Here is a 142,121-nt window from a genome sequence, read left to right as displayed (position 1 = left end):
GTGAACAATTAGTGGTTTAGAATATTGCATTTAGGCATAAATTGGTTCAGACATTTATGTTCCATGTCAGGATGAATTCTAATAACTTTATTGATCACATACCTTTCTGTAGAAACTGTTAAAATGTATTTTTTTCAAAAGGCTACTTTGGTTTTTAACATAATAGCCTAGAAATATTCTTATGCTAATATAAACTGTTGTATTAAGCAACAGTAGCTTCGAGGACACAAGACTTTTGAGGATCTGTTGCAAAATGCACCAGCAGCTGTTGTGCAAGGCTTATTTACTTTTTGGCCAGAGCAAGAACTACAGGGCCTTGTTTGGTAAAAGTTTAATATGATATTGAGGTCAGCTTGACATGTTAGAAAGACATAACAAGGCAGTCCTTTGCCTCTTTTGTATAACAGAGCTTCAAGGTTGCCAGGTCTGTGGTTTTCCCGTGGAATTGGGCTACTTAAAATGTTGCCGTGGGTTGAATTTTTTTCCACTGGTCGGGTAGACCAGACCCCCCCACACCACCACACACCCCCACACACAATGCACCGCAGCCCTTAAGTGAAGGCAGCAAACTGACTAGTACACAGTTTACAACAAAACAGGTTAATTCAATTCAATTCAATTTATAGTATCAAATAACAACAGTTATCTTGAGACGCTTTACAGATAGAGTAGGTCTAGACCACACTCTATAATTTATAAAGTCCCAACAATTCTACTAATTCCCCCAAGAGCAAATCACTAGTGCAAGCAACTAGTGCGGCAGTGGCGAGGAAAACTCCCTTTCAGGAAGAAACCTCGGCCAGGCCCAGGCTAATGGTAGGCGGTGTCTGACTAATAGTCTGGGACTATTATTGCACAGTGGCAATAATAGTCACAATAAATAAATAAATAAAGATAATGGAACAGTGACAAAAAAATGGTAGTAGCAGTAGTTCATGTCATAGCAGGGCGCTGCAGGGCATTAAAGTATGTAGCGTGGCACAGCAGGGCATAGCAGGACATAGCAGGGTATGGCAGAGCGTAGCAGGATGAAACAGGGCATCACAGGACATGTAGCAGGACCATGGCGACAGCTGAAACCATGGTTTTGGAGCATCCCTGATCCAAGGAAACATGCAAGGGGAAAAAGAACATAAGGACTCTAGGGAATGACTCCCCAGAGCTAGGTTAGTAACAGGCATTTCTGGGACATGAATGCACACAAATGGAAAGATAAAAGAGAGAGGAAATCAGTGTGTCGAAGGAAGTCCCCCGACAGTCTAAAACTATTACAGGATTACTAAGAGACAGGGTAAAGAGAGGCGGCTGGTCTGGCTGTATTAACCTGCCTCCCTCTAGTTTTATTATATTAATGATCATATGGTAGATGAATCTGACGACTATGACGAGAAGCAGGTGGGTCGGGTTAGGCGGACGCTGCAACCTCATCACTCCTTAACTAAAGCTTTATCAAAGAGCAGAGTTTTAACTTTTCTCTTAAATGTGTTTATGGTGTCTGTCTCCCAAACCCAGACACTGATTCCACAGTAGAGCCTGATAGGTGAAGGCTCTGGCTCCCATTCTAATTTTAGAGACTCTAGGAACCCCGGTGACAACCCAAGCACAACAAACTCACTACCCCATTCCACTGCAAGCCATACGCTGTGTCAGAGGTCACAGGGTCCATGATCATGGCAACATTGTGACATTCCATAGCAAGGAATTCTTCCTTCTTTAATACGATCACCTACAAGATTGAGGATCCGTCCACAGATCCTGATGAGGAAAATGAAGATACTGTTGTTGTGACACCGAGCTGATCCTCTTGAGTTAATCACCAGCACCCATCTTACCTCTATGACTATGACTCAATGCCTTTTCAAGGAATATCTATATTTAATCCAGAATTCCAAATTCAACCCACGGCAACATTTAAAGTAGCCCAATTCCACGGTAAAACCACAGACCTGGCAACCTTAAAGCTCTGTTATACAAAAGAGGCAAAGGACTGCCTTGTTATGTCCAACTTATCACAACACTTTCTAACATGTCAAGCTGACCTCGATATCATATTAAACTTTTACCAAACAAGGCCCTATAGTTCTTGCTCTGGCCAAAAAGTAAATAAGACTTGCTGGTGCGTTTTCAAACAGATCCTCAAAAGTCTTGTGTCCTCAAAGCTACAGTTACTTAATACAACAGTTTATATTAGCATAATAATATTTCTAGGCTAAACATAGATGGCAAACATAGCAAAAATTACACCTGCTAAACATCAGGATGTTTGCATTATCATCTTAAGAACTTTATGTAATGGGTGTGACGTCATGGCCCTGTGAAGGGCGGAGGTTATTTAGGGACACAGGTAATGCGCGTTGTCTCTCTCGGCTCGCAGTTCAGGAAGGGTAGCGGAGTGTATGAGACGCGTGCAGGCCAAACATTTCAGATGTTTGGATGAGCTTAATCTTGGAGCAGAGGTACTGATTGTAATTTTTGTGCCGTGAAATTGATCAAACATGTAACAGAAATGTTCAGTGTATTGTTTTTCCCTTTTTCTAGTAACGGTCATAACGACATTAAAATCATGCAGCGGGCCTGAATGAAACCTAAATGACTCGAAGGTACTGAAGGCAGACTGTCCGATCATTTTATAAAATGTACTGTTTTAAAATATTCTGACAAGGGGTTTAATATTGTTTTAACCTGTGTTTTTTTTATAGGACTACAAGTGCAATATTGTCTGTCATTGTTTTTTCCCACACTCATTTAAAGTAACGGGCATTTATTTTTATAATTAGTTTTCTTTCTTTAGTTTGGTCTGTTTTGTTCTTTTGATATATTGTCGTCGTGAAAGGGTAAAGTGCAATATTGCTGACGGGCGCGGCCCAATCTTAGGGCTGGTTACAGGCTGAACGATAGCTTTAGAGACCCCTTATTGCTTACTTTTGTGGTTTGACGTGTTGCTTTTTATTATTCCCTGCATGTGATTAATGTCTGAGTTTTAAAGTGTGCAGTGGTATTTTGTTATATTCTCTTTTATTGTGTGTATTAGGTCCTAACGCATATTAACAGCCTCTAAATTATTCTAGTGGAATTTTGCTATTTATATCAAGTAATTGCGCCGGTGCCATTGCACTTTAGTTCTTTCTCTTTGTTTAAAGTCTCCAACGTGTTCACGCTGGCGCTGTTTGCTGTTTTTTGCTAGTATTTTTAATCTATGCAATTTGTGAATAAATTACATTTTTATTTTGCACGTGGCCTCCTGCTCCAGTTTGTTCTGGAAACTTACCTGGTTTCAATCACTACATAATTGGCGTTGTCGGCAGGACAAGGAGGCGTATTACTTTTTTGTTTATTTTTTTTTTTTGGTTGCCAATCAGGTTTGGTGTGGGAAAAAACAGTGACAGGTCTTCAGCGACGGGGGACCACAATCTGGGTTATCTACCTCTTTGCAGCAACATACTCTGTCCAGAGGAATAATGGAGGATCTCCAGGCTCTCATGGAGCAGATGCAACAGCTGAAAGCAACTAATGAACAATTGATGGAGCAACTGCGAGAACGATCTCAGGTACCAGATGCCGTGCCTAGGCCTTCCATTGCGTCTCCTAATGTGGTCCTGTGGGAAATTATACTCAGGTATTATGAATTATTGTGAGAAATTGTACTCAGGTATTGTTATCATATTTAGACACTGTGAATGAACTTATGCATAAGTTAATGAAACAAAACTCATATCAGGCATTGAATGAAGGAGAAAATGTACTGTTGCTTGGCATCCAGGTGGGGGCGACATCTTGTTGGTAAACGTTACATTTTACAAGAGAACCGGATGCAGTAAGACCAGAAAGCCACGTGTTCACTCACAATGGAGGCAACAAAGGGGAATTCCCACAGGAAAGACCCCAAATACGCACGCACACAGACACATTGCCGAAGAATGTAAACAGGAAGTCGCGCCCACCCAGCCAATAGAAATACAGTTGCTAAGGCGATATGACCCGCCTTGTGACGCTTTTAACCAATAGAGCTCCTTAAGAGAAGTCATATAAATAGCAAGGTACGCCACTGTTACAGGGCCTTTTTGTGAACCTCTGAACTAGTCATGTTCCATTGAGACCCGTGCACGTATTTATTGTCCGGAATGCATTGCTCTGTTTTTATTAATAAATCATTTTGGTATACATAATCAAAGCTAGAGTGATTCTTTAGCTAATTGAGTCCCGACGTTTGGACCCTCCAAGTGGAATTCGCAACAGTCCCAGTTAGTAGTTTGGCAAGTGAAGCTACTAACTATCGTTACCTGTATGTACCTAGGGAACGTAAATGTCCCAAGTTTACTGGTAAACTGTCAATTGATCTGCTAACAGTTGAGAAATGGATTGAGGAGGTGTGTAGATGTCTGGATGTCAGGCATATGTCAGTTGCTGAACAATTATTGTTTATAATTGACCATTTAGATGGAGGTGCGAAAGCTGAGGTAAATTTTCACCCTAGTGCTAACAGAGATACACCAGAAAAAATCTTTGCTATTTTGACTGAAAATTATTGTTGCTCTCAGTCCTATGTAGCAGCACAGTTGCAACTGTTCCAACGTGTTCAGCGTGAGGGGGAGTCCTTACGTGATTACTCACATGCACTCAAATCCTTAATGGATGTTGTGGTACGTAAAACACCAGGTGGTATCAACAACTCTGATGCACTGTTGCGAGATCAATTCATTGAGCATGTGCTAGACGATACGTTACGTAGAGAGTTAAAACAACGTGTTCTTCAGGAACCAGCTGTTTCCTTTGTTGACCTTCGGGGTATTGCTCTTAGGTGGTCAGAAACAAGCAGACAGGGAGGTAGGAGCAAGCTTCGGGCTTATTAAAGTATTTCTGATTATTCGTGCGATACATACTCCCAGGCAGTTGATAGTTTTGAGGGGAGCACAAACACAGTCACTGCTAGGCCCAATGATGAAATTGCTGACATTAAAGAGTGCCTCCGTAAACAGCAGGCTCAGTTGGATACAATTATGAAACATGTCACTGGCCAGGCCTTACAGCCAACTCAAAGTGAAGCTGCTCCTTACTCAACTAAGCGTCCTCGCTTTCAAACAGATGGCAAGTTAATTTGCCACCGCTGTAATAAGGCCGGCCATATTGCCAGGTTTTGTAGGGTTAACCTAGCAGCCCCTAAGTCCGAGGTAGGGTCTGGCCCTGAAGCTCGGGTATACAGTCAGGTGGGGGGGGCGGGCCTTGACTCCCAGCCGTCGGAAAACTAGACCCTTCTGGTGCAGAGAGCCAGGCACCAGAAAAGGGTCTCATGGGCTCACCTGAAGATCAAGTGGAAGATCCCTCACGACTAATTGGAGACTGTCCTGTTGTGGAAATCAGCATGGGTGGTGTTTTGGTACCCTGTTTATTGGATACCGGCTCAATGGTAACCACGATCAGGGAAAGTTTTTTTGAGAAACACTTCAAGTCAATGGGCATTGGGCCGCTGAAGAAGTGTCGCTGGCTTCGTCTTAAGGCTGCCAATGGACTGCACATTCCCTATAAAGGTTACATGGAGCTTGATGTCACTGTTTTGGGCAAGACCCTGACACAAATGGGCGTGTTAGTTGTAGAGGACCAACCGGGTGAGTCCAGACAACAAGAAGAAGCTGTACCTGGGCTCTTAGGAATGAACATCATTGGCCGCTGTTACCATTTGCTGTTTGAACAGTTTGGTAATAGTCTTTTTGAATCACCTGTTCTCCAAGCTGCCAGTAAGGAGTGGACAGAAACCTTTTTTACGTGTCAACGCATGGAAGCTTTGTACTCACAGGGGTACTTGGGGAAAGCCAAGGTTCATGGTCGAGCCATCCGGGTCCCTGCGGGTTCATTAAAGTGGATTCACACTACCTGTCCTGCTGCTGCCAACCTCACTCTCCCCTCAGTACTCCTTGAACCCCTGGCCACTGGGAATTCGCTTCCGGCAGGCATCCTTGTGTCTTCAGCCCTTCTTGCTGTCCATCAGGGCCGTATTGAAATCCCTGTAGTCAATGTGGGTAGTGAAGATGTTTGGATACCGCCCCACACACTGCTAGGTGAACTGCACATGGTCGACCCACTGCAATCAGAAAATACAGTTTTTGTTGAGGAGATAGAGAATCAGAGCATGGTAGCAGTGATTCAGCAAGTGACTGCTCAGAGTCCCTCTGCCCTTGATCTCTCCAGTCTGTCATGGCCTAACCTTTCCTCTGCACAGACACAACTAGGACTGACGCTCTTGCAGAAACATAGCACAGTTTTCAGTCAGGGAGAGGGTGACCTGGGATGTACTACCTTGGTGGAGCATGAGATTCCTTTAGTGGATGATGCCCCAGTGCGGCAACGTTACCGCAGGCTCCCGCCATCACAGTATGAACAAGTCAAAACCCATATCCAGGAGCTGTTGGATAGAGGTGTGGTGCGTCCGAGCTGCAGCCCCTATTCCTCTCCAATTGTGGTGGTCTTTAAAAAAATGGAGAAATCAGGCTATGTGTGGACTACAGGTTGCTCAATGCTAAGACAAGAAAGGATGCTTTTCCTCTGCCTCGGATTGAGGAGTCCCTGGATGCCCTCACCGGTGCCCAATTGTTTTCAACATTGGACCTAGCCAGTGGGTACAATCAAGTACCCATGGCAGAAAAGGACAAAGCAAAGACTGCCTTTTGCACACCTTTTGGACTCTTTGAGTTTAATCGGATGCCATTTGGTCTATGTAATGCCCCCAGTACCTTCCAAAGGTTGATGGAGCGGATTTTTGGAGATCAGAGTTTTCAGTCTCTACTGTTGTACTTAGACGACATTGTTATCTTCTCCTCATCCTTTGACCAGCACCTCCAACGTCTTGATCTTGTACTGACCCGTCTCAAAGAACACAAGCTGAAGTTAAAGTTACAGAAATGTCACTTCTTCCAATCTGAGGTCAGTTACTTGGGTCATGTGATTTCAGCGGATGGTGTCGCCACTGACCCTTCAAAGATCAGTGCAGTAGCCGAATGGGCAAGACCTACTACTTGCAAAGAGCTACAATCATTCCTGGGGTTTGCCTCCTACTATCGTCGCTTTGTGGAAGGCTTTGCAAAGTTTGCTGCCCCACTCCACCGGCTGGTGGCTGAAATGGGGGGCACCAAGAAGAAGCACAAGGCCCTGGGGAAAGGTGTCATTGGTGACAGTTGGAGTGATGAGTGTGAACATGCATTCCAAACACTCAAGAGGTTGCTTGTTAGTGCACCAGTTCTTGGATATGCTGACTTTTTCAAACCCTTTGTCCTGGAAATTGATGCCAGTTATGCTGGACTTGGAGCAGTGTTATCCCAAGATGGAGGTGGAAAACGTCGCCCCATTGCCTTTGCAAGCAGAGGCCTCAGACCTACAGAAAGGAATATGTCCAACTATAGTTCCAGGAAGCTAGAATTTCTGGCACTGAAATGGGCAGTCACCCAAAAATTTCGAGAGTATCTGCTGGGGAATACATTTGTGGTGTTCACAGATAATAATCCCCTAAGCTATCTACAGTCGGCTAAACTGGGAGCTGTGGAACAGCGCTGGGCCTCAGAGTTGGCAGTCTTTGACTTTGAAATTAAATATCGACCAGGACCCTCTAATCGTAATGCGGATGCTTTGTCACGCCAGTTTCCTTCCCAGAGCACCTTCTCTATATTTCCTGGCATGAAAGTACCACAGGAAGTCCATGAACAAATTGAAAACACTTCTCAAGTTGCCAATGCTTGCACAGCCACCTGTCAAACTATAGCTGCTTTTCCATCACGACTAAAAGCTGACCTATTGGCCTTACAAGCCACAGATCCAGTGATTGGAATATTTTTGCCATACTGGAAAAGAGGAAAACCCCCAGTGAAACAAGAAATGGCCAGTGCTGGCAAGGGTGTGAAGAAGTTGGTGCAACAGTGGGCTAGGATAAAATCAAGAGATGGTATTCTGTATCGGCAGATACAGATACCGGGGGAAGGACAAGTCCTGTTCCAGCTGTTGTTGCCCCAATGTCTACAGTCAGAGGTCCTTAAAAGTCTCCATGACGACCATGGGCATCAAGGCATCGAACGTACCAAGAGGCTTGTGAGGGAGAGGTGTTTCTGGCCATTCATGGGGAATGACATTGAAAAATATTGTCGGGAGTGTAACTGCTGCACACTGGCAAAAGCAGTACAACCAAAAGTACGTACCTTCAGGGGGGGTCTGGTGGCTTCTAAACCTTTGGAAGTTATTGCCATCGATTTCACCCTCTTGGATAAAGCCAATGATGGACGGGAGAATGTATTGGTGGTTACGGATGTGTTCTCTAAATTTTCACAAGCTTACCCAACATTAGATCAGAGGGCGAGCACAGTGGCTCGTGTGCTGACAGAGAAGTGGTTCTACATTTATGGAGTACCAAAACGAATCCACAGCGATCAAGGGAGAAGTTTTGAGGGGGACCTCATGAAAAGACTTTGCCATTTGTATGGAGTGGAAAAGAGCAGAACCACCCCCTACCACCCAGAGGGAAACGGGCAATGTGAAAGATTTAATCGAACATTGCGTGACTTGTTGCGAACCCTCCCAAAGGAGAAGAAAAGAAAATGGCCACAATACCTACCTCAGGTGCTCTTTGCTTACAACACAACGGAACACCAATTTACAGGTTATTCCCCATTTGAACTTATGTTTGGCCAGAAAGCGCAACTGCCAGTGGATTTCTTGTTGGGCTCATCAGAGGAAGAACCAAGGGTTAGTTCAGCACAGGACTGGATGGATGAACGTACAAATCGTCTGAGCTCAGTCTATCTTCGGGTGAAGGAGCAGCTCCAGAGGGCTGCGGAACAAAGAAGCAGACACTACCAGCCAACAGAAACATTCTTGCTTGCCCCAGGAACCCTTGTATATAGGAAAAGTCACCCTACAGGTCATCATAAAATTCAAGATGCCTGGGATCCAACTGTCTACGTGGTTGTAAAACACATGGATGAGGATGGAAGGGTTTACAAAATATGCCCCAGAGATGGCGCTGGTCCAGAAAAGAATCTTAACAGGTCAGAGCTTAGAGTGTTACCTACTGCTATTACCCAGGTGCCGTCAATACAAACTCAACCTGTTCCAGATCCTGGACTGCAAGCGGATCTACATCCACAGTCGAGCCCCAACACAGTTGATGATGACCATGAGGGGATCATAATCACTGTTGTGCCCGAGCAGCGGCGAGTCAGGGCCCCCTCCCCTACTGTCCCGGAGTTAGCAAGTCAAACCAAAACCATAGACTTAGGTAGTTCAAGCACCCCACCATCAGTTCATCATGGACAGGGAGATGACCTAAGCAGTAATCCAAATGTAGTGGCGACAGGGGAGTCTAGCATGGTACAAAAGCGGCCTCAGAGAAGGAGAGCAGGGCAGCATTCTAACCCTTTCCACCTTCCAAGGGCAGTAAATCAAACCCTAGTCACACTAGACAGAGCATCACCAGTGCCCCATGTTGGTATTAACATACAAGAAGTGTTTAGACCATGGCTGTAGTTGTCACCAAAATTGTGGCTATTGTAATGGGTGTGACGTCATGGCCCTGTGAAGGGCGGAGGTTATTTAGGGACACAGGTAATGCGCGTTGTCTCTCTCGGCTCGCAGTTCAGGAAGGGTAGCGGAGTGTATGAGACGCGTGCAGGCCAAACATTTCAGATGTTTGGATGAGCTTAATCTTGGAGTAGAGGTACTGATTGTAATTTTTGTGCCGTGAAATTTATCAAACATGTAACAGAAATGTTCAGTGTATTGTTTTTCCCTTTTTCTAGTAACGGTCATAACGACATTAAAATCATGCAGCGGGCCTGAATGAAACCTAAATGACTCGAAAGTACGGCAGACTGTCCGATCATTTTATAAAATGTACTGTTTTAAAATATTCTGACAAGGGGTTTAATATTGTTTTAACCTGTATTTTTTTATAGGACTACAAGTGCAATATTGTCTGTCATTGTTTTTTCCCACACTCATTTAAAGTAACGGGCATTTATTTTTATAATTAGTTTTCTTTCTTTAGTTTGGTCTGTTTTGTTCTTTTGATATATTGTCGTCGTGAAAGGGTAAAGTGCAATATTGCTGACGGGCGCGGCCCAATCTTAGGGCTGGTTACAGGCTGAACGATAGCTTTAGAGACCCCTTATTGCTTACTTTTGTGGTTTGACGTGTTGCTTTTTATTATTCCCTGCATGTGATTAATGTCTGAGTTTTAAAGTGTGCAGTGGTATTTTGTTATATTCTCTTTTATTGTGTGTATTAGGTCCTAACGCATATTAACAGCCTCTAAATTATTCTAGTGGACTTTTGCTATTTATATCAAGTAATTGCGCCGGTGCCATTGCACTTTAGTTCTTTCTCTTTGTTTAAAGTCTCCAACGTGTTCACGCTGGCGCTGTTTGCTGTTTTTTGCTAGTATTTTTAATCTATGCAATTTGTGAATAAATTACATTTTTATTTTGTATGTGGCCTCCTGCTCCGGTTTGTTCTGGAAACTTACCTGGTTTCAATCACTACATTTAGAATGCCGATGATAGCATTTATCTCAAAGCGCTGCGTTGCCACACATGCCTCACAGAGCCGCAAGCATGTCTGTAGACTCCTAGTCTTGTTTCTGAGCAGGATCTCTTGTCCCTTTTAGTTTGAAAGTTAATTATTGACGATGGAAACAGCAGTCAACAAAATCATCTCTGGGGGGCGCTGCTAAGCATGGACAGTGGGTAGACGTGTCCCAGAACTGCTCCTGAAACTTTCGCCCATATGCAGACTTAATATTTTGCAAATGCAGATTCTTCTTGATTCTACAATACAACTCTGAGTAAAAGTAGCGGTGGCAATGTGGAGAGCGCTAGCAAGGATGGCTGTCCTGAACCTAGATTAGCCAACGTGATTAGCATAATTGAAAAGTTCAGAAGAGAGAATCACACTTCTATTAACACTCTAGAAACAGCTGTACCTTCGATTGGGGGCCGCCTGGGAGATGTTGAAACCTCGCTGAGAGATGTTGATTTGAGAACAACAACTGGAAAGCCTTTGTGCCAAACTGGTTAATCACAATGCTAACCTATGTGAGAGGCTAGAGCAGGGGTGGACAATTCATTCTCCCAAAGGGCCACATGAGAAACAGACTGTTGTGGAGGGCCAAAACAAAAGGCTAAACTTAATTTTGTTTAATATTAATTTTATCTCTTTATAAAAAGCAGTACATTTTAATGTCTTTGATAAGCTATGACTGGTAAGGGTACAGATGTTATAATTAGAGCATGAACAAATGAAGCAGACATAGTAAAAAAGGCAATTATATCACTATTAGGGTACTACAGGTTCCAAACGCATATATATAGGGCACATATATGGTCAGCTGATCTGACATCAGCTGAGCTCATTCAAACTAATTACCAAGGGCTTGATGGGCCTAAGTGCCACCTTTACCATACAGTACCACATGAAGCAATTGGTGATTAAAATACATATACACAAATATGGGATGCAATGTTTAGAGGACTGGGAGGGGTAAGGCCCACCGCCTGATAATGGATGCCTCCATGATTAGGGACTTCCATCGCCTTCATCCCAACAGCCCAGGCAGTCCGCTCATCAAAGGGGGGGTACTTTCATGAAGCCACAAGTAGGGAAGTGACAGGCTTGGTTTTTCTGGAGGCTTCTTTTTCTTTTTCTCTCCCTCTCCTCTGCTCGCTCTTTTTTCCCTCTCTTACAGTGATGTGTGGGCCGGCCGCTCCTGGGTCGACGCACAGCTGCAGGCAATCACTCACCTCTTTCCCCGTGGCTCATCAGCGCAGCGTCTTAAGCTGTGGCTGCTATCTGTTAAGCGCCAGATTGTTAAGTCATGTCACGTAGGTGCAGAGATAGCAAAAGTACTCACTTCCCATAGTCAAGTACAAGTACAAATAGTAAAAGAGTTAAAAAAAGTTACAAAAATACTCTGGTAAAAGTAGACGTACTGATTTAACTTCTTTACTCAAGTAAAAGTAACAATGCACAGGCTTGGAAATTTACTTAAAGTATAAAAGTAAAAGTAGCCTTGAGAATTACACCCATTTTTTTAGAGTGCAAGCTGAGAAACTTCAGTGGACATGGAAAAAGGCTCTTTTTATGCCATTGGCTACATATTAAATGGACGTCTGCGTAAATTTATAAAGTCCCAACAATTTTAGTAATTACCCAAGACTAGAGCAAGCAACTAGTGTGACAGTGGCGAGGAAAATTTCCCTTTTAGAAAGAAACCTCGGACAGACCCAGGCTCTTGGTAGGCGGTGTCTGACGGGCCAGTTGGGGTTGTAATGAATAGTGGCAATAACAGTCACAGTAAAAGATAATGGAACAGTGACTAAAAATAGTAGTTTGTATTAGTTGGCATAGCAGGGCTCTGCAGGGCATTACAAGGGAAAGCAAGACATAGCAGGACGTAGCAGGATGTAACAGGGCATTGCAGGACATGTAGCAGGACCACGGCGCCAGCTGCAACCATGATTTTGGAGCCTCCCTGTTCCGAGGAAACATGCTGGAGGAAAAAGAACATAAGGACTCCAGGGAATGACTCCGCAGAGCTAGGTTAGGAACAGGCATTTCTGGGACATGAATGCACACAAATGGAAAGATAAAGGAGAGAGGAGCTCGGTGTCTGCCTCCCAAACCCAGACGCTGATTCCACAGTAGAAGAGCCTGATAGCTAAAGGCTCTGGCTACCATTCTACTTTTAGAGACTCTAGGAACCCCGGCAACAAGGTATTTTATCAAGAACTCACGCACAACAAACTCACTACCCCATTCAACAGCAAGCCATAACAAGGAATTCTTCCATTTTTAAAAAGATCACTTCCGAGATAAAGGATGCGTCCACAGATCCTGATGAGGAAAATGAAAACACTGTCTCGAGTCAATCCCCATCACCCATCTTACCTCAATGACTATGATTCAATGCCTAGTTAAAGAATGTCTACATTCAATCCAGCAATAGATTAATCTAAATATTTTTGAGTGACTGTTCTGTCTTTAAAACCAGTTACACAATACATATGAATGTACTTAAATGATTGTGAAATACAATACTATTTGATACCGTTCATTCTAAGCATGATGAGGTGCCTGAATGTGAGTGTTCTAACACCAACTTGAACCACATGTTTGTACTGCTGAGTTATGAATGACAAATAATATTGTTATTGCAGATAACCAGTGAATTAGTTACGTACAGTATGTCCAAGGTGATGGATCTGGTTGTTTAAAAAGGAAAAAAAGAGAATGGTGTAATGTTAATACAACATTAGTATGATGTTTAAGACAGCGACGTATTGTTGTACGACTGCGTGGTGTATAGAACACGGAAGGGGGTTATTCAGTTATCAGTAGCCTATGGCTGTATGTATGAGACCTGCCTGAACATATCATCACAATAAAGCAGGCTAATCACTCAACCAACGTCTGGTCCTTTCAAACTCCAAACGAGAACATTGAATACCTCCCAAAATCACACACCATCGCTGCACACAACTATATTCTCTAATTTTTCTAACTGGCTTTTTCCATCCTCAGTAGCTGGTGGGGACCTTAACCGTTGTTTACACCATCTTGATAGATCCAACAACAAATTGTAATCCAACTCTAGCCTTGGTCAGTCTTTGTGCTACCTTGCTGAGTTGGATCTGCTAGGTAGATTTTTTCTTTTATTCAAACGTACACAATACTTCATCCAGAATTGATTTTTTTTAACACCTAAAGCATTATTAGGTAAAGTTATTTCATGCACAATTGGCAAAATTTTGATCTCCGATCATGCACCAGTGTTAATTTCATGCTCAGCTGAGAGAACATTTGGGGCTTGAGGGATCAAAATTTACTTGTTAACAGACCCAGCCTTTAAGACTTTAACACTTTATTACTGAAAATAAAACTCTTAAAATAAATTCTCACCTATATACAGTCATAGCATTTATACGAGGGGTCATTATCTCACTCATGGCACATCAGAGGAAAACTCAGACAATGAAATGACTGGAGGCTGAAAATCAATTCTCAGACTTACAGAAGACATATTATGTTAATCCATCAAAGGAATTGCAAGTGCAACTTAATGCAACTAAAATCGCTCAAGAATATTTTTACCTCCGAGGCTGAAAAGTTGTTGCTTTTCTGTAAACAGAGAATGTATGAATGTTGAAATAAGCCAAGTAGATACTTGGCAAAATTAATATGTGAAAAACAATCACAGGCTATCCCAATAATAAATGACAGATTGGGTAACAGACTTCATCATAATAAGGATGTAATGTATGAAGATTTATACAAATGTGAGACAAATGATAAGTCCAAGCACTATATGCTGAACTTCATGTCAAATATTGAGTTGCCATGTTTATCTCCAGAAGAAAGAGAAAAGCTCAATGGTCCCATTGGCCTGGGAGAGTTACTTGCTTTGTAATAATAAGGCTCCGGGGCCTGATGGCCTTACAGCAATTTTTTTTGAGACTTTAAGGATTGCCTGGGGGAGCCTCTACTGGTCACATTAATTCAGTCTTTTGAGGCTGGGTTACTTCCCAATTCTGCAACTAAGGCTTGTATTTCTTTGATTTGCAAAAAAAAGGTAGACGGGCTAATGAGTGTTCATCTGTCAGCTAATTGCATTGTTAAAGCTAGACAGGAAAATACAATATGGTGTCAGAATGAAAGAGAGGGCATTGGTAGTGTCACTTGATGCTGAAATAACCTTTTATCGCATAGACTGGCCATATTTTTTCCATGTCCTTGAACTAGGTGATAACTTCCTTCACTGGATGAAGGTGCTATATGCGGCGCTAAAAGCAACTGTGTTGACTAATGGCAAACAGTCTGCTGTCTTCCCACTTGGGAGTGGCACTGCAGAGCTGCCAATTGTCACCCCTTGTGATGGGGTGATGAGGTGAGGACCCAAATGCGGAGAGAAGGAGGGAGGCAGGAGCAGGCAAACAAGGCTTTATTGCAGTCTTTAACAAAAAACAATCCACAAGAGACACCAAGGTCGAGGGAAAATCCAAAATCCGAAATCCACAAACAGACAGGCAGAGGAGCAGGGGAAAATGCAAAAAAACAGGAGACTACACGGGGAAAAACTCACGGGAAGATCAGGAGGCATCAATGCAGACATGTGGCACAGGCAGACTGAAAATACAACAATGATCCAACAAGTAGCAGAGGAAATACTGGGGTTAAATACAAGAGGTAATTAGGTAATGAGGAACAGGTGAGAAATCAGGTGAATCACATTAGGGCGGGGCAGGGCAATCAGACAAACAAAGTAAAGCTAGACTAGATAAGACAAGACAGGAAGCCGACTTCACAATAAAACAGGAAGTGAAACACACAGACGCTTACCGGGGGACGGAACAGGACACAGCACACAGGACCTGGGAAAACACTGAGACATTCACAGGGAGGCAGAAACGGGAAAACAAACCCAACAAAAACCCCAAACCACAACAGTACCCCCCCCCAAAGACAGATTCCAGATGTCAAATAAAAAACCCAAAACGGAACAGAAAACAACCCAGAGAGGGCGAACCACAGACTGGAGAGAGGGGGACCGAGGGCCAGGGGACCTAGGACACAGGGAAGCGGGGGCAAAAGGCACTGGGGACAGAAGAACATGGGGAGCAAAGGCACAGGGAACGGAGGCACATGGGACAAAAGAGGAAGAGGCAAGGAGGCCAGAAAATAAGACAAAGAGGAGGGGGCGAGAGACGGGACCAAGGAGCACAGGGAAACAAAGGCACAAAGGAGCCAGAGCAGGAAACAAGGGAGCACAGAGAAGAGAAATGCAGGGGAACAAAGGTAACAAACCGGGAACCAAGAACACAAGGAGCACTAGAGACAGGACCAAGGAGTAGGGGAATTCAAGTACGGGGGACACAGACCGAAGGAACCAGAACAGGGAACAAGGCAGGGAACCAACAAGGAAGCGAGAGAGGGATCGAGGAGGAGAGAGCAAGAGAGGGACTGGAAGGAGGGACTGAGAGAGGGACTGGAAGGAGGGAACGACTGGAAGGAGGGAGCAAGAGAGGGACTGGAAGGAGGGAGCAAGAGAGGGACTGGAAGGAGGGAGCGAGAGAGGGACTGGAAGGAGGGAGCGAGAGAGGGACTGAGAAGGAGGGAACCGAACTGGGAGACAAGGTAAAAAGAGGAGGCAAGACGAAGGGGGCGAGGAGACGAAGGAGGCGAGGAGGCAAAGAAATCGAGGAGACAAAGAAGACACTGGGGGCAAGACAAGACAAACGGGACAATACGAAAGGGACAAGGAGACAGGCAGGAAATTAAAACGGAGAAAAGAAGGGAGACAAAAAGGCAAGAAGGGGGAAGAGATGACAAAGAAACGAGAAAACGAGGCAAAACGCCAAGAAAAAGACTAGACGAAAGAAGGGACAAGAGGACAACGGACAGAATGCAAAGATGGAAGGTAATGGGATGAAAAAGGAGGCGAGTCGAGGAGAGGGCTCGAGGAAACAAGGAGAAGAGAGAACAGTCGAGGAAAGAGCACAGACAGAGGGCACAAGGAAGAAGTCCAGAAAAAAGGTCGGAGACAGGTGGCAAGCGAGGGACCAGAGGAGAAAAGACCGAAGAGGGACAAAGGGCAGGGACACAGGGAGAGAGCGAGCGGGGCACAGAGAGATAGACAAAGAGAGCAAGACAGACAGAGCGGTAGAACCAAAGAGACCCACATAGAAGGAGAGAGAGCGACAGAGAGAGATAGACAGCAAAACGAATGAGAGAGAGACACAGGACAAGACAGACAGACAGACAGATACACACCGGGAATGAAAAAGACAGAGGGGAAAAGACACTAGGACGGAGAGCAAAACCGATAGGGAGAAACAGAGAGACAACCAACAGAAAGAGAGAGAGAGAGAGAGCAGGACACAGAGAACAATACAGACAGACACGGAAAGCAAGAGACAGAGCGATGGAGACAAGAGGAACGGGAGGAGAGGAACAGAGAAAGGGAGCAGAGAAGCGACCAAGGGCAGAAAAAGCGCAGCACGGAGAGAAGGGCGAAAAACTCAGACCGAGATGGACTGGAGAAAACGGAGAGAACAGGGAGAGCCACCCATACAAACAAGCAGAAAAAAGGGACAAAAACCCAGAGAGCAGGACAGACACAAGGAAAGAGAGGGACGCCCACAAAAACAAACAGAAAAAACAAAGCGAAAGGGACAGAGCAAGAGGGACACACCGACAGACTGGACGAACAGAGAGGAAGGCAAAGCGACCGGGATAGCGGGACAGAAAGAGAGCGAGACAGGCGAGGGACAGCGAAAGGGAGTGTGTGGGAGACAAAGACATTGAGAGTAAGAAGCAATGGGGGAGACAAACGAGGAGACAAAGCGAGGGGAATACTAACACAGGGAAAGCGGAGAGAAAAACAGAAATAACCAGAAGGGAGAGAGGTACAGAGATACAGAGAATATGGGTGACTCACGAACACAGGGACCAAAGAAGGACAAAGGAAAGGGCACTAGGAGGCGTAAGGGAATGTACGAGCGGGTATACCACAAAACCCCACTAGGGGGCGCACTAGGGGCACGAGGAAGCCCACAGGGGGGGCGCACTAGGAGCACAGAGAAGCCCACGGGGGGCGCACTAGGGACACGAAGAAGCCCCCGGGAGGGGGGTCACGGAAGAGCTCGCGGAGGTGCTCACGGAAGAGCCCGCGGAGGGGCTCACGGAAGAGCCCGCGGAGGGGCTCACGGAAGAGCCCGCGGAGAGGCTCACGGAAGAGCCCGCGGAGGGGCTCACGGAAGAGCCCGCGGAGGGGCTCACGGAAGAGCCCGCGGAGAGGCTCACGGAAGAGCCCGCGGAGAGGCTCACGGAAGAGCCCGCGGAGAGGCTCACGGAAGAGCCCGCGGAGGGGCTCACGGAAGACCCACAGGGAAACGGGACAGGCGTAGACCGGGCAGAATGGGACGCGGACGGAACGGACAGCACGGAGACAGAGGGGTCGGGTTCAGGGGCAGTTTTAGATGGGACGGACGGAGACGGCGAGACTACAGACGGATCAGGTGTGGGAACGAATTTGGATGGGGTGGACGCAGGGACAGGAAGAAAGACAGGAACAGGAACGGTGACAGGGACAGAGACAGTGACCGGGACAGGGACAAAGACTGGAACAGAGACAAACACAGAGACTGAGACAAGCATGGGGACAGACGTAGGCACAGGGACAAGCACTGGGACAGGGATACGAACAGGTACAGAGACGGGGACAGGAACAGACACAATGACGGGGACAAAGACAGAGACAGGCACAGACACAAGACCAGGGAGACTAGGACTAGGAGAAGCAAAGACATGGGGGGCTGGGGTTCCTGAGGACCTGGGACTGAGGCCAGGACCTGAGGAAGCCCGGGGACTGAGTCCCGGGGGACGCCTGGAACCGGTACCAGGGGGACCCCGGGAGCCAGTGCCTAGAGAGGGCAGAGGCCCATACACCGGCTGGCGGTCGGGGGCACTGACCTCCGACTGAGGGCCAGAAACTGTTGCCGTCGGCCGGGGGGCAGGACCACCGAGTGCCAGCCAGGGGTCAGAAATGCTGGGCCTCTGATCAGAGTCGGGAGGTCTGGTCAGGTGGTCTGGGTTAGAGGGAGCGGCCTGTCTGGGTCAGTGGGGCCAATCGACTGGTCTGGGTCAGGGAGGCCAGTCAGCTGGTCTGGGTCTGGGAAACTGGTTGGCTGGTCTGGATCTAGGGACCGGTTGGCTGGTCAGGGTTTAGGGGGCCAGTCGGCCGGTCAGGATCTGGGTCTAAGGGGCCGGTCGGCGGGTGAGGGTCTAGGGGGCCAGGCAGCCGGTCCGGGTCAAGGGGGCCGGTAGGCTGGTCTGGGTCAGGGGGTCCGGTCGGCCGGTCTGGGTCAGGGGGGCCGGTTGGCCGGTCTGGGTCAGGGGGGCTAGTCGGCCGGTCTGGATCTAGGGAGCCAGTCGGCCGGTCTGGGGGTCCGGTCGGCCGGTCTGGGTCAGGGGGTCCGGTCGGCCGGTCTGGGTCAGGGGGGCCGGTCGGCCGGTCTGGGTCAGGGGGACCGGTCGGCCGGTCTGGGTCAGGGGGGCCGGTCGGCCGGTCTGGGTCAGGGGGACCGGTCGCCCGGTCTGGGTCAGGGGGGCCGGTCGGCCGGTCTGGGTCAGGGGGGCCGGTCGGCTGAGGGTCCGAGGCGGATCCCAGGGAGGACTGTTCAGTGCACACTCCCTGGGCATCCGTCTCAAGAGGTGCCGGCTGGGGTTCCGCCTCGTCGGCGGGAGCCGGCGGCTGGGGGTCCGCCTCGTAGGCGGGAGCCGGCGGCTGGGGGTCCGCCTCGTAGGCGGGAGCCGGCGGCTGGGGGTCCGCCTCATCGGCGGGAGGAGCCGGCGGCTGGGGGTCCGCCTCTTCGGCGGAGGCCGGCGGCTGGGGTCCGCCTCTTCGGCGGTAATTGGCGGCTCCGGGGGACTGGTCCACACAGGTTCCAGAGTGGGGGGCTGAGAATGGCGAAGGGGGCCCTTACGTCCACCTCCACGTCTGCGGCCACCCCGGTTCCCGGAAAAGATGGCCAGGTGGGTTCCCTCAAAGGACCGTCCTTCCATCTCCTCCTTGCGTTTGAGCCAGCCATCGGAATGCTCAAACAGAGAGCTGCACTGCCTGGGCTCCTCTCCAAGGGGGTCTGTGGCACGGCCAGGGGTAGCTGGGGGCTGGGTCAGGAACGCTGCTCCAACCGCAACGGTGTTGGAGGTTCTGGATGTGACCGGGCAGGGGAGCGAGTCATTGGACGCCGTGTGTAAAAAAGCGTCCAGTCTTATTCTGACTGCCTCCAGACGAGGAACAAAGTGACTCACCCACGGCCTCTCCTTTAACCACCCTTGCTGTGAGGTGAGTCTCTCCAGAATGGGAGGCCGCTGACTAGGACTGGAGCCAACCAGTTTGGCAACCGTCTGGTCAAACTCTGCCACTTTAGCCTCGAACAGGCGCCTCTCTGCTGGGTCCATTTTATGGTTGGATCATTCTGTGATGGGGTGATGAGGTGAGGACCCAAATGCGGAGAGAAGGAGGGAGGCAGGAGCAGGCAAACAAGGCTTTATTGCAGTCTTTAACAAAAAACAATCCACAAGAGACACCAAGGTCGAGGGAAAATCCAAAATCCGAAATCCACAAACAGACAGGCAGAGGAGCAGGGGAAAATGCAAAAAAACAGGAGACTACACGGGGAAAAACTCACGGGAAGATCAGGAGGCATCAACGCAGACATGTGGCACAGGCAGACTGAAAATACAACAATGATCCAACAAGAAGCAGAGGAAATACTGGGGTTAAATACAAGAGGTAATTAGGTAATGAGGAACAGGTGAGACATCAGGTGAATCACATTAGGGCGGGGCAGGGCAATCAGACAAACAAAGTAAAGCTAGACTAGATAAGACAAGACAGGAAGCCGACTTCACAATAAAACAGGAAGTGAAACACACAGACGCTTACCGGGGGACGGAACAGGACACAGCACACAGGACCTGGGAAAACACTGAGACATTCACAGGGAGGCAGAAACGGGAAAACAAACCCAACAAAAACCCCAAACCACAACACCCCTATTCTTTGCATTGGCCACAGAGCCATTAGCTGAGGCCATCTGTGTAGGTAGATTCTTGCTAAAGGCATACAAACACAGCATAAAATATCCCTTTATGCTGACGATATATTATTGTACTTAAGTAGCACAGCAGCTGTCTTATTGGGCTTATACATGTTCTCTACATTCTCTGGATAAAAAAATGAATTACTTGAAATCTGAGTAAACGTCCCTCTCCAGGCAGGATTGATGTTTTACTGCTGATGCATTTAGATGGTCCCCCTCAAAGTTAACTTATTTAGGCATCCCCGTTACCCCTTCTCTGACTTGTCTGTTTAAGGCCAATTTTGTTCCACTTATTCACCGTATTAAACAAGACCTCACTCGTTGGTCCAGTCTCCCACTGTTGTTTCTGGGCAGGGTACACTTATTCAAAATCATACCACATTTACTTTTCCCTTTCCAAATGGTTCCTATATCACTGACACACACGTTTTTGTCAGAGCTAAATAGTGCACTTATAGCCATTCTGCAGCAAAATAGGGGATCAAGATTGAAACTAGCCCGCCTACAAATTCCATTAGAGAGGGCTAGCTGTTCCTAACGTTAAAGTGTACCAGCTGTCATGCCTCTGCAAAGATATTTGGGACTGGTTTCAGGAGGACCCGGAGTCCAAATTTTCCGCAACCTTTTGACCATGGGTGTGATGGTGCATAATGCTCTCCAAGCTTTGTAGACTGGGTTTTAGTGAACTCCGATAATAAAATAAAATTAAAAAAATATCACATGGATAAAGTACTCTGGCTGCAGAGCATACAGCCTGCATTAAAAACACCTGCAGCCCTTGTGTGGTGTTCATATTTTTGTTACGCAGCAGTATATAGGTGGGATTAAAAGACAATGCGAAAAAAATAGACATGCAGTGATAGACAGAATAAAAATAAAAAAAGGCATAGACTGTGTGATTTTTCAGGATGTACTAGTCATTGCTTTAGACTTTAAGGTCGATTTTTTAGGCCATTTTAGCCATCTTAGTAGTTAGCTTTAACCAACCCTAGCCAGGAGCGTCTGCCCCTAGCCGTGAGCGTGGTGACGTTGGGGGTGTGCGTGCATGGGGGACCAATGATTAGCGTTTAAAAAGGATCAACATACCAGACCTGCAAAGGAATTTATTTTTCTCAGTGTATGCAAAGATAAGGAGAAGGTTTTTGCTACCAGAGGCTGTGAGGAATGAAAATTGAAGCCGTATCCTCCCTCTAACAAGGAGTAAGAGGAGTGGTTTAAAAAACATCTTCCTTATACAGTGGTGTGATTGGGAGATATTGAAGAAACAGTTTGCTACCATCGACTATGTCATCAGAAGAGATAGTATAAGAAGCTCTTATGAGAAGATTAAAAAAAAACTGATATTTAATGATGGTGGACAACATCCCCTGCCAATACTGCAACCCCTTTATAGACCTGAAATCGTCAGCCACAAAGATTAAGAAACGGTTGGTATAATTATGTGTGTTAACTAATTGTAAATTAGTGCATTTGACACCTCCTCTGCCGCCCTCTCTTTTGATCCAATCACCTCTGGCTTCCCGCCAACCACCTGGTGTCACACAGCTGGCCAGAGTCTGTCAGTTTGTCCAGACATCTTGGTGTGTGATCAACCGGATGGCCTAGTGTCAAGTGAAACTGTTTTGTATGAGTTAAAATCAGCTGAAGATGTCACTGTTAAAATCCGTCAAGTGTAGGATGTAATGGTAGGGGATGATTTTGTCAAAGTAGCAGAAAATTTAGCAATTGGAGATTACTGGAGGACTTTATACGAGAGAAAAAATTAATAGTGTGAAATATAGGGAATTATTTACACGTGATGTAAATCAAACAATAAACCATTGCTAACAAGGTGGATGATAATACTAAGTACCGATGTAAACGTAATGTCGATTTAGCCGATGTGTGTAGGCTTGAAAAATTGATGGAACTTGTAAGAGGCCGATTTTATACACCGCCATGGGGTGAGGTGATGCAAATGTTCTTAGCATTGTTGATGACACGGGAGAGTGTGGTGGAAACATTTTGTACAGTCATAACTAACATCACACACGATTTTAAGCTGATGAAAGTTTATCACCTGTTGACACACTGTGCTTGTAGATATAGTGAGTTTGTATGTGAAAGAAAAACAATGTAGTGATCTTACATGACCTGCAAAGGCTACACACATTCATAATCCGAAAAATGGATGTGGTTGAGCTAGCCCAAACTCTTTTGTTGTGGTGTGAATAAAATGCCTAATACAAAGCTATTGAAATCAGTCTCTAAAACAAATCATGGAGCGGTTAATGAAAACAATCTATTATGATCTGTCACACCCAGGAGGTTTAGGTGGTGTGAATAAGCTCTGTGAAGCAGTCAAAGAGTGTGCCTATATGTTGAATGCACCCGCTTTGAAACATTTCCCAAGAAAAAGGGTAATAGTTAATGGTATTGACCAACAATTTCAGATTGACCTGGTGGATATGTCTGAATATTCTGCAGAAAATGATAATGTGCGATATCTGTTGACCTGTGTTGACGTGTTTTCTAAACATAACTGGGTCAGGTGTCAAAAACAAAACGGGCCCAGTTGTCAAAAATCGCTTTAAAGAAATATTGTGTGAAGGGCGAATATCTCAGAAACTTCAAACAGACAAGGGAATGGAGTTTTGTAATGCAGTTTTTCAAAGACTGCTTACTCAATAAAAAATTCACCACTTCTCAACATCAAACGAGACAAAAACAACCATGGATGAGCATTTCAATCGGACCTTCAAGACACGTATGTGGAGATGTTTAACATCTGTTAACTCACAAAGATATATTGATGCAATTCCCAACCTGTTTGCTGCTTACAGCTTGTACCATCGGTCAATAAAGATGGCACCGTCTTCAGTGAATAAAGACAATGAGAAAGATGTCTTTACCAATCTGTACCAACTGAAACCTTTTACAATAGTGAAACTAGGGCATATACCACTGGTATATATACTAAAAGATATAGTAGTAGTAATATGTAGTGGTGAGACGTTGACAGGTACATTTTATAAGGCAGAATTAAAACCTGTAATTGTTGATTACAGACAATCTAACTGTTTAACCACAAGCATTACACTTTATAAACGTTGATCACTACTGACTTACCAACCCATTTTTTCTTTTTACACACACAAAATGTAGTTGTATTTATTCCAACAGAATTGATGCAATCACCAGGTATGCAACACGGTATAGTTGCACATGCAGCTTCACACGCATGAGCGTGAGCCTGTTACGCGCAGAGTTATGCCTTTTAAAAAAGTTTTTGTCTATGACTTTATGTCTATTTTTTTGTGTTGTCTATCTATTCCTGATACTATATCAGGAGAGACATCTTTGCAGATAAGAGGTTTATTATCAATAAAATGTACAAAGTCTTTGGCGATTAGACTCGATCCCAATACGAATATTTTCTATATCTACATAGGGGAAGAGAACCATCAGAACCGGTGGCGGCGACGAAGGAGTCTGAAGACCAGACCAAAGGAGGCTCCGGACCGGTCAGCTGGAGTAGATGATGACTGAAGGTGGAAGGGGGGGTGGAGGGTTGCACTCTTTGCCTGCAGCAACACTGAATCCCACTGCCTCTTGCTCATTGATGACAGTGTGCCACACTTCTGTATCCTTGGGCAAGACACTGAACCCTGAATTGCCCCCGATGCTGCGCCATTGGAATGTAAATGTGTGTGAGTGTTTATCTGTTGAGCAGGTGGCAGCTTGTACGGCAACCTCGGCCACAGTGTATGAACAGTGTATGAATGTGTGTGAATGGTTCCTGTACTATGTTAAAGTAGTTGTTAAGATTAGGGGCGGCTGTGGCTCAGTGGTAGAGCGGTTGCCTGCCAATCGGAAGGTTGGTGGTTCGATCCCCGCCCCTGCAGTCATTGTCGAAGTGTCCTTGGGCAAGACATTGAACCCCGAGTTGCCCCCGGTGCTGCGCATCGGAGTGTGAGTGTGTATGAATGTATATCTGATGAGCAGGTGGCACCTTGTACGGCAGCCCCGGCCACAGTGTATGAATGTGTGTGAATGGTGAATGTATCCTGTAGATGTAAAAGCGCTTTGAGCAGTTGTTAAGACTGGAAAAGCGCTATATAAATACAGCACATTTACATTAGAAAAGCTATTTAACATGAAATCCAAAAAAAGGGATTTCATATTCAAGTCTGATGCCACAACAGTAAAACTCTTATCCCATACTATAAAATAAAACATATCACAGGTGATTTGGCTTCCGTTACAAGAGATGAGGAGTATGTGGAAGGAATAATAACAACTTGAACAAAATTAAATTCTTTATCTGTGAAATATCTTTATTTATGCAATAATGACTGATTCACTGAGTCCAATAAACACAATAACATTTTCATAATCACAGGAGATCTGTACAAAATAATACACTCTGAAGCAGTGAAATCAGGTGCTTTGTCCTCAAAGGGCCAGTGTCAAAAACTCAAAAGACCAAAATAAGACCACAAACATAAATAAATAAAATCTAAAAGAGGCTGTAACACAATGTTACAACTTACTAAATCTTAATAAATGGCAAATTAGGTCAATACCCAATAGTTAAGTCATGATTTTATGAATAATAATCATTTGACAACATTAATTGGAACTTATGTTCATATACTCATATTTCATTGAAGGTAATAATTGTGTAACTCTTAAAGCTCTTGATAAACATACATTTTTACATTGTATATCCTGTCCCTTTTTTTCTGTGATACCAGGATTATTTGACTTTAGCACTGTAAAAAAAGAAAAGAAGGAAAAACTGGAATTTGTATGATTTGTCAGTTTCCATTCTAAAAGAGTAAGCCTCTAGGGTAAAAGTAAGAGATAACAAAGCCCTGCCTCACTTCAGTGTTTCTTACCATTAAAATCAAATTTTAAGAAATTTAAGAACTTATTTGCATTTGTCTTAACATGTGGTGGTTGAATTTATGTCCATGAGTTATTATTCACCCCTTATTTAGAAATAACTATATTATATTAACTATATTATTAATTAAATGTACCACAAACATGACAATTGATAACCATTAATGAAGAATATCAAATAATTAACATGCACAGAACAAACCATTTAACCATTAGATCATTATTTGCCAAAGAAATAAATAAAAAATGCTGCCCAGCATAAATACTTCACTCCTCTAGTGTATCATCATGAAAGGAAAATATCACTATTTGTAATACAGACTTATAAACTCACTTTGATTATTGTGTACACGTGGATGGGAATGATAATTTTGTTGCCTGGATAACATTGTTTTAGTATTACCATTTTAAATGCTAAACAAAATGGAGTTAAGTATTTCAATATTGTTTCTACAACATTATACAATTACCAATAATGCTAATCGCCGCAATTACAGGGGCAGTACTACAGGGAGTCATACATACTTAATAGTAATCAAATAGCTAATTACTGAAGAACCTATGTGTTGGTGAAAGAAAAACAAGACAGCTCCATTCTGACTGGCACGTTCCACTCAGCTTTGCAGGGATTCAGTTAAACCAAGAGCCACTTAGAACTCATAAGCCCTTTTTCTTTCATAACAGGTATAAAAACCTCATCTAAGTAATCCTCTCACTCACTGCTTCAATCAAAACCTATAAAATACACGCTCAGTTTTGAAAAGCCAGGAGTTAGGCTGCAGTGATAACATGCTGTATGCCAACACTGGCCTACCTGTGTCCTCTGATTCCTCTGCAGAAGCATTTACTTGTCATAGCTGTCTTCATGTTCACAATAAATACAACTCTACAATAAATAAACCTAGGCACTCACTCTAACACGCATGTTCATATTTACAGTATCTAAAACATGTCAAAGCAAAATACCAGTTACATAAAAAGCACTTTGTCATGTAGTAACAGTAAAACTCAATACTTTGGTCAAACAAATCAGACAACATCAAATACAATTTAAGGCAAAAATCAACCTTTTAACAAGTCAAACAACGAAAGGTTCAAAAACATACATTGAAAATATTTCTATTTACAACATTTGCTCATAGAAAAATATGTTTGACTTAGAGAGTTTTGAAACATGGCCACAGTAAGACTCAATTCAACCCAGAGTGCACAAGACAGCATCGGATATCAACACAAATCTATTGGTTCCAGTGCAGCTGTAGTAAATGGATGCACGGGCATCCCGGTGGAATTTCAACTGGCATGGGGTGTATTGTACAATATTCTGCGAGCTACTGCAACTACTACCAAGAAAACTAAACAAATGCTCATTTTAAGCACGCTGAAGTTCTGATCCCATTTTACATCTGTCTATCAATCTGTAAAAAATATTTGGTCAAACCAACACTTTCCTACAAACTATTTCTGTTTAAAACTTCTATTTGTTACTTCGATAGTGCAAATGCGACCTCAGGGGCACGAGCCGTGCGCGAGCTGACACGGTCTGAGGCAGCTTTTGGAAGGCCTGTTCTGCCAGACTGCTTGAGGGGACGGAAGGGGGTAGTAAGCCAGCCACAACGCGAGGGAGACATCTATCAGTGGAAGTGGAATGCAGGCAGAGGCCGGTGTTCGGCGAGGTCAGCTCATTGGGGCTTCAAATCGCAGAGCTTGTGTACACATTGAACCCAAATGTCACAGTGCTTCTGTGTCCAAAGGCCCACACAGAGATGATGAGTGTCAACTATTTACATGGTTGGATGGTTAGTGCATGAGTCAGTCAAGATGGCCACCTGTCAGCACAGCAGTCTGCTCATCTGTTGCAAATTCAGCTTGAAAGTCCCCTTTGTTGTCCCATTTGTCATCCTCTGAAGTGGTTGTGTGTGCATGAATAGATATGTAGTATATTGATTATCTCAAGTACTTTCTTTTGATTTTACATTTGGACACAATTTTAGCTTGACACAGACATTCGCAAAAATCATTGCCATCCCTCGGCAACTGCTTAAAGTTTCAGGCACAAAGACTAAGTGACGTAATCCGCAGAGTGGGTCACAAAAAAAAAAAGAACAGAACAGGTGGCAAAGTGTGGAGGGCCAAGGAGGAGGTAAAGCTGAGCTGCGACGGATACCCGCAGAGGATCCAATGTACATGTACAGTAGGTAGAGGTGACACTGTCAAATGAGAGAGGAAATATTAGTGAAGCCTCTCACATTCCAGGAAAAGTAAACACATTGATTGCATGTTACGGATTAGCATATTTGTTCCTACAGGCTCTCATGGTGACACAACTCTAGTTTCCATTATTGCACAGACAATATTTCTTAATCAAGAAATGAGTGGATTTCAAGTATGGGAGAACATTGCAGTTGTAGCTCATCAGTACTTGCATAATCACGGGCACATTTACCTTCAGTCCTCCCAGGGAGCTGCTGCTAATAATAGCAACTCAGGTTGCCACATGAATAATTTAAAAATTGCTCATTGTTTTTTTTCTTCCTTTCTTTCTGCTCTGAGGCTTTGTGCTTTTTTTTTTAAATAAAAAATAATAATGCCTCTGTGTCTAAAAGTGTAACATCCATAATGTATTAGGTACATTCAAAGAACATTATCTAATCAAGGTGGACGTTTATTGACTTTGCTGGATCTCAACTGAGGCGAGCAAAGTCAATCTGTGTTTGCTTCAAAGCCTCAACCTCTTAAAGGCTGAACAGCCAACGCAGGGAATTAAAATTATCGATCGAAATGATTCAACAATGCTACAGGGATTGTTTTTTTTACGCAGGAAACAACATCTCGAAGAGATGGAGCTCAGTGGTAGAGTGCTTGCCTGCCAATCAGAAGGTTGGTGGTTTGATCACTGTTCCATGTCAAAGTGTCCATGGGCAACATTACATTTCATTTAACTGATGTCTGATCATAGGCTGTCGGAGAAAGCCTGTGTATCTTTAAAACTGCAGGGGGAGATATTTGCTTTGCGTGACGAAATACCTTTTTTTTCATTGTGCAAAAAGCGACAGGGGCAAAGTCAACCTTCACCCCCTTATTTGATGTTTGCACATTTAATCTCTTTCTTTGTCATCCGCTTTAAAATCAGGAGAATTGATTGGGTTTTCACAAAATATGAGGGACTGATGCATGCCTTTGGTCTGCTCTGTGATATTTGAAATTGAAGGGACACTCCACCAATTTTTCACTTGGAGTACTACTCAGTCTGTGAAAGGCTGTCGCATTATGTATTTTGAGGATTTGGGGGAGGCTTACTAAAGTCTAAAATAACCCTGATGATCTCATCAGATTTATCTGGGCTTGTGCTTTTATAACAGAAGGTCTGTGTTACAAACCCGAGGTTAAATAATGTGGGAATGTAGGAGGCAGTGTGGGTCAATTATCGGAATTATAGATTCCAGTGTTTTTGGTGCTTGACCTATACTTGGGATAAAAGGTCAGGATATCCCAACCTCTGCTTCCCTCAACTTCATGGAAGTGCTTTAAAACCCTTTAACATAAACTGCGATGTTTACAATAACTATATTGGGAAATTTCTTTTCTGTTCATCTTTGTTTTTCAGACTGAAGCTTGTACAGTTGTGTTCGAAATAATAGCAGTGCCTCAACAGCAGCAAGAAAATCACTGGTTTTATTAACATTTCAAACTCTATACCCCAGATAAGTTTCTGGGGGGTAAAATAAAGGTATAGAAAACCAACAAACCCAACAGGACAGCCATGCATACTGTGGATTCTGTGAAATTGAATGATTAACTGAAAAGGGTGTGTTCAAAAAAATAGCAGTGGTGAGTTCAATTAGAGAGGGCATCAATTAGGGAGGGTATTCTGGGAAAAAAGGGTGTTAACAGGTGATCCGTATTTAAGGATCAAGACAACTGGCATGCTGGCTGTGCATTTCTCCTGAAAAAACAATGAAAATGGGTCGTTCAAGACACTGTTCTGAAGATGAGCGTTTCCTAATAAAAAATTGATTAAAGAAGGGAAAACATACAAAGAGGTGCAGAAAATCATTGGCTGTTCAGCTAAAATGATCTCAAATGCCCTGAAATGGGAGCAAAAAACTGAAAAACGAGGAAGAAAAAGAAAGACAACCCCTCGAATGGACAGAAGAATAGCCAAACTGGCGAAGACTCAGCCAATGATGGGATCCAAGAGGATCAAGCAAGACCTTCAGTTGACAGTGAGTACTGTGACAATCAGAAGACGTCTTATTGAGGTTAACCTTCCAGCAAGAAGCCCCCGCAAAGTCCCACTGCTGAGAAAAAGACATGTGCAGAAGCGTTTACAATTTGCCAAAGAGCACATTGACTGGCCTGAAAAGAAATGGCATAATATCTTGTGGACAGATGAAAGCAAGATTGTTCTTTTTGGGTCTAAGGGTCACAGGCAGTATGTCAGACGCCCTGCAAACACAGAATTCAAGCCACAGTACTCACTGAAGACCATTAAGCATGGTGGTGCAAGCATCATGATATGGGGATGTTTTTCATACTATGGTGTTGGTCCGATTCACCGCATACAAGGGATCATGGATCAGTTCCAGTACATCAGGATCCTGGAAGAGGTCATGCTGCCATATGCTGAGGAGGAAATGCCGTTGAGGTGGACCTTTCAACAGGATAATGACCCCAAACACACCAGCAAGCGAGCAAAAGCATGGTTCCAGATGAACAAGATTCAACTGATGGAGTGGCCAGCACAATCCCCGGACCTTAATCCCATTGAAAACTTGTGGGCTGACATAAAAAGTGCAGTGCATGAGGCAAAACCAAGAAACGCTGAGGAATTGTGGAATACAGTGCAATTATCCTGGGCTGCAATACCTGTGGAACGATGCCAGAAGTTGGTTGACTCCATGCACCACAGATGTGAAGCAGTCATCGGAAACCGTGGTTTTGCGACAAAATATTAGTTTAGGATACTCAGCTAGGTTCACTTATCAAGAATTTCTTTGTTTGTACAGTACATTTTTGAGTTTCCAAGGAAAGATGGCAACACTGCTATTCTTTTGAACATGCCATTTCTTACTTTATTTGAAATATTATTATTATTATTTAAGTTTTGATGACTTTGCGCAATTGTTTTGCTTTGGAATAGAATGTACTGTGTCCCCAATGTATCTGTGTTCATTAAAGTACAATTTCTTTGAAGAATTTTGACATTTACTCATTTTTCTAAAGGCACTGCTATTATTTCGAACACAACTGTATATGGTTGTCTGACTGCTTCTGTTCACTGCTTGGAAGTACAGTGGTATTGTCACTGATAAAATTGGGGGCTAAGACTACAAACATAATAGTTTTAAGTTGTAACATATTAATAGTTGGACATATTATTTAAATCTCCCCATATTTAAACATAAACTCTCACATTGGCCCTGGACACTATGACCAGTTTGTTCTCCTCTTCTATCCTCCTGCAATCCTTCCATCTCTTTTTGAATGTCATGGAGTGGTGTCTCCACGAAGTATGGAGGGCCGTCCCCATGGGCCTTGTCCGCCTCCTCCCCCGTGGTCCTTATCTGACTCCGGCTGGCTCTGGGCTCGCTCAGGCTTTGGGTTGGGTGTGCACGGCGGGTCGGGCTGTTGCACTGACATGGTCCTGCGCAGGTGGGTGCGCTTACACAAGAAGTCAGGCTTTGCTGAGAGACCAAATGAGCCCTTCCTAAGAACCATACGAACTGAAGGGGATTTCTTGGGTCTGGCTCTGTGCCCAAACTGAAGGGTGGAGAGGTGCGCTGCATAGCCCTCGCTCAGGAACTACACATACCACACAAAGAAAAGGTTAGAAATCAGAAAGAGAGTTGTGAGAGGATTAAAGTAAATGAGAAAAACCTAGAGGAGAACTAAAACCTTTCAAGTTAAATAGGCAGATAGAAACACCATAAAATGCTCCCGAAGACAGAGACGAAAGAAATGAAACTACCTGGCACTGATTCTGGTACTTCTTTGAAGGTCTGCCAACAATATAGATCTGTGGGGGGCAGAGGCCGAGCATGTTGTAAACAGAGATGTCTTTCATGGAGCCATAAGCAGAGTTGATCTTAATGTGACACTGGTGAGAGAGGGAATAATCAGTCAGAGATGTGTGTGGCATTTCAATGCAGCACAACCCAAGGCTACAACACTGAGCTCGCAAAAGAGTAATGTGGAAGACAGGACAAAGGATGGCTTGTCTCAGAACTGTACCTCCTGTATGAGGTTCCTGAGGAAGATGGTCTTTTGTCGCAGGGGATCATGAACCAAGCCTTCAGAAAAAAAGATCATCCCATGGGGAAAGTTGTGCTGCGAGAGCCAGGACACCACACGCTGCTTCTGCATATCAGGGCGGCCTGTGATGTAGATGATCAGATAACCCAGGTCCTGCCAATGTCTGCATGTAAAAACATGGCATCAAACACACTTCAAAGTCCCTTTGATCAGCAGTGGCATTCTCACGGAAAAAGACACGCTTAAATGCTTTAAGCACCAGGTGTGCAAGCAAGCATACACATTCACTACTTAATGTGTGTCCTTCTAAAGCTTTTTGTAAAACTCTGAAGAGATGAATTTAATTCTCACACACACACACACACACACACACACACACACACACACACACACACACACACACCACACACACACACACACACACACACACACACACACACACACACACACACACACACATTCTGAGGCTGTCACCAGTTACCTGACGACATCAACGGCTCCGGGGCGAACCTTGGGGTCACTGCCCATGATTGACACACTAGCAGCAAAAGAGCCATCGATGCTGAAGACCACACACTCCATGCTCCGTGGCAACACAGTAAGGTAGGCCTCTGCACTTGTTTGATCGCCCCTTGGCATAGAAAAAGAAAAACAAACTGGATTTTCTAAACATAGCACGGCCCATTATACTGCACTCTCTAGATAGAAGAGGGCACAAATATAGGACTTGTGACTAATGCTCTCATTTTTCTGTTTATTGCATCATATTTGATAATGCAACACTCTGAAAAGGGCAGGCTACATGGAGGCTTACTTGACCACCATTTTAATTGGATAGACACCCAGGCCGAGCTTCTTGCTCTTGGGTATGGTGTATGCCACTCTGCCGCTGCTGTTTGTCACCTCCGTGTCAAAGTGCACCCAGCGTCCAGACTGAGGTTGTGTCATTAGCAGGATGTCCACCTAATAGAGGCAGGACGGGTCAACATGTTGGGGATTAACTTACGTTTCTGATATGGGAAAAAAGTATTTCTGTTGTAACCAATCATGTAGCTGGGTTTCACCTTTTCTCCAGTAAGAGTGACCATGTCCAAGGGACCATACATGAAGCGACCAACCAGAGTTTGAGGACCATCTTCGGTGGCAATGACATCATTCACCCTGTGGTTGGCAGTGACGTTCTACAGTAGTTAACAAGAAGGAGCATAAGAAGCACAGTTCAGACAGTTGTTCACTCTCACTTCTCTCATTAGTGTTGTTTCCAGAGGCAGCAGACTTATGCTTATTCAGTGAATTAACTCTTAAAACCTACCCCACGCTATCTGCCTAGGAGCAAACCACAGAGAGTCAAAGTTTGCGACAAGTTTTTGAACAAATTGGAGCAATTCACAGCAAAAAAGCCACTTATTAACTTTATTTGCTTTTCTGCTTGATAAGTACAGTGGGCTCGAAAGTTTGGGCACCCCAGGTAAAAATGTGCATTAATGTGCCTAAAGAAGCCAAGGAAAGATGGAAAAATCTCCAAAAGTCATCAAATGACAGATTAGACATTCGTATAATATGTCACAAAAAGTTAGATTTTATTTCCATCATTTGCACTTTCAAAATAACAGAAAACAAAAAAATGGCATCTGCAAAAGTTTGGGCACCCTGCAGAGTTAATATTTTTTCTTCTACTTGTGAAATGTTCCCTGTGCCACTGGCTGCATTTAAAACCTTAAGATTGACATCACCCGGTCTTTCCAGACAATGATTGATAACAATCCATGACACTGTCAGGTCTCAGCTTTCCAAAATGGGCAGTGCATGCTATAAACTCTGCAGGCTGCCCAAACTTTTGCAGATGCCATTGTTATTGGATAGCAACTGTAGTGTAACCTTCCAGAGAAAAGTGTAACTGTACTACTGTATTAATCTTCCTTGTCTTGTTCTTTTCTCCACACTGCACCATTCAGAGAGGACCTCCAAGTAAGCAGCAGAGAAGCACTAATGCATTTTAATAGCATATTATAGGCACACTAATGTATTATTCTCACACTATTGTGGGCCACTGTGACAGAAATTGTAATTCTCCTGCTGACTTTGATGTCATTCTGGCACCTGGAGATTTTTGCACAGCACATATGCTCTTTTTCAACATCCTGCTTTCCACACATAGTTAGACAACTCAGTCTTTTTGCCCTGAAGATAGTGTGATACAAAATATAATTCCCTTAGCAAGCTTGCGCAGGATTTAATGTTTAAGAAGAGCTGTACCAGTTCATAAAAAACATTCTATAACACAACTCTTTGAGTACACAAAAGCAACAGCCATGAAGGCTATATGATGATTCCATCTTTGTTTGTTGCAGTGGTTTTATCAGGAGAGAGAGGCTGTAATGACATTGTGGTTACCTAAAGATGCACTGCTGTTTAGTAACAGCACTCACCTAAAGATAATGGAGCATCTGCACATTATAAATATTGCTGAGTGCTGATGTGATCAAACATGTTGTAGTTTTATTTTATTGTTTCACCACATCGGCTAATGATAATTGATTGATGTGACATCCGACAACGGAAGCTAAACATTTCCAGCTGTTATCCTGCTTTACCTTTGAAAACAACTAATTGTTTGCCAGCACGAGGTCTCCCTTACTGATCCAGTGATGGTACACATGCAGAGTAAGCAAACCAAATATACACACACCTGGGCACACACACACAGACACACACATACACATTCACACACACAGCATACCATACATTAAACTCAAAGCTACTGTGGGACTTGAGGAGGCCTGACAGTGTTCATATCTTTCCCCGACACAGTTCATTAGGGTCTCTGTGCCGTCATATGTGAAAACTACAAGCGTCTCAGTATCAACATCCGCTCACACTGAAAGTGTGGAAGGGATGAGTTGCAGAGTCAGACCACCTTCTGTGAGAGAGCAGCATGTACAAGAGACAAGAGCAGCACTAGCGGTCCCTTTCTGGCGGGGACAAACACTTCTTACAAAGTCGATGGGAGATCAGAAATAGACTCTCTGAATAGTATCACTCTGCGGCAGATGATCTGGCTGTACCTAGATTGAATCAGCCCGGAGCACGGCTCTTAATCTCCACATACTGATTGGAATTTAGGACGGGGCAACTTTTTCAGAGCTGCTTTTCTTTGAGCTTAGCATAAGTGAATACACCCACGCTAAACTTGACTAAAAAGAGGAATACAAATCAAATCAAACCAGCTATTAGTCTAACTGACATAAAACCAAGCCAATCTGGCAAACCATGGATTCATTTCAGTAAGCCTAATAGCTGGTTTGATTTGCATTGAGAGATGATTTTATGTAAAGTTCCCCATGCCAAACTCTAGGTATGGTAAAGGGTATGTGATGATGTGAGGCCAAGGGAACTTTATCAGGATGCATAGTATCCTGATCCATGAAATAACTGGCCTTTAATAATAGAAATCTGCCTGCCTCTATGGGAATTTAACACAGGGGTGTCTATACTTTTTTCCTCATTTTTAAATTAAGGCATTAAGATCAATTTAAAAAAGATGATGTTTTTTTATTCCTCTTTTAGTCAACTTAGGCATGGATGTAGTCACTTATGCTAAGCACTTACATCAGAAACCCATTACTGGGCCAAGGGCGAGGCATGAACAAGATGACACTGACAAAAGAAAACCTTTGCAGGCTCAAAAATATATGTTTCCATGGTATTCCAGTTTCATAGTTCTATTTATAGCATCATGAAAAGCAAGCCATAACTAAATTCTTGTCTTTAGAAACTGGCAGATAAAAGAAGCACTTGTGGATGGCAATCTGACCTTGATTGTTCTACACTGCAGGGCTCAGAAGCATCAGGTAATTTTGTGTGTCTGCCTGCTTCAGTGTTTCAAGGTGAAAGTGTGGGTGTGAGTGTGAGTATTGAAGAGGTTCAGGTCGCTGGCTGTTCAAACGACACTGAAGCACTACAACCTCAGCAGTTAGTGATAACTGTATATTTAGTTTGAATGAATGCAAGGCCATAGTGGCAGAAGAATAATACCTACTGTGTGCATTTGTGTGGGTGGGTTTATTTCTGGCAATGAGAGGCACCTTAGAGACTATATACAAGGTTGTGTATTATCTGTTGTCCAGGCCAAAGCGCTTTGTTACATAAAGTTTGAGTATGAGCTTCTAAAAGTGATGTGAGTTGCCATGAATTCATATTTCTGTTAGCAGAACAAGCTGGCCCAAAAGTATGTTTTTACAAAATGAAGCACAAATAATTCATTACCCTTAGTTTGACATGTGTCCTGCGTCTGAGCCATTTTTCTCGTGGGCTGGAGGGAGAGAACGGAGCAGAGCCCAACTTGTCCGCTTCCTGGGTCTTCACACAGTCACATCGCATGAGCTGTCAATTAACACAAGCGTTACAGAGCAGGCATTTCCACACACAAGCCTTTGAAAACACTTCCTTCCTGTAAGCAGACAGAACAGGTTTGCTCATCAGAAATAGTCTCTCGCAGGGTTTCTGCAGGTTTCACCAAGTCAAATTTAAGACATTTGAAGATCATTATAAATTAAATTTAAGACATATATCATGACTTTTTAAGACCCCGCGGAAACCTTGCTCACCTTGCATTTTATTGCACATTTATAAATAATAATAATATTAATAATAATAATAATAATAACAATAATAATAACATGGAAGTTTTGGCATCGGGAGGCTGGATTTAAAGATGGAGTTATGTTTATGGATTTTACATCATGATTCTAATGGAAATCTTTTGTGACAAGAGCAGCACTGACACAGATTAAGGGCTCCGGGCAGATTTGAAACTTGAATAAAATTACCGTGCACACTACTTGAAAGAAGCTATGCATATTATTCTTGACTCTTGGATGTAGAAAAGCTTCTTGTTTAACATTGGAAGGCATTATCTTACTTACTGAGCGTGGACTGTGAGAAAATCACTTTTCTCACAGGCCAATGGTATGGTATTTTAAGGGCTGCACACAAAACAATTTTTTGAAGCTGGTGCAAAATTCCAAGCCGGTCCTTTAGCCACTGAACCAAAATAATGTTTGTTGGGTTTATTAGCTTCCTGATGGCGTCGATAGCAGTTCTTTTTTCCTGTGTCCTCACGTTTTCTCACAAAGATGACCTGCTGCAGCAGATAGTAGCAGGGTGAAAAAATCGTTCTTTTCTTGTCTGGAAACTCTGCTTTCTAATCATCAAGTTCAAAGACTGCCAATGCTTTCATGAACTTTCAACATGACAGGACGTGATACACCTGTTTATTTATTCCTTTTTGTCCCTGTTCTTTCTCAATGTCTGAGGAATTAGAGAACATGCTCAAGCAGCTCAGTAGGTAGAGGGTGGTGCTAACACTGCCAAGGCTCAAGGTTTAATTCCCACTTATTACTAGACATTCAATATACTGTATGCATTGGTAGCACTTTAAGACTCTTCTGATCAAATCTTAATGACCTAAAGTTGATGAAAGAGGTAAGGAAATGCCTGGACACTTAACTGAAGAACACATTTGTAAACCTTTAAAATCCTAACCCGCCGTAAAAAGAGTTGGCACCACACATTTAATTTCTGACTTTTGCAAAGTAGACTTACACGTCTACATAAAGCAGCATTTTCAGTCATAAATTCAATGGTGTTTGATGGCTCCAACTCTCCCGAGGCTCAGCTGTAAGGAGAAGATGAATCCTAAACATCTTCACACGAGACAAAGTGTGCCAACTGTTGGTGGTGATCCTTCCCATCATTTTGCAGACTATTGCACAATGCCCACAATCTTGAAAAATGGGTCTTTAAATCATCTAGTTTGTTCTGAACTATAGATCCATATGTATTTATGGTTAAAATGTTTTGGTAAATCTCTCTAAAAATTGCTTATTTCTTATTTCTGGCTATTTCCTTTGTCATGAAGTGATGTTGATGACATTATTAGCTTGTGGTTCTGGGTATAACATATCCATAAAATATCCTCTAACATGTCCACTGCCTCCACTTTTTACCTCCTACTGTACATCTTTCTTGTAGGTGGTTTTGTTATGACATACAGCGTCATAAAGTTTGTTGTCTAGAATTGCCAGATCTTCCTCCACAGCGCTGCGGAGGAGGGTCTGTCTAGTCCACACAGTATTCTGGGATGGGAGTAAAACGTGCTCTAGTTTATTGGCATTTCTTTAAAACAATCACTATCAACTTGCCAGACGGAGCCATGGTACCTCTGCAAAATAGTCTCAGGAAGGAACTTGTTTTGGTGGAACATGTGTACGTTCAACAGTTGTTTTAAACTTAGATTGGACAGATAGTCTAGCTAGCTGTCTGGATTTCCCCTGCAGAGATCTGAGGAGTAGTTGACCTTAGTCCTCAGAAATCCACCGGAGGTCAGAAGGCGTGGGGTGGCAGTAGCAGGGTGGGCACTGCCAGGTGCTCTTGAGCAAGGCACCATACCCCCCCCCCCCCAACCGCTCAGGGCGCTGGTTCGGCTGGCAGCCCACTCACTCTGACATCTCTCCATTAGTGCATGTACAGATCCTGAGCATGTGTGTGTGTGTGTGTGTGTGTGTGTGTGTGTGTGTGTGTGTGTGTGTGTGTAATTCAGGACTGTGTGTGATAACTAACAAAGTGTGGACACAGAGTGTAAATTGTAATTTCCCCTTTGGGGATCAATAAACAGATTAAACACATTAAAAAAAATGAAGGCCAACACAGAGAAAGAGGAATGTAACGTCAAGCCTAAAATGAAAGACATCCGGAGGAATTTACTACGGCACTTGAACAATCCCGGAAGTGGAACGTATTTAATCTAGACTATACAGTTTGAAACATTTCACCATATATCTCATAAAGAGCTAAATGGACGATGCCCTGTCATTGACATGTTATGTCAAAACAAACCCGAAGGCCGTGGACTTGGAGTCATTTGCATAAAACGCGGTGCATATGCTAACTCACGGCCTCAACAAGTCTCAAGATGTGCCATACTTTGTCACTTTATTCATCTAGTCCCAGAGCAATGTGACCTCTCCACATTTGATTTGACAAGTCTTTTGTAATCCCAGCTAGCAATTTCAGAGACAGTGAGTCACACAGTTACTACTTTTCCCTGCAATGGGCTTTGTATTGTTATGTACTTTATTCTAGTTGCCCGCTGTTGACAATAAAGTATGCTAATAATGCACAGAGTAAGTTTTTAATGGTTTTGGTATGCTAATTAAATGGTTTTTAGTATTTTATTTTAAATTATTGAGACAATACTTTCTCCAATCTGTTAAACTATCTGAGGAAACAAACAATAGGCTGTCAATAAGGCTTTCCCACCTGCCTGAGAACAAAGGCTGCTACATCAGTGGACTCCCAGTAAGATGCATGGAAAAGGTGAGGCAGAGCCACTGTTGGGAAGGCAGTCAGCACATCAGGGCAGTACAAAGCATAATCCAGCCTTTTGGAGCCCCACCAGCTACTGGAAACTGAAACGCACACACATATGCAAGAACAAACATTTAAAAATCTGGTCAGATAAAGAGCTGTGAAACCACACAAATCTGAATTTATCTACAGCAGATAATTAAGGATAAATAGTCTTCTTAGTCTCTCTCCTTCCATCCCTCCTACTCACTGTTTGCAATAGTGTTTCCCAGCTGGCCCATGGAACAAATCGACACTTCACTTTCAACACTGGTCACGCTGGCTCTACGACCTCCATCTTCTCCTCCTCCTCCTCCTCCTCCTCCTTCACTCTTTGTCTCAGTGGACGTCTGTGAAGCTGGACCTTTAGGAGACTGCTCACCATCCAAAAACACATTTGAATGGCCTTGGATACTCTCCGCTAGGGAGGGTGAGAAGATGAGCAAAGGAGAAACAAGGACAAAGAGAGAGGGAGGAGGAAAAGAAATGCTCTGATCACACATCTGACCAGCCTCAATCTTTAAATCAATGCTGGGTATTTTGCCTAATAGAGATACTTACTGCACATTGACTTGCTTTGTGCCTTATTAAGGAAAACCAAAGACAAGCACTAAAAACAATGACAGAAACGGCTTCTACACTTCATGGGGTTCAATTCAATTGTATTGACTTTGGAAGTCCCATAAAGTTCAGTATTGTATTTTTTACGGATTGTGTGTTTGCGTGTAAGCATGTATAGTGACATGTTTTTGTGTGTAATTTATGTACTAAAGCATCTCAAAAAAGTATGTTTTCAGATGCATGCCTTGAACTGTGGCTCTTAACTGAGTGAATGGCTTGTGATTAATTGGCGGCTTGTTTTATCTCAGGCTGATGTTTGCACGTGTTTTTTTGAAATTAAGCCTAAAGTCCGTAGGGTCCATTTCCCGAGGAACATTAGTTCCCTCTGCTCACTTTTGAGGCAAAGTAGATATTTTTACACCCCCACACATTCAGTCGGGTCCACTATGTTGGGCTTTTTTTCTCCGTTTGATAAGAGCCGTATTTCCCTTTTTCCATATTCTTCCCCTCCTCGTTACTTTCCATTAAAAAATGCTGCTCATTGGGTGAAACATTTGGCGCATGCGTCTTCTCATCTCTGCATCAGTAAATCTGTGATCAATAACGTGGTCTATTTGAGAAAGCCGTGAACGTGCACTTATCCCAGCTATCTACACCTGGCTGGACATAGCTCCACCGGTTCATCCTGGCTCGGCAAACGTGCAACCGATTAAGCCGCGATGAGCAGGTCACACTAAGTCAAACTGCGCTTTTTCACTTATCCTGGATGTCTTTATTCTACTTTCGTGCAACTGGTCTTGATGCAGCAATTTTCTCAACAACAATTTATTCCCAAGGCTGACACAAATGTAACCTTAACCTTAAAAACATCTTTCTCTTGGCTCCTGCTGACAAGTTGAATCATTTTATCTGATTGGGTTCTTCTCTTCCACCAGCACGTCTCTACACAGTTTTTCTTATTTGTTCGCCAACAATAGTGCACAAAAATGTTTTCCCTGGGGACATGTTTTCACCAGACATCATGTGTCTACTTGTTATTCTCTAAGATGTAGAGCCAAGAAGGAACATATTTCATCAATAATAATAATAATCGTTAGAGAGACAAGTGTCCAGTTCAACACATTTATCTTAAACCCTCCAATACATCTAGGGGACAAAAGGAAACTCACACTGAATGTAAACAGCATTTGCAAACATAGCTGAACAACAGAAGGCTGAACACGGCCATGAGGGCCCACCTCTTTCTTAGAGAACATTCACACAGTGTCCCCCCTTTTCTTACCTGTATTATGAAACTCACAATGTTTTTCCAGCCAGCCTCTGGAGAGTGCTCACATCTGAATGAACTTTCACTCCACCGCCGCCCTACATATTGTTCATATTGAAATGTTGACCTCAATAGGGCGTCACCTAGCTCATCCAGTAGGAACATGCGCCCCATGTAGGTTGTAGCGGCCCGGGTTCGAATCTGACCTGTGGTCCTTTGCTGCGTGTTATTCCCTCTCTTTCTCTCGCCCTTTCCTGTCTATCCATTGTCACTGTAAAATAAGGGAAAAAGCCCCCACCCCCAAAACAAAAATAAAATAAAATGTTGACCTCGGTGACAACCTATGAACCGATGTAATCCATACAGTATATTTGTATGTGTGTCACAAGCCAAGACTTAATTTGCAGATGACCCCACTTTTGCATCATGTCATTTACTCGCTCTCATTTAATGGAAATCTTGCTGCATCTCTGCAAAGAACAAATTCTCCTAACAGCTTTCTCAATTTTCTGTGTTTAAATGACTTCCACTTCCACTTTACACAAACTTTAGCATTTGTCCACTCGTGGACGGTGCATGTGCCATGCCGGCATTCAATATTTGTAACTTGGGATTCCTACGCAAAGCAAGGCATTTATCAATTTGAACATGATTGTAGGATGCAAAAATATCCATGTCAGGTCTGAACTTGTGTACGCAAGATTTTGAGTCACCAGCATATAATTATTTTAAGGAGAAGTCATCAGTTGATCACTTATCGGCAATGACAGATCTGCCTCTTTTAGAAGACCTCTATGAGCCGAGCAACAGTGCATACGTAGCCTACACACACGAGCCACGGTGGATTGGATTGGATTAATTAAGGGCATCTCAGCGGGGGGAGGGACACTACTATACACAGCAGAAAAAGTCTGCAACATTGTTTTATCCTGTGGGGTTCTGCATAACATCACGCAGGAAAACAGGGTGCCATTGATGTAGTGATGGAGCCGATGCCCAGAGAGCAGTGTCCAGCACAGCCCCAACTGGGGCTATACCAAGGAGACAGGATATTATTCCTCGCTTTTAAAAGGTATAGTGTTACGTTTGGCAATGATATTTAATACAGGAATCATGACGATGCATGACCTTTTTATTTATTCTTCAGGTTTTTGTTGGTCTTTTAAAGTGTCGTTAATGGCACCAAGTGAATGATTTCTATCTGTCATTTACTGACATATTTCGGCTTGTTTTTCCAGCTCCTCTGCTGTCAGGAGACAGGGTCGGGGTGGTGGGCCAGCACGGGGGCGGAGAATCCAGTAGCCTGGCTCTGACTCATGACAAAAACACAAATAAAATAATTAGACACGGCACAAATTCTGTGTGTTTATTTTAATATCGCTACACCTACATGTAGGTCTAAGAGATTGCAATACAAGCCTGTATATTAGGAGTATAGCATATATGTCAAGGATGTATAAATTAAATAAACTTCAGCTGGAGTCTGATTTACTACGGCAACACTGGGATCTTATTCCATTCCGCATTCTTGTTTTTCTAAAGCTTTATTAAAGTTATACAAGTTTTACAGCCTTCAATGCCAGTTTTTAGGCTAACAAATATTACACACATTACAGATGAACCGGAGACTTCAGGGTTTCAATCTCCACCTCTGAAAAGTGCTGCTTAGCCAGATTACGTCTCACCATGTCGTAAATTGTAGGGCTGAGGCCTCAAAACCGAGAATATATTGGGACGTGATTTTTAAATTACAATCGTTTCCAGCCACTTCATTTATCAATGCACAACCATTCTTATGCTCTGATTGCTGTGATACAAACGGTCATGAATCACACGTGAAGCCTGTCGTAAGATGATTTCTGTGCTCATATCTGCACTAGTTTCTGTGTTAGGTTGATAAATGAGGGCCATTGTGTTGGTATCAGTGATGCTAGATTGGAAGGGTTTCTGGATGGTTTTGCTAATGGTTCTTCTTTCGAGGGCCATAAAATATCTTGTTGGTATGGAATCTAAATTACATTTACCAGTACAGTACCTGTTGAAAATGTGCCTGTTTGGAACGGGTCTTGTTGTGTCGTGTGATCGTTAACCAGCAGAAGTGTTAATATCCAAACAGGTTTTGTGGCTTGACGATTAACGGTGAAGTATGGGGATTTATACACGCATATATACATGAAGAATACAGATATGTCTCACTTTATTAGACAGATTTAAATAAAAAATATTTTATATTTACCATACAAGGGAAAACACTGCATCATTTTACTTTAGTGTACAGGTTGAAATGAATTGGATTTAATCCCAGTGTTAGACATACGTGATTTTTTCATGAATGGTCCTGGCGGTGATGTATAAAAATGTTATAATATTGAGAAAGAATTATGTTCTCTCACAGACTGCATCACTGATGGATGTTAACTTGATTTGCCAATAATGACCATCCCGAGTGCGAGAGACGCTCGCCCCATTTTCTCACAGTGAATCCACTGGTATATTTCTACATCAATTTCATCATTTAACGTTATTAGAGAGCAAACTCTGTTGCTTGCTCTAAGTTATATTTATTTGTACACGCAGGTGTCATGACTAAACATTGGGACTGAAGTGAGAAATAGTGTCAGAAAAAAAAGGTTTTTTGATTACTTTGATTTTTTACAAAAAACAGTTGTTGTCATTGAATAGCAATATTTTTATGTACGTATAGCTAAAAAAGTTGTCAATTAATCATCATTTACTAAATAATGCAAGAATTCAAAACGTTTGCCAGTTCCAGCCACTCAAATTCAAATATTTGTTGTTTTACATCATTATACAGTATATGGGAAAAGGGTTTTTGGATTGTTGGTTGGTCAAAACAATCAATTTGAGGTAGAGTTGCAACGATTAGCCAATTAATTGATTAGTTGATTGACTAACAATTTTAATTACCAATTTATTTTTTTAAGTAATTTTTTTTAGTAAAACCATTCAATGGTTTCAGCTTCTCATCTCTTGTGTGAATAGTTGCTGCTGTAAATGAGTATCTTTGGGTTTTTGAACTGTCGGTCAAACAAAACAAATGTCCAAATGTCCAAAAAGGACAGGAAAATTCATTTTTACCTATTTTCTTATTTCTTATTTAAATTTATAGAGATGATAGTAAAAAAAAAAAAAAAATTAGTTGCAGCCCTATGAAACCACTTTGGGCTCTGGAAAATTATGATTTGTTTTATATTATTTCCTGACATTTTAGAAAGTAAAACATTACTGTGATTTATAAATCATAAAAGCAATCGAAAGAAACTTGTTTGTAATCATTTGAAATCTGACAGCATTCCTTGATTTAAATCTTTAAATTCTTACAGATTTTAAGGTTGTTAAATATCTAAGCAGATTTTTACAAGACAAGGCACATTTTTTCTTTCTTTCTCTCTCTCTCTCTCCACAGTCAGGTATGGTTAATAACCCTGTGCCAAAATCACCTAGACCATGGACCATTATGATGATAACTGAATGTCACACAACACCCAACACATATTCTTTAAACAAAATGGCCATTGTATATACAGTTTGTAGGGATTGCAGCAATTATACATGCTCTGAGGTTTCCAAGTAAGGAAAGAGAATGCATGCTCACAAACACACTGAAATCTGTTATCAATAATGAGCGCTGCCCACACCTCTAAGTGGGGCCTTGTTCGCTTTCAGGCTCTGGAACATTAGCACAACTTTCACAGCACAATAAGGAACCGATATTTATGAAATGGACCACCGGAGGAAAATAACCAACTTTTGTATTCATCAAAACAGCAAAATTTCAAAGTGGCTTGTTTGCTGCATATTTTTCCATGTAGCTCTCAGTCCCAACCCCCATCGCTGGCAGATTGGTCTGACCCATACACAAAGTTTTCTGGTGGCTGATAATTGTATTGTAAAAAAAAATTAGTGGAATAATTGGGTCTGGCATGACCAGATATTTTATAAATATCTTAAATAACACAAAAAAACTAAATGGTGGTAGGTAATACATCTGATTTCACATTCTGCTTTAGTACAAAAATGATTACCTGGCTGACGATGGGAAAGAAAGAAAATGACTGTTTCACTAGTCTGGACATCTTGCCGTGCCAATAAAGGTTTCCTAAATGCCATGTAGGCCTACACTACCGTTCAAAAGTTTGGGGTCACATTGAAATGTCCTTATTTTTGAAGGAAAAGCACTGTACTATTCAATGAAGATAACTTTAAACTAGTCTTAACTTTGAAGAAATACACTCTATACATTGCTAATGTGGTAAATGACTATTCTAGCTGCAAATGTCTGGTTTTTGGTGCAATATCTACATAGGTGTATAGAGGCCCATTTCCAGCAACTATCACTCCAGTGTTCTAATGGTACAATGTGTTTGCTCATTGGCTCAGAAGGCTAATTGATGATTAGAAAACCCTTGTGCAATCATGTTCACACATCTGAAAACAGTTTAGGTCATTACAGAAGCTACAAAACTGACCTTCCTTTGAGCAGATTGAGTTTCTGGAGCATCACATTTGTGGGGTCAATTAAACGCTCAAAATGGCCAGAAAAAGAGAACTTTCATCTTAAACTCGACAGTCTATTCTTGTCCTTAGAAATGAAGGCTATTCCATGCGAGACATTGCTAAGAAATTGAAGATTTCCTACAACGGTGTGTACTACTCCCTTCAGAGGACAGCACAAACAGGCTCTAACCAGAGTAGAAAAAGAAGTGGGAGGCCGCGTTGCACAACTGAGCAAGAAGATAAGTACATTAGAGTCTCTAGTTTGAGAAACAGACGCCTCACAGGTCCCCAACTGGCATCTTCATTAAATAGTACCCGCAAAACACCAGTGTCAACATCTACAGTGAAGAGGCGGCTGCGGGATTCTGGGCTTCAGGGCAGAGTGGCAAAGAAAAAGCCATATCTGAGACTGGCCAAAAAAAGAAAAAGATTAAGATGGGCAAAAGAACACAGACATTGGACAGAGGAAGACTGGAAAAAAGTGTTGTGGATGGATGAATCCAAGTTTGAGGTGTTTGGATCACAAAGAAGAACGTTTGTGAGACGCAGAACAAATGAAAAGATGCTGGAAGAATGCCTGACGCCATCTGTTAAGCATGGTGGAGGTAATATGATGGTCTGGGGTTGCTTTGGTGCTGGTAAGGTGGGAGATTTGTACAGGGTAAAAGGGATTCTGAATAAAGAAGGCTATCACTCCATTTTGCAACGCCATGCCATACCCAGTGGACAGCGCTTGATTGGAGCCAATTTCATCCTACAACAGGACAATGACCCTAAACACACCTCCAAATTGTGCAAGAACTATTTAGAGCAGAAGCAGGCAGCTGGTATTCTATCGGTAATGGAGTGGCCAGCGCAGTCACCAGATCTGAACCCCATTGAACTGTTGTGGGAGCAGCTTGACCATATGGTACGCAAGAAGTGCCCATCCAACCAATCCAACTTGTGGGAGCTGCTTCTGGAAGCGTGGGGTGCAATTTCTCCAGATTACCTCAACAAATTAACAGCTAGAATGCCAAAGGTCTGCAATGCTGTAATTGCTGCAAATGGAGGATTCTTTGACGAAAGCAAAGTTTGATGTAAAAAAAATCTTATTTCAAATACAAAATTATTTCTAACCTTGTCAATGTCTTGACTCTATTTTCTATTCATTTCACAACGTATGGTGGTGAATAAGTGTGACTTTTCAAGAAAACACAAAATTGTTTGGGTGATCCCAAACTTTTGAACGGTAGTGTATATAAATTTGCTGTCAGTTTACTAATTGATTGTGCGTTTCGTGTAGATTTGGACTTTATATGTTTAATCCAATTTGTTTAAACGGCGAAGAAGAGACTCTTTTTGTGGATCTACTAATCGCTGTGATTACTTTTTTTCATGTCATTGGATTACGACAAAAAAGGATCTTTTTTCTTAAAGTAAAAAAAGTTGTATGGTGTGATAGCACTTAATTTCTGCTTTTGGAGAGGCAACAGACTGTATGTAAAACACTTATTGGTCACTGTTACATTTTAGTTGAATTTAAGTGTCGGGGCATCCTGCTACCATTTGTTTTTGTCCATATGTGCTTGTGCTGTGTTCCCCAAGTGGTAGGACAGGTCTCAGCCGCTACAAAGTTCTTGTTGATGTAGTTTTTATGCATAAATGTCAAACTCCGCCTACGACTCTAGAGGGCACTAACGCATTCTAGCACGAATGTGATTTCTGGCGCCAATTGGCTCGCTTTATTGTTTTATTTTATGTGAATACTAGTTTACTAGAGGAGTAACTTAGTATTTGAAGTAATGTAGTATGCAGGATGTGTGCATTCAGTTTCCATACTTATTGTGTTTTTACAACGTTAGTGAGTAAATCTACTGAAATGACCACAATAACAGTGGAGTGGGATGTGTAAGATGAGAACACAGAGGTTAGTCAACCATGACAAAGCATTCCAAAACTTCTCCGGTGGTCCCTTAAATAAATAATGAACAGTCCCTAAGCAGAGAGAGGCAGTGAGGGAGGGAGAGATTGTTCTGATGGGTGCTGGTGAAGAAGCAGTGAGAGATGACAACATCAAAAATATGCAAGGGCTAGCAGGAAACATGAGACAAAGGTGATCACGAGCGTGGAAGTGTGTTTGTAAATAAGAGAACAAAAACCTAAAGCTAAAACAAGATACAGTACACACACCAAGACTCTTATAAATGAACAGTAGGGAAACCAAACGATTAGGATTTTAAGGTCCCATGGCAATGAAAAGGTTTATTAACATTAATATGAGTTTCCCCAGCCTGCCTATGGTCCCCCTGTGGCTAGAAATGGCATATGCGTAAACCAGCCATGGGAATCCTGCTCTGCCTTTGAGAAAATAAAAGCTCAGCTAGACCCCTTATGAGGTCATAAGGGGCAAGTTTACCTCCCCTATTTTCTGCTTTGCCCGCCCAGAGAATTAGGCCCACCCATGAGAGAGAGAGATCATGGCTTTCAAACGAGCAAAGTGGCAGTTGGTCAAGGCCACACCCCCAGCCCCCATCTTGCTCCCCCCCTCCTCCTCAAAAGCAACAGACTCAGAAATGGCACATACTAAGGAAAGCTCACTGTAGGACTGTCTTTAGTGGATGGATTCTGTGCCATGGCTGAATTTTGGGAAAGAGACTTCAGATATGGTATTAGGGGACCACTAAGGTCTATATAAAAGCATCCAAAGAGCACCATGACATGGGAACACACTAGCCTATTCTATTAGCAATTTTCATAGCGAGCAAAAGATACTGACATTGACATTATTGATATATTGACATTAAAGCTCTGTTAGCCATGTGATCCATAAAATATCAATATATATGATAAAATATCTATACTTCCATGTGAATTTGCTGTCTTGGATGATCATATTTCCCACTGGGCCATAGCTGGAATTATGAGAAAGACGGCTCGCTCGCGCTACCTCAGCAGCATTCATCATAATGGAAGCTCCACTGTTGACGGGTGTGGATGTCAAAGTCATACCCACGAGAGCCAGATTTTATTGGCTCTGCCTTCATAACAACTAAGTACCATATTACAGAGCAGGAAATGGGTATGTGGGCCAATGTTTCCTCTGTGTGTCTGTGTAAGCGAGTGTGTCTCTCTGTGTGCACCTGTGTCGGTTTTTAATTTAACCCATAATTGGAAAGCCTCCAAGCCCGACCAATGGAACAAGGATGCAAAGTCGTAATTAAAACCCGCTATACCTGCAAGCCTATACGCTGCGTGTCTGCCTTTACACTCCATCATCTTTATCTGCACCAGTGGCTCTGAGAGGCATCAAGCATCCCACTTGGTGCCTGGCTGAACAGATTAAATTAATAAATCACAGCTTGGACGTCCAGTTTACACGGGTAAAAAGACTGTGTTATTTAATTTCATGGGTCAGATGGTTCACACACCAGCAAAACACACTTATTAGCAAAAAACTTTTTTCTTTCACAAGTGTGTGCTCATTCATGTGTAATTACTTCCACCAACTAATCAAAGTAGTCTCGAAAGTGTAGAATCTGCCATTCAGAATCATTCCGAAGAGTCCTTCTATGTATTCCGCCATTTAGCGCCTCCATCTTTAAAATACATTAGCCAAAGAGGGACATACCTCCGCGTTTTGAGCGTTTATACTCAGTGACAGCGTGATGAATGCCAGGGAAGGGGAGAAGATCACTGAGCAACTGCCGGTAGATTTGAAAGACGGACGCAGCTTGAGCATCGCGCCTATTGTAATGTAACATGGACATGTAATGGAGTCGCCAAGAAAGTTTTAAAGATAATTAAAATGGCAACAAGACCAAGGTTAATATGGGAGTGGCTTTTCCAAGATGGAAAGGGCAAGGATTTTAAAAGGGATGCCGAAGCTGCCTGCTTCTTTCTCTTAAAGGTAATTCTGCCAATTTGTGTAAATTCGGCTAAATATAGCGTTGTTGTGCATAACGCTAGATCAACGTCTAGGATATTTTTCCTTGCATCAATGATGAAAAAGGATTGTCTTGTAACATTAATGTAATCATATGTGTCTTGATTTCCCTGGCAGACACCTCACATCACATAACACAGACTAGGCTACAGCTAGAACAGCTGCGTGTAACCATGGAGATACTAAGAGATCATTTCGGTTTCATTAACATTGTTCATACCGCATAGAGAAATATATTAAACACACAAACCTCTGTTGCTTCTCTCCAACGCTGTAAACATTGCCTTACACTATTAATCTCGTACAATATACAGAATAACGATAGCACTGATACTTTACTAACATTAGCTTGGATATGTTTGGGAACCTGATCGCTGATGTAAGCAATGAAATGGTACCAAAATAACATAAAACTATTATTACACTGGAAGGAACTCTCATGGACGCTAATTTCACATTCGGCCACCGTAGGAGTCTAAATCCGCTTGGAATGGGATGGGCTACACAGTAATATTCAGTTAGTAGACATATACAATTTCACTGCTAGATGGGAGAAATTCTTACACAATTTAGCTTTAATGATTTTGAGTGAGTGAGTGAGTGAGTGAGAGAGTGAGCGAGTGAGTGCATTAGAGAGTTTTACTGCAAAAACAAAACAAAACGGGAAATCTGATCCAAGATCTGCCTTCAATGTCGGTCCAATCAGCTCTCTCCATAGTCACTGTCACCACTTGTATTTTTCACTCAACATGTCTGGTACAGTATGGTTGATGAAATATGATAATTTGAAATGGTAATTGTCTGCTTAGAATTATACATATTTCTTATGATTAGGTTTTGAGTAAAAGGATTTAGAATTTTTTAAAGCCTTGTTTCCAACCCACAAAGCCCTATCTTCTGATCTGAGTTTGTGCTCGCAGACTGTTAGCTCAAGAGCTTGGTCCTTAGCCTTCTTTCTCTCAGTGAGGTGGATACGTCATTACTGCTGTTTAGATGAGTCTCTATGTCCCAAAAGTGGGCTAAAACATGCTTAAAATAAATCTGTGGCTCATTAAGGACTCAGTCTCACCAAGCAGGCCCTCGAGGGGGATTACAGCAGTACAGTACTATTACTAGCAGACTCACATATTGTGCCGGATCCTCAGAGAGCGGTGACAGGCTAAAGTTACTGCACCACAAGAAGATGGAGTATAATTATTTCAAACTTCAGGCTTTGGGAGCAGGATTTAACTCTGCCTCTGCTGTACAAGTTCACATACACGGCATCCAGGGTCTGTATGCACATTGTGTCAATTCACATTACTAAGTAATAGAATCTCGCTGCTGTTGTAATCTAGTCCCACTAACAGAATTCCTTGAAGATTTTACGCCAGCTTTGAAATGCAAAATCTGTTAGGTAATTAACACGAACAATTATATTAGAAAATAGATGAACCAATGAAATATTCAAGACAAGCTGCGCTTCCATCTCCCAATTCTCATGAATTGAATCACACATCCTACCTATTAGCAGTGAGCGTCCATCTCCTAGTGGGTAGCGCTGATAGCGCGGCACAGCATATGGTGGCAACTTGTGGAAGAGAGGCTGCAGCAGAGGCTCCAGTCTGGAGGCTGACGGGTCCGAAGGGTAAAACAGGTTGAAAATCTGAGAGCAGGCTGGATGCAGTTGACTCACTAAGGGTCAGAAAACACAATGGATAGGCATAGCCATTAAGAACAGGATTATATAAAAAAAAGTATAACATTTCAAGCTGAAAATCTGTTTAAACTAATCTGAATATTTAAAAAAAGTTGATTATTTTCAAAGAAAAAAATCTGTAAAAGACAATCCAGGTACTGTATATCATTTCACTGCAGTCAGATTTCAATAAATCAAACTTGATATGTAGTGCGCCTTTTGTACAGTTCAGTGCAGTCAAGTGCGTTACAGCACACCACTTATAATAAGACAGGATAAATAGAAAGTAAAACAGATAAAACCATCTGTGAGTGCTTGTGCACATACTGTACTGCACTTGTGTAGAGGTGTGGACGTGGCACATTGCATTCTCCAATACATGTTACATGTGTTTATAAGTCTTACCCTGGACAGCAGGCAGCACAGTGCGTCTCATGGCCAGCACAAGGCCCAGCGGACAGCCCAGCAGGAAGCAGTCTGACACTTCAAAGTCAAATCGACCAGGATTCAAAACCAGACTGGTACTACTGCCCCCACGCACCTCCACACTGTCCTTCATCAAACTGGGGACACAAAATGTAGAATGGTATCTGTCTGTCACCATGGCTTACTTGCCAAATCTGTGGTCCAATGGTTACTGTGACCCACTACCAGCCAATAAATAGATAGGAGGATTTAGTAAGTGTGGTTTATTCAGCAATAACGTAGTAATGCAGATTTACTTTTAGTATTTTTTTGAGGACATCTGATATTGTTCATCACTGTTGTTAAGTAAAAGCCAGTAAATGTGGCTTATTTTTTTAATGGCACTTTTCACTTATCAGTTAGGATTTTATAAAAATCAGGGGTAATCTGAAATTCAAAAAGTCAATAATGTGCATCTTGAAATTGGGAGGGCAAAAGTCTCAGTCCTGACACAGATGAGTCAGTGATGCTGTTGCTTTGTTAAAATTCTATCGTGGGCTGGATAGTAGCGGGGCCTTTATGACTCAGCCTGAGCAGCTCTTTGCTCAGCCCTCACAGGGCGGCTGTGGCTCAGTGGTAGAGCGGTTGCCTGCCAATCGGAAGGTTGGTGGTTGGTGGTTCGATCCCCGCCCCTGCAGTCATTGTCGAAGTGTCCTTGGGCAAGACACTGAACCCCGAGTTGCCCCCGATGCTGCGCATCGGAGTGTGAATGTGTATGAATGTTTATCTGATGAGCAGGTGGCACCTTGTACGGCAGCCCTGGCCACAGTGTATGAATGTGTGGGAATGGTGAATGTTTCCTGTAGATGTAAAAGCGCTTTGAGCAGTTGTTAAGACTGGAAAAGCGCTATATAAATACAGCACATTTACAGGCTGCATCATGCGTACAGCTGCTTAAACTGCAGAGAAAGTCTCAGCTCCAAAGAGATCTCACTGTTCTCCAGCGAGCCAACATTTCCCTATGAGGTCCTGCGTGGGGAGAAAGGATTAACCAGCAGTCTCCAGCAATCTTTAAAAGCCAAATCAATAGTGCTTTGATTGCCTTCCGCTTCCATTTTGGTTTTTGTCTTCTCTCATAATGTGTCCACTTCTTCACTTCTTCCTACCATGCCATTGAGAAACTGTCGGTCTGTCTGTCTGCCAAATATCCTCATAATAATAATAATAATACATTTTATTTAAAGACGCCTTTCTTGGCACTCAAGGACGCCGCACAGGGAATTCATAAATTAAGAACAGCAAAACAAATACTATACAACAGCAAAACAAATACTATACAACAGAAAAACAAATACTATACAACAGCAAAACAAATACTATACAACAGCAAACAAATACTATACAACAGCAAACAAATACTATACAGCAAAACAAATACTATACAACAGCAAAACAAATACTATACAGCATCATAGGAAGTAACTTCCTCCAAACTCCAAGAAAATACTAGTATATATGTGGCTAAAGAGACAGTGAAGCATTTGGGCATTAAAATAAATTAAAATTTATTCTTCATTCTTAGCAAGTACACTTTTTATTCAGCGGCACATAAAACATTTCCTGTTGGCTTAGAATGTTAAGTGTTATTTTTGCAGCCAAGTTGGGCTAAATTTCTCTTTTAACAGCTACAGAATAGCACATATTAAATTTAAATGCAGATTTTAACCAATATTTTAAATAAATATGAAAAATAAATATTACATTGGCTCACTGTTATTGAGTAAATGGTTGACATAGTTTTATGAGCGATAATGGGGGATGAACACATGAAGTGTATCAAAAATGCCCAGCTCTTTACTGAGTGCAGGAAATAGATTGCTGATGACTACCTATCAAACTGAAGCATGGCAAATTGATTTCCTTATGGCCATTATGCATGCACAAAGCCTTTCAGTAGCTATAACTGCACATAATCATTTTTTATGAGCACTTTAGACTAAATACATGTCTAAATTTAGTCAATCATGTCCAATAAGAGTTGTTTGTTTTTTCTCAAATTGAGTGTATTACTATCTGTCAAAACTTTAGTGAAATGAGCCAAAGCACACACGTCTAACAGAGATGGATTGGGGGATAATGAGACAGTAAAGTCAAAGAAATGGTGGAAATAAAAGACATCAGCCCCACTGCTGCATTCTCCTGTGTGTTCATTATAGCAGTGTTGTGACCATTTGCATGTGATCTCAAAGCAAATTCCCAGTCAGGGCCAAAGCAGAGCAAGGTGCATGTGAAAGAGTGAGCCAAAGGCAGACAGCCATTCAATAAACCATACTGAAAGATGGGGTAATGTGTGTGAAAATGAGCTTGAATAGGCCCTCTTGCTGACTGGGAATATCCACTGGGAAATGCAGGGGAAAAGAGCACATCCAGGAGTAGAGGTTACCCTCCACTTAGCAAGTCTCAGGATTAATTAATCAAGAGTATAACAAGAAGTGAAAGTTGAGAGGTGAACACGTGGCGTGACTGTGAATCGATGGGATCCTTACTGCAGTGACTGTTGCTGTGATGGTGTAAGCTTAGTGGAGCATGGGATTTGGAATGGGAACACTGGTTGCTTGAAGTGAGTCAACATGGCAGTTGTACTCCCTCCAGCCACCCATCCCAGACACAGCTATATTCACCTGCAGCGCTCTGTCTCCCACACAAACTGACTGGCACAGACACAAACAGGCTATTTATAGCCCAGGAGAGGCAGATAGGTAGGCGGGGCAGTCAAGCTGCAAATATTGATAAATAGCATGGGCAAAAAAGGGTGACACATGCAACCGGCTGGCATGCAACATCTGGATTATCATATGAACCACTAACACACTCATCAGTCATCGAAAAATGCTTTTTGACAGAAGCAGATGAAAAATTTGTACTCTGTACTTCTGATGTGCTTCTTTTGCCAAGGTGTGGGTGTGGGTGTGTGTGTGTGCATGTGTGTATGTGCACGGAACAGTAAAGAAATTTTGTTTTTGCACTAAAGTCGTACAAGGTCACATTTAAAGGAGAATAAATAAAAACAACTTGTCATATTTTGCCTTAAAATGCCTTTTGAAATCCTTTGGATTTTTCTAGTTTTCTGCATGACAGATCGGATCTGAGTTTACCAAAGCATTTTCTTACTTAGAGTGCAGTGTCGGGGCTGTGTGTGTGCTGGTATAACTAAGTGTGTGTTTTTGTTTTTCTATTTCTGCTATATAAGTATATTATACTATATACTATCCCTTATATATACTATATTATAGAAACATGAGAAATGTCCATGTTTTCAAGTGACACATATCGGTATATAGCCAAGGGTATGTGTAATACAGTATCATGATATTGATATGTGAGTTGATACAACAAAAAGTGTTGATTGTTTTTGGCTAATCCAGTAAATACCTGAAAAATCAAAGTACTTCATTTCAATGATACAATATGTATATAAAAATCCAACATAACAATGAATCATAAACATGGAATCCTACTTATAAATTGTTCAACATAAGCCGTAATGGCCTAATACATTCTGAGATATTAAATGCGTAGATACCTTGATATAAACAGAATGTCAAGTTATTTTTCCTGATAGTAAATATTGTCGACCCTTGTGTGGGGGTGTACTCATGCGTACTGTCCCACCTGGAAAAAAAGCTGTGCTGGCCCGTGGACGAGGTGTCTCCGTCGTATGAGTCGCTCTGCTTACGGCTGAGCGGCGGCCCGCTCTGGCCGTTCCCTTCGTTGGGGGCGGAGATATCAATGTTGCTCTTGCTGAGCCTCTTGCAAGAACTCAGACTCGGGATGGACTCCCCGAGTAGGCCCGAGTTATCCTAACAGGAAGGAGGAAAGTGTGCAACTGTAAAGGCTAATACACACAAAGCAGTGGGTGCATCAGGAAATTACATATAATCAGATGGGCAGTTAATGCGTTTTCCCATGCGAACACTTAAATGTGGGAGGGGAAACCCTACCTGAGCAAGATTGGATATATTGTGAGTGGATTTGAATGGCAACAGGGAGTATAAGAAAGCAAGGGACACTTAGCAGGGGGGAAAGAACAATAAATAACAAGCTGCTTCAAGAGGGCAGTTCAGCACAATTATTAATATTTATGATGAATATGTTACATGCACACCACAAAAACTGCTAAAAATGGTGCTTAGAAACATTATGATGCCCATTAAATTACCCACTGAAAACAAATGGTGATCCAAACTGAGCTCCACTGTGACTTGTAATTCCACGTTTTATGTATGCAACTTCAGAAAACATAGCGCCAAGGACATTGTCTCTAGTTTACAGTGACATTTTCTAAAAGCTATGTCTTGATAGATGTGCTAAAAAAAACTGACCAGAAATAGACATAGCCGAGGTGATTGTTGTGTATGAAAGTCTCTGTTTGTTTACTAGAAAGCATTGGCGGTGCCACATGTGCATGCTTGTCGCAATCAACTACACCGATGAAGACAAGGTATAACTCAAGCATGTAATCTTGATCATTTGCATTGATCTCTTAATGATGTATCAACACTAAAATGTCTCCCGGACACTATACACATCTGTGCATCACCATCACCATCTCATCACTGTAGCAGTGAGCTCCTACCTTCAGGCTCTCAGTGCTGTTGTTCCTGCTGCTGTTGTTGGGGCTGCCAGGCCTCTGGTGGTTGCTGAAACACAAAGCGTCGAAGCACAGCACACCTCCCACACAGTCGCCCATCAGGCATACCTGCTCGGAAAAATACATAATTCAGACAGCTTCAACATATGGTGCACTCAGACATTGAAGGACTTAAAAGAACAGGAGGAAAATTAGAGAGGTGTATGAATGGAATTTACACCAGAATTGCCACCTTGCGGTTGTATGCCTCTGCCAACCAAGCAAGTTGCAGTTTACATCCATGTCTGCCAAGGCTCATTTAATATATGTAGTGAAGACTTTAAAGGTTGCATGACATGGTACTCTTTGGATGCTTTTATATAGACCTTAGTTGTCCCCTAATACCATACATGTCTATTTCCCAAAATCAGCCTTGGCCACATTTCATTCATCCTCCCTCACCTTGTGAATTCTCTGCTTGTTCTTTTCTTATACCTCTGTCATCAGATGTTTCACTCTCCCCTGCCTTGTGACTAAAGTTCCCATGTCATGGTGTTCTTTGGATGCTTTTATAAAGACCTTAGTGGTCCCCTAATACCATATCTAAAGTCTCTTTCCCAAAATTCAGCCTTGGTGCAGAATTACAGCAACTAGAGGCAGTCCCACAATGAGCTTTCCTTAGTATGTGCCATTTCTGAGTCTGTAGTTTTTGAGGAGGAGAGAGGGGGGGACAAGGTGGAGGCTGGGGGTGTGGCCTTGACCAACTGCCACTTTGCTCGTTTGAAAGCCATAATGTCACTCTCTCATAGGTGGGCCAAATTCTCTGAGCGGGCAAACCCGAGAAAGGGGAGGTAACCTATAAGATTCCAAATCTTCCCATCTGAGATTTCATTTTCTCAAAAGCCGAACAGGATAGCCAGAGCTTGGTTTACACGTATCACCATTTCTAGCCACTGGGGGACATAGGCAGGCTGGGGGAACTCATATTAATGTTAAAAAAACCTCATAAAGTAAAATGTTCATGCCATGGGATCTTTAAAGCATTTCACAGCCTCTGAACACCCACAAACTGTGATTTCAGTTATTGTGGCTGACCTCTGCTCAGGTTGAAAGTGGGACCGAGCTTAGGTGGGAATTTATTAGGTCACAAATCTTCATCTTTCAATAGGAACGATGAGGGTGTTATTTGTCCTGCCCTAACAGGTGCAACAAATCTAACAGGAGACTCAATGGGTTGTCAATCAGTCTATACACACCCACATAGTCCCGGGAAGAGAGTCTAATCAGCCAGGTTAACTAAAAACACCTGTGTATGTGTTCAGGGTCTTCAATAAAAAATGTGTTAGGTGTATTTCCTGGTGAAACAAGCTTTACATATCTTCAACTATCTGTGTTGATCCATACAGTACAATAACCACAGATTCAAAGTGGGCACCCAGGATTAGTGTCACCAATTCATTTTCTGACTTAATATCTCCCCATCCGTTCCTGAGTTATGGTGTTCTTATATTTATATCTTTTAATCTTTATTATGCCACAGTGAAGATGACCTTTGACCTTTTCGAAATAAAATATCACCACTTCCTTTTATCCTATTAGACATTAGTGTAAAATGTTTTCATAATTAGCATAGGAATTCTTAAGTAGTGGCCAAAAACACATTTTGTGAGGTCACATTGACCTTTGACCTCCAAAATCTCATCAGTTGATCCTTGAGTGCAAGTGGATGTTTGTGCCAAATTTAAAGAAATTCCGGCCAAGGGGCAGAGACAAAAAAACTAAGTCAATAGACTGGGACAGGAAGCCATGACAATAATTTTGTCCAAATTTCAGAACATGTATAAATAGGATTTGGTATGTTCTTTTTACTGTATTAGTATACTATTTATATTTTTACACACATTATACTTTTAAAGTTAGCTTGCAAGGAATCAATGCTTTTATAATATTTATACCAACGGGTATTGATGCAATCAATCAACAACCTTTGACCAAGACTGCTAATAAAATTTCACAAAGAGAAAATAAAATGCCCCCCCCCCAACACTGTTCCAACCACATAATTCCAACATCTGATTATGATAAAGGTACACAGCATAGACCAATTTGTAGCGCTATACACTGCAGAGTAATGGAAAAGGGATGAGTTGAATCATCCTAAGGAGCAAACCAAGTTGTAAAAATGAAGAGGGAAGGCAAAGTCCTATTATAAATGATTCTGAAGAATTAATATTTAAATTGGCAATTATAAATGCTGATATTTTGGTCTGGCTCTACTTCATAATATAAACATTGATACTTTTAAGAATTCAGCAGGTTAATGGGAACCTTGTACAATTGTAGAATCTCATTCATATCCAAGCTTAATTGGTAATGTAACTGAAATGTTCCTAACATAATTGATATTGAATCAAAAATCAAATCGGCAATAAAATAGAATCGGAATCCTATAGATTCGGAAAATCAGTGAGGACACCCAGCCCTGATCTCAACACACGTATTGGTGTAATCACCTAACTGTAATCACCTGGGGTTGTTAACTTGTACCTCTTGATTGTAAGTGTTTTGTTGAGGTTGATAGGCTCATCAGGAATGAAGTGACCATGGCTCTCAATAATGTGCCTTCAAGGCCTGACAACCTGAAGGTTTTCATCTGAAACAAGCACTACAGCATCTGATCTACAGCAGTTTATAGAAAAAATAAATAAAAATGGCAATTACTTGTTAAATCTACTTCCTGGCTTACATTTATATAGCACCTTTCTATCTAACCGGACAAAGTGCTTTACAATTTGCCTCATATTCACACAACCTACTGGCCTTTCCATCAGGAGCAGCTGGGAGTTCAGTGTCTTGCACAAGGACACTTTATCATTCAGCTAGTCGGGGATAAAACCCCCCAACCTTGTGATTGAAGGACAACCTGCTACCTTCTGAGCCACAGCCACTTGTTGACCTGCCTTTTTAATTACACTATGAGTTAAAACTATTAATAATTGTATTGTAAATAGTAAAAGCAAAGAGTTGTGTTTCAAAGCCCCAACCTAATGCTGTCAAATTCAAACTCAACTGTGAACACTCTGCTCACGGACTAGTATCTCACGGGAAATACAGCTTGTTACAAAGAGCCTAGTAGTTGTTATGTACAAGTGCGTGAAATGTGTTCTGCTTAAATAATAGACATCTGGAGCCCACTGAAGGCTTGAACTCCCACAGAATACACAGCCCACTCCAAAGCAATCTTAAATTCCTTTGACAATCATTGACTTCAATTAAAGTGCCTCCAGCTCATTATTCAATGATGAGAGACTAGAGTGAACTACAGCTCTCCTCTCCAACCAGAAGAAGTTTGAGACGGACCTGACCCATGAATCCCTGGCCATCCTCTGACTGCAGGAAGTTGTGGTAGGCCTGGTTGGATTGGGCAATCACCGTGGCAACGGCATCCTGGTAGCGAGGTGAGACAATAGCGAGGAGCGGGAGGGCAGCCAGGGGTAGGTGGTCCACGCTACTGGACACACAGCTCTCATCATAGCTGTACGGATTCAGACTGGAGGAGGAAGAAGCAAGGAAAGGGGGATGAAAGGGAGAAAAAAAAGGTATGGTAAGAAATACAACAGATTAACGCCCTTTGGGAGTATTCCCATACGTACTTTGTAAAACGGTAGTCATCAGTTTCTGCCTTGCCCAGTGCACAGTAATGTCAAAATAGATAGTTCATTGAATTAAGTTGATGTCTAAAATCAAAGATTCCTCAGGTGTTCTTTTTGTGACGCATCCCTTTGACTTTCCTAAATGTATTAATGTCTAATCCAATCTGTCCATGATGCACTCCACCTGATTTGAGGCAAGGCGTTCCACAATGTTACTGTGTGTGTGTGTGTGTGTGTGTGTGTGTGTGTGTGTGTATGTGAGTATATGTGTGTGTGTGTGTGTGTGTGTGTGTGTGTGTGTGTGAGTATATGTGTGTGTGTGTGTGTGTGTGTGCGTGTGCGTAACCAAAAGATAAGGAGAAGAGGGAAGCTATCTCAAGGAATAAAACACAAGCAAACCTGCACAGATATTAACAATGAGAGCGATTGTCTTTGTGTCTTTAATGCTGTGAAGACATTAATGTGTGTTTGTGTGCGTGTGTGTGTGTGTGTGTGTGTGTGTGTGTGTTTGACGCTGTGTGGCCCAATGACAGTGAGGACACAGATCAAGCGAGACGCTACGTAAAAGATGGTGTTGGTCTGCACTCTCCCCTGAACAGCAGTGCCAACCCAGTCATCATCCATCAGTTGCTCTGATTACAGGAAGAAGCAGCACAGCCACATCAAGGCTGAAATATGTCAGCAACCATGGACACATCACTACACAGAAGGGCACCACCTCTGTGGAAGTGGCTGACAGTTCTGATATACTGAAACAAAGATTTACATAATTTAACATTTTAGAAAGGACACAATTGCTCTACAAGATACAGCTTGGATCACAAGATCAATATTAATTCCATCTCCGTTTAATCAACCTGGCTAAATTTATCACATGTCTATTCTAATTATATTCTAACTATATATATCTATTCTATGTAACACCCAAACAAGCAAGGAGAGAGAATGGTTTCCAGGGTCTGCTTCACAACTTCAAAACGGTTTGGTTGTTTTGTTTTTAATGGGTCTCAAATATACTTATAGTTTGATTTAAAAAAGGGTGTTTATTAGCAACTCAAACAGGGGTAAACATGATTTTATCAAACAGCATATGTTGTGGACTTTTTTTAACTGTGGACAAATACAGTCTACCCAAAGGTGTATGTGAGACTGAGTCAGAATACATTATAGTGTCCATGTTCATTGTACAAAAGAAACATAGTGTACCAGTCAGTGAAACGATGTGGCAGAAGGAGCGTGATGGAGTTCTATGTCAGATAGGAATAACATATATCAGGCTTTAAATACTCAGGCCAAAGTAGCAAAAGTTGATACATTGATGTTTTTTGATTTTCAGTGGTAGTATTAAAGCACCCATATTATGCTCATTTTCAGGTTCCTAATTGTATTTTGAGGTTGTACCAAAATAAGTTTACATGGTTTCATTTTCAAAAAACACCATATTTTTGTTGTACCGCACATTCCTGCTGATCGTCTTTCCACCCTGTGTGTTTAGGTCTCGGTTTTAGCTACAGAGTGAAACATTTCACTTCTATGCTATCTTTGTTAGGAGTCACACATGCTCAGTAGCTAGGTAAGATCCCATCAGCTAGATAACTCTTTCTCCAACTTTGGTCAGTACAAGGCAGGATTTGCTGGGAGACTTCTTTAGACGAGGGGTACTTGTGGAATACCTGCACCAGGGACATGGAAGTAGTTCTTTTGGAAATTATGGTGAACTAGTGTGTGTTTTAGCAGTGTGTTGCCATTGAGAACAAGCTAGCATGCTAGTGCTAGCATGCTATGGGTTAGCCACCTCGTCTCGGCTAGTGACATAGAAAGCCGTGCAGGTTTTGAACAGCTCACCCGGAGACCGAAGGCAAAAGACATTCAGAAACCTGTATCTCACTCAAAACAGCATGGGTAGTTTGTTTTCCAAGTTTGTATGTGTGTGGAAGCACCAAAGACACAAAATAACACCAAAATCCCACCAAAAATAACACCAAAATTTTTTTCACATAATGGGCACTTTAACATAAATACTACAGACTATCACCAGCCAAGTAAAAAATAAAAAGACTAAATACTTAATGAGCAGTTGGCTCACACATTGGAGCTAATTAGCTAATAACTAACACCTGGGCCCAGCTGTTATGTCCTCATCGTAAAGTCACTGGCGCTGCACACTTTCCAACAAGCCCCAGATGAATCTAGCCAACAAGAAACAGTATGGAAATAAAATAGTTTTGAAATTGTCTGTTTATCTTTTGATGGAGGCTAATTGTTTTCTCTTTCTATCAGTCGTTGTCCTACAGTAGTGTAAGCTCAAGCACTATTACTGCTGTCTACACAATATGTTTGAGATGTACACAACAGTGCACACTTGAATCAAGCTGCTTCTAAGCTCTATGTTTTGGGGAGATGTTCTTGTCGTCCTGCTAATTGGGCTGACATGATTTATTGGAATGTCCATCAAAACTGGCTTTGTTAAATTATAGCTAAACATTTTGTTGCCATGGTTACATAGCCCAGATAATTAATGGAGTTTGTGTGCCATCTAGTATGCAAGGAAATGTTTCTCTAAGTCTCGACCAAAGAACAATTGGTGCCAGAGCAACTTAATGTTAATTCACTGATTTTGAATGTCCCGTTTTTTATCAAGTCATTTACTTGATTGCTCACACTGATTGCATGCAAAATTCTCATTAAGTTCCTTTCTTTTATTTGCAAATCAGAACACATCCTCCAGCCCCATTATCATCACTTTTTTTTTTAATTACAGATGAGATTCAACACCACTATATGCTCAAAAGTGCCAATTTTTGTTACGATTACAAAATACCATGTTGCAGGCTTTATGGAACCTATTGGGAAGAAAAGAGACAACTGATGTGACTGACATTCCCAGCAACACAGTGTTCACTAGTCAGTGAAAATCATTTCCTTTTTAATGTCTATAGTCAGACGGAATGGAGAATAGTGAGCTTAGCTAAACTTGTGCATGTCTATATAATTAAGTAGAACCTCCTCAAATTAAGAAAATGACGGCTAAACATTACCAAAGATGCGTGACTTGTTATTTTTACCATCACATTAACATTTTGATATGCATTGAAACTTGCAATCATCTGCCTCTTTAGTTGCACACGGCCACTTCATAATTAATTCAAGTATGCATTCCAGTAAAAGATGTTTCTATTTTACATGTCTAATCACATACATTAACTGATAAAAACTGGCTCAAAGACTTCAAAATGAAACCTTCAAATACCGGTATTGTACTTTCACACATTTTAGAGTCAACAAGCAATTACCCAGAGTAACCTCACTCTTCAAAATATCTACAAATAGAGAAGTAAAAAAGAACAACCACGAATTTGTCTGAGTTTGAGTAAAGATGAAAAATAGCCCTTACAACAGTTTGTATGTAAAATGATATTTTGAAAATCAACTCTGCAAGTAAACCACAAGTTGAAAAATGTAATCAAGGTGTACAAACATAAATTATATTCAAAGAACTCCACATGTTACTATGATTATGCTAACTTCAATGACATTTATACAGAGAGATAATATTGTTTATGTTTTTAATTGCCTTAATCACATTGTAATTATTATTATCATAATTCAATAGACATGTAAATGAACTGACTCTTTGACACTTTGAGACGCTCCCGTGCAGATTTATAAGAAAGCAGTAAAAAAGGAAACCTTTGTCATCTATTCTGTATCGTCACTGTAACAGCACTGCACACAGTTATTTGAAAAAACAACAGTGTCACTGCCTCTACAAAGCTGCTGTGTGAAATATTCAGCTTAGGCAATTCAATCACAGAGATGTTGATGTATTGCTCCAGGAGGAAGACTCTCTGAACAACCAAATACTAAATAAATCAGGTCAACTCATAATTTAAATCAGGATTGTTTGTTTACCAGGTGCTTTTTTTTAGTTTTAGGAGCTGTAAGAAATCCCAACATCCCAGCTGAGTGCCACTGAGGGTCTGGGCCAAGCTTTGTATTTGCCTGGCCTTGATCTTATTAGAGTGTTGTTAACAACGGCTGCTCACACACAGTCCCAAAAACACAAACTTGCTACCTAGAAAAAAAAAAAGCACCGATTTAAATTCCAAACACAGCTGTACCTCTGAACAGTTTCACAAGTCACATGACAGAGACAGAGGTTTAACACCTGCTGTACTGCTCAACAAATGCCTGATGAGACACAGGTGAGACACTCATTATTTGTGTTACATAATTACTTGCTTATGCAAGCACTTGTTAGTAACATTAAGATGGAGCAAACGCTGTTTTACATGCGAAAGAGTGCACATAAATGATTTGATTGTGTGTGCGCAAGAGGCTGTTTGAAGGTGTGAACGTCCTAGAGCGCTGCAGGTTATTCTCGCTCTGCAGGTTATTCTTCCTCTAAAATGATCAATATAGTTGTGGCTGTGATGATGGGGCAGAAGTAGAAAGCGGTGTAGTTGCTGTCAGAAACAGAGCATGGTTCATCCAATATGTCATCCACCGAGCTACGGGAACTATACACTTCCAAACAACCATTAATAAGTGCAGAGATCTACTGCTACTTGGAAGGTTTTTTTGTTCCTCAAAGGAGGCACATCAACAGAGCCCTGAATGGCAGAGAGCGTGGCTCACGTCACTATGACGAGTCGGCCCAGTTATCTCAAGATGTGAGTCACTCGCTCACATGTGGCGACATTTACCGCATTCACGTCTCTCTGCTCTCATTAGTAAAATCCAAGCAGTATTAACTGATGATATCATGAGGTCATATATAGGTGTCAATTGCATATCTTAGAAGACTCATTAACATAACAGAAAAACTTCAAAAAGCCTCATTCGCTGCTTTGTTATGGGCCACAGTTGGCTTTAAATCGGCTGTAAGGTTATCCTTCATCCTTGAACCGAGAGCTTTACAGTTTATTGCTTTTCCAGTAATTATGATGTTATGTTCTCTAGAAACACTGTCAGAGACTCACTCAATGATACCTGAAGGCAGGCTAATTACATAGTATCCTATACTGAGAGATGTACCGAACTCTTTCTTAAGGTTTAATGGTAATGTCATGATGAAGAGACCCATTAACAACAGTGGGGTAAAGATAAGGCCGAGTGAGCCGATTAAATCTCCAATCAGCCTCATCTCATGCAGCATAACCCTGCGATGGACTCTATTATGCTGCCTCGCAACCCTCTTGCCCCATATATTGTCAAACTGAAAACTCTGAAGTCTGTCAGACTCATGCTTAATTGCTCTCCCTGTTTCTTAATGGCTGACTTAGCAATGCACGTTTGAACAATTAAGATGAACAGCAATGGGCACCTGAAGTCTTCTTTATTAGGGAGAGGGTACAGAAATAGTAGCAGCATGTCCCGATGGGCAGAATAAGGAGTCGCTATCTCCCTAAACTGAGGTCACTATTTGTGCACAATAAAACGGACAAGTGGACTTCCTCCTTCATGTCCTTTCCTGATAGAAAACTGATCCTGTGAAATGATGCAAAATCTACTAAAATAGAAATCCATTTTATTTATTTTTCTCCTGCTACTCAGATGACGTTCTCAATAGCTGAAATGTTTTTTTTGTCTTCAAGCTGTGACAGAGGTGGTGTGATGGCTGCGAGAGGAAACCAATGTGGGAGTCTTTTCACTGTCGCTTTTAATTGGACGTGCTCCAAATGTGTTTGTGTGGGATGTATTTGTGCGAGTGTATTTATGGATGAAACGTGTGTGTGTGTGTGTTGTCCTGACACCCAGCTCCTAGACAGAACTGCCAGGACATTCATTAGCAGACAGAGCTAATAACTAGCGCTCAGAGCCCAGCGGAGCACAGCAGGCCCTCCCCACACATGGAAAGAAGGACAACACAAGCTGAAAAAACATGTTCAGTCTCTATGGGTACATCTTACAGTACATGAGGAATAATGAAGCACTGAGTCAAAACTGGTTTGTTTATGTGAAAGTTTGTCTTGAGGCGCTAAAAGGTTTTGCCACCTCCGCTCTGTGTTGCAGTTTTCAGCCAAGCTGTTACCCAGAATGAGAGTAAATTACCCACACAGCAGCAATTCCTTCCCGTGGGGCTGCCTATTCTGTTGTTTATGTTGGCATGCAAATAAATGAGGCTCCACTCACCCACAAGTCCAACACTGTCATTAGAGCAAACACTGTTAACTGATGAAAGTGTAGTTGAACAAGTGTTGTGTTTGCTGCTGTGTGGGTGTGTAAAAATGCCTACTGACTACACGTATTGTGAGAAAGGAGAAGCCAGCTGGGCATAAGTATGTTTTGTCTAATTTCACTGGAGAGCTAAAACACATAGTCCCTTCTCATTGTTTCCAGGAGATTTTCAACAAGATGTTATGAGCAGAATGTCTCTCTCAATTATTAGAAATTAGGGCTAGACGGTAGATTCTATCTAGCTCTGTTGGTGGATATTAGGGCTATATGTCTAAACTACATATGAGGGCATTTAGAAACAGTGTCGCATAGAATAAAAATCCTATCAGACAATATATTGTTATTGGATTTTTTAAACTCCACAATATCAAAATGGGCCTTGAAATTCCTGTATCAGTCGGGTTATAACAGAAATATTACATTATTAAGAAATGTACAAAAAGATTTTTAAATAAATAAATGAAAGACGCAAAAATATTATTCAGTCACAAAAAACTTATTTCAAGGAATGTACCATTCATAGCAAATGGTTCTACATTACTGACTTGTACGACACTGCTCTTTGAGGGAGTTCTCATAGAATATGCATAGCAACAAGACACATGCTGAGATACTGGAGAACTAATCCTTCCAAAAAATACAAGAACATTATATTTTAACAATACCAAAAGCTTAGCACATGAGGATGATGCTTCTTGACAGACGTCATTACAAGTTGACATCTAGTCTAATTCACCAAAGAAGGAGCAACTTTTTTACTCCCTTTTGCTCCCTGCACTGCACATCCTGGCTACTGTAGCACGTGTACTTCTTTTGTATGCGCTGATGTATGTCGCACTATGGTTTTTATTCACTTCATCCTCCATTTTCAATTTAATTTATTTCCCTTCAACACAGTTTTTCTTATGGTTGTAATTTTTTGTCTAATGGACAAATAAAAACCTCCTGCATGAAAATAAATCTCAACATAACAATTAAACACTGTGGAATCAATTTATTACCCATTGCCTAGTCTCGCATTGCCAGACCTTCCTCCACAGCGCTGCACAGGAGGGTCTGACTAGTCCAGACAGTATTCTGGGATGGGGGAAAAACATGCTGGAGGTTGGCATTTCTTCAAACCAATCACAATCATCTTGGTCGCCGTTTAAAAGTAGTTTTAGTCATGCAACAGAAAACTCAGATTGGACAGATGGTCTAGCGGTGTGAATTTACCCTGCAGAGATCTGAGGAGCAGTTAACCATAGTCCTCAGAAATCCACCGGAGGTTAGAATGCCAACACAAAGGACAGACATCCGGCGAAATTTCTGACGGGACCGGAGCAGTCCCGGAAGTGGAACGTCGTGGATATAGATTACCTATTGCCTAACCTGTTCCTGAATTATTTGGCTTGTCCATTTAAATTGTTTAATTATCTTCATCTTATTTAACCATTTATTTTACCAATAATGAGACAGCGTTGGTCTTTTGTGACATAGGGTTTTAATATGAATCCATTTCTTTTCAAAGTGTCGTGCATTGTGCATGTGTCTGCACACACAAGAGCAGGCACTTGAGATACAGTGCAGTAACGGAGTTCTGCTCAATTCCCATGAAAATATGTTGTTTTCAATATTTCATCTCTGGATGTAGTGAAAGCTAAGCAGACGTCTTCAGAGCTCAAACCACTTTACCCTTGCCTTGCTTCCAACCACTACCTCCCTCTTGCTAACGTCAATCACAAAACCAGACAGAAGCCTCGACTTCAGTGCCAAACGCATTCTCTCAGCCTCGGTGATTAGTGATAATTCAGACAAAGACATCCTCTGCATATAATTGGAAAGCAGTGAAAACTAAGTAATGCTGTCAAAGATCAAACTGGTGACCACTGGGACAAGTGGCATTAAATGTGACATGAAATGATTAGTTACGACTAAGCAGCGCTCTGCACACATGCAGCTCATGAGAAAGAGCAAACACACAAATGCAGACATATGTTTACCTCCTGCAGTACAGAAATATGACAGAAATATGACGTTTTAATGACGCTAAAACTGTATAATTCAGCATAAGGGAAGATTCATCTACAGACTGCTGTTCATCATTGAGGTGTTGTACTACCATCCACAATTAACTCCCACTCTGAAATTAATAGCATTAATGAAACCTGAATACAAAGTAACAGTAGCTTATTAGACAAACAAATAATCGAACACCTTCTTTGCAGAAGCCTCAGTCAGGATCAGTGGAAACTGTGTAATGTCATTTAGTCATTTATTTATCTTGCTGTGTCAAGGACTTGATGGGAACATAAACAATAAAAAACAACAGCATTTAAAAAGGTTACAAGTTAAATATTCCACATGGCCACATGCTTGCAGGGGCTGAGAAATGTCATCAGCATACTAATTGTTATAATTATAACATTGCACTGGCTTTGGTGTCTTTGGTCAATATATATTATCAATTAACCTTCACTACCTTTGCCAACCAGGCATATTTCTAAATTATTTCCATATTTCTTGCAGGCATGCATGCACACTGGGCAGATTCACAGTAAAGTCCTGTAAAGTCTGCATAATACTGCTTAATAGTAATTAGGGCTGTTTGTCAAACTAGTGAGAATGTCGGTTGAAAAGAAAAAAAACAACAACCGAATTGACCGCCTGTCAATCGGAAGGTTGGTGGTTAGATCCCTGGCCCTGCAGTCCCATGTTGAAGTGTCCTTTGGCAAGAAGCTGAACCCCAAGTGGCCCCCAATGCTGTGCATCAGAGTGTAAATGTGTGTGAGTGTTTATCTGATGAGCAGGTAGCCTTGTACGGTCACAGTGTATGAATGTGTGTGAATGGTTCCTGTACTACGTAAAAGGGCTTTGAGTAGTCATTAGGACTAGTAAAGCGCTATATAAAAACAATCCATTTACAATCAGGAATCTAAAATGTCAGAAAAATCAATAACGGACGCAATTATGTAGCAATTATGTTAGTGTATACACTACCAGTCAAATTTTTGGGGTCATTTAGACATTTCCATTGCACTCCTTTGTAGACAGATTACATTATGTGCTTACATAGTTGCAAAAGGGTTCTCCAATGTTTTTCTAGTTAGTTTTTTAAAATTATATCAGATTAGTAAACAGATTGTGTCTTTGGAACATTGGATGAATGGTTGCTGAAAATGGGCAATGTAGATATTGCATTAAATATCAGCCACCCAGATCCAACCACTCAGATCAGCTGGTATTCTGTCTATAATGGAGTGGCATGGAAATATGTAAGTGACCCCAAACTTTTGACCGGTAGTGTTCATCTTGGGAGAATCGAATCAAATCGATATCTGATGTCAGAAGCAAATCAAATTGCCTTTTTCACAGCAGGCATTTTGTTATACGGTAGGAAAGCACAGATGATTCTAATAGCATTAACTCTGTTGTCCCAGTAAGCCATGGCAGTGTGACGGAGAGCCACCATGCACAATACTAGGACGCTGAAACCGAAGCAGCTAAATGGAATTCAACCTCATTGAATTGACTTGTTCCGGGTGCTCACCCAGAGTATGTGCTCCATGTAGGTTGAGTCCTGCAGCGGCCAGGGTTTGAATCCCCCCCCCATCTCTTTCCCTCCTTTCCTGACTATTCACTGTCACTATCAAATAAAGGGAAAAGCCCCCAAAAGTAATCTTTAAAAAAATGGCCTTGTTCACACCTGTGTTTTCCTACTCTGACTCATTAAACTCTCTTCTGTGAAAAGAGCCTGTGCAGCATAGAGTTAGTTCAGGCAGAACACTGAAGTGGTCCCTCCTTTTCCTGTTTCATTCATCCTTTACAATCATTCACCAGCTGCCTAGTAACTTCCAATCACATTCATGCAGGTGTAGGTCAATAGAACCTGACACTTTTCACTATTACTCTTCTCATTCCAAAGCGCCCTCTGCCATCCCAACCTCCTTCATTATGTGTGAAGGTTTTATTATTTGTCGAATTTAATCAAGATGTAAAGTGCATGTGTCCGTTTCCCTTGGTGATGTCTGGATTCTTTGAGAGCTGAGAGCAGAGCCTTTCCACCAAACCTCCCATGTGTAACTACATCAGAAAGCAGCCTGTGGAAGTAGCCACTTACTGTGTACACATAATGGCCTCTTAAGTGCCACTGAAATTAGCAGTATTTCTTCCTATTGCATTAAAAGTGACAGGAAGAAGGCAGGAACAGCGAACTCATTAGCTGTTGACATGCAGAAAGCATATCATAATGTGCAATAATGTCTTGCTCATAGCCTATCCGTGTGTTCTTGTTAATTGATGGATAGCTATTAGCCAGCTAGCTAAACTGTTTTTAGAACAAATCATTCCTCCGGCATGTTTTGGAGTTACTGAACATCTTCAGATGCAGTAGTACCACCTACAAAGACTAGATTTCCATGCAGCTCTAGAAATGCATGATAGATACAATCAGATTTGTGACACATGGACAGCTGGGGAACAAATAAAAAGAAATAACTATTATCCATCTTAAGACCTTGTGTGAGTTAGTCAAAATATCTTTGGCGCAACTACCAGTTATTTGTTTTACAAACCGGTTTCTGTAATACTTACCAGTATGCAACAGGTGTCTCCTTTTCTTGGAGCGTTTTGGGAAATAAATGGTGTGGGGTTCATAGCCTGTCTCACTTTAAATGGGATAATGTGATCATAGCTCCTTCTGCTACCCAGGCGTAGGAAGACAACCGGGGCTATGAACAAGGTGAATGAAGTATATAAGCTTTTAGGCCAGCTTTAATGATGTTCATAGTAGATTATTCAAGACTCTGGAATTATACTGGAGGGACAAACAAAAGACCATTAAACACTTAAAATGACAAGTGAAAAGGGGGCCAATGAGGCCTCCCTGTTCTGACAACAGCACTCACTTGGACAACAGGGAGAAGGCTTCAGCGCACACGGCCGGACATGGCACCAGCTTGATCTTCACGTGTTCGGCGGTGGCCTTGAAATGCGCCCATGTCACCTTATCCAGCACTGATGTCAGGGTGGCCACATCGCCAGCCTTTGTGCTGGGGTCTCCGCCTGCTGTGTCCAAGATGTTGCCCCCGTGCACCACCAGCAGCAGCACATGGGTCTTACATTTCCTCTGCAAAAGGGTTCAGGTAGAGTTGAAAAGAGAGACATAAAATGAGTGAAAGAATAGAGGCATTCTGTGAAAGCAAAACAAATAATTGGGTACTGCTCATAATACTGAGAGGCTGTTTATAATGATCCTACCTCTATGTCCTCCAGTCCTTCAATGCTGCTCTGAGGGGGGCAGCGTGGACCCCCCAGCTGGTAGAGACCCTCTGTATTGGATAAGTAAAGAGTAGAAGCAGGTAGTGGCAGGAAGGAAGGAAAGAGGGAAGAATACAGAGAGAGAGAAAGGTCACTGCAGCAGCCACTTCACCCAGATGCTTCCATAACAGAAGCACAAATGGATATTGATTGGTGAATATGGTCAACATTACTAATGCCTCTTCATCTCTCTTCATTTGTACTCCATACTGGGCGATGGGTTTATGTACCCTTAGGCTCAAATGGCATAACCAGAAGATACAGAAATCAATAGTGACAGCAAACAGCAAGAGTGTGGTTGCATTTCTGCTGCAGCATCTATAGCCATCACATGTAATTAGATTTTAGTTCCTCTGCTGAAGAAGCAACAATAGACTTATTTTCTAGGGACAAAAGAGGAAAGGATGGGGACATTGTTTTATCCCAACTACGATCTCTCCCAAGCTCTCTCCTGTCCCTCATTCTATTTTCTCTCTCCAGGCTCAAGGCATGGCTCTGTGTTTTTCTCGCTCTTTGTTTATTTGGCCTCCCCGTCTGGGACCAACTGCCACGGGAGGCTCTCACAGACTCAAGCGCTGTCATCTCCCTTCTACTCCGTTCACAGCCCACAGCCTGCTTCCGACTGCTCAGCACACACAAGGGACTCAGCACACAGCACACTGAACTATTTTGGTCACAAAGTAAAAGGAAATCAATAGAGGCAGGTTTTTTTTTTCTTCTGAAAGCTAGAGAGAGGTAGGGAAGAAAGGTTCCTCCAAAAACCTCGCCAAGTATTTTAGAGTGAAAAGTTTGCTGTGTGATTTGACAGCAAGCAGATAAACTTGTTTGATAAGAAGGCGGTTGTACGGTTGTGTGGGGCTAGATCCTTATTGTGTTTTTGAAACCCAAATACACTAATAGACTTGTTTACTATAGAGCAGCAACACTTATTAACAAGTCAATCAATCAATTTATTGATTGTCTGGGGAATACAAATAAGCAAGTAATTCATCAATTAGTCAATTGACAGAACATTCATTCTGCAAATGTTGTTTTTTTGTCTGGTGTTCAGCATTACCAAACACACCTTTTCTATATTTGCAGCGTGTTGATGTATTTGGTTGTGTTGTGTTTATTTGCTGAATGCTGCACATGTTTTGTCAAATTAATGAAGTTGTTTTCTTAATTTGTTTGTGTTTTGACTATTTGCATGTGTTTTCTTAAGTCGCAGGGTGTTTGCTTCTGTCGGCCACTGTATTACGGGGACAGAAAACGTTGCAGCTTCATTCAGTGTAGTTTCTAATGCCGCAAGGAGCATTACTGTAAGTGTACAGATCATGATTCATTCGTACCTTTATTTTAAAGGAAATTCTGTTAATTAAGAGCAAAACAAATGAGCACAATTGTTTTACACAAGATAAGATATTAATAGTGTATTCAAGCACACACTCAAACACAGCCAATGTAAAAAGCCCTACATCGCACACATTGTACATGAAAACGTAATGGCAGCCAATCAGCTAAACTGCTGAATACAGCACAATGTAGAAAAACTCTCAGACGAAATAGCAGAGCTTTGCTCACCTCATCATTTTAGAGGGCAGCGTGCATGCTGCAACTCAGCTAGTGAATCTAACAACAAGTAAGACATTTGTCTGATATTGGGGGAAACTGACAAAATCCTCTTTCTGTTGGCGCGGCTCAGTGGTATTAACCGGCTTCATGCGGTTATGATATTTCCCTGCAGCAGATTAGCGCTGCTGCAGCAGAAAAAAAACAATTCTAACAGTCCCTGGGCTTCTCTGTTTTCATTTCTGGTCCTTCTTCTCAGTTGTCTGAGTCCTGCAAGTCAATATGAGCTTTTTTAAAGCGTAGTGGTATTTAGCACCTTTCAATCTGTGCTATTCTCTCCCAACAAATGGCCTAACCTTGAAAGCACCCTATGAAAAGTTAGCAATGACGTAGTTCAGCAGAACTCTGGCCATTTCCAGTGGCTTAATGTGCAGTCAGGCACACACCTTTACACACTATACTTTAAATGCCCACTGAGCATCTGTTATCTACTGCAGTCTGAGACATTTCTTAACTTATCTGCGAGAGAGGAAGAGAAAATTGACACCAGAATGAGGGCTGGGAAGATGAAAGGGCTCAACAGAGAAGTCAAGTAGAGCTGAATAAGAGAGCATGAAATATCTATTGGTCCAAGTTTGGATCCCTCTTCGTGTGTCATTCTGTCTGCACAGCTATGATATAAAATGTAATTTTTCCTTAAAACTAAGGGTCGTCTGTTTTTGTCTGTTTTTATTTTCTGTTTCCTCTCAGGTCTCGACTACTTCTATCGCTATCACACATTTATAACCTTTGATTGAGCAGATGGGAGAAAAATAAGAACGGGGATCCGAGTGAGTGGCAGAAGACTCCATTCATTATTGGGAAGATTTTCTTCCAACTAGAGATTTTTATCCTCAAAAGGGAAAATGAAAATGCAAGATGCCCTCACAATTTCCTAGGGTGGGAATTGACTCATCAGAAAGGTACATTAATGTTCCTCAAAAGATATGCACAGAAAATAGAGTGGGCTTTCAGCTTGCAAATTATTTTTGCCTTTAATTAATATAATGCTACTATTTGAGAAACATAAGAAGAAATTTAGGATCCAGAAAAAAGCATCTGATTTACATTTGTAGGAATTGATTATGAACACCATACAGTACACAGATAATGATCAATACAACTTTACTATACAAGGTAATCAACTACAACAGACCCATAGCATTATTGCAATGTCTTTATTGGAATTACCAGCTGTGGTTATGAGGAGAACCTCCTGACCTCTTTGCCACTCATTCAAATTAACTTGATGACATCAGAAAAACAGAGACAGCCTGGGCCCTATTTTTACAATGTAAGCGCACAACGTGAAGCACAGATGCGTTAAAACCCCACTTTTGCTAGTTTGACGGCGGAAAAAGTGTCTGTGTGCTGGACGCATGGTTTAAAAGGGTTGTACTTAGTCTCTTCATTAATCATAGGTGTGTGCTGGGCGTAACATGCGATAAACCAATCAGAGTATCATCTCCCATTCCCTTTAACAGCCAGGCGCGTTTGGACCTTGGAGCATTGGTATTATAATGGCGGATTTGCTGAGCAGGAAGGAGAGACTCTCAAGAGAAGAAACTGGTATGCTTGTGCGTGAATTGAAAGCTTGTGAGCCAGTCATTTATGGCACGAGCACTATGCCACCAAAATTATTTCAAATTGCAATATTTATATTTTTTATCTTTTGCATGTTTTGTGTGTGTGTAACAAGCATTGGGTGCGTTTACACTGTTAAAATACCAATACAATGCTGCATTATTGACTTTAGACCAGGTTTTTGTTGGTCAATGGTGCGATCACTTCCCGTTGCCTCAAGATAGCCCCTCTCCCTGTAAGACTAGCGCGCCCATGGGCGCACAGATGGGTGCAGGTGCTTTTTCAATTTAAACGACGTGGACGCTGGACGGAATATTGACAACTGCGTTGGTCTTAAACTTGCAAAGACACGTGCGTTGAGATTTGCGCTTTGCGTCGGGTGCAAGATAGGGTGCTTGAGTCTTTTTCAGTTTGGTTTTGGTCTCCACCAACTTCTGAGAAAAATATTCAGTTTATCAGAGTATTTTTTTAAAACTGAAAACAGCTTGCTGCTGCTGCTGGAAACAACACTGGTAAGAACAGTACGTCTAAAATTAAATGGTGTAGTTGTACGCTGTAAAAAACTAAATAATGAGCTGCATTTTTACATGTTATAGTGTTTATTTACTGCCAAACAAGAGAGACTTCCTCCATTGGGAGCTGATATGATAAATATCAAATCCCTTGAAGTTCACTTACCACACACACAAGGCCAATGATTGATCGATGGGTAAATCTGAAATGCAAATTGTGTTTTGCACACCGAAACACACTTCTCTCATGCAAAAATATAGAAATAAAAAATAAAAAAAATAGTGATCTTAGTGCACGGTGAGATGAGTATGTGTATGTGATTATTAGGGTGGAGATACTGTAATTGTACAAAATATTTGTGTCTAATTATCTCTATCAGCAATGTACAGTAACAATTAGTTATACACGTTGTCCAGGAAAGAAATCTTGGTTTTAATTTTTTGAATAGAATTTTTTTATTCAATATTTTTTGTTTGCAAATATTTCATTTGCCTTTCTTTGACAAAGGTCCTGAGTCTGAATAAAACCAAGGACATCGCGATTGCAAGAAGTGAAAAAATCTTTTTGAATTACAGGGGAAGATGATAGGGAAATTTGAGAAAGGTGAAGAAGTCATGTATCACTTAATTAAAAAGTATGTGCTGGTGCATAGGTTAGGGGGCTCATTTGGATGTATGCTGTCTCCTGACTGGTTGAACAGCCCCCTCTGACCCCTGGCACATTGCAGGCATGCTAACACGCTCAGCCATCTGTTCACTGCTGCTGAAATCTGTGTATGTCTTGTTGCTCTACTGTGAGAAGACCCCCAGGAGACGCCGTCAGCTCCACTGCATGACAACCTGCCCTCACACACACACACACACACACACACACACACACACACACACACACACACACACACACACACACACACACACACACACACACACACGCAAAGTAGCCAGAGCTCATTCAGTGTCTGTAACTAGGGATGTGCTAATCTGGTATTCACCAAAAACACTGGAATGGACACTTTAACAAATGAACCCTGACATGTCAAGTGAATAATTGATAAAAGTGGTATGAACAGCTGTATGAAGATATTTACATTTTAAGGAGAAAAAAACTAAATGTAGGAAAGAAAAAAAGAGAAAGAAAATCAATATTGGATTGTTATCAGTGTAAACCAGGAGTCAGCAACCTTAGGCACGAGTTCCACCATTGGCATGCTGTAGCTTAACCAATGGCACACTATTAATACGTGTTAGAGCCCGACCGATATCTCGACGGGCTGATATTATTGGCCAACATTAGGCATTTCCCAAACTATTGGTATTGGCATTTATACTGGAATTTACGACTGAAAATAAATGAAGTTATACGCTGTGAAAACCAAAATAACGAGCTGCATTTTTACATGTTATAGAGTTTATTTACTGCCAAACAAGAGAGACTTCCTTCATTGGGAGCTGATATGATAAATAACAAATCCCTTGAAGTTCACTTATAAAACGCACAAGGTCAATGATTGATTGATGGGTAAATCTGAAATGCAAATTGTGTTTTGCACACAGAAACACACTTCGCTCATGCAAAAATATAGAAATACAAAATAACTTATGGTGATCTAGTGCACGGCGAGATGACAGGCTTTTACATGTGTATGTGATTATTAGGGAGGAGATACTGTAATTGTACAACATTTTTGTGTCTGCTTAACTTTATCAGCAATGTACAGTGACCACTAGTCATACTACTAGTCCAGGAAAGAAATCTTTTTTTTTTAATAGGATTTTCCTAGTTCCTCTGTCCGTTCTCGGCTTCCATACCTCTGTTCTGTTGTGACAATAAAACAAATTATTATCATGTTATTTTAGTGAAAACTCATAAATAACTACAAATAACTAATGTTAAATCTAAATGTTTTTAGTCCTTTTATGTGAAAAAGGGGTAGAAACCTCAGGAAGGACAACAAAGGAGGGCTCCTTCTTCAAGGTGGAACAAATATTCAACAGGTGTATACAGAGTGGGCATAGGTGGCAGTAGAATAATTAATATTTGAATAGATTTCATTACAGAAACTAAGTAAAGCAGCACATAGCATATAAAACAAAGTAATTATTAGAGTTTACGTGTTATAGATTCATGTATATGGACAAGTTTTTACCATCAGCAGGAGAAAGCTATGTGGCGTTACCTCAAAGGATTGTTCTGTGTCATTTCATACAGTTGTTCTCTATCTCCTTCTCCCCTTCTCTTCCCCTTCTCCCTGCCTCCCCCCGCTGGAGCTCCACGGGGGCGACAGTGTTGTTTGGGTGTGATTATCTGCTCTCAATGTGAAGTCACACAGCATTTCTTATTTCATATCCTGCCAGACCAACACACACATATGCACACAAATGCAGACTTACACAAGTCATAGGCAAATACTGTACTGTAGACACACACAGAAATACAGACACTCAAGAGAAAGAGCCTTTAACAACAAAGGTGCAAAGAGATGTAAAAATGAGATATAAGAGGAAAAACAATATTCTCATCAACTCATCATGTGAACTAAAATCATGCAATTTGCTGATCAAACTTGAGCACAGTGGTTCTCCACTTCTCAGTGTAACACAATAGGTTTAAAACATTATTCTGTTTAACTTTCTTCACCTTAGTAAAAGAATATGTTCACCTCCATTTATAATTTTCTATTGTCAAGATTCCCATATGACCTCAGTCACTTTTGCTGCAGCAGCTATTGTTGGTGTTGATTTAAGATCGGTTTTGCTCAGCTAAATTTATGACTTGTAAACAACCAACCAAAGAACATCAGCAGACTTTTGCACATTTGTATGCAACACCGTGTGAGGCAGAGTTTCTATTTTAGGCAAGTTTGTTGTAACTTTAGGCTGACTGAAAGAGATTACTTATTAATTATCTAAACAGATGATGTAAAAGTGTACTGGAACCAACAGTCCAGTATGTTCTTTCCGTGCCAGTGTGTCTTAAATGGAACAAGACATCGCCGAGCTGAATTCAGGGTCTGTTATACGTGTAATAACCTGATAGCATCAGTTATTTTGTATTTGTTTCTCATTTTAAATATGTGAGTTATTAATAAGATGCACACCTTTGTTTGGTTTATGTCAAAGTGCCTTACATTTATTGAGACAAATAAGTATTATTCTGTTCAGACAGTTATTTGCAGTTAATAATATGTTAATAATGTTTCAAGGGTTGTTTAGTACAGAGAAAAAAACAAAACCGTAATAATAATTGTTTACTTTAGAGATGACCTGTGAGAGTTTGATTTCCGGTTGGCCTGGGGGGAAGAAGAAGGCTGAATCCCATTCCTTCCCCTAGCTTTTGCGCGTTCACGCGGGACCTAGTGCAGTCCCAAAACCTATTACGACCGAGGGGAAGGGGATAGACCAAGGGCTGTATAGCCCTTGAAACCTAGTGTGGATGCGACCTCACTTGAAAACACACAGGCATCAATGGCTGCCCGTCGACCAGAGAGACACATGAATGTAAGTACTTTCGGCTTAAATAATTGATTAAAAAGTTACGACAGTCTTGTTTTGTGGTCTATGCAGTCCTGTACATGTATACTTGCAACCATGTTCCTAACTGAAACTTTTTAAAAATCGCTAGCTTGCAATGCTAACGCTAATCGCTAACGCTAATCGCTAACGCTAATTGCTAACGTTGAACAGTCCCACATATTTCTGCCTTGAATGGACTGTATACATTGCATAGATTGTATAGCTATATATATATATAATATTAACGGTCTACGATACATCGCTACGTGCTTCACATATACCGCCCTGTATCACACAGGAGGACACAGGAGGACACAGCAGCTGGTCCAGTTTGGGGCTGAAAACGCAGACGTTTTCTAAATCCTGTGTTCATGTTGTACCCATTCATTATTGCATTGGTACTGTATTATTGTAATCATTTGTAATTAATTCCTGTTCATTGTTCATGCACTTGTATATTGTTGTTGGTTTTGATATGGGACACTGATAAAATATATGAGGGGGGGTTACTGGCCAACAGGCTTCAGACTGGTCTGGAATATCAGAACAGCTGTAGTTAATTTGTTTATTTGTGGTCTTGTTTGTATTTTTTAGTTTTACACATTTGAAGCCTTTTTATGTGTGTGACATGTTAGTTAGGGTTCTAATAGTTGACAATGGTTCTGTAACATAATTTTATGTAACGTTTTTGCCGGTTATGTTCAATTTATCACCAATAAAGACAGATTTTTGTCAACAAAATGTTTTTGTGAACATCAATGACATTCAAAACGGTGATAACTGAAACAGATATACACACACCATGTATACATGGTGTATATGTAGGCCTATGTATACATGAGACATGTGTATACACATATGTATTGCAAACAGACCTAAGTACTACACAGATAAGAACATCTGCCTCTGCACCACCAAAGTAAACCTAAAATATTTAAATATTTAAATCCATATGACACTGTTGTCCAAACCCACACAATCAACAGACAGAGATGGCATCTTGGAAGTTTGTGATCAATACTGCATGGTGATGTCACCAAGTGGTGTCCCATTTCATAGGGGTATGTTTTCACCACTTACCCCTTGGTTTCAAGGGCCAAGGGGTAGGGGTAAGATGGAGAAATGGGATTCAGCCGAAGAAGAAGAAGAAGTAGAAGAAGAAGAAGAAGAAGAAGAAGAAGAAGAAGAAGAAGAAGAAGAAGAAGAAGAAGCGACACGAAGGGTAAAGAGAGAAACGTCAAGCAGAGAGTGGGAGTCCAACCATATAGCCTAGCTTGTCAATGTGTATTTTGAATTCATGGGACTGTGAACTGTTTTCCTGATTAAGCTACGCGCGTTAGTCGGCATGGTAACTGCCGGTCAAGTGTGGTTTTGATGGACTTAAGCCGTTAGCTAGCTTGGCTATAAAAACCCGCTAGCCGCTAGCTTAGCGAGAAAAGAGAACCCGCCAGCGTTGGAGAGTCAACGGCCGCATTCTTCGCCTACATACACGGACCGGAGCGGAGGCTGCAGCATTCTTCGTCTGCATACACGGACCGGAGCGGAGGCTGGCTGGAAGAGGTTCCGGAGGTCGACGCGGAGGTGTTGCTACGAAGGGTTTGCTCTGAGTTAAAGGGCGGCCTGCTGCTCCTCGCTTCCGTGCGGACTGAAACGGGTCTGAGAAAAGGACGCGGTAGGAACTGTTCTCATTCTACACACAACATTGGAGGTAGGCCTATTGTTGACCTCGCTTTTCTTTTCTTCGCTTCATGAGCTCCAACTGTAAGCGCGCCAACGAAACTTAATGCAAGCTTGCTAAAAGAACAAACTAAGAGTGCACTCAGGTTGAAAATATTAAAGACCAAACGGTCTGGGTCTTTCTGTTTATTATTTTATTTTTATATTGGGGATGTCTCTGTACTAATGTGAACTAAATCTGCATTCAGTGAATACAAAATCAAAACGAGATACTGTGTTATTGTTGTTTCTCAATTTTCTGTAAAATTGAATGGGTTAATATGGAGTTTTAATTGATCATATTTGAGGTTGTTAAACCAGGGTTGTTCTCCTGGCCTCTCATTAATTGCTAAAGTCATAGCGAGAGTCATTTAGATTTATTGTACACTGAGATGTCTCTTTCACCATTTTACCAAGCAGGTAGTACACAAGGGTACAAGCCTTTGGTGAGAGGGTTACATACGTTTTCTGGAAAACTAACTATGCAATATTATTGTGTTTACACACATGCTTTGTCATTTCAGTGGTGAGGTGTGATTGAAATATAGCATCTGCTGTATGAGACACAACTTCACATTGATAATATTACACTAAAGCATCTAATCCTTGCCTCTGTTTCATAAAGAAGATTGGCCAGCATACACTAATGTTTTCATACATTATAAAAGATAAAGAAAGAGGGTCTCAGAGGGTGGAAGATGCTGGAAGCACATACAGTTTTACAAAACAGACACTGTATGACAACGTAATGATGTCTCGGTTTAGCATCTCCCAGTATGGGTAGATGCCAGCTTCAGACCCCGACAGACTCCATCTCCATCTGCATCACACACTTCTTTTGAGGTTACATATCCCCAGTGGTCTATAACAGGGCTATTTTTTCAAATGGGCACTGAGTATACTGAACTTCTCAACCACCACTGATGTGACTTGTAATGCAGAAGCCAAGAGAGTAACTGACGACAGATTCAACAATATATACTGCTTTTTTTTTACATGTAAAGTATTATTGTCCTACCGGTATTTGAGTCAATGCAGCTGGATGCGTTACTCAGCCAAGTGTAGTTTGTAGTAACGTAGCCTACAGGTGCCAATAGATGGCAATAGCTATGGATGTAACATGGGTCTCATTTAATGCTAAGGACCGACTTTTGCTTTTATATAGACCTTAGTGATCCCCTAATACCATATCTGAAGGATCTTTCCTAAATTTCAGCCTTGGTGCAGAATTACAGCCACTAGAGCCTGTCAAATTCTCTGGGTGGGCAAAACAGAGAAAGGTGAGGTAACCTTGCCCCTTATGACCTCATAAGGAGAAAGATTCCAGAGCGGCCTTTCTGAGCTTTAATTTTCTCAAAGGCAGAGCAGGGTACCCAGTGCTCGGTTTACAACTATCGCCATTTCTAGCCACTGGGGGACCATAGGCAGGCTGGGGGAACTCATATTATTGTTTAAAAAAAAACTCATAAAGTGAAATGTCCATGCCATGGAAGCTTTAAAATTTAAACAAATAGTTTTAACCCTTGTGTTGTCTTCACTTCCGGGACCTTCTTGTATCCCTCTGGTCAAATTGACCAGGGACTTATTTGGGGTTTTAAAACCAATTCTGAAATGCAATTTTCCTTCATAATCTATTAACAAATATTGTCTTTATCTCGATTTTGAACAATTGAGATGACATATATGTTTAGGGAATGCAATCACTAACACACAATTAAAAATGGAAGTGGGGTTTGTTTTTTGTCATAAGTTATAATTCATGTTATAAATCCACTATGGAAAAAACACAAGTGGTAATATCCAAGAATAATTTTCTGAATTAAGTCAGGAATACATGTTTATCACAGAAAATAAGGTAAGGCCATTGGTTTTCAGGTAGAAAAAATTTAACTTGTGCCATTTTTCTTCTTGTAAAAATTTGAAATGGGTCAATTTGACCCGTATACCCTACAAGGGTTAAAGTATGTGGAGGAAAACTTGTGTGAAACAGCTGCGAGACACTTCAACAATGATCCCAGGAGAATCCGACACTGGAAGAAACAGAAGGAGGAGATGACAAGATCCTCCGACAAGAGCAGAGCACGGCTAGCAGGAGATGGGAGGAAAAAGTTCCAGTCTGGCCTGGAGGTAGAAAGAAAGCTGCCAGAGTGGATCTACTCCATGCGGGACAAACACAACTGAGTATTAAGAAAAATGATACAAAATAAAGCTTTTTGGGTTAGAGTGATGAGGAGATTTGTTTGTGGCTAGCAGGGGTTGGCTACAAAGATTTCTACAGCGCAATGGTTTCTCACTCCAATGTTGCACCACCATGGCACAGAAAGACCCAGATCTACTAACTGAGAAACTTGTTTCATCTGTTGACTATTACACTGTTTAATTTATCAAGGTAAGCTGCAACAATGTTAATATTTAAGCAATTTTGTCTGTATTTTGCTTGCAGTCGAATGTTATTAGATACCGGCAGTTGACTGTGCGTGTGCTGTCAGGGATGTCTTTTGACAATAATTTTAGGGTATCCGGAGATACTTCAGATTTGTTGTGGTTTTGTGTTTAATAACTTACTACACACACATGGCATATTTATGCTGGTTATAGCTACCGTCTGTAACGTTGATCCGACACTGGTGTGCTGCAAACCAGCAATGTGTTTTATAAAACTACTGTATGCACTTATTGTAATTCTATCAGGTGCATTAAGAATAGAACAATGCAGACATAGAAATGCTTTAAGAAATTTTACTGAATAAATTACGAATTCAATTTGGCGGTTTGGCTCTGTTCAGAGGACGGCAGCAGCAGCATTAGGGGACGCTCACAGTTTAAGACTGGGAGAGCTAAACTATTCCCTCATTTGAAGAGAGCAGCAACGATGACTTAGAAGCGTGTGCCACGTTATACACAAAAAGGTGGAGCTGGGGAGGAGGTGGGTTGCATCAATGCAGTAGCAAGCATTTAGGTCCAAGTAAAAAAGCCAGCAGTTAGGAGCAAACTAAAGCAGCTTTAAGAAGCCATTTAGCAGCGAGGGGAGTTGACCAGCTGATGCGCTGATGCACACCAGCTGCTGCAGCCCAGCTGATGCAGCCCCGTTGTTGCGACCGTGTTGTTGGCCAATAGCGGTTAGCAGAGTCTTGACTGCTTGCCTGACGCTCAATTCTACAAGCAATACAGTAGTACCTGTATTTGAAATAATTACCCAGTACATTTACAGGGTTCAAACTGACACAATGGTGTTTGATTTTTTTCTGACTCAAATTGGTTTGTCGCCCTTCTGGCTGTTTTTGTATATGGTGATATTTTTGCAAATGTTTCTTAAAAAAATGAACGCTCTCTGTCCACTGGAACACTACTTTTCATTTAAAATGGCTTATTAGAAACAATTATACTTGCTACAGATGGAATTAGAAATAAATCAAGGCTGAAGACCTTTCTTTTTGATGCTGCCTTTCTTTAAATTAATGCTCATTTCTTTCTTATGCTGCACTGTAACTTTTATTCTTGTGTTTTATGTGTCCTAATGTTTCTATTTTGTTTTTAACTGTCTATTCATGTGTCTTATTGATTTTTAATGCTTATGACTTTTAACTGTTTGTACTTGTGTTTTATCTGTTTTAATGATTTTGTGTAAAGCACTTTGAATTGCCCTGTTGCTGAAATGTGCTATACAAATAAAGCTGCCTTGCCTTGCCTAAAGGCCTGCCTCTAACAAAAGCCTGCTTCAAATAAAAGCCTGTTACCTTCTGTAGTTCAGATAATAAAGACCCCAGTTTAATTTGAGGAATTATTGTATTTGTGTTTTTATGTTCTGTGTGTTCATCCGTTTAAATACTACACTGGCATATCCTAATATTGACATGGTGAACTTGTTTGCAAAGTAAAAAGTTGCAAATTTACATGCCCAGCAGACACAAAGCAACATTAGCATTCATTTAGAGTCATATTTTTGTGCATTTCTAAAGAATGTAAGTTGTTTAGTTGTGCTTTTCGTCTGAATAACTCCTCAGAAAAATATCTGAGTCTTTATCTGCTAAATGCTCCACTCTGTTCACCAGCTAGTCATTACATTTATATGCCAGCTGTTTGGTGCTGAGCTTTCTTCTGAAAACAGCTGACTGCTCAGGCCAAAAACAAACCGAAACTAAACAGTAAAGTTGGCATTTGTAAAACATACACTTTTGTACTAAAAACACAATGGCCCTCATTTATCAACCTAATGTAGAAACCAGCGCAGATATGAGAACAGAAAACAGGCTTCACGTGTGATTCATGAAACGTTTGTATCACACCTATCACAGCGTAAGAATGGTTGTACAGTGATAAATGCAGCGGCTGGAAATTATCGTAATTTAAATATCACGCCACAATATATACATCCTTGACATATGTATGCTATACTCTTTATTGTAACATACGGGCCTAAATGTAGGTGTACCTATATTTAAATAAACACACAGTTGCAGAAATTATGCAGCCTTGTATTTTACTTGCTGTGAGGGAGAGCGTGTGTCCTAGACCACTTCCCCGACCCAATCTCCTCACAGGAGAGGGGCTGGAAAAACAAGCCGAAATATGTCAGTCAACGACAAAAAGAAATTGTTCACTTGTGGCCATTAACGACACTTTAAAAGACAAATGAAAACCTGAAGAGTAAATAAAAAGGTTGTGCATCGTCATGATTCCTGTATTGAATATCATTGCCAAACGTAACACTATATATATCATGTATATCCTGTCTTCTTGGTATAGCCCCAGTTGGGGCTGTGCTGGACACTGCTTTCTAGGCATTGGGTCCATCACTACATTTATGGCACCCTGTTTTCCTGCGAAATGTTGTGCAGAACCCAGCAGGCTAAAACAATGAGACCTTTTCTGGCTTGTATAGTTGGGTCCCCCCGCTGATGTGCCCTTAATCAATTCGATAGAGCGCTCCACCGTGGCTTGTGTGTTTAGGCTACGTGTACACTGTTGCTCAGCTGAGAGGTCTTCTAAAAGAGCCAGTTCTGCTAAGTGATCAACTGATGACTTCTCCACACTGACTCGAAAACTTGCGTGCACAAGTTCAGACCAGACGTGGGATTTTATTGCAGCCTACACTCACGTTCAAATTGATAGATGCCTTGCTTTGCCTAGGAAGCAGCCTACGCACGTTTCATAAATGAGGGCCAATAACTTTGGAAGATTCTCACTTGATATGTCTAAGTCAGACTTACTCTTCTAACTCTTTGGACAAACATATGGTATGTCAGTAGTATATTGTGTGTAGTCTATATTTTAATTATTAGGATGAATGTATTGTTGATTGCATGGATTAAAGATTTAAGACAGACTTTAATCCTTTATTCTACCAAGCACTGGAACTACTCTGAAGCACTATGATAAATCTGACTTGTACAGATGCCGCAGCGTCAGGTCATTACAGCTTTTCGTGAATGGTTTGTTGATGGGATGTGTGGGGGGTCTAAAATATTCACAGGTTATACCCAAGTCTTCAGTTACCACCACCCGACTTTGCACAGCATCCCTGCAGGAGCAACTTCTTTCATCTCTGCAGGACCAGACGACAAACCCACTGAAGTGCAGTGATTAAAAGCATCCACTGCAGTTTGTCAAACCTCAGCGTTGACCTTTACGACAAAAGCCGGTCTCTTTGTCAGTAAACAGAACCAAACAACAAGTGCCATGCTATCAGCACAGGGCCGCCAGAGAAGCTGTGAAGCACAGGAATCCATGTTATTATCATGCTCTATATGGTGAAACTAATTCTGATTGTTTCTTTGCTGCCATCTAATTAAAAGCCATAATGTTTGTATCACCTGCTGGCTTGTGTAACAGGAGGGCAAGATTTTATATTTGGCCAATTACACATAAAAGAGAAACAAAATAGTTTTAAAAACTTAATATGAATCTTCCCACTATAGGAGTTTGACTATTCTATTAAAAATCACTCATTGCAAGAATCTGATAGATCAGATAGTGTCTGAAAAATACTGGGCTGTTAAACCTCTGGGTGATATATTATTCAGTTACTGTGGTTTGATAATCACACCAATGACTTTGATACATAAATGTAACTAAATAACTTTCTTACAGGAAGAATTCATTAGATTTCAAAGTCTGAGTTAAGAACAAATATGGAAAGCTGCTGAATTCTTTTTTTTGCAATCACATTTTTTTTTATTTAAGCAAAAGTGCAAAACATTGGTCCAGATGACAATATACAGAAAAGCACACTACACAGACCGAAGAAGGCATAGTGCACCTCCTCCACAATCCCTCGCTGTGACCAAATGTTTCCATGCCAAAACAAAGAGAGGAAATACAGGAAGGAGGGAGACACAACAAAAACACAACAGCAAGAATGATGCCTGCAGCTCACAAACAAGACACACAGAAACAGACACAGACAAACACACAGACAAACAAGAGGCATTGACAGGGAGACTGGCATAAGACAAAAGGGACCAAACACACATAGATAGAAGTGAAAAGGCTGTTGCACAAATCTATAGCATGGACTTCAAAGATCCAGCGGGGGCTGCGCGGAGCGTAAAAGGAGAGAGAGTAGAGATACTAACACAGGCACGGCTTTACAGAAGAAATTGGTCATGTAATACAAAATTAAACCATATCGATATAAACAACATTGCAGCGGATGCGAGGACATTAGGTGCACCGGTGTGTGCTAGAGGAAAAATATTACTCGCGCCCTAGAGCCCTGTGAGCTAACAGACACTAACTAGCACTGGTCACTGCTGTTGTCTGAAAAAACATACAGATGGGACAAAATGTTGCATTTACTAGTAAACTGGTAAACCTTGAGACCGACGTATAACCAACTGCTATCTGTTGAATTTCCCTCACGTTTCTCTGTCCTCTGTGACTGTCTACATCTAGAAACTAAGTTGAGAACAACTCCGGCTGGCACATGATCAGACGTCTGTCTGGTTTAAGGAGCGGTAGATTGGCTTTGCAAAAAAAAACAGAGCATTCTATGAAATTACGCATTTAAAAAATCGTTTGATCACACAGTTGATGGTGGGAAGTCAAAATCGTGATTGTGATTAAAATTTGATTAATTGTGCAGCCCTAGTAGTGCAGACTTTGACCAGTTCATTTTAAAGCCTGATAAGCTTCCATAATCATCACATTAAGATAGGTGAGGAAGAGACTGAGATGGGTTTTCTAAAAAAACCAAAACATTGTTCGCAAATAATGAGAGATGAAGCTGTGTATTACGAATGCATTTAGTGAAACCATAATCGATTGGCAAATAGCTTGAGCCAGCGGCTCTAGAGAGAAGACATATAATGCAGGACTCAAGGGGCAGCCTGGACATGAAGATCTAGAATCTGCAAACAAAGAGCAGGAGGTCCGTCCGGTTGAGACTTGGGCTGAGAGGTTAGAATACATAACTTTAATCATACCAACGAAAGTTTTACCAAACACTGACCATAAAAATGGCCACTCAAATCTGTCAAACGCTTTTATTGTGTCAACATACAGAGAAGTGACATTGAGGTCTTACTGTCTTCAGCCGCATAAACAATGTGGAGAAGGCGTCTAACAATATCTGCGGCCAGTCTCATTTTTCTGAATACTGTCTGGTCGGAGTTTACTAATTTTGAGATATGGGACTGCAAACGACGGGCTAGAGGCTTTGCAAAGATTTTTAAATCAGAGTTAAGCAGGCTTAGAGGTCGGTAGCTAGAGCACTCTGTAGGATCTTTATCCTTTTTCAAGAGTAAGGAGATCAAGGCTGGTTTAACATCCCTTCGCCCTTCTCAATAAAGAACTTAATCATGTCAAGAAAGAAAGGACCATCATGTTCCCAAAAAGTTGCATACAATTCAGAGCGGTGATTATCCCTTTTGCATATTTGTACTGACACTTTTAATTCTTCTAAAGTGATCAATTTGTCCAAGCTAGCTGATTCCTCTGCTGATAATTGAGGCAAGTCAAGCTGATTTAACCAGCTGTCACGATGGGTTTTATCTAAAGCAAGCTCTGATTCATTCAAATTGGAAAAAAACATGTCTGAAATGATTTATTTATTTCAACAGGGTCACTTCTAATATTACCATCTGAAGATTTAATAGCGGGATTATCTGCAAAATAATCACTTCACTTTATGACCATGAGCTCATGGCAAGACTAGGTCTAGCACCCTGAAAGTAATAGCGCTGTCTCGTTCTATGTTTCTGAATGTTGTTTATTTCTTTCTTGCATAGTGATCGTTCTAAAGCTATTTGGTCAGTAAAATTAGTTTGCAACGAGTCTAAACTGGTGAACTCCACTTCAAGGTTTTGGAGTTTCAGTGACGTAGCTTTGCGCACATTACAACAGAATAGTATTGTATTGCTCCTAATAAAACCTTTCATCGCGTACCATAATATCCTGGCATCTTCTACAGAGCCGACATTAATGTCTGCAAATATCTAGAATTCTGCTTTAAATTGAGTGATGTAGGATTTTTTTTCAGTAAAGAAGTATTAAAGCGTCATTTAGCAGCACATTGAGACAGACGGTCTAGGGTGGTGGTGCAGAGGACCGGTTTATGTTCTGACAATGCCATTGGAAATAACACCGCTTTATAAATTGAATGAAATAATAAAATATATATTCTTAATATTCAGAAAAAAGAATGACCCTTAAAGGTGGGATTAACTGCCAAATATTTATGTAACCCTCTCACCAAAGGCTCGTAATATGAATAATACTTTATGCAGCTATCACAATGTTAGACTTGTGTATTACCTGCTTGGTAAGAATGGTGAAAGAGACATCTCAGTGTATAATTAATCTGTCTAGGGTAAGATATGACTCTCGTTATGACTTTAGCAATTACTGAGAGGCCAGGAGAACAACCCTGGTTTAATAACCTCAAAGAATATCAACTTAATACTCTACATTATCCCATTCAATTTTACTGAAAATTGAGAAACAACAACAACACAGTATCTCGTTTTGATTTTGTATTCACTGAATGCAGATTTAGTTCACATTAGTACAGAGACATCCCCAATATGAAAATAAAATAATAAACAGAAAAACCCAGACCGTTTGGTCTTTAATAATTTCAACCTGAGTGCACTCTTTAGTTTAGTTCGTTCTTTTAGCAAGCTTGCATTAAGTTTCGTTGGCGCGCTTAAAGTTGGAGCTCATGAAGAGAAGAAAGAAAACGAGGCCAACAATAGGCCTACCTCCAATGTTGTGTGTAGAATGAGAACAGTTCCTACCGCGTCCTCTTCTCAGACCCGTTTCAGTCCGCACAGAAGCGATGAGCAGCAGGCCGCCCTTTGACTCACAGCAAACCCTTCGTAGCAACACCTCCGCGTCGACCTCCGAAACCTCTTCCAGCCAGCCTCCGCTCCGGTCCGTGTATGCAGACGAAGAATGCTGCAGCCTCCGCTCCGGTCCGTGTATGCAGACGAAGTATGTGGCCGTCAACTCTCCAACGCTGGCGGGTTCTCTTTTTTCCACTAAGCTAGCGGCTAGCGTGTTTTTATAGCTAAGCTAGCGAACGGCTTAAGTCCCACAAAACCACACTTGACCGGCAGTAACAATGCCGACTAATGCGCGTAGCTTAATCAGGAAAACAGTTCACAGTCCCACGTATTTGAAGTACACATTTACAAGCTAGGCTATATGGTTGGACTCCCACTCTCTGCTTGACGTGTTTCTCTCTTTTTTACTCCTCGTGTCGTTCATTCTTCTTCTTCTCTCCTTCGCCAACCGGAAATCAAACTCTCCCAGGTCATCTCTAAAGTAAACAATTACGTTGTTTTTTTTTTCCCTCTGTACTAATCAAACCTTGAAACGTCATTCACATATTATTAACTGCAAATAACTGTCTGAACAGAATAATAATACTTATTTGTCTCAATAAATGTTATGCACTTTGACATAAACCAAATGAAGGTGTGCATCTGATTAATAACTCACATATTTAAAATGAGAAACAACTACAAAATAACTGACTTTACCAGGTTATTACACTCTCCCCTCACCAATATAAGACATGCCCTCATGACTTGGTGCTTTTAAAACATAAGCAAACATGGCACAACATATTAGGTGAGTTATTGGATACACTGGGAGTAGCACCTATGACTAGGTTATAACAGGAGAACCTATCCACTTATAAAGACAAGAAACAAATCTCACCGATTGAGCTGCTAAGGAGCTTGGATGTCCTGGTGTGTCATATGTTAAGCGACAGGGAGCTCTTCTGACTCTCTGAGTTCGTCTAGTCTCAGTTTCAATGTCTGTGTCTTCTTGAAGCAAACAATTTTCTACATCCAGAAAATTTGGGCTTTGGGTTGTTTCTTGCGTCCCACTTGTCTCTTTTAGATCAGCTTCTCCTTTTGTCTCAGCAGACTCTGGTCCATTTTCAACATTGTCGGTTTCCACAATATCTTGCATCACTTCTGACTGTATTGACTCTGGTTGTCCAGTCATTTTATTCCATACAAGATCCAGATCCAGGCTGAATGGTTCTGACATTTCTTCATCCACTCTATTCTTGGGGGTTCTGACAGCTAGGTCATACCACATCCCAAGTTCTTCATCTTCTGAGTCAATGTACTCTTTTTCATCACCATCGTCTGGTTTTAGTTCTCCTTCCCCAGATTTGTTGTCTGGTGTTTGCTGTGACATTTTGTCATCTCCTCGCATATCCTTGCGATTCTTCTTTCGTCTCCTTCGGAGGACTCTCCTACTAGGCGCAGTGTCAGCAACAGGAGCTGGGTCTAGACGCACTGTCTGTCCTAGTGGCAAAAGTTGATTTCGATGGAGCACTTTAATAAGTCCGCTACCATCTTCTGGTCTCAACCGGAACACTGGTAAGTTTGGCATCTGACTTTCCACTACATAAGGAGTTGAGGCCCAGCGATCCGCCAATTTGTGTTTCCCTTGTAATCCCAGATTCCGTATCAAGACTCTGTCTCCAGGCAATAGCTGCGAGTAACGTATCTTCTGGTCATATCTGCGCTTATTGCCTTGGTTCTGCTTGGCAGCAGTGGATTCTGCGAGTTCATACGCAGCTTTCAAGTCTTTCCTCATATCTGTCACATATTTGAGGTAGGTCACTTGTTGTGTGCTATCGCTAGATGTTCCAAAACACAAATCCACAGGCAATCTCGCCTCACGTCCAAACATTAGGTAGTAGGGCGAAAACCCAGTGGCCTCATTTGGAGTGCAGTTGTAGGCGTGGACAAGGTGTCCAATGTGTTGACTCCATTTTTTCTTACTGTTTGGCTCCAGGGTCCCCAGCATGTTTAACAAGGTCCTATTAAATCTCTCAGGCTGGGGATCACCTTGAGGATGATAGGGCGTAGTTCTTGATTTCTCAACCCCAAGTGTACTCAGTAACTGATGAATTAGACGACTCTTAAAATCCCTTCCTTGATCACTGTGCATCCTCTTTGGCAATCCGTAGTGGACAAAGTACTTCTCCATTAACACTTTAGCCACCGTAGAAGATTTCTGGTCTTTTGTTGGAAAGGCCTGAGCGTAGCGTGTATAGTGATCAGTAATGACCAAGACATGTTCTGTATTGCTTGAATCCGGTTCAATAGACAAAAAGTCCATACACACAAGGTCTAATGGTCCATCACTTTGCATATGAGCGAGGGGAGCAACTTTCTGGGGTAAAGTCTTTCGCTTTATGCACCGCTCACAGGATTTGCAGTAATCCTCAACATCAGACTTCATGCGTGGCCAGTAAAATCTATCTTTGATTAGGCCATATGTTTTGTCAAGGCCCAAATGACCAGAGTCATCATGTAGTGATTTCATCACCATCTTCCTGTACTTTTCCGGCAAGACAAGCTGAGAACGGCAGGGTTTGCCAGGTGGACTGGTGACGCAATACATGACTCCTTGTTTTGTCTTCAACCGATCCCACTCTCTCAGAAGCAGAGGGCAAAATGGATGCCTTGTCTTATTAACGTGTGTGGCATCTCCATTTCGAAGAGCTAACCATACTTCGCCAAGGCCAGGATCTTCTTGTTGAGCATTTGATAGCTCTGTAGGACTTAACAAAGGCATCCCCTTGACACTCAGGGTAGACAGGTTGCAGTAGGCTTGTGGAATAGCATGTATAGAGAGTCCTAGGTGGTCAACTGCTCTACCAGAACATGTTTTTTTCTGTTTAGTCACCACAGACATCTGACACATGGCTCTCACACCGGCTGCAGGTATGTCTTTCCACTCCTGTCCTTGGGCTGGTGTATGGTGTGGGCGACGAGAGAGAGCGTCTGCATCAATGTTTTGAGCACCAGATCTGTACTTGAGACTGAAGTTGTAAGTGGACAATGCAGCAAGCCAGCGGTGACCCGTGGCATCTAGCTTGGCAGACGTCAACACGTAAGTCAACGGGTTGTTATCCGTTCTCACTTCAAACGTTGTCCCGTACAGGTAATCATGCAGTTTGTCCACCACCGCCCACTTCAAGGCCAAGAACTCTAGTTTATGGGCAGGGTAATGTCGCTCGGACGGGGAAAGGCTTCGACTTACGAAGGCGACTGGTCTTAACCCTTCTCCTTGGTCCTGATACAACACGCCACCTAGACCTTCTTGGCTAGCATCCACATGTAGCACATATGGCAGTTGTGGGTTTGCGAAGGCCAACACTGGAGCTTGGGTAAGCCTCTGCTTCAGTTCCTGAAAAGCTGCTTCACATTTGTCGTCCCACCTACAACCAAATGGCTCTGACAGATTTAGATAGGTGATGCTCTCTTTCTTCTTGGATTTCTTGGCAGCGGGTGGGTAGCCGGACAACAGCTGGTTCAACGGATAGACCACTTTGGAGTAATCCTTCACAAAGCGTCTGTAGTATCCACAGAACCCAAGGAATGACCGCAAAGCAGTCACAGTAGTTGGTCTGGGCCATGTGGTTACAGCTTCTGTCTTCTTTGGATCTGTGGATACTCCATCTTGAGAGATTATATGTCCCACATAAGTCACAGATGGTAGACAAAACTGGCATTTATCCAGTGACAGTTTGAGACCCTCGGTCTTTAGGCGGTCAAGCACCTTTAACAACCTTGCCTCGTGCTCTTCAAGTGTTGCTCCAAACACGATAAGATCATCCAGATAAACTAAGACTTCCAGCAGATTCATATCCCCAACAGTTTGTTCCATTATCCACTGGAAAGTTGCTGGAGCTCCTGTCACTCCCTGTGGCATCCTTTCAAACTGATAGAAGCCAACTGGGCAGATAAAGGCTGTTTTCTCTTTGTCTGCTTCATCCATGGGCACTTGGTAGTATCCACTTCGTAGGTCTAGCACACTAAACCACTTGCTTCCACTCAGACATGCCAGTGCATCTTCAATCCTTGGCACTGTATACTGGTCAGGAATAGTGCGTCTGTTTAGTGTCCTAAAGTCCACACACATCCTTATCTTTCCATTCTTCTTCCTCACCACCACAATGGGCGAGGCGTAAGGACTTCGTGAGTCAGTGATGATCCCAGCAGCTTTCAGTTGTGACAGATGCTGTCTCAATGCCTCCACATCAGCAGGTGGCAGCCGACGCGATCTCTCCCGAAATGGTTTGTGCTCAGTGCATTTGATAGTGTGGTGGGTACTTTTACAGCAGCCAACATCAAACTCATGGGTCGAGAAAACATCACTGCGTTCTATTAGTTTTCCCACTAATCTGTCCTTCCACTCCTTAGGGACTGGCGAATCTCCAAAGTTAAAGGAAGACAGGGTGACTTTTCCAGCTGACTCATTTGACTCTTTATTTAAAGAATGAGAGGGCAAGACATCTACTGGAAACAGGTGAGCAATAGGCGTTCCTCTGGTCAATGTGATTTCTCTTGCAGACACATTCCTGACCAGCACAGTGATCTTCTTAGACATCACACCAGATGCCTGCAATTCTGGTCTTACCAAGAGCCCTTCCGGAAACCTTGGTTCCTCTGCAGGTTCATCAGGTGAATCCACAAGTATGGCATGAGTACTCTGCATTTCTTTGAACTTTGGCAGACCTGTCACTCTAGCTACCCCTCCAGGGCGCAAAATAATAGGTTTATTTTGTGTGAACCACACAGTTCCTCTCTTGTTGTCGTCATCATAATCAGGTGGGAGCTCTGTAAGCTCTTCGAAAACCTTTCTGAAAGCGGGATGAATGTGCATTGAGGTTAAGACATTTTCTCCTCTTCTTTCTTTACAGCTCTTAAGTAGTCGTCTCACGGTCGGTGTGTTTGTACCAACAAGTATGTAAGCTTCACCTTTCACAACTGGATCGGGACAAACCAACACAAGGGCATCAATGGTCTCAGTCAGTCCTACGTCAGCTTCCAAAAACTCCAGCTTAAGTGACAAATAGCCATCGTAGGGGTAATCAGAAGAACTAAGACCCCATAATTGCAAAACACTAATGGGTGTCAATGGCAGGTGTGACAAGTATCTGTCGTAGAAGGATCTGTACAGCAAGGTGACTTGAGAACCACTATCGAGTATGGCTTTAGCATAAATGCCTTCAATCTGTACTGGTACAGCAGAGCATGGCCCCACTAAGCCTTCCGGTATAGTGTCTTTCACTTTCTCGTCTGGATCGATGCACTTGGTGGAACGTGTTTTCACCACCGGGTTGCCAGGCCGTTCCTCTACTGGTACCCGTGGTAGTTTACCGACTTCCTTGTCAGTTTGATGAGGCGCTTGTTGACTTTCTTGAGGTTTTCTTCACCTTTACAATCCCGCTTGTAATGTCCATCCTCCCCACATCTGTAACAAAATACTCTGGATCTTTCATCATCATTTCCAACCCTTTGTGAGGTTTCATTACTCCTGTATCTTGCCTTGCTGGGGATTTCAGCCTGTGGACTTTGGGTGTCAGCCTGTGTTTCAACTGTAGCAGCTTTGAAGCTAATCATTTCGGCTTTCATGACACTAATTTCTTTTCTCAGTTGTTCCAATTCAGGATTGACAGTTGTTTCAGAAGCAAGCCTGGGAACGGGAGTAACAGTGTTAGACATCACTGTGCTCTTGACATCATTCCTAGTCTGAAGCATGTCTTCTTCCTCCCTTACCTCTTTTAACAACTCATTGAAAGTAGGAGGATCTCGCAACTTGTGTGTCATACGGATACGAAGGGCAATCATGTCTTGTGGCAATGCCCCTCTCACAATCTGCTCAATGCGTAGTTGATTCATTTCGGATAGCTCCACCCCCCCTTTTCGTAACACACAGTGTAGCAGTTTATCTAGCCTAAGCAAGAAGGCAGACATTTTCTCCCCTTCACATTGAAATGTGTGTCTAAATTTTACAAGAAGGTCAGATGGACTCTCAGTGGTACCAAAAGCTGTTTCCAAAGCTTGCATGTAGTCGAATGAAGTAGCACTGGGATTCTGCGCCCGTAGAAACCTAACTATGTCAGCAGCAGGACCTTTCAGACTTTCTACTATCCTTTGTTTCTTCACATTGTCACTGCATTGCCATTCCTCCAACAAATGCATTGTCTGCTCTGCCCACGCATCATATTCTTCTTCCCCACTGGGGGTAGGTTTTACACCAGAAAATGTGCGAAGCTTTCTGTAACTTTGGGTATCAGCAGGCACAGTGTTGCATTTATCGACCAGAGAACTGATTGCGTTAATCAATGCAGTGTTCATGTCAAGAGGTGAAGTGTTGAGTAAGCCTTTAACATCAGTCATGGACTTCCCTTCATGCTTTAGAAAAGACAACAGTTTAGCTTCAAACTCTTCACCCTCATCAAGACCAGGGAGAACATGGATAGGCCAGGGGCCAGCCCCTCCAGGAAGCCCAACACGATCAGGTAAGGTATGTTGAGTAATGTCAGTGGATGTCTGAATCAACACAAAATGTGTCTTGGAAGCTGTATCAAGGCAGTGATCAACTATTTTAGTCTTTCCTAAGACTTTAACTAGACTCAAAGCTTCAAGCAGAGTATCATTTGTGACATCAGTAGCAACATCACTTAAAACAACTGCATTTTCACAAGCTAACTGCTTCCTTTTACACCAAGCTTCAATCTCAGCAGTATCCATTTTGTGTGCTCAAAACAAACAGTGAATGCACAAATGTTAATTACACAGCTTAAATATAGTCTGTGCTAAAGTGTCAATCTGCCCTCAATATCAAAACATCAACTGGTTTACATTAAAAAAAAAAAGAATCCCGGACACAGCCCCCAAAAATGTAACCCTCTCACCAAAGGCTCGTAATATGAATAATACTTTATGCAGCTATCACAATGTTAGACTTGTGTATTACCTGCTTGGTAAGAATGGTGAAAGAGACATCTCAGTGTATAATTAATCTGTCTAGGGTAAGATATGACTCTCGTTATGACTTTAGCAATTACTGAGAGGCCAGGAGAACAACCCTGGTTTAATAACCTCAAAGAATATCAACTTAATACTCTACATTATCCCATTCAATTTTACTGAAAATTGAGAAACAACAACAACACAGTATCTCGTTTTGATTTTGTATTCACTGAATGCAGATTTAGTTCACATTAGTACAGAGACATCCCCAATATGAAAATAAAATAATAAACAGAAAAACCCAGACCGTTTGGTCTTTAATAATTTCAACCTGAGTGCACTCTTTAGTTTAGTTCGTTCTTTTAGCAAGCTTGCATTAAGTTTCGTTGGCGCGCTTAAAGTTGGAGCTCATGAAGAGAAGAAAGAAAAACGAGGCCAACAATAGGCCTACCTCCAATGTTGTGTGTAGAATGAGAACAGTTCCTACCGCGTCCTCTTCTCAGACCCGTTTCAGTCCGCACAGAAGCGATTAGCAGCAGGCCGCCCTTTGACTCACAGCAAACCCTTCGTAGCAACACCTCCGCGTCGACCTCCGAAACCTCTTCCAGCCAGCCTCCGCTCCGGTCCGTGTATGCAGACGAAGAATGCTGCAGCCTCCGCTCCGGTCCGTGTATGCAGACGAAGTATGTGGCCGTCAACTCTCCAACGCTGGCGGGTTCTCTTTTTTCCACTAAGCTAGCGGCTAGCGTGTTTTTATAGCTAAGCTAGCGAACGGCTTAAGTCCCACAAAACCACACTTGACCGGCAGTAACAATGCCGACTAATGCGCGTAGCTTAATCAGGAAAACAGTTCACAGTCCCACGTATTTGAAGTACACATTTACAAGCTAGGCTATATGGTTGGACTCCCACTCTCTGCTTGACGTGTTTCTCTCTTTTTTACTCCTCGTGTCGTTCATTCTTCTTCTTCTCTCCTTCGCCAACCGGAAATCAAACTCTCCCAGGTCATCTCTAAAGTAAACAATTACGTTGTTTTTTTTTTCCCTCTGTACTAATCAAACCTTGAAACGTCATTCACATATTATTAACTGCAAATAACTGTCTGAACAGAATAATAATACTTATTTGTCTCAATAAATGTTATGCACTTTGACATAAACCAAATGAAGGTGTGCATCTTATTAATAACTCACATATTTAAAATGAGAAACAACTACAAAATAACTGACTTTACCAGGTTATTACATTTATAAACCCCAAGCTGGTGGCCCATGATTTCAGAGCATTTGTGGCTTGAGCCTGAACCCCAGTGACCTTTGCACTTGACCGGAAAGCCGCTGAAATATGATATCCCTCCTCCTTGTCCTGTTTACTTCACAAATATTTCTACCGTTCTGTGCAGAAACAGCATCCGTCTATTTTATAGTTTGGAATAATTCTTTATACAACATTCTAACAGAGTCTATATAGCCATTCTTTGATTTACTGAAGTACGGGAAAAGCTTGTTCTCTCAGAAAGGATTAACAAAAATCTTTCTATCTGGGCCTTCGGCAAAAACAAAGATCAGCGGTTGTCATGTTAGTCCTCTGGATCTTTAAATAAGAGCATTGAGGAAGGATAGATATAAATTCAAACTGAAAACAAGAGAGGAAATCTTGTTTAGAAATCCATTTAGCACAGAAGTGCCTCGTTAACCTATTTGAAGAAAGGACTCGGACAAGAAGAGGGTCTGTAGTCTGGTCAGGTTTGGCGCTCAGTGCTCTTCCTCAGGCATCAGCGAGCACCGTGAAGGAGCACTGAGCTGGAAACACATCACATTTCTGCATGTTAGATTTCAGCCCCTGTTGTGTTAATCTTGTGCTCCCATTGATTCATGCTCACCTAAAGCATTAATAACAAAATGTTCACCCTCTGCAAGCAAGATGCATACATACTTTTTATTTTTGATTATTGTTATTTTATTATTATCTCTCCATAAGTGCATGTATAGGTCCTGGGCATGTGTGGATATTTCAACGTGTGTGTGTAATGTGTGTAATAACTAACAGAGTGAAAAATGTAATTTGCCCTTATAAAAAATAGTATGTCTTAATCTTGTAATTGGAACTACTTCCCTAGGAGTTGTTGGATGGAGCCATAACTAAAATGCTTATGAATATTAGACACACACATCATTTGAATGGAAAAGTTGCTGCGTTGCTGCTGGATTTGCTGCATCCAGACAGACAATACAGGTTTTGCAGAGTGCTTACACACAACTATCAAAACCTTACACTCAAGGAACAAAATATTGGCCCAGATGTGCACCACCATAAGCACAATGTCAGCCTCCCGCTTTTTGCAAAAAAATACACACAGTGATTTGCAAAAGGCTTAACACACATTATACATTAGATACAGAAGTATATCATGATGTCACTTCCTTGCTATTTCAAAGCACTGACTGTCACATGACCACACCTATGAGCCAACATGTGAAACAGCCATCAGTTACATAAGCACATGATTACTTAATTGTAGACACAATGGTCCTCAGTAAACGTAATACAACTTTTTTTCCTGCCACATGGCATTGTATTGTCATTGATTACATCCCACTTTGCAACACAGTTATACAACAGAGACCTTATTTGTTGATTTTGATTGATTTCAATATCGATTGATCCAACACCAAAGATTCTTTTGTACCTTAAAATAATGTTTCCAAAATTTTTTCAGTGGTTCATTGACTTGTTTGAATGAGACAAAGGAATAATGGTAACAGTAATGGCCAATTCCGCTCCCAACCTGTAGGGGGAACGAAGAAGAAAAGTCCTTTGGTGCCTACTGTAAAGGTGATGGTTGACAATAAGCTAACGCTAATGTGCTTGGTCAATAACATTAGCTAATTATTGGTGGGTAACATAACATTATGACACCGTTCAAAACCCTACAGTTATTTTTAGTATGATTGTTTTGACCACGGTTAACAACTCTGGGCTAACCCACAAATTCATCAGAAACGTTTAGCTGTTTAGATAGACAACTAATCTAATTTAGCTAGCTAGCATACCCCTGTCTTCTGTCACAGTGTCCAGGCGCTGCAAGGCTTCAGTCGGGATAAGAGCTGATAACAGCACCAGGGACACATCCACAGCTACAGGTTCATGGAGCGATTTCGGTTGTATTTTGCATATCCGTACAGCCTTACTGAATACAGTATTTTATGTCTTTCTGTAGTGTTACTGAGCTAACAATGTTATACACACTACTGTAGTAGCTGTATGAAAATTGAAACATGTTGTTGTTGTGTTTCTCTATGTTGAATGATTTGGGAATATGGAGAGAAATAAATGATATCTTCCTCAGTCTGCAGCATTGGTCTTGTGTAGTGTTTGGTGAACTTATTGTGTATTTGCACTTTCTCTGTGTCCTTCATTTAGAGTACTCTAATTAGGGGCGTTGGACTGGGGGGTGTAGTGTTTTGAAAAACCGGTCCCTGTTGTTAAAATAATGCTTAAGCAATCAAAAAAAAAACTGTAACACACATGTCCTGCGCCCTGTAGATCTTGGCCTAAACGAAGTGCAACAACATCCGGCCCTGTGCTGTGTGACAAATACATGCAAATGTTCCAACCAGGTAAGATGAATTGATGCATTGTTCTAATTACATAGTTGACTTTGCAGGAAATATTGCTAACAGGATGTTAAATCATGCCTCAATGAAGGATAAAAAAGAATAAATGTCTTTTTGTTTGGATAGGTCTTTAAACTGCCCCTACGTAATTTCTAATCTATCTTCTTACTGATACCCTGTAGTAGTAAAAACACAATCACACAGTGTTTAGCTGGAGGGTTACTGTGGGTCTGAATGCTGATTGAAGTAAGAAAATATTTGCTTGTACCTATTACACCTCCATAAGATTAATTCAGGGTTGTTGTTTTTTACTCTTTCTGCCCCCTAGAGGTCAGAAATGACTTAATGTAGCTATAAATAGAAGCTACAAGTCATCCACAGTCTAGCCACCATTGACATCATTCAGTGACTCATGAGTGTGTTTATAAAGATGTGTGTGTGTGTGTGTAGAGTGTGTACCATGTGACTGGTCTTCCATGTGTCCCAGAGTTTCAATCTGCTCCACCAGGTCATTTGAGTTCCACTGACTCATGCCCAGCAGAATGGCGCTCTTCCCCTCCATAACATCTGCTGGGACACACATAGACACACAGACAATTACACACACACACACACAAAGAGAAGTAAGACAAAAACCCAGTACTCTCTCGGCATATCAATAATATGGTAACTCAATGTTCTTGGCGTTCGAACCGATTAACATTACGCAGGTGTTTTGATTTATTTTTGCCAGATTAAACTTTTTGTCAGATGTATTTTGCTGCACCTGTTAGGGTAAATAATTTATACCTTTATCAGAGGGTGCACCCCAAAACCCAACTGACACAGTTTGGATTTGTGCCTGTTGGGCATGGTATCCAACATATATATATATATATATTTATATATATATATATATATATATATATATATATAAATTTACGTGTCTTGTCATTGCTGAACACAAATTGAATAGATTTTGTACTGCCTTTGCCTACACTTGCAAGCTGTCCTAAGACAAAATGTAAATTTGGTCTGAATGATGTTGACACAAATTAATTACACCCGAAAGACTGTGTTGTATCTTTAATTAAGCTGGCCAACCAGATATCTGTATTTATCTATTCCCCACAGGAAGCATTATTCCATCTTTAGCCGCACTACTGGCTGCTGCAGTTTGATTATTAGCTGATAAATATTCAATGGCGTACAGTACGTGACGCACCATGTGCTGCTTGCACTCCATTTAAAGGTACCCTGTGGAGTTCTTCTTGTAAACAAACACATTTTCGCTGCTTCTAGCAAAAATATAGTGTGTGTAGACTTGAGACGATCCATAGTGCGGTTAAAACTCCACAGGGGATATTTAAGGGGACATATCATTACAAACTTAAGTTCAGTGCTTGTGCACATACATTTGGATATCTGCAGTGCCTACCCACCCACAAACTGTGAAATAAGACAACCCAGTCAGTTCTGTGTGGTGCTTCGATCAGAAAACATGGGATTAAACGTATGTATTATGTATGTTATGCCATTCAGATTTGGCTCCCCATCCTATGTCACATGCAGGCTGATTAGAATATACCACCCCCAAACTGAGTATCTCCACCCTTGGCTCGATAACTACCATGGCTTAAGCACTACCTTTGCAAAGGTGTGTCATATTTTTCTCGCAAGCCAATAAGAGCAGACCGGTCTTTTTGGGAGGGGAACTTAAACAAATAAGACAGGCACTAAAACGGAACATTTGAGACATAGGGGGAAAACAGGTATATTCAGACAGACAGTATGAGAAAAAAGCATGTGTTTTTTGAACATTAAAGCATGTAAACACTATTTAAGCAGAAACCCAAAATACAAGTATGAACCTGAAGATGAGCATGATTTGTCTTCTTTAAATTAAGGTTTATTACAGCATCAGTTTTACTATTTTAGCTCTGTCCATCAGTTCAATAGTTGCTGATATCTCTGATCATGACAAGTTGGCAACACTGCTACCATATAGGCTAGGGCAACCAAAGTGAACAGTCAAACAATTCAGATTATTCAAACCTATTTGAAGGAGAAAATTAAGGTGAACGGTAAGATCATTGCCTTATATGACATAACTGTTACCATGCAGGCCCTTTATTAGGCCACTATATTGTCATAAATGATGAGCTCTGTTGCAGTAGAGACAACAAAAAGACAAACTAGGTGTGCTGTGTGGTTCAGCATGACCAAAATGGTTGTCTGCTTGTCACAGACTGTCACCCAAGACAGTCTGAGACAGGATGAGTCATAGAGGAAGAAAACTACCTGACAGACTCCCTCCTCTCTCACACATTCCTGCCAGGCAGCTCTGAAACACTCTGACGTGTGTCTACACCGCCTGTCTATTTGGATCACACAGCGGCCGGTCTACTGCTCACAGTTTGTCTTTCCCTATCTGCTCTGACTCCAGCCTCCCTTTGGTGCCCTCTCATTCCACTGGTCAGACAACACTAATGTCATAACGCAGGAATGTAGCGCACACACCTGCAGATTCAAACATACAGACAAGCACAAAGAAAATAGAGAGGAGCCAAATAAAAAAATTACCTACACTTAAAAACCTGGTGCAACACTAACACATACATGTACAAATAATCAAGAGAATAGGGTTAACCGACTAAAGTTTTCCTGCTTTTTGATACGACAGACCACTAAATTGGATTTGAATAACAGGTGAAAAGAGAAATAGAAGTGTGAGATCTGCCTGCAGCCAACAGCCCAGAGGGAGAGAAACAAGATTTAGAAACATCCTTCAACCTGTCGGCTCACAGTGAGCAAGTGTCAGAGTGGAAGAGAGAGGAATAGATGCAGAGATTGTTAAACGATGAGAAAACGGCCTTGGGTGACTTCTGCCACTTCAATTTATTTTTTAGTGTCCCATTTTTAATTTCTTGATCTCATCATCATGCATTTGTTGAAGCAGTGGAATTACCACAATTCTACTTCTGGCACTATGAAAATGAGATTGCTTTAGGGATTATCCTGTAAAATGGCATAAACAGTCTGTCAGGTAAGTAGGCTACTGGAGATGGATGGCATTGATCCACTATGAGCAGAGCTCACAAGCAGACAATATGTGTCCAATCGGATATACTATGAGAGTGAGAAAATATGTATTAAACATGGCTGTAAAATCATGGTCTTCTTTTCATAAATGGTGTCCTATTTTATACTGTATAAGCACTGCAGTCACTTATTTTGTGAAGTGTGTGTTCAAATTTGAAAACCAGACATTTGTTTTTATTTTGTTTTCCTTACTTTTATGTCTTGTTTGTGTTGACAAATTGACTGTATGCTTGCTCAAGCCACATATGTCACATAGCAAAAGCTATTGTGTAACCCACTGTTCCAGATTGATTATTTTTTATAGTCTGCTCCAGCAAGCCACAACACTTCATGTATGTATATTTGTATAGCTCATTTTATGTGCCTATTAATAACCTATATAATTTCCCATAGGCACGCTGTTTGCTTTGTATTGTTTTAATAAAACGTTAATGTTTATCGCTATTTTTAAAATTGCTTTCTTATACTTTTATCCCTGTGTACAGCCGCTGAGATGAAACAGGTTGTTGTGCAGCAACAGTTTCATTGGAATCAAACACCACAGCAGCTAATCTCAGTGATCAACACAACTTCAATCAAAGACAGAGTCCTGCAGGGAAAAAAATGTCTGAGTTTCAGTGGAACATGGCTCCAATCCAGTGCAGCAGATGTTTAGTACTAACAAGACGTCTTTTTTTCTGTATATTCTAAACACAAAACTGTGCAAATTCCTAGATGGCTTATTGTGTTAATCATTTGTCTTCCTGGTTTGATTTCCCAAGAAAATGTTACACAAATTGATTCCTGTTTAGCCTTGTTGGACATGGACTTAGGCAGAATGTGAAAGCAGCATGATTTTTGCTGTTTAAAAAAATGACTTTTATGAGAAAGAGATCTGGACCCCTGCCAAGATCTAACCAACTGTTGCTGGGTCAGTGGTCTACTGGTCCACAACATAAAATCCACATCTCTGTCTCTGCCTCTGTCCAGAAAGAACAGAAAGTACTGTACAGCATGGGCATAAATCTGATCTAACTGGTGGGGGGGGGGGACAATAAACTTTCTATAAAATTTCTGAAGAGCAATGAAGGGGACACAAATAATGCAGCCACAATTATCCTTGTAGATGACATGTGTACACAGAGGAAGCCTTAATACTATCATTAGTGTAGCATGGAGACTGTACCATTGTCCTTCTTTTCACTGTTTCTCTTGATTCAATGAAAAAGACGTTTATTTATGTTTAAGTTGTTGACAATCAAGCCACAAAAATACCTTAAAACATATAATGACTTATTTTGAAAACGTGTCCTCATATAAAAGAAATACAATGCTTTTGTACACTTGTTAAATTAGCTGATCATAATGTAAATTAGTGAGCCACTGGTAAACCTCATCTTCTACCCTGAAAGCCACACACCTCCAAAAATATGAACTAATCTCAACACACTTACCTAAGAAGCTACACCCGACTGTCCCTGGTCTCCCTGTCCCTTACCTGGGACTCTACACCTGACTGTCCCTGGTCTCCCTGCTCCTTTTCATTCATTCAAACCTTTATTTAACCAGGATAAAAAACTCCTTGAGATTAAAAATCTCTTTTACAAGAGTGTCCTGGCAAGTGGCAGCAGCACGTTTCAGACAGAGACACTTACATGTAAATACATAAACACACTTTCACTCATATTCAAACAACAATGTCATCATAAAATACCAGGGTCCTAAATCAATTGCCCTATTGACTGCCCTTCTGTAAGGTCCTTTAACAAGCCTTTAAAAGAATAAAATGAGACCAACTCCTTCAAATGGAGTTCATTTTGAAGCTGATTCCATGCAGATGGGGCTGCAAAATTAAAAGCCCTTTTGCCAAAGTCAGTGCGGGCTTTAGGGACTGTCAATAAAACCAGATCCTGTGAGCGCAGGTGATTTGTCCCTGCAGACCTCGGGACGATGTAGGTGTTCAAATAAGGAGGAAGAAGTCCTAATACTGCCTTATAAATAAAAAGATGCCAGTGCATCCAACGCCGAATCGAGAGTGAAAACCACCCGACCCGAGAATACAACAAACAGTGATGAGTGAGAGATTTTAAGTTTGTGATGAATCTCAAGGCTCCATGAAACACAGTGTCCAAAGCATGAAGACACTGGGAGGTTGAATGCATGTATAAAATATCACCGTAGTCCAATACAGACAAGAATGTTGCATTTACTAGTTGTTTTTTTGATTCAAATGATAAACAAGACTTGATTCTAAAGAAAAAACCTAACTTCAATTTCAGTTTTTTAACTAAATCTTGGATATGCATTGTAAAAGACAATGATTGGTCGATGGTAATACCCAAATATTTGTAATGTGACACTTCTTCAATTTCTGTACCAGAAAGTGTACAAATGGTTGGGACATTATTCTTAGTTGATTTTCCCAGAGTGAAAGTCATGACTTTAGTTTTTTTAGAGTTTAGAACCAATTTTAAAGAAGCCAGATTATGTTGCAAGATATTAAAAGCGGACTGTAAGTTTGTGATTGCTTGACCTAATGTGGACCCAGAACAATAGAGAACAGTGTCATCAGCGTAGTAATGATAGTTTGCATTTTTTATATTATTGGAGAGGTTGTTTGTATAAATGATAAAAAGAAGAGGCCCAAGGATTGAGCCCTGAGGCACCCCTTTTGAAATACTTAAGGAGGCAGAAGTAACACCATCTACTTGCACACATTGTGTTCTCCCTGATAGGTAACTGTTAAACCATCCCACTGCTTGTTCTGATAGTCCAATAGAGGTGAGTCTCTGAAGGAGAATTTTATGGTCCACTGTGTCAAAAGCTTTTGACAAATCAATAAATAGTGCTGCACAGTGCTGTTTATTGTCCAAAGTCTTGACTAGGTCATTAACAACTTTCGAAACAGCTGTTATTGTACTATGTTGTTTCCTGAAACCGGATTGAAATTCAGTCAGAATATTGTTATTAATTAGATAGTCTTTTAATTGCATGCTAATGAGTGATTCCATTAATTTAGCTAATACTGACAATTTAGAAATCCTTACCTGAGACTCTACACCAGATTGTCCCTGGTCTCCCTGTTCCTTACCTGAGACTCTACACCTGACTGTCCCTGGTCTCCCTGTTCCTTACCTGAGACTCTACACCTGACTGTCCCTGGTCTCCCTGTTCATTACCTCAGACTCTACACCAGATTGTCCCTGGTCTCCCTGTCCTTACCTGAGACTCTACACCTGACTGTCCCTGGTCTCCCTGTTCCTTACCTGAGACTCTACACCTGACTGTCCCAGGTCTCCCTGTTTCTTACCTGAGACTCTACACCTGACTGTCCCTGGTCTCCCTGTTCCTTACCTGAGACTCTACACCTGACTGTCCCAGGTCTCCCTGTTCCTTATCTGAAACTCTACACCTGACTGTCCCAGGTCTCCCTATTCCTTAGTTCTTCTTAGTTAAAGATGTTACCAAATTGTCTTGATATGAGGACTTATTGTACTTACTTGGTGTTTTAGTGTACTGGCTTATTTTTCTTTTCTTTGTCATTACATCTGGACAACAACACAAATCTTTTATGTCAGATGTCTAAATATAAGTTAGATTCATAGGTCCACTACGCGGTCATATTATAATTATAAAATGATCTTGCGTCATCCACATACATATAAGGTTTTGTCTGAGACAGAAGATATATATTTAACTGCAGCAAACCCACTGATCAGGCACTTATCATATTGAGCAAAACACAACCTGTAGATCTGATTAACCCTAATATCACCTAAAACACATAACGTTAGGCTTAAATCGCAATGTTAACGCTAGTTGTAGTGGGTGCATTTCTATCCAACAAGCTATTAAACAAGCTAGGTAACGTTACATTATATTACACTAACATAGCAAACCTTTTTGTCATGACTAATTTATTAATTACTCAGCATCATTTCTATTTGAGAAAAGAAGAACTTCCTCCGATGTCAAGCACTATGTGCAGATAGGTAACGTGAAGCAGGCAGTGGATCAAACCACTGTGAGCCAAGAGAGGGGGGACTCAAAATATTTCTAAACTTTAAAATAATTTTTTGGGGTTTGCATTGTTTTATTACTTACACAAATGAGGGGACAACCCTTAGATGAGGAGGGGTAGGGTCCAACCCCCCCCCCCCATCCCCCCTGGGATTTATGCCCATGCTGTACAGAAGTGAGTTTATGAGTCTATGAGTGAGATTAGTCTATACATGATAGAACTAGAATACATATGAAAGCAAGATAGATTTTTTCTTTAATTTACTTTATGTCAGAGCTGCGCATGTCACAGAGATGTAAGATGAAAGTTAGTGAAGACAGGCGGGGGAATGGAGTGGATGACTACAGGCACGTTGTTTCACCAACACCTCGGACAAACAAAATCAATGGGGAATGAGATGTGTGTGAGTGTGTCTGTGTGCTCTTGTACTTCTACTATTGCAGGGACCAACTTTAGTTCTTGGTCTAAAGTGCAATGACATTTTTGATGAGTAAGCTTTAACCATTCCTCAGGTTGATTTAAGTATTAAGACTTGGTTTTAAAGGTAAGGTTAGGGCTTGGGGAAGCATTATGTCAATGAGGGTGCTCAGAAGTACAGAAGAGTGTCTCCTATGTGCTGCTTCTTTGTGACTTACTGCATGACAATTGTGTTTTAGGGATAAATGCTGTAATCAGCTACATGTACAAGATCCTGTTCACAGGAAGTTAGAATGGAATTGGAGCATTGGAAGCAAGTAAAATGATAACGCACAAACACTCCTTCCTTCTTCTCTTTGTACTGTTGTTGGTTAAAATCTTCCCCATATACACAGCTCTATTCATTTATGAAAACATTTATTCTGCGAGTGAGCGTCCCCCCCCCAAAATGTCATGTCATTCTTTTAAGGCGAGTACAGTAAAATTCCATTTACATACAATGTATTGTATGAATATATTATTGTACAAGCAAGTTTAATGATTATTTAAATACAACAAAAAACGACTCATGCCATTAAATTTCATTACAGATTTAATTTTCAATTTAATTTTATTTTATTTATAGTATCAAATCACAACAAGAGTTATCTCAAGACACTTTACAGATAGAGCAGGTCTAGACCACACTCCAGAATCCACAAGGACCCAACAGTTCCAGTAGTTTCCTCCAGAGCAAGCAACAGTGCGACAGTGGCGAGGAAAAACTTCCTTTTAGGCAGAAACCTCGGTCAGACCCAGGCTCTTTGGAGGCGGTGTCTGACGACCGGTTGGGATTACCTGGACAACTTATGCAAAAGAGACTTGGTTTTCTCGGTCACTCCAGTTCCCATCCACACATAGTGCAGAGTGGAAAACAAAGACGTCATAAGCTGGCAGCCACATAATAATAGCTGCCCTACTTGCATATAAACATAGTTTACCTCCAGTGGCAATTTATTACGTCATTAAACTGTTGGAGCAGCCAACACCGTGAATTTCCTTTCAGGTTTAGTCTGTCAATTCCCCTCATTATTTAAATTCATGTCATCAAATAACAAATCTGGTTTAACACCCAGGACACAGTCAACAGCTCACATCAATAAACAATGTGACAACTGAGTTGGCATGCGCTTGAGCAGCCGGAAGGCACATTCAGTACTGAATTAAAATGAGACGTTCCACCATTGTGAACAATGTGTGTAGATTTACATTCGAGCGAGACGAACAGAGGTTGAGTGATGGTGCGGGGCTTTGAGGTGGATACATGCAGTATGCTGAGTAGAAGAGAGGTATGATTTTTCATTTTAATTACTGTGAGTAAAGGGCCCCTGGAATTAATCAGATTCTTCAGATGGAGTAAAAAGATGTGCTATCTTGCGTAAATACCTCCTGCTGCTGCCACGGCTTCTGCTCACCAGTGGCAGAAATAGCCATGAAAGAATTGAAACACGTGACAATCTATCACACACATGTTAGGACCATCAGATAAAGGAGAATAAGACCTGATATCTCAAAGGGAAACGTGTCTGCACAGACAAAAAGATTTTCAGCCTACATGTAAAATTCCAAGCCTGATCCACTTCTGAAACAAAGAAAAGCACATTTCTCCTCACACAAGAAGAGAAAAAGACCATTTTACAGCTGCAGCCAGCAAGTCACGCGTAGGTGTCACTTCACAAAATGGCTCCAGGTCCGAAACCTGTGATCTCCTGTTGGTTCCTGAACCCTAAACACAGCATGGAGCCTAGCCGGTGATAATACTAATTATTATTAGCAAGGAGCCTAGCCAGTGATAATAATAATAATTATTAGCATGGAGCCTAGCCAGTGATCCTGAACTATGAAACTTGCTGACACATAGAAACCTTTTCTCTCCACCTCAACAGGTCAGCAGCCCAGCTTGTGCTAAAAATTCCATTTTTGAAACAAAGTGGATTTAATTTTGGTGCTGGAAGCACCTTGGATCCAATGAAAACACGCACCGTCGTTTTCATATCTGCAGAAGAAGAACACAACAAAGTCGACTGACTAGTTTCTCTCCTGCTGCTTTTGGGAGGGAAAGCTTTCCTCCGTGTTCGAGCAGAACCGGACCTGTATTGTTTCCATGGTGATCTATGGACAGAAATGAACGGACTGAACATACACGTAAGGTTTGAGGTTTTCTGGGCAGAGACATTTCATGCACGCACGCACGCACGCACGCACAGACACAGACAGATGCCTGCTACATGTCTGTTGGCTGTTTCTGCTTTGTTGTATCATAAAAATAAATTTTAGTTGATCGAAGGATTATTGATAGGCCATTGACAATGTATATATATATAATAAAAAAATTTCTTATACCGTAAATGGTAGTTGAGACTGTTTCACAGTTCATTATTGGTCCCTGATTCCAGGATGTTGCCCCGTTTTTACTGTTTGTCAAGTTATATTCATAACTTTATTACTATTGATAAAACATCTTTGATAAATTTCCAATAATTGAATCTGTACCCTACCGATACCTAATACACATAAACTGACATGTGTGTGAGATTACATTCTTTACATTAGAAATACAAGAAAATGTATTCAGCCCCTTATTTTACACCAAATAATGAATCCCCAGACTTTATTCTGCTACTTTGAATTAGAAACACACAAGGCTAAAGAATCCAAAAATATTGTCTTTCCATCTCACAAATAACAAAACTGAAACTGGCAGCAGCGTTGTTTTTAAAATGTCCCACTGAGCTTTTTCAGCAAAATAATGAAGCTGAGATGGTGCTATTGGTTGAGGAAAACAAGTAATGTGAACACAATACAGTGACAGATCTGTGATATTCAAGCATGCCGTATTATTCAGAAAAAGGTCCTTTTTGTGGAGTAACAACATCAAAGAAAATAAATGTGTGGTTCCTTCACTGTGCTTTAAACACTTTATCTCTTAGGCAACCACCAAAATTGAAGTTGAAACCTATACCTAAAAAGATTTCTATAGATTTGGCTTTTGTTCTTTTATTGTGAGCGTGTTTCCTTCGAAGAGTCGCATTTGAGAGCTTCTGTATCTGGATTGTAGATAAACAGCAGCTTTTACTTTCCACTGGTGGGACATGAACGTATTAAACTTGATAGTGGAAGGGTCTCTGGATGTGGGCGAGTCATGAAGCTCTGACAGCAGTCTCTGTTACAATTCTTGTTTCATCATCACTGCCGGCCAGCTCAAGGTGGCAATGTGACAAAGTGTGTGTGTGTGTGTGTGTGTACTTGCTAGGGGCAGCTGTGCGGATGTCAGGAGAGTGGATCAACAGAGTGACAGCATCAAACTATCCGGCCAACATCTGCATTGCCTCCACGCCATGTCACACAAACACTGGCTGACACATCGTCAACTGAGGGACACTGAACGTCAATCTCAGTTCTCATAAGAAACAACACATGCAGATGTTTTAATTAATTAACATCTGTGCAATCATTTTATCTGCTTCCCACAGTAAGATTTACATTGTTTTTTGTGATCAATTTTTTTTTTTTTTTCTGGAAAAGTAAACAGCAAGCAACAAACAATTACAAACAATACACTGAGAGAGAGAATGTGTCCCAAGGCAAGAAAAAATAAATAACAATAAAATAAATAAAAATAAAATGAAAAAATAAATAAAAAAAATGAAAAATAAAATAGAACATAGATGGGAAAGAAAGACGAGAGGCAGGCTGACCAAAATAATACACACAGAAACAGACAAACCCAAACACATACACAAACAGACACATACAGACACATGACAAGGAAACAAACACGGAGGAAACAATCACGACTACAGCCTTCACAGCCTCAGCAATGTTCACCTAAATGTCCAGAGTCTTTCCTGGCGCTCCATTAATGAGCGCCGTGGAAAGCTCCATCTACACTACATCCATGTAGAAAATGGTCCATGTGTGGATAGACAGGTCGTGGGGTGGTTTCCAACGAGTTGCACTCATCTTCTTTGCAGCTGTAAGTCAAGCAAAGACACCACGAGTTCCAGAGAGTTGAAAGGCTGACAGATCATTCAAAATCAAAACAGTGATAGTAAAAGGTACAGTAACATTAAACAAGGCGGAAATTTAATGCAATATTCCAGAACCGACTAACGGGAGAGCACTCCCAGACCATGTGAAGATATGTACCTTGTGCTTTTATTGGGCAGAGAGTGCATGAGAGCTGTCAATTATTTTCATGTGGTGCATTTTAACAGGGGTGAGATATGTCCTATGAATGAAATTGTAGTGGATCTGCTGATGGTATGGATTTCAAGATACTTTTGGAATGCTAGACCATACATCATGGCAGTCAAGATTGCTACTCAGGCCTGGGCAATCACGTACCCAGATCCTCTCAATAGGGAGGGCTGAGTGGCCAGATATCACAAAGAACGGATAAAGTCTGGATACCATCGCACAGTTTTTAGGGTGCACAGTAAATAAATTCCGAATAGGATGGATGAGCAAAGGCCTCTGCCAAGGGATGCCGTATGTCTTGAGTGCTCATCTTAATTGAAGTCAGAAAAAGGCAATAAGCCAACCTCGCTAAAAATGTCTTTTAGATAATGAAGCCCCCTTTGTTCACATTGGGGGGGGGGGGCTCCACAATTATCGGCCTCCCCCCAATCAGGAGTGCTGTATTATTGAATATATGGCTATATGGCAGTGTGTTTCAGCCAATCTCCAAGTCTTGATAAGACGTGAGACAATGGGACCAAAGCGTAACTGGCACTGTTTGTTAGAAACATTGGCAAAAAGAACGTCATGGAGTGAACAAGGCTCTCCCATAGCACTTTCTAAGGTACACCAGCAGACAGACACATCTGGGCTAAACTAAGTGAGAAGGGGCCTCAACAAGATGGACCAAAATATATCTGAAGTTGGGAACTGAATGGTCACCATCCTCTTTCCTCCTCTGTAAAGTAGACATTTTAAGTTGCGGCCGGTTGCCTTTCCAGATAAATTTGGATACCGCTGACTGTAATTTACGGCAGTAGCCAGCAGGAGAGATGAGAGAGATACCATACAAGAGCTCACAAAATTAATACTGGGTAAAACATTCCTTTTAACCACTGAGATACAGGCTTGAATACACATGGGGAGACCCATTCATTTTTCCATATCTTTCAAGACATTGTTCAGAGCACCAGAATAGTTATATTTCTATACTCCTCGCACAATGTTAGAAGGTTAGGGAGAGACTGAGAGGGGTTCTCTAAAAAAACAAAACATTGTCCGCAAATAATGAGATGTGACGCTGTGTACCACAAATGCATATCGGTGACACCATAATCGATTGGCGAATGGCTAACGGCTCAAAAGAGATCACAAATAATGCAGGACTCAAGGGGCAACCTAGGCGGGAGGATCTAGAAACATCTAGAAATAAAGAGGAGGAGGTGCGTCCGGTTAAGACTCGAGCTGAGGGATTAGAGTCCGAAGCTTTGATCATCCCAATAAAAGTTTTATCAAAGCCCATCACCTCTAAGACTGACCATAAAAATTACCACTCAAGTCTGTCAAAAGGAAGTGACATTGGGGTCTTAATGTCCTCTGCCACATCAACAATGTGGCAGAGGACTTTATCTGCTGCTAGTCTCGTTTTTAGGAATCCTGTTTGGGGGGGGTTCACTAATTTTGCCGTATGAGACTCCAAACAACAGGCTAGGAGCTTTGCAAAGATTTCAATGTCAGCGTTAAGGCCAATAGCTAGATCCTTATCCTTTTTCAAGAGTAAAGAAATTAAGGCTGTGTTAAAATCCCATGAGAATTCACCCTTCCCAAAAGAGAGGTTAATTGGGTCAAAAAGGAAAGGGCCCAGCTGTTCCCAAAAAGTAGCATAAAATTCAGAGGGAATCCCATCAAAGCCGGGTGATTTCATTTTTGTCCAAGCAAGCTGATTCCTCTGCTAATAACTGAGGCAAGTCAAGCTGATTTACCCAGCAGTCACAATGGGATTTATCCAAAGTAACCTCAGATTCATACAGATGGGAATAAAATGTCTGAAAGGCTTTATATATTTCGACAGTAATAGCCCTGTCTTGCTCTGTGAATTAGAAATTCAGACTTCTATTTCAGAATGTTGTTTATTTTGTTTCTTGACTAATGATCGTTCTAAAGCTATTGGGTCAGTAAAATTAGTTTGTAACAGTAAGTCTAATCTGGTGAACTCAGCTTCAAGGTTTTGCAGTTTCAGTGATGTAGCTTTGCGCGCATTAGAGCAGAATAGTATGGTATTGCGCCTAATAAAACTTCCCACAATATCCTAGTGTCTTCCACAGAGCCTCTATTAATTTATGCAAATATTTGGAATTCTTCAACAAACTGAGATATAGGATTCATTTTTCAGTAAAGAACTATTGAAACGCCATCTAACCGCACGTTGAGACAATTATCCAAGGGTGGCGGCGCAAAGGACCCCTTTATGGTCAGATAATGCCATTGGGAGTAGCACCACTTTATAAATTGAATGAAATAAATGACGGGATGCACAAAGAAAATTGATCCTGGAAAAAGATTTATGTCTACCAGAGAAAAAGGAATAATCCTTACAGGTGGAATTGACTGCATGCCAAATTTCTGTAAGCCCCAAGCTGCTGGCCCATGATTTCAGAGCAATTGTAGCCTGACCCTGACCTGAGCCAGACCAACATCAAAGACAGAAATCATATCACATCCATACAAGGATAGTAGTATACACCTGAACGTAATAAAATTTATGACACACTGGTATTGGATCAGTACTCGGCCGACACGCAAGTTCAAGTAATAGACTCAACAAAAGAGAAGTCCGTTAACGCCAGCATTTAACTGTTGAGCCTATTATAGAAATTGCTATCAAAAACATTGGGCACATAAGCTGACACAAGTGCAATTTTCCTAGCACCAAACTCTGTTGTGGAGATCACAATCTCGCCTGTATCATGTGACCAAGAGGACAACACTTTAAGTGGGAGATTTTGTTTGAAAACAATGGCCCCTCCTTTTGTTTTAAAAGTGGCTGAGGAAGGTGCAATTGTGTGATAGAATCTATTGGTTAGACCAGGGGTGTCAAACGTACGGCCCGCGGGCCGGAACCGGCCCGCCAAGGGGTTTTATCTGGCCCGCAGAATAAATCTGAAAGTGAAAAATTGCAAGGAGACATGAGCTAGAATTTTTTTAATAAACTGCTATTCCTAAATTGTCCGCTAGGGGCGCACAGTTTTAGACATGGAGCAGCTGAAAGAAGAAGAAAAAACAATGCTGAGACAGACACAGCTAATGTTCAGTGATTACTACGACACATCTTCTTACTTTTGTACTCGCCTTTACACCCTCATTAGCCAAAATGTCTTTGTCAAAAAGGAGAAAAGTGGATATTGAGTGTAGAATTTTCCAAGAAAATGGACAGCTTCCTATTTATTCCCTGAGGTGAAGGGTAAACCTGTGTGCTTGGTGTGTATGCAACACCTGTCGCTGTTTAAGGAATATAATATTCGGCGCCACTATGAGACTCAGCATGGTGAAAAATACGACAGCCTGCAAGGGACACTGAGACGAGGGAAGATAAATGAGTTGCTGGTGGGTCTGAAGAAACAGCCGTCTGTTTTCACTCGGAGCCGAGAGGTCAGTGAGGCAGCGGTAAAATAGGGTGACCAGACGTCCCCGGATTTACCGGGGACAGTGCCCGGTTTTGGTGACCTGTCCCAAGCTGGATCTGTCCCTGGAAATGTCCCCGGTTTTCACTGTGACTGACAGACCCAAAATTGGAATGAAAGAAAGAAAACTGACCAAACGGAGCCGATCGAGCAGCGCTGCTCAGGTCTCAAGGAGTGGTTTTAGAAAGCCGTGTTTTACGGTGCTAAAATGACTGATTATTTACATGGAGTCTGGTGGGTTTAGCGAACACAATTTCGCGGACTTTTATGTTTTAAAAAATGATCTTAATCTTTAACAGAACGGTCAGCCTCCTTAGAAATCCTTTCCATAATGTTGTCAGACACTAGAATATTAATCTGAGTCTGTCAATAGCAAAACGAACACTTTTATGAACGTAAATACAAGCTGGACAACTATCCTATTAACTTCCACTGCAGCTTGTTTCTCTGCTGCCGACTGCAGAGATCTTGTTTAATCTTGTATCCGATACTCCGCTCTAGGTCTAGTTTCCCCGTTTTAAGTTTTACAAAAATTAAAAAACATGACGTGTTTTACACTTCTGAGCTGAAAATGTCCCCGGATTTTGTCTGAGAAATCTGGTCACCTTACGGTAAAAGCCAGCTACATAATTGATAACGAAATAGCATTAGCATTTACTTCTTTCCACTAAAACAAAGGGAAACACATGAATTTATTGTTTTTATAGCTATGATGAGCTGTGCTATGATTTTAATGGTCCGGCCCACTTGGCATCAAATTAGGCTGTATGCGGCCCATGAACTAAAATGAGTTTGACACCCCTGGGTTAGACGGTCGGTATTTGCCTGCAGCAAATGTGTCTCTTGTAATAATGCACTGTCAACATTTCTCTTTTTTAGTAAGCCCAGAGTGATGGTGTGTTTATGAGAAGCGTTCAGTCTGCCACAATTTCAAACCAAAAATGAAAGATCACCCATTATCAAAAAAGCTGCATTCTAAATGAGAGTATTTGTGGAAATAGTGCATTCCAAAGCTAAGTCCCATATTACACAAAACATGTAAAACACTGAACAAGAACATACAAGACAGGGACACAAAAGGGAACGTAAGAGAAAGGGGGGAAACAGACAACAGTGCGATACATTCAGGACCCGTTAAGAGAACAAGACAAACCAACGGTCCATGTTCAACAGGTAGTTGTTTCAGTCCTGATCCTCCTCCAAGCCCGGTTCACATAGTCCTCAGCATCCCCGGCAGAGGTGAAAGCTCTGTACTGGGCGCCTTCCCTGATCTTCAGCGTTGCTGGATAAAGCAAGAAAAAATCCAGACCCTTGACCCGTGCTGAATCCATGGCTCAATAAAAAGCCTGGTGTCTTTTTACAGGGAAGTTGCTGTAATCCGGGGAGAAGCAAATTTTCCGGCCTTTAATGACAAGCAGGGATTTCCACGCAGCTTGTAGAATCGCCTGCCTGGTTGTGTAACAAAGCACTTTGAAAATCATCGAGCGACTGGTAATGGTAGTTTTCTTCAGGCAATCACTGTAAATTCCGTGGTTTCTCATAATCTCTATCAGAACATCTGCTAGATTCCGGAGCCACTTAGGCAGTGAGCATGAGAGATACTGGATAGAATCATCACCTTCTAGCCCCTCTTTCAGCCCGACGATGCAGATGTTAATTCTTTGGTTTCTGTCCTCTAACTTAACTTCCCAAGTAGGAACCACATAAAACAACTATTTGGCAAAATTGGGCCGGGAGCTTTGCCTCAAGCCGCCATCTCCGTCCTACCGATCATATGACTCAATTTACATTGTTGATATTTGACCAACTGTATATCTGGCATTAAATGCTTGCTCAGATTACAATTCTTCTTTAAGTACTATTCTTTATGACTCAGGTGAATTTTATTTCTGTACCTCAAAATCACAAATCACAAATTTGCCTCAAATCTAGGTCTAGGTCAATACGACACTCCCTTTAAACTTATACGCTTGATTGGGATGAGGAAAAACTGGCAGAAAAAAATGTATCTTTATTTTCTTCAATTTTCTTATTTTGCCAATGTTAAATTGCATTTTATATAGGCAACATTTTACAAGAACTCAGTACCTAATCTCAGGTATTGTATCTGCTCGGATGTAGAAAAAGAAATTCAAAATATCTCATGTTTTAGCTGACCCAGCTGTAATCATACAGTTTAAGAAGTTGAACAATTTTATATATTCTTACAGTAAATACAGGTTAACGGTATTTGATATTCAGTTGCAAAGCCTTTACAAAATGACTAAAGTCTAAAAGACTTAAAGCCACTAGCCCACAGACATCAGCAGACACTTTACATCTTTCCTTTCAAAAGTGCTACTTGTCTTTTATTGTCACCCCGTATGATTATAAACATCCTTAAACACCCTCAATGATAATAATAATCTCTTAAACCCTAATATCATAGTTTTCTTTCAATTCCAATCCATTGGAATAAAGAATTTAAAAAAAAGTCATATACTTGTGGCATACACTTGAGGATTTACCTTTATCTTTAACAGCTTAGATATAAACTGACACTGGCCAAGTACATCTAAAAAAAACTGACATAAAGGAGCATTACAATATAGCCATTTCTAAACACTCAAATTCTAATCCCAGGATGCAGGATGAGCCACTTTGAGATGTCTTCATCTTGTTTCCCAAAGGCTCCTGACAAAATATTGCATTTACTAAATAGAGACAGTATACTGTGTGTAAAGACCATAAACACAATAACAAACAGGGTAAATCATTTTAGATTTTTCAGAAAGCTAAGCAAATCTTTGATGGTCTTCATACAAGTTCATGCTGTTTCACGGTCCATTGGGTTACACAGTGTGGATGAAAGCATTCATCAAAGCCACGCTATTATAATAAATAATAAAACTCCCCCAAGCATATTGCGCTGGTTTGAGTGTTACTCCTCAATGTAATTCCTTCAGTTTTTCTCTCTGTTTTCTATTAAAGACTGAAATTGCTTCTGGCTAAAGAAAATGTATATCCAGCTTGCCTGGTAGAAATAAGAAGCTTATCCACAGCAGCTATATGCAGCTAAGATTGAGAGTCACAGTAATGCAAGTGACTGTGGTAGGCCATAATTTAAACAACCTTTTATAACCTTGTACTGGTTCCCCTTTTAAGGGATACCTCCTCCATACAGAGCGTATGTTTATGTTAGGAATAACTTGCTCGGTTGCCTTTTCTCCACGTTCCCCTTGAGCTCAGACAATAAACCCAACTGCAATGAAAAAACACCTTTCAGACACCTCCTATCTTTTCTTTGGTTATTCTTCTTAGCTTTGTCGTATTTCACAATTCTACATGTCGCTCGTTCTACAGTATAATGGAGCACCTTTTTGATTTGGGACAGATTTGCAACATGACCTGAAAAAACACTGGCCTGCCACAGCGTCCAGTGCATCAATAAGTGAAGGCAAAATGAGAGGTGATATGGTTGGTCTCTGAATAATAAGCCAATTAGAGATGAAAAAACAGACTGAAATGAAAGATGGGGGTGTCTTAGTGGTGCCTTCACCAAGAGCATATGGACCTTAACTTTCTGACAGATGGCTGTGGAAATCAATATTACTGATTCTGCCCAAAACTGTGCACAACTCATAACTTAAATACAAAATCACACTGATTGCATCTGCAGCAAACTAAAATAACTGCAATAGACCTTTGGTTGGTTCATACACTGTTTAATTGGGGGCTTTGTTCCCAAACATTTGAGCATGGCCCATTTTTGCATCAATTTTGTCTACAAAATGACACAACCCCCTCTCGAAAAATGTCTGTTTGTTAAAAATGAAGCTACTTTCAGCATTTGCTAAGTTTAGCTTAGCATAAAGACTGCAGACGGGGAAACAGCTAGCCCGGCTCTTAATGCGTACACGTGTCAGCTTATACAAAAAGTTGTTATGAAAGGTTATTAGAATTATTACTAAACTTGCTGGTAGAATTATACTACATACTCAAACCATTACACAGGAAATACAAATTTTCCACACCTGTCTTAAAGGAGTAGTTCAACATTTTGGTAAATATGCTTATTCTTGCTTATTCTTATTCTTATATTCCTATAAGAGTTAGATTTGAAGAACGACGCCACTCTTGTGCCTGTCCATTAAATATAAAACTTCAGCCAGCAGCCAGTGAGTTTACCTTACCAGCCTACCAGCACCTTTAATGGTAGTTAATTAACACATCATACAAAAATAAAAGTGTAAAATCAACAATTCTTGGTTTTATGGTTATTACGTCCTGACTATTTTATATCCGGGTGCCATGACATCCTGAAGTCTGGTTGCTCCGCATGACTCCACAATATGTTGTTTTTACACTTCAGTTTTGCATGCAACAATTAAAAATAACATGTCCATTATTATATTATGTGCATTTGTAGGTGAATTTGTTTCCCTATACTTTCAGCCTTTTTGCGAGAGCTAAGCTAACCGGCTGTTGACTGTAGCTTGACATTCACCAGACAAAAAAGAAGGGGTATGTATGTATTGTCTTGTATAACTCTCTGCAAGAAAGTGAATGTGTGTTTCCAGTGTGGCCAAAACAAACCTCTGATAATTTCTTGCTGCTTTTGTTTGACACAAAATGCACGCGTGTGCAGCCTCTCCCCAAGCTATTTACTTGAAAGAGATAAAGGACATCTTCTTACATATTACCCAGTAGAGATACTTCACAGCTGAATGTAGAGTCTTGTGCTGCAGATGTGTGTGTGAGGATGACAGGGTCCTTGTGAACTCATACAGTACAACACATGCACATGTTATCTTAATCCCTGGTGAATCATCCACGCTGATAGGCGCCTTGACACCGGTCTCACAAAATAAATTTTGAGCAATGGCCAGCTCTGCTCCTTGACAGATGTGATAAGGATTAATATTCCATGTTTTCTAGGAGGCTGCAGTGAATGTGCGTTTTTTTTGCCAAACAAAATATGCACGAAAAAGGGAGTGGAGGGAAATTAAAATTAAGGGAGGAAAGCAAATAAAACAAACTTGTCAAAACAAACTTGTCAAAAACGTATTCCATATACAAAATGTGTGACTTCATCCACAACACTTAAAGGTGCAGAGCATGTTTGAGCACTAATCTCTTATACACTGAGCCTCATTTTGAGCATGGTGGTATGAAGGAATGTTGAACACCAGAAACACTCAACACCCTCAGACTATTAACTGACACACATATATATATATATATATATATATATATATATATATAGATAAATACATATATAATAATAACAACAAAACATTATTGATGAGTATCTGTACCATCTGTATCTGGGGGGATACGCACCTGTAGTGGATAATTGGTGCTGTAAGTATTCCACTTATTCGCTAATTAACTCCCTCTGGCACTTTGAAAAGGCTAGTAGTCGACTACCTTTTAAACTGTGTCTATTTCTGGTCAGTGTGACATCTTAAATACATTTACAAGCATCTTTAGCAGTAAAGTGGACAGTGAAATCGGTTAACATAATTAGGAATGACAAAAGATAGTACACAACCCATTTGTTGCACATTCTATCAGGTTTGTTCTAAAGTCAGATTTTACTCTGTTTAGTCATAGCAACAACAATAACAGATACAAATTAAATAATACCACCCAGAACACACAGTTATTGCCAGACAATTCTGCTTGTGATTTTTCATCACAGCTGTACTGTCCCCAGCTTTAAAGTGCCCATATTATGAAAAAATCCCTTTTTACGGGATTTGGGGTTCTATATTGTGTCTCGGGTGCTTCCACACGGATATAAACTTGGAAAAACTATTCATGCTGTTTTGAGTGAGACAGAGGTTTCTGAATGTCCTATGCCTCCAGTCTCCGAGTGAGCTGTTCAAAATCTACAAAGCTTTCTAAATCAGTAGCCAATATGAGGTGGCTAGCCGTGGCATGCCAGCACTAGCTTGCTAGCTCGTTCTCAATGGCCAAACACTGCTACAACACAAACTAGTTCACCATAATCTCCAAAAGAACTACTTCCATGTCCCTGTTGTGCAAGTATTCCACAAGTGTCCCTCGTTTAGAAGAAGTCTCCCAGGTAATTCTGCCTTGCACTGACCAACGTTGGAGAAAGAGTTATCTAGCTGATGTGATCTTACCTAGCTACAGAGCATGTGCAACTCCCAACAAAGATATATATAGGTATAGAAGTGAGAAGTCTCACTCTGTAGATAAAAAAGAGACCTAAACACACAGGGTGAAAAGAGGATCTGCATCAATGTGCAGTACAACAAAAATATGGTGTTTTTTGAAAATTAAACCATGTAAACCTATTCTGATACAACCTCAAAATCCAATTATGAACCTGAAATTGAGCATAACATGGGTGCTTTAAAAAACAAAAGACTGTCAGCCCTTTTTCACCAAAGACACTTTCAACCGTAACTTTGGGCTTCCTATAATGTGAACTGTAATAAGGCTTTGGTACAAGGACCTTTTACTTTTACTAGAGCTCAGACATTGATTTGATTAATATACTGTATATATGTAAATGTAAATGTAAATGTAAATGTGCTGTATTTATATAGCGCTTTTCCAGTCTTAACAACTGCTCAAAGCGCTTTTACATCTATAGCTATATATACAGTACAAATTCTTTAAAAACTGTAGAGGGGATTTTTAATAGTTTTTTTTTTTTATTTGATAGAACAAATAATTAATGAAGACAATAAATTAAGAGTGAAAAAGGCTAGAAGAGTCACAAGTATCCACACTTGATTAAATAGGGTCTATTTTAAATGCTTATACAGAAGTCCAGATAATTTATTTGACTATTACTGTGGAGAGACAAAAAAACTACAAGGTGAAGACAGGACAAAATGGGAAGATAAAATGTAATACTAACCTCTGGCATCAAAGAACTCGTCATCGGAGCTGTCAACTGATTCTTGTGCAATATTCTGCAGACACCAATGAGAGGCGCTGTGCTTACGTGATGATCCTGTGGGTCAGAACAAGAAGGAAAAGGCAGAAAATCTGCTTGTAAACTGGAAGGATGACAGGCAGGGTCGTGCCATTAATCACAGAACTTGAGGACGAACAAATGAAGTGCATTTATCTAATAATTCAGAGTTAAAAGCAAAGCGTGAATGCACCAGGTGGGGATGGATGGCCTTTCAAGTGCCACAGCACGCCAAAAGACCCATATGGACTTTTCTTTGAGTGTAATCATAGCACCCAAGTGTCTCAGCAAGGAAGTGTTTTTTATGACCTTCTAATACAAGAACACAATATTCACTCTCAAGTATCTAGATATAAAACCATTGCAAACAAGCAGAAAGTGGCACTAAAACTGACAAAACACAGAGCCTACTCTGCTGAGGTTGGTATCAATAACCACAATAAGGTAATAATAGTGTAGACCACATTAATTATGACTTGCAGCCGAAACAGCACTCAAATGCAACTCTGCTAAACTGTGCTGAGTAAGGTCTAGCTACTCCATATATATACATATATATATACATATATATATATATATATATATATATATATATATATATATAGATAGATAGATAGATAGATAGATAGATATAAATATATATTCTGCAATAGGAGACAAAACACTTTGGGTATTTTGCATTTCTTCACATAGAACTCACAGCACTCACATAAAATACTATTACAAGTATTAATACTAAAATATTTTTTTATTTATTTTTATTGGTGGCGATTAAAAGTATTTCTTGTAGTGCTTTCCACATTACCTTTATATATCTAATATTATATGTCTTCAAAGTGAGTTGTGCACTACGGTCCTATTTTTTATGCATTTCTTTAAACCAATTACAATCGTCTTTTGTGGCAGTAAGTTTCCTGGAGGCAGTGACTCTGTAAAATAGTCGTGGGGAGGAACTTGTTTTGGTGGAACATTTTTCTTCATTTGCACCCCGCAAAAGAAAACGCCACATACAATATTAAAGCTATAGTGTGGAGTTTGTGTCTCCTTCTTGAGGAACTGCAAGTAATGATAACAAATGCATCCACGTCTTTACATACACATGATACAAGCCTTCCGTGATCTCGCCCCCATAATCAAACTGAGAAACGCACAGAGAGTTGTGGTGAGCTGATTTTAATAAGCTGTGTAGAAACTCATTTGGCAATGGCTTGAATGGAATGGACGTTTAATAGTATAAAAAGGTTATGCACTAAAGCTTTAAATAAAGTTAACTGTTCACACAAAACAGTAATGTGAGCTAATTAAATTAGCTGGATACATGGTTAAACCTCATTTTCTCTAACCTGTGTATCGCCGTGTGTACTTATTCCCAAGCAATCACCGCCGTTAGATAGTTAGTAAATGCAGCAAACATATTCTTTGTAAATCTTTACAATCCATTCTCGAAAGAACCAAGCAGGCCTGGCTTATTGCACGATTTATATTTCCATCAAAACTTACAATTTTCAGTGTGTAACGTTAGCTTACAAGCTTGGAGGTTGTTCTTGTTGTGAAGGGGCAAAGCAAGACATTCATCTTCTTTTTTTCCTACAATCTATTTGATACGTTTTTTTGTTATGAAGGGGCAAAGCTGGACATCTGGCAATGTGCCAATGCACGTGGCAATGCAATTAATTGAGTTTCCCGGAGGTTTTCTTACTCTTTGGGACAGTGACTTTGATAAGCCTCTCAATTTACTCCTCCTCTCAGTCTTGCTGCACTCAGATGTTGTAATGAATCACGTTTCCCTGCGGGCCCAGGGTCAAAAATCTTGAAGCTCTATTTTCCCATGGTCTGAGTCCATTGCATCCTTTCTGGCTTTATAGGACTATGTGATTATGAAAGCATTCACACGACACAAGACTTAGGAATATGGTAACATTTGGTACACATACCACATAATCATATAAATCATGGGAATTAGCTCATGTTTAATAAAAAGGCCCAAACAGCACCATTCAACGTAACTAAATGTACCTGCTTGCAAATATATACAAGCTAGTCCAAGAAGCTATTGATTCAGATGTATGCTGTACACCTGTATGCATACAACAGAGAGCCTTTTTGTTTATCACATTGCATGCATGAGTTATTTAATATGTGCTGGAGAAGACGTTCCCTCCTGGGATATTAAACACTTTCCACCCATGAATTTTGCGATTCTCACAGTATACCACCCAGCTCTAGCTCAACTCCTGAGCACCTGCACTTCAACAAGGTGTCACTAAGAAACTTGTCCCTAGAGTATTTTCAGTGAAATGTGAGAGATGTCATCTCTCTCCAGAAATGCCGCAATTGGGACAATTTTTAAGACAAAGTGTCCATTTTCTGTATGGTGGCACTGGAATGACTGTGTAACATTGTGTAACCAGCTACTCAAGTGCTGGCCACTTTTATAAGAATAACCACTAAGTTTACCTGACAATAAGAGATATTTCAACTATCCAGATGTTCGGAATTGGGCCAGATCAGATTATTATAGGTTTGCTTGCTGAAGCCAAAGGATTGAATTACCACAGTGAAAGAACACCACAAATCACAGGATAAGTTTAACTGTATGTATTAAATGCAATAAGTAACAAGGTAAATAGCATTAATACATTAACAATTATACACATCAATTGAGGTAAGGTGAAAAGTGAAAAAGTGGGATCCCATTTAAAAAAGTAGAAAAAATACAAAGTATCAAAATAATAAATATACAGTTGAGTTCAATTAAAATAAATTAGACCCGGGTCTGCTAAAGTACTGTTCTCAATTCCTTAAGCGCAAAAAGGATATTTGTCCTCCTTCAAGGAAATCAAGTGTGCACACAGTTCTACCTGACCCCTTGGTCAAAGGGGTAATAGATCAAGTTTCTCAGCTGTAAGGTCTCTAGGTTGCAACCTCCTGGCTACAACCAGGCTCTACATCAAGTGTGCTTGGCTTGCCATCCAGTTTCTCTACGCTCTGCTATGTTTCTCTGTTGATTTCCACCGCCGGTCTAGACTCCACCAGACTGTGACCCCTCAACTTTGAATCAAGCAAAAAAACCTGACCAGTACAATAGACAGCTCATTAGCTTGAACCTTCCTTCTGAATCAATCTCTCTCCAGTGTTTCACACTATTTAGTTTATGTCAACAGTCACAGAACTCAACATTAGCCAATGTACAAGTATATGCTACAATGATTCTGCTTTTCTGGAGTCACTTCTGGTCTCAGTAGCACAAACGGCTGAGAGACGGGCCTAAACACTCTATTGGCTAGGGTGTAGTAACACTCAAACTTTATAGGCTAATGCCACAATAAAAATTTGCCCTTGTATTGGATGATATCTATGTTAACAAGCGATCATGTCAATATAAAGCATTTGTTTATACTTATATAGTTTTCACATGTATTTTATAATCACTTGTATATAATTACCAATATATTTATAACATATTTATGGACTTATTTATTCTATTTATTGCCCATTTTATATGTGGATTACACCTGCAAATGTTTGTCAATGTCATTTAACATTACAGTCAGAAAACCAAGAATAGCAAGGCCCTCCTCCCACTATATTTAGGGCTGATATGTTGTTTATATCTCATTTTGAATAAAACCCTATACAAAGAAAAACTGTAGCATAATAAGAAACCGAGGACTAAATGTGGAAGGACCAAGGATACTTATCAAAAACTGGACAAAAATAAATAGTCATCATGCCAACCAAGTTTTGGATAAGTCTTTAAGCTTTCTCTTCAAGTTCTCACTAAGTGTCAACTCTGCCTGTCAGCAAATCGTTCTCAAGGGTCCCTGAACCTCAACAGAGCTTTTAACCCTGTCATCTTGGTCTATAGCCTACTGGAGGATGAGTAAGGGGGCTCAGGCGAGAATGAGCTCAGTCCTTGTGTGAGTATTTATTGTGCATCAACATACAGACCAGCAGCAACACTGAACAGCCCCACAGCCATCCCTCATATACCATTCCCGAGTTCTAATTTGTGTCCAACCAAACTACCTTATACACACAAGAAAAATTGGCTAAAGGATTTGATTCTCTGCTCTCACAGTGAAATAAGTAATTACTGTACAAAACATCATGCTTGTTGCTCTTTTCTTGGAGTACACTCATCTTTTAACCAAATTGGCAACAGTAGCTATAATAACATCTGAAATCCTCAGCAAACTCTTGACCAGAACATACATATAGGTAACTACCACGGTGAGAATCGCTCATTATTCTGTTATGTTGCATGTGCATCAAACGTGTTTAGAGTATCAAACTAGACAGACAGCCTTCCCGCTTGGGGTACTTGCTGAACAGCTCATTTATGTTCCATGCTTTGCAGAAGGTAGAGACATTAATACACACTCAGCATGAAGTACACAATGAGATGCAGGAATATCACACACACCTTTGTGGTCTCTGGTTTTTCCTTCACTTCACTTAAAAATGTAATCCTTAAAGAGGATGAGTAAGGGAATCGGCGCTGATGGGGTGCACAGCACATCGCAATGACAAATAAAACCCTCCTGACTCAGCCATTCCACAACAGCTGCTTCCCTAAACAACTGCCAAACAATTCTCTCCATCATGGGACTTTGTTGAGTGGATACAGTCACAAGATGAGGCCTTCTAAGTTATCTTAAAGTACTGTTTTCTTTTCACCCACTGCTGGATCAGACACCCATACTGTGGATGTTTGTGCACTCTGTTAACTTCTGGAGCTCTACATGCATGTTGCATGTCAAATTAGGTTTAAGAAATCTAACCATTTGCTTGTGTAGCTGAAGCTTCAGGCCACAGCGCCTATCAGCGATGCCTTCCCCGCTGGGTAATGGAAATGATTGCTGTAGCTCCCTGCAGGGCATCACTGTAAATCATATCACCACAGATACTGAGTGAATGCTAGGAAGAACTACAGATTAGGATCACACAACCAGCAAGAATGCAAATCCAAACAGCAGTTTGAAGCCAAAAAATAAGGAATGGCAACATTGAGAGGGTACTGGAAAAAGCTCAAACTGATTTTGATGCCTTTTTTAACCCTAAAAGAGTAACAATTTTGTCATGAAAAAATGTTGTGCTGTATTAATAGGTTACTGTTGGTTTAACAAAGACTTGGCAAAGTATCAAGGAGAAAACCAATCGGCAATTTATAAATTAGATATTATGATGTTCCAGTGCTTCTCACTAATTAGACATGCTTAAATTCTGTTTCAATGTTCAATAGAATCCTCTACCAAAAACAGAAATTGGTGATCCATCAGTTACTCTGATCAAACTGCTTTTGTCTACTAAATTAAAGCATGCAAATCCAAAACAACGTGTAATATGAATCTAAATGTGCAACTTATGGAAACTAACACGGAGAAAGAAAGAGAGAGGGGAGAAGCAGGGCACTTCACTGGGCTCTGTTCAAAGAAAATCTGTGTGTAAGTATCTCAAAAGCTTTACTTCAGAGGAAGACAAAACAAGGTTGCTTGTGATTCATCTCATCCTTCTTTCATCTCTTTCTTTCCATTATCCACTTCCAACGGTGTTTACACAGAGGCCTGCAGCCGCTGGAAACGGTGGGCTGACAGCATCCATTACTGGAGCAGTTCTATTGCAATCACGGGTTATACCCTCTCTATCTGTCCCTCGCAATGAATGAATCTCTAGCTTCACTAGACACACACACACACACCCACACACACACACACACACACACACACACACACACACACACACACACACACACACAGATAAACACACACAGAGATACACATCACGTTTTACACAGGACTACTGGGTCAAATGCTAAAACAAAATGGATGGTTCAGTCTTCAGAATGTATTGTGTCTTCTACTGTACAGTAGACTGTGAGCATAGTCTCTTAAAATGCTGTTTGGTAAAAAGGTGTATTTGCCAATATTATGCTCATTTTTAGGTTTATAATTGTATTTAGAGGTTGTACCAGAATAGGTTTACATGGTTTCATTTCCAAAAAACACCATATTTTGTTGTACTGCACATTGCGGCAGATCCGGTTTTCACCTCATATTGGCTAGTGGCGTAAAAAGCCGTGCAGATTTTGAACAGCTCACCCAGAGACTGAAGGCAGAGGGCATTCAGAAACCTGTATCTCACTCAAAACAGCATGATTGGGTTTTTTCCAAGTTTGCATGCGTGTGGAAGCACGTCAGACACAAAATAACACCCCAAAACCAGAATAAGTGGGTTTTTTTTCTTTGCAAAATATGGGCACTTTTGGGCAAAAAACGTTTTTGCTTTTTTATCAATTTAAAGGCTAAAGCCTACATTCTGGCCAGGTTAAGTTCAGAGTTGGAGGGTGTGTGAACAGCAGGGACAGGACTTCTAGAGAAGTTTTAACTAGTGTCACATTTGTCTCTTGTTGTGTCGTCTTTTGTCTTTGTCATTGGCTGTCATGCTGTTTTATTAAGTTTTTATCTAATGTACAGTAAGGTGACCTTGGGTGTTTTGAAAGGCGCCTCCAAATAAGATGTATTATTATTAGTATTATTATTACAGAGAGTCACCAAGGCTATTGTTAAAGCTGTTGATGGTCAGTAAACACCTGCAAACGGTAGGCTTTTTAAACCAAAGGTCTCGTTGTTTCTCGTTTTAAATACATAACATTTGACATGGGGGTGTGGAGGCTTTTGAGTTGTTAAAAGGCACCTTTGACGAAACTGTGCTGAGTTGTTTGTTTAGCTACAAAGACAGACACAGCTTAAAGTACTTGAGCCTTACAGAGTAAAACTACGCTCTCAAAGAAAAGTGAGGGAAGCAGATACTGCACAGCTGCGGTTAGAGGAATCTATATTATACTTATCTATTACATTGATAAACAGTCATCAGGGCATCAGTTATTGTATAAAAAAATTATATTTTATGTTCATGGGAGCTTCTAGTATTTGACATTTTTCCAAACAATATCCAGCTATACTTGTGGCGATAATTTGCTCCAGATGTCTGTGTATTTATGGATGGAAAAACAAAATCAAGTTATCTTTTTTCTAAGTAAATGTTCATAAATGTAATCCTGCATGCAAGCTATGTGATATTCACAACAGGAGAAACCCTTTCTTAGACTCAGGCTATTCTCCTGGTTAAAACCCTATCATTTCTAAATCTATATGGTATTTTCCATTGATTTGCATAATAAGTTAGACACTCCATACATATGATTTATTGTGAATTCAACATGTTAAGCTGTAGGGCTGTGATATGAAGGGCTTTTTTATTTGACGTCAGCTGTTAAAAACGCTGTTAAGTTATGGATTCAGGTTGGTAACTCTGGGAGACGAGTAAGAAATAGCTTGACTGCAGCTGCTGAAAGATTTATAATTGAACTCATCCCTCTTTCCATCTTCTCCATTACACATCTTTTCCTCTACCCCTCTGATAAAAAAGCATACTAAGAAGATAACATTGGCCCTCAGCCTGCACAACTGCCTCCAGCTGTACAGCAAATGAGTTCAAAATGTATCTAAACCCCACTTTTTAACTAAGTTCAACTCAAGTATACTCAAGTATACTACAGTAATTAAGCAAACATTACAAATAAAAACAAAATCAAGTCTATACAAATGGTAGTTTTAAGAGGATATTTAAAGGTGTTTCTTTCTTTAACATAAGGTGTCTAGAGGGGACAAGTCTGATCATCTAAGGGTTCATCATGCAGCTGGCTGTAATTGCAGTTTAATTAATCGCAGGTGGCTTTCAGAGAAGACACATCTCACAGGATATACAGTATGCATGAGCTTTTTCTTCATAATTGTATTTGCATCTCCAAGTGGCATACATGTTATTAAAAGTGTGGTTATTCCTTTAACTAAAGTGAAAATATTATATATAAGTATAACTACCTAAAAATTGTACTGATGCACAGAAGTGTTAAAAAGGGATAGTCAACAATAATTGCATATTTGAAGAATCCCTTGAGTAGACGTTTAAGACACATGCTTCATGTATGCATGAATAATTTATTCACTAAGTCTGTTTCATTGCATTTTGATTTAATCGATACACTAACTTTTCCACCAATGCCAAACATAAAAACTGTTTTGCAATATCCTTTTGAATTTCTGACATTTCCACTCCAGTTTTTTATGCAACGGAAAATGCACATAAAAATGTGTGGATGGAAATGCACAAATAACGTCATGCCAATGGGGGAGCAACATCAGAAAACACTCACAGAGAGAGAGAGAGAGCATATTTTGCTGTTCCCAGTAGTTTGGAGGACTGGTTAGTATTGTGATAATAATTATAATAATTATATATAATGTTAAATGAGTCTGTGCGTCTGTGCACAATACACTGGCTGCAAATCAACATTGCCCAGTTTGAGGCCTTGATTAAACAAGTGAAGAAGTTGAATTAAGACTTTCTGAAGTTTAAAAAGGAGTGTGAAGCGAAGTCAGACTTCTGCCAATTCTTTGGAGGTTGGCTGGAGTTGATGGCCATCAACAAAAATGCTGTAGTCTCAGAAGGAGATGGAAACTGGAACCTACACGTAGCTACTATAGAGGATTATATGTCAATCTTTGCAGAATGTGACTGCATAAACTACCTTTGTCATGGCTCATGGTATCTTGAAGAAATCAAGGTGCTAGAGTTCACACATCCTGAGCACTGTCGGCGCTTCTCTATAGGCCAGTGGGCTGTGCAGTATCCCCCTGGCTGGTTCTGGGCTGTGAGAGGTGACATGAAGGTCTAGTAGACCATTCAACGAGTCTCAACTGGTCCTGGAGGTCACTATGTAGCAGGAGCCACACATAATGCATAATGCAACACTGTAGCAGAGTTTGAGCTCTTGTTCCATGAGATTGTGATGATCACAGATATCCTCAACTTTCTCACCAACAACCACACTTTGAAACAGACAGAATCCCATCTCCAGCATGCACTGAGCACCACTCGCCGCTTTACATTCAACGAAAATGTTTTAAAGCTGCTAGACTTTGTGCTAGAGCGGCAGAATCCATTTTCATTGACAGTCAATGTGTCTGTTCCACTGAACAATCTGCTCACCAAGCAGGCGGTTGACTGAGGTGTCGCTCTTTGCTTGCTGAACTGTCTCCAAAATGGGAAGCATGTCTACTGCTGATACAGGCCGGAGGTTAGTAAGAGTATGGACATTGCTAAGGAGCGGGGCATGAGTATCCGGCAGATACTTTCTCATGATGTGTTTTCAGCATCTTCCCCGTTTGATGGTGATCGTCCAGCTCATGTCAACAAGTCAAAACTTGTCAGTGAGATTGAGCCTTGACTTGATCTCACCCAATGGAATCCTGAGTCTACTTATGCCAGATTCCTACATCAAGATGTCCCTGAAAGAAGGGTAGCGCATGTGGCGTACAGACTCAACAACAGGCATCAACATCATTGGCATGAACAGACACACACATCCCTCAGCAACTTGACAGGTTCTGGGCATCTCAGGCGAAAAAGCAGAATCTCCAACTGTTAGCTCGGGATATGGTGTGCAATCGAGCCAGTGGCAATGCTACGTTCATTGTCAGCTCTCTTGTCATAGACGATGAGGTGCTATCAGCAAAGGCAGCTGGGGGCAAAGAGATCCCAGACCTTTTGAACTGGATTGAGGAGGTTGATGACAAGTTGCTGGTGCATGTTGAGTGGGCTGTTTGTGTGAAGCAGTGCAAGAGAGTTTTCATAGTCTCCAATGACACAGACACCTTTGCATTGCTTCTACACTACAGCCCATACTTCCAAGAACTCGGAATGAAGAAGATCTGTCAGCAGTATGGCACTGGTGAGAGGCAGCGAATGCTTCCACTCCATGAAGCAGTCTCTCGTCTTGAAGCGCCACTGTCAAAGACAGTGATTAAAGCACATATTCTGACTGGAGATGACTGTATAAGCAATGTGGGGACTAAACATGCTGCTATGGCTTCTGAATCAGTCCTATACTTAGCCAAAATTGGAGAGGCAGACACCTTGACAGAGCAAGATGCAGCGTTGGCTGAGAAGTACTTGGTGCAGGTCTGGGCTGGGAGCAGGTCAACTACAACGGCTAAGACATTTGATGACTTCAGGGTAGAAATCTACACCAGTGGAAGTGCTGGAATTGATGCTCTCCCACTTGAAACAGTCAAGGACCCCAAAGCAAGACTACAGCCAATGGAACATGGAAGGAAGGAGCACTTTGGCACACTCCTGCCATCAAAAGTCTTTACCACCAAGTCTGCTCACAGAATGTAAGTGTGCCGGCAAGTGTGACAATCACTGATGTGGCTGTTGTGCTGCTGTAGTTTCATGCACTGTATTCTGCCATAGAGAAATGGAAAAATCCTCCTGTAACAACCCCTCCCACTAACATGTATGCACACATACAGTGCCCTTTGAGAGAACTTAGACTATACTACACTTTTAGTTATTTTGGTACGATGTAATTTGTATCACTTTTATTGCTACATAGTTTTATTTGCCCCCAATTGTTTTACTGTATATCACCCAATTAAAAAACAAGTTCAAAGGGGATGTTTCTTCTCTTCCTGTCTTCATGTCTTAATCAAGTTATTGAAAATAATGTTGACAGTAGCTATGTTTCCATCCACCCGTCTTTATCCAAATTAAGTGATATCAAATGAAAAATGCCAGACTGAAATGAAAACAGTAAAATTTGATGGAATTTCATGAATATCAACTCAATGGAAATACGTTTGGTCTCATCAGATTTTATCCAGATCGATATACGGCTTATGCGATAAACGCTGATGGAAACGTTATTTGCCTAATAAATAATGAATTGCGATTACGTTTTAGGTCATTTTATGGTTGCAACCCGCCACAAAACAGAGGAGAAGAAGTTTTTGTTTATTTCCGCCCAGTATTTACGCTCTGTTAGCACACACAAGTTAGTGGGTCCCTAGACATTAAAAATCACAGAGGTGCTCTTCTGTCATAGTGCCATAATTTACGTAATGATTAATCAAATATGGCCGCCATAGGATAATGATGAAAACCCAACATATTGTTTCTGAACGTATAGTATACACATGTAATACCTCCATTTAGACTCATAATGTTATGTAGAATTGATTTCTGATATTGTTATGACCATATTGGGTGATTTTTTATCTTAAAAGGTCATGGTCAAGGTAATTTCCCTATAAGACCTTGGCCATAACTTGGCCATTGTTAGGAATAAAAAACAGATGCAATAAAACTAATTCTCCCAAATCTGACATTTAACATTCATTGCTAATACGCACTATGACGGACGAGCACCTCTGTGATTTTTCATGTCTAGGGACCCACTAACTCAGTTCAGTGGAGAAATTCCCCCAACACCTAATTGTGAACTGGTCTACAGGCCAGGTACTGGATTATGTAGGGGATCCCCCAATTGTTGTTTTTTCAAAATTTAAAAATGTCTTAGCACGAATCCAACATATTATTAGCATGGTTGCAGCTGTTGCCGTGGTCCTGCTACATGTCTTGCGATGCCCAGTTACATCCTACTATGCTCTGCAGTGCCCTGCTACATCCTGCTACGTCCTGCTGTGCCCTGTAATGCCACACAGTCCCCTGCTATGCCATGAACTACTACAAACTATTATTTCTAGTTACTCTTCCACTATCTTTTACTGTGACTGTTATTGCCACTATTCATTTCAACCCCAACCGGCCCCGCCAGACACCGCCTACCAAGAGCCTGGGTCTGTCTGAGGTTTCTTCCTAAAAGGGAGTTTTCCAGCGCCACTGTCACACTAGTTGCTTGCACTATTTGCTTGCTCTTGGGGGAATTAAGAACTGTTGGGTCCTTGTAAATTATAGAGTGTGTTAAAGGCCTACTCTATCTGTAAAGTGTCTTGAGATAACTCTTGTTATGAATTGAGACTATAAATAAAATTGAGTTGAACTGAATTGAAATATAAATCATCCTATTTGTGAAAAAACAGTGACAATGGTTTACTGGCCTATAGCTATTCACAGATACACCAATACCAATAGGACCTCACATAGGAGGAATCTGCTTTGGATCAGTTGCTACCATCCTAGAGGAATTTCTTCATGCCGGAGATTTATCTCTCATTGCCCTCTCTCCTCTCCAACCCAGATGGTCTGTAAGCTAAGCGAGTGCCAATCTCCTTATTTTGTAATTAGCAGCATTTCATATCCACGGAAGTCTAAGCAACTAACAGCATCCAAAAGAGCTATGCCGGATCATATGTGATGGCAACGGCTGCCGTCACGCAGAAAGGAAGTGCAGCCTGCCTCTCTGATGATGCAAACCACTGAGTGACAAATGGACAGAGTGTGATATCTACCACACAAACTGGAAATAATGTTTTTCTTCACCGAGAAAGGTGAGGGAATGAGAAGTGCCTCTAATTCTTGTTTTTAACATGCAACATGCCCCAGTAGAGATGAAAATACCACAGACCTGAATAGTTGATACTGTCCGGAAATATCGACAGAGAAGAAAAAAGACTGTTCAAGTCCTGCCACAGTGAATATTATGTGGTTCACAAAAGGTAAACAATAAAAGAAAGTCTGCCTAGGGCTATTTCTGTCAGCTAGAAATAACTCTATGACTCAAACAAACCTAATTTCAGCACAAAGTTATAATCAATCTTTACAGCCAATGAGAGACACTGAGGAGATTGATCTCTCCTCAAAAATTGTCAAATCAGTCACAGATTTACCTTCCAGACATTATCCTCATGGATGCTACTTATCTGCACTGCAGCTATGCAGATAAGAGCTTGCATGGACTGTTAATAGACTGCTACACTACAACTAGGCAATACTTACTGTTACTAAGCCTGCACACTCTCCCTTTCTGTCTTTGCAACTATGACCACATATGGAATGTGTTTCTATACCGACCGACCACATGCCAACATTAACCCATTCTTACACTGATGGCAGAGGCTGACGTGTGTCATCTGTCTGGAGGAGCCGGGGATCAAACTGATTACTAGACGACCGCTCTAAGGCATGAGCTATGCTGCCTCACAGCCAATGAGACATACATAGTGCTATTATTACTACTAATATTATTACTAGTCACAGTTCTATTATCTTTATTTTTACTATAATTGCCACTGTTCATCATACCAACTGCTATAATTGCAATGAATCATATTTCTTTATATCTGTACATCTGTGTCCCAACCGGCAGCGACAGATGGCCGCCCTTTAAGAGTCAGGGTCTCAGGGTCTGAGGTTTCTGCCTGTTTAAAGGAACTTTTTCCTTGCCACTGTCGTACCTGTGCTTACTCGTAGGGGAAATTGTTTGGGTCTCTAGATTATAGTGTAGTCAAAACCTACTCTACCTGTAAAGTGTCCCGAGATAAATCCTCCTATGATTTGATACTACAATTATAACTGAATTGACCTGAATCGTATGTCCAGCTTGAGGAAACTTAGATGTCAATAACACAGAGAGTTAAACAGCCAAAACAATAGCAAGACAAAGTTTGGCTTAATAAAATAACGACATGTTTAAAACCGCAAGCGTTATGTTTTGTGGTTTACATATGAGGACAGAAACTGCTTCTGTGGGTTGTATTTTCTGCCACTGCTTGGGGTGCTCATTTATGAAACGCTTCTATGGGTTATATTAAAATTAATTTTGAGGACTTTATTCTATGTGAGTCCAGAGTGAACGATAAAGCGGTGGGCCATAAAACCATTCCAATGAAGGCAACTTTTGTAGGCTTATTTTTGTGCCTGTCGAAAGAAACAATGGTTAACTACAACAGGACTTTTACTGCTAATAGTATTTGTTTTATTAAGCTCTTCTGTATAGTTCTATGAATTAAGGCTGCATTTAATGATTATTTTTAATTATTGATCAATCTGGTGATAATTTTACAACAATTTGTCTTGTGATTGACTCTTCAACTCAATGCTCTCTAACAGGTGCTTCCAATCAATCAATGTAAATTAGCCAAAATGGTGAGAACCTACCTAAAACATTGACTCCAAACTAGTTGACTTTAAACTTAATGTGTTTGCCAACAGTCTAGAATGAAAGATCTGAATGAGTGTGCCTTTAAAAAGCATTTTTAGAAAAAAAGCTCTTTTCAGCCTACCACAATGTACAGAGACACCAGTGTGACGTCAAGACGTTTGGCCGTGACAAACAACAAGTAGACTGTTGCCCGGCTCCAGGTAAGACAGTCCCCTGCCACCGCCTTGTTTTCGCCCTCAAACAGCAGCGGACCAGCTGCTGTGTGCATTGTGAAATGCTGCTTCCCAACACAGGACCAGTTCTTGCCCATGAAAAACGCCTATTCAATTTAAATTAGCACTGTTTTGTATGATCACATATATAACAGGGGTCACTGGCTGAATTCATCAGCAAACACCTCTGTAAAATTCAGAGAACACTGTAGTGCTGCTTGTTGAGCAGGCTGTCTGGGGGCCATTTGCCAGGACGACAACCCAACACACAGCAAGCTGTTGCAGTATCATACCGTGTATATAACTCAAACAGATTTGGGCAATCACTGACGGTGTCAAAGTGATATTTTGCAGAAAATGTGACAGCATTATATTCCTTATAAAGAAACAACATGACAATTGATTCAATAGTAAAATACTGCCAAATGGTTAGCATTTACAATTCACCTTTACAGAGAAACAAGAGGCAAAAAAAAAGAGAGAGACTGTTTATCAGCATCCTTCAGCTCTATTTTTAGCTTGATGCTGAATCTCAACAGCACAGCAGGTTGGCTACCCATTTATTTTATTTGGACAGCAAATGAAAAACACCCCTTCAGACTGATCCAATTTGGTCAAATATGAAATAGCCACAATGATCAGAGGTGCGTTACCTCACAACGAGCACTGGAATGGTTCTTGAAGTCTTAGGGAAGACAAACAGTAAGGCGCAGTTAGAATCTGGCAAGGGAGGATGACGAAGATGACATAGGGTTATTAGAAAAGCAAAAGTTCTAAGTGAGATTTGGCAGCAGAAGACCTATCTGGCTTCAAGCTGCAGCTTATGCAATGGGGTTGAAGTCGCTTCAAGGAGAAAGAAACAACCACATGACTAAAGAGTCTATGGTTAGAATTTAATTGTGGGTCCCATCAAAAGATGCACTGTCTATGTCCTCATCAGCTCCTCGGTGGCCAATGAAAAGTCTGACATGGTAGCAGGTGTGAAATTGATTGAATAAGAATAGAGCCCAGCTGGGACTGAGCATCTGTATTTCCCTATAAAAAGTCAAATTAAACAACATTTTGTAGAGGGGCTGATAGCCAATTGGTAAAATTGAAAGTGTATTCACTAAGAGTCTACAGCCATGTTTGCAGGTCTGTGAGGTTGTACTACAGTAGGCACAGTGGGGCTTTGAGCTAAGTGCTACTATCAGCATGCTAACACGCTCCCATTGGTAATGTTTACATCTTAGTTTAGCGTGCTATCATGCAAAAAGTACATATGAGGCTGAAAGGAATTCATTTGACAGGTATTTTGTCATAAACCGAAGTGTTGGAAAAATGTAAATATTGTCCAGATACTGATGCTAGATGAAACCTTAAAGCTATTTGGGACATGAATGTGTGCATGAAATGTCAAGACATTTTTTATAAAACCACATTTTTTAACCTCATGATGGCGCTAGAGCGATAACCAGGGGATCACCAAAGTCAATAAGGTACATCATTTTGGAACCAGGAATATTTGTACTTCATTCCAATCCATCAAGAAATTTCATAAATTAAAATATTGACCAAGTTATTATAGCTTTATTTTGGGGACTGAAGCTTTCCTCAGCACATATTCACATTCCTAATTCCTTATTACTCTGCTTTTTCAGTACATGGAATAATTAAAACTCTCTTCTGTTTTAATTGGAAGTGACTCTGCCTATTATTTATTGTTTCTGCAGAAGCTGAGAAACAGAACTGCAAACTACAAAGCCTATTTGATTGTCCATAAATGCTGGTTGCGATACTTTAATGATGAAATGCTATACATACAGCACTCATATTATCCTTGCTTTTTATATATAATAATATTTAAATAATAATTTAGAAGTGTAGAATTCCTTGCAGGCCTCTTATAATTGAAAAAGACAAAGATACGATCTAAGCACATAAGTGAAAGTTGTTAAAATTAAAATGTCTGCCCTGTCAATGTTGGCAGGACTTTGAAGAACAATATTTCTATGAGAACTGCTCTACTTCACAAGTTATGCTGGGAACTGAGGTCAAGAAATATATAATAAAAACAGATACACCGGATACTTGAGATATGAATATACTACAAGTAAACCCCCACATACTGCACATTGCTTCATTTCATTCTGCCACTGGCATGCTGGTTTATTGCAGGGTTCACATGATTTTATAGAGCTGGGCTGAAACGATGTAAGGTTGCAGAAGTTCCATTAGCGAGTGAATTTTAGGGTGAGGCTTAATGCAATACAATTAAGATTAACTGGGGAAGACCTCGAGTGTCAGCTGTTGAGGGAAAACAATGTTTTTCCATCCATTCAAAGACTCTAATTTGGGTTGCCTGAGTAGCTCACTCGACTGAGCACACGCCCATATACAGCGGTTTACTCTTCAACGCAGTGGCCACAGGTTTGATTCTGCCATGCGGCTCTTTAATGCATGTCATTCCCCCTCTTTCTCCCTCATGTCTTCAGCTGTATAAATAAAAGCCTAAAATGCCCCAAAAAATGATCTTAAAAATTAATTTAATGTAACAAAATATTGGGGACCTCTGAGGCTGCACCTGCCATTTTTATATGAACATGCAAACAAACTTTTTACCAGCAGTGACCGAAACATCTGTTGTTACCTCGGTTTGCTATGTTTATATGTATTCCATTTCTTATTTGGATTATAAGCAGGGTCTTTTATTACGCGTTTTATTGATTTATGCCTCATGTTAAATCTGCTGTGCTGCCAGTCCTCCAGTGTGTAAATCCTTTTTGTTGTATTTCAATGTTGATGTTTTAAATAGGATCAAAATAAATTGATACAACAAATCAGAGATATCAACTTTTTCATCTTTTTTCATACACATTATTCTTTCTTATCAAAAACCTGGCACCTACCTTACCCACAATGCAATTACACCGCCAACAGATTTGCATGTGTTATGCTGTAGCGGCTAATGTAGCCCCATACTGCTAGGCTCAAGCAGAGAGGAGGAGCAGGCTATAGAGGTCTGGTAAGCTCCCTTCTTTCTAACTCCACACCCCCAGATTATTTTTTTTATTTTAAAATGTGTAGTCTTCAGCCCGACCAATGCTGACTCAAGTGACATATCTTAAAGACAATTTATCAGTTGTCACACAGATCCTTCAGGAGCATAAACAGATTTACACACCTTTTCCCACATACAGGTAAGCAGTAGTTCTCTAGCCTGGTCCTACCAGACTCTGGTCCATTAGCCTGGTCCTACCAGACTCTGGTCCATTAGCCTGGTCCTACTAGACTCTGGTCCATCAGCCTGGTCCCAGCAGACTCTGGTACATTAGCCTGGTCCTACCAGATTCTGGTACTTTAGCCTGGTCCTAGCAGAATCTGGTACTTGAGCATGGTCCTAATGTACCTTTGTAGGAATAATTCACTCAATGAAAGCAGCTGCATTGAAGACTGGGAACCAGCAGATACAGAAACTACATTCTATATAAATTGAAGGAACCTAAGTGGAGATTTATTGGGTTAATGCAACTCCTGATCTCAGCCCCGGCACTCAGTTTGAATCAGCCTTAAAAATTCAAGTATTTTATTCTTATTATTTTTAGAGACTTTGCACTTTGTATGTCACTGCACCCTCGTATTTAGTACGGTTATTACATTAAATCCGAGGCAGCTATATTTCAAAGCCCAAACCACACTGAATAAAATCCCCTCTGTATTGTGACACGTTTTGTCTCTACTGAGAGTAGGAATGCTCTGATATCTTATTGATCCCTGCAGGGAAATTCTCTCTCCGCCCTCGCCTCACGGAAAAGGTCAGGGGAGAAACGTAGAGAACAGCAAGCCTGAAGCTGGAAGAGGTGCAATAACTTGCTCAAAGGCTCTTTAGCAGAGCAGCGATGCAAGACAGCACAAGGAAATAAACCAAGGACTTTTGGCTGAAGAAAAGCCTCTGTTGTTACAATGCCACCCTGCTACCACCAGCATCATATTCAGGTGTTTTCATTAACTTCACACTAGAACCTGTGAGTTGTTACTGTAAGGCACACAATATTGTTCTTACTGTTCAAAGGCTAAAAATCGCCATAAAATAATGCTCATTCATAGAAAGAGGAGATTTTAACAAGACAATACAACCTCATAAAGCACTGCATTTTTTGCATCTAAATTACCATTATGCAAACAGGTGCCATTTTTGAGCAGCATATCTTTTTAATTGGCAACAATAAAGCTTTTATGCCACAAATGTCAGGTCTTCAGAGGCCTCGCTGATGCTGTCCTGTCATTACTGCCCCACATACCTCATATCCAAGTTAACCATAAAAACACCTATTATTAATGCAGTGAACTACTCTGTATATCATTCGTTTTCACTTCTCCTGGTTTACCTTTTATTTCCAGATGTATTATTAAATGATGCTAGGATTGAATAGGATAGATTGCCGTGTCCTGTGTCTATTTTCCTGACCATGCCCTGGATTTCAGCGGAAGTTTCTTTTTACTAGCATATTCTCGCATCCTTAATTTATGGCTGTTCCCAAAAATAGTGTCACACCCATACGGTATTTACAGGATCCCAGAGTTACATACTAGGCTAATAGCTGTGCTCGCAGAAACGGGTCTTATATTCTCATATAGTGACCCGTTTCTTCTAAACTCTCAAACATTTTTTTGTCTACTTGACCCTGCAGCGTCACAGAATCTGACGGGTCACATATTTGGTTATTACACTGCTACGGACACAGGGCAGACTGAAAGACAGACAAGTAAAAGGGTAGACAGGCTGGACAGTCAAAACCGAGGTGTTTGACGCCCGGTCCGTTTTAAAACCGTCGCACATTCCTACAGATTGCCTCCATCCGTGCAGCACGCGGCTGTGCGCGCCAACATCCAGCAGCAGCACGATACGCGGGGGTCTACCTGTTAGCACGAGACTATGAACGTAGGGTCCCCTTACCTTTTCCTATCGTCTCCTTTGACATTGTGTCCTCTCCCGTGTGTCTCCGTCTCTCTGCGGACACTCAGTAAAGTCGTCACGTCAGTCGGCGCGGAAACGTTTCGTCGAAGAGTTGATTTTAATAGCGGCTCTTCCTCCGTCCCTCTCCTGCCTGCTGTCTACCTTCACGCCTGCCAGACTGGCACGGGGAGCTGCAGCTGCCGTGTCGGTGTCCTCTCACTGAGGCAAGGGGAGGGGAAAAAGACAAACTAAAAAGATCTGCAGCCGTGTTCTCATTCACCTGTGTCAAGTCTCTCGGAGCATCGACCCGCGCATGCCGCAGACATCCTTTTGGTGTTTGTCTTATGACTTGGCTCACATGTCATGCACACCCAGCTCTCTGTTCTCGCTCTACCGCTAACATCAGCCAGAGTTTCTCCAAACCGGACCCGGGTCTGCCGCTCGACTGCCTCCAGCGGTGCGCGCACGTCCGCGGCTTCTGAAGGGCGTCCGTTCTCCTCGTCACCGTTTTTATGACTACAAAATGCTCAAGAGGAAGTAGCCTATACTAAATGAAGAAAGGAAAAAATAGCTATTTCTGTGACTTCTTGCATCGAAAACACAAAGCAACGCTTTCACGTGAAAGCTATAGCCTGCTGTCATTGGCACGACTCATTAAATTAGCCCAAATAGTTGAATCAATTCCATTGGATTTATCAGAATTATATCTCTGCACAGGAATTACATATAATATTAAACATGAAGTATTCCAGGTAAAAGTCATTGTAAGGTCACAATAGCCATGGCGTACATTTTCCCTATGCAGGGTGTGGCTGAACATATTTAA

General features: G+C 41.2%; 1 protein-coding gene and 3 long non-coding RNA genes across 7 annotated transcripts; 1 reads left to right on the top strand and 3 right to left on the bottom strand.

Moving 5' to 3' along the window:
- Positions 1-24,923: 24,923 nt before the first annotated feature.
- Positions 24,924-141,810, bottom strand: pitpnm3 (PITPNM family member 3). Of its 4 annotated transcripts, none has more exons than XM_032508779.1 (20): positions 141,296-141,810; positions 122,122-122,217; positions 100,527-100,637; positions 71,238-71,308; positions 70,886-71,106; positions 59,527-59,716; positions 56,173-56,295; positions 55,209-55,396; positions 51,537-51,694; positions 50,957-51,127; positions 39,394-39,603; positions 39,096-39,244; positions 36,042-36,158; positions 32,840-32,956; positions 32,590-32,738; positions 32,257-32,406; positions 31,755-31,938; positions 31,492-31,620; positions 30,937-31,325; positions 24,924-27,730 (listed from the first exon to the last, which is right to left on the bottom strand). In XM_032508779.1, the coding sequence occupies exons 1-19, from the start codon at positions 141,318-141,320 to the stop codon at positions 31,011-31,013; spliced, it is 2,874 nt and encodes a 957-aa protein (XP_032364670.1). In that variant the 5' UTR covers positions 141,321-141,810; the 3' UTR covers positions 24,924-27,730; positions 30,937-31,010. The 4 variants fall into 4 exon arrangements, with proteins under 4 accessions (XP_032364670.1, XP_032364676.1, XP_032364683.1 ...); XM_032508785.1 differs by having other exon boundaries at positions 100,527-100,634; XM_032508792.1 differs by having other exon boundaries at positions 141,576-141,807.
- Positions 41,356-45,376, bottom strand: LOC116679075 (uncharacterized). Its single transcript, XR_004329438.1, has 3 exons — positions 45,364-45,376; positions 44,584-44,586; positions 41,356-41,468 (listed from the first exon to the last, which is right to left on the bottom strand). It is a non-coding gene; the product is annotated as an uncharacterized LOC116679075 (long non-coding RNA).
- Positions 106,579-116,299, bottom strand: LOC116679082 (uncharacterized). Its single transcript, XR_004329439.1, has 3 exons — positions 116,290-116,299; positions 109,007-109,011; positions 106,579-106,643 (listed from the first exon to the last, which is right to left on the bottom strand). It is a non-coding gene; the product is annotated as an uncharacterized LOC116679082 (long non-coding RNA).
- LOC116679068 (uncharacterized) lies at positions 106,913-113,607 on the top strand. The gene is made up of 3 exons (XR_004329437.1): positions 106,913-107,097; positions 108,611-108,615; positions 113,595-113,607. It is a non-coding gene; the product is annotated as an uncharacterized LOC116679068 (long non-coding RNA).
- Positions 141,811-142,121: the final 311 nt, after the last annotated feature.

The sequence above is a fragment of the Etheostoma spectabile genome, chromosome 3 (genome assembly GCF_008692095.1).
Source record: "Etheostoma spectabile isolate EspeVRDwgs_2016 chromosome 3, UIUC_Espe_1.0, whole genome shotgun sequence".
NCBI lineage: Eukaryota > Metazoa > Chordata > Actinopteri > Perciformes > Percidae > Etheostoma > Etheostoma spectabile.
Note: the sequence above shows the minus strand (reverse complement) of the source record. Positions and strands in the feature narration are given on the sequence as shown.

Excerpts from the sequence above, each read along its gene's own strand:
- pitpnm3 (XM_032508792.1), bottom strand. The coding sequence starts at position 141,660 with ATGACATGTGAGCCAAGTCATAAGACAAACACCAAAAGGATGTCTGCG. Across the intron at positions 59,717-70,885 it reads GCCTTCTCCCTGTTGTCCAA|TCTGAATCCGTACAGCTATG; the intron begins GTGAGTGCTGTT and ends TTCCTCCTCCAG. Across the intron at positions 32,957-36,041 it reads GGACACATGTCAAACTAAGG|AACGTCACTGCCAACCACAG; the intron begins GTAATGAATTAT and ends TAACTACTGTAG.